Genomic DNA, 144,179 nt, shown 5'->3' with positions numbered 1-144,179 from the left:
CGCTTGCTTAACGGTTACCTCACCGAGCCTCCGGCAAGCGTTCGTAGCAGACAAGACAGACACACGAAAACAGGGACAAGCGAGAGATAGGATCCACAGCTCTAGCGAAAGTGGCTAGCGCGATCCAGGAAGACAGAACAGAAGGATCCACAGTACTAGCACAGGATGCTAGTGCGATCCAGGTACAGAGTAGCAGAACAGAAGGATCCACAGCACTAGCGCTAGGCGAGTGCGATCCAGGTAGACAGAGTAGCAGAACAGAAGGATCCACAGCACTAGCGCAGGATGCTAGTGCGATCCAGGAAGGCAGAACAGAAGGATCCACAGCACTAGCGGAAAGTGGCTAGCGCGATCCAAGGAGACAGAACAGAAGGATCCACAGCGCTAGCGCAAGATGCTAGTGCGATCCAAGTGAGACAGATCAGAAGAGATAGCTGGTAGCAACCGCTGCACCAGCTATACTCCAAGAACAGAGATCAGAACGATTTCCTGTCGACCACTGCTGGGACAGGACAATCGCAACAGAACAAACAAAACAGATAGCAATCCTAACTGCACTAGAGGAACCTGCCTAGCGCAGTTTCAGAAATTACTCTAAGCTGATCTTCAAACAGAGAGCAAGGCTGACACTCCTCCAGGAGTGTTTCACAGGAAGGAATCCTTATGACCAGCCAAGCATTGTGGGAAACACATAGTACTTATAGTACACGCCTCCAATGAATGTGGCCAGGCAATTTGCATGACAACGTATGCAAATTCCTCAGCAAGCACAAGCTGCAAAACTGACAGAAGGTCTCCTTTCCAGAGTCCTGCAGCATGCAAACCTAAAAAATGGTCAAAATGCTGCTGAGCAGATCATTACAGTTTTGGAAAAATTTGCAGCAAGTCCTGCGTTTTAAAAAATGCACATTGCAGAACGTAAACATTTGCATTTTTCCATGCGGCCCATTGACTTGCATTATGTGCGTTTCAGCAACGCTAGCGTTTCTGCCTAGTGTGTTCCTACCCACATGCTTCCAGGGATGCGGATACCCTGATCAAGTGTGGCAAGGAGTTCCAAAGTCTAGGAGCAGCATGACAGAAGACTCGGTCTCCAAAGGTTTTGAGATGGACTCTGAGGGTAACCAAATTATTAGATCTTTTTGATCTTAGATTGTGGGAGGTGTGATGCAGTTGCAACAAATCCTTAAGTTATCCAGGGTCCAGATTGTGCAAGGATTTGAATGTCAATATGCCAATTTTTAAAAGATTTATCTGTTTTATCGGTACCCAGTAGAGTGAGCAAATGATTGGCGTTATATGCACTATGTAAAGCAATGTGGAAAATGTCAATGCTATGTAAATAAACAATAATAATATCAACCTAGTTACATAATCCCTAAAGCTCATGGACCTGCTATCTTTTGTCCTCATAGCTGTACCTTCCTCCTCTCTAGCCAATTGTAGTAGATGTTTTTCTACATTTCTGTCCTGCAAGAAATGTTTTCTCTTAGCTCCAGGAATTCAAGCAAGCAGTTTACTGATTTAGAAGCATAATGAACAGTGCACATAGATCGTAGTCTAATGCAACACAGATGCAATGTGAAAATGCCCTGGATTTATGATTGCCTAGACACAACATAATAAAATATGCCACATTTGAAAGCCAATGCTATGCAAATGTCATTCAAATATGGCTGCAAGTTGCCTCAACTTCCCATATGAACAAGCCCTCAGGCCTGGGGCAATTCCAAAGCGTTAAATTAATAAAAGACAATGGAGATAATCCCACAGTATTGACTTCTTGGAATCAGAATAACAGTGCCTGCAGCAATTTTGGAGCATTTATGCTTCAATACAAAATATAGGATTGCTGTAAAATTGCTTTTCACTTGCTGTACTACTAAACTTATGGAAAATGCAAATCACTATGGAAATCACAATCACTACTGGGCCCCAGCCCTTAAGGTGGCAGTGAATTAAGCTGAAAAAGAATTCTGGTTGCATTTTACCGGAGAGGTTGAATGGGTTGAGTTGTGCAGTTGCTTTGTTTTCATGGCGACGCAGCTGCCACTGCCCATATCTGATGATGGGAAGCATATCAATAATGTAAATGTACTGTGTTGATAATTAGAACCATATTTTAAGGGCTTGTGTACACAGACTGCAGGGCAATCACACCACAAATACAGTTTGCAAACACATTACATTTGTACCACAATTCTACTGCATATCTGTTTTTCTAAACATAGAAGAGTAGAGCATGCTGCATTTGGAAAACTGCAGTAAAAAGTAAATGTACCGTAATTCAGATGTTGTTGAACAACTTATTTATTGTCCAAGACCTAAAGCCTCAAGTCTGGTGCCCTTTAGGAATTGGGAATGGAACCCTTGGGTAACAGTGAGGAGCTGAGGCTGTACAGACACCTTCTGTTGTTATGGAGGGTGGAGGAGGGCTAATGGTGCAGCACACTGAGGCACTGAGCAGACGGGTGAGTAAGAGAACAGTGCCCTTGACCTGCGATCAGCTGAGACCAGATTGCTTGCTGACACTTAAAAGGGGGATGGGGCTGCTATAGACATGCTAGATCTTTGGCAGAGGTAGCCTTGACCAAGAACCATCTAGTGTGTGTACAAGGCTTGAGGCATTTTTAACAGTGCAAGAATAGAATTCCAAAATTGAGACTATCACAAATATTGTTAATAATGTTCCACTACACCTTCTGAAAGCCTCATTATAACAAAAGGATATCAGTGTCTCGTAAAAATCAGAAAACCGGCTTTAGAAAGTACCATACAGGTGAAACTCGAAAAATTAGAATATAGTGCAAAATTACATTTATTTCAGTTATTCATCTTAAAAGGTGTAGCTAATATATGAAATAGGAACCCTTTGCAGGTGTTTTGGATTAATTAGCTGATTAGAGTGTGACACTATGAACCTAGAATAATGAATATTTTCACAATATTCTAATGAGATTTGGGGGTTTTCATAAGCTGTAAGCCATAATCATCAACATTATAACAAATAAAGGATTGAAATATCTCACTTTGTATGTAATGAGTCTATTTCCTATATTAAACAGAAAAGAATTGTTTGCACTGTGTAATGCTCAGTGGCGTATCTGATGATCAGAACATGCTCTATCAGAATAGTAGTCAGTATTTTATTCAGAGTGTGATCACACGTGATTTGGTGTACAGTAGTATCAGGAGTACGCCTAAAGTGATAGCCCTTGATGGCTGGGGCTATCACTCAGACAGAGAATGGTCGTACAAGCGAGGTCGGTAACAGGTTGGTCAGCAGCGGTACTGTATCGTCAGGCAAAATCGTAGTCAATAAACAGCCCGAGGTCGGGAGCAGATCAGATAGGCAGAAGAATAGAATCGTAAGGCAGAGTACAAGGTCGGTAATCAGGCAAAGGGTCGGCAACAGATCAGATTGGTAAAGTACAGAATCAGGAGGCAGAGAGAGAAATCAAAGGTTCAAGCCAGAAGTCATACACAGAAATATAAATACAATATAATAACAATAGTCCTAAGCTACAGTGGGTTGCAAAAGTATTCGGCCCCCTTGAAGTTTTCCACATTTTGTCACATTACTGCCACAAACATGAATCAATTTTATTGGAATTCCACATGAAAGACCAACACAAAGTGGTGTACACGTGAGAAGTGGAACAGAAATCATACATGATTCCAAACATTTTTTTTACAAATAAATAACTGCAAAGTGGTGTGTGCATAATTATTCGGCCCCCTTTGATCTGAGTGCAGTCAGTTGCCCATAGACATTGCCTGATGAGTGCTAATGACTAAATAGAGTGCACCTGTGTGTAATCTAATGTCAGTACAAATACAGCTGCTCTGTGAGGGCCTCAGAGGTTGTCTAAGAGAATATTGGGAGCAACAACACCATGAAGTCCAAAGAACACACCAAACAGGTCGGGGATAAAGTTATTGAGAAATGTAAAGCAGGCTTAGGCTACAAAAAGATTTCCAAAGCCTTGAACATCCCACGGAGCACTGTTCAAGCGATCATTCAGAAATGGAAGGAGTATGGCACAACTGTAAACCTACCAAGACAAGGCTATCCACCTAAACTCACAGGCCGAACAAGGAGAGCGCTGATCAGAAATGCAGTCAAGAGGCCCATGGTGACTCTGGACGAGCTGCAGAGATCTACAGCTCAGGTGGGAGACTCTGTCCATAGGACAACTATTAGTCATGCACTGTACAAAGTTGGCCTTTATGGAAGAGTGGCAAGAAGAAAGGAATTGTTAACAGAAAGCATAAGAAGTCCCGTTTGCAGTTTGCCACAAGCCATGTGGGGGACACAGCAACCATGTGGAAGAAGGTGCTCTGGTCAGATGAGACCAAAATGGAACTTTTTGACCAAAATGCAAAACGCTATGTGTGGTGGAAAACTAACACTGCACATCACTCTGCACACACCATCCCCACTGTCAAATATGGTGGTGGCAGCATCATGCTCGGGGGTTGCATCTCTTCAGCAGGGAGAGGGAAGCTGGTCAGAGTTGATGGGAAGATGGATGGAGCCAAATACAGGGCAAACTTGGAAGAAAACCTCTTGGAGACTGCAAAAGACTTGAGACTGGGGCGGAGGTTCACCTTCCAGCAGGACAACGACCCTAAACATAAAGCCAGGGCAACAATGGAATGGTTTAAAACAAAACATATCTATGTGTTAGAATGGCCCAGTCAAAGTCCAGATCTAAATCCAATCGAGAATCTGTGGCAAGATCTGAAAACTTCTGTTCACAAACGCTGTCCATCTAATCTGACTGAGCTGGAGCTGTTTTGCAAAAGAAGAATGGGCAAGGATTTCAGTCTCTAGATGTGCAGAGCTGGTAGAGACATACCCTAAAAGACTGGCAGCTGTAATTGCAGCAAAAGGTGGTTCTACAAAGTATTGACTCAGGGGGCCAAATAATTACGCACCCCCACTTTGCAGTTATTTATTTGTAAAAAATGTTTGGAATGATGTATGATTTTCGATCCACTTCTCACGTGTACACCACTTTGTATTGGTCTTTCACGTGGAATTCCAATAAAATTGATGCATGTTTGTGGCAGTAATATGACAAAATGTGGAAAACTTCAAGGGGGCCGAATACTTTTGCAACCCACTGTATGTGTGAATCCCCGGGGTCCTGCCGGATCAAACACACCAGGATCTGACTAAGGTCTGAGAGCTAACACTGGGAAGTATTCGCAACAACAGACAAGGAGCGAATGACAAGTAGGTCCTAATATACTGTGGACCAAGCGTATAGCACTGCCCGGAGGCCCAGCCAATCAGAGAGCAGGCCAGTGTACGCTGACCACCAGGTCAGCTGACACGTCTTCTGATCCAATAAGTGCGGCGGCGATCAGCACGCACGCGAGCCTGACGCTCGCCCACAACCTGAGACAACCCAGACCTCTCTAATGCCGGCGGGAGGCCCGGAGACACCACGGCGGGAGACGCCGCGAGAGCAGATTCGGAAGCGGCGGCTGCGCCGCTATCTGCATCAGAGGCCGGCAAAGCAGCCGACATGACACACTGCAGTTTTAAGGAGACGTTCACGGATAACAATGTAGGAGGGGTAGGCGAGCTGCATATATCTGCTGGCACTGACAGCAGGCTCAGACCTAAACTGTGTAGGATTCAGTAATTGAGCAAGAAGAGAGGAAGGTCAGCACTGCTATACAAATGTTTTAATCATCAATTGGCATAATGGTGACAGACTTATGCAAGCATCAAACAAAAGTCCCATACGATTCCAGTGCAGGACATGCGGGTGGGTGCAGGGCGATGAGCTGAGCCTGATGGCCGTTTTGCGCCGATGCGCTTCTACGGAGGCTACTGTAGCCTCCATAAAACTGAAATAAATGGACTTTTGAACGATATTCTAATTTTTCAAGTTTCAACTGTATATTATTTATAATAACAAATTACAAAACACTGCAAGAGTAGCCTTTCAGCTTTATAATCTATATTGTTTTTACTGATCTGAAAGAAACAGGTCAAGTTCTGAAAAGAATAGAAAGCTCTGTAATATTAATAGTAAGTTAAGTGATTGTCTTAACCTAGTTTTGTCAATTAAAAATGTTTTTCGGTAGATAGTTTTTACTAAATTGTGAGTTGCTTGAATAAATGTGCCAACATTTATGGCAACAACTGTAAATGTCTTTCTACTCTCTACATTTCCTGAGAGCACATTTATCACCATCACAGGCTCAGGACCTGGAACAGTGTCTGGATTTATGTTGGCAGCATATAGATTCTAGCTAAACTGACACCACTAATCTCATGCAGTATCAGAACTTGGGCACCCATGAAAAATAGATGAAAGCTGCAAGAAAGTAAGTTTGTTAGTGTACAAAACTGAACATATTTATTTTGTTGTTGTAAAATGCTATTTTAGTAGTAAACATTTAACCTAGTTTTCAGTGATAATAGACAAGCATTCATGACTAACCTTTTCAAAAGACAACTGAAGTAAGAAGAATGTGGTGGCTGCCATAATTACTTTATTTTAAACAATACCAGTTACCTGGCAGCCCTGCATATCTATTTGGCTGCAGTAGTGTCTGAATAACACCAGAGAGAAGCATGCAGCTTGTTTAGGGTCCATGGCTAAATGTGTTATAGGCAGAGGATCAACAGGATGGCCTGGCAACTGGTATTGTTTAAAGTGGAACTGTCAGCCATGCTAGCTCCAAAAAAAACCCCACACATTTAAGTAGATAAATACTTGCTCTACCCACATAACATATGCATTGCTGTGTCCACATTTTGATGTTAGTGATTTTCCTATAGTAAATAAAAGAGAAAATTCTTCTTTGGATTATAGCTCGTCTTCAGACACTCCCACCCAGGTCTGTACTAGAAAGTGCATTGAGAAATATTGGCCAATCAGAGAGGAACAGAGATGTGGGAGGGGAAAACAGGAGGGAAAGTGACTTCAGCCAATCAGGCTACATTAGCTATTTCTGAGGGGAAAGTAAAGAAGAAAAAAGAAAACCCAGCATGTCCTGCAACTTCCTTTGTGTGGCAGGTGTACCAAATAAGGTAATGTTTTATGGAGAAAAATAAGAGTGGTTTTTAACTTTTGGATTGCCTGGTTAGCATCCTTATTACCTGTTTACTGGATAAAAATAAAGAATTGATTCTTTTTGATTCTGTATACAAATGTATGCAGCTTGAAAATGGACCAATCAAATTTTTACCTCAGTAGGATTTGATTGGGTCATTTTCAAGCTGCATAACTCTGCATACAACATTTGCATAATACTGCATCAACTTGAAATGATTTGCATCTCATTGAGCATGCCTGCTCTACGGGCCTCTGGAGAGGGATACAGTGTGACTAGAGGCAATCACTGATCCTTAACAACAGGACAACCTGAATGTATTTAAAAATATACAAAAATTACCATTGGGTATGTGTATGCAACTGCAGTCACAACATGCCAATAAGTAATTCAGCCGCCTTTTAGCAATATTAACTACAGTTTGGTTCAACACTGGTGAAGGTTGAAAACGTTTCTCACCATAGCAGATTTTTTGTAGGTCTAGAGTAGATTTGCAGGCTCGCTTGAGTGTCACCATGTTCTGCAGCTTTTTAGACACTGACACTAACACATTACCACTACTGTGTATATATCTATCAATACCTTGCATTGTTTGCCAGGTTGTATGTATGTTGCCATTTCCAGGGATATTACCATTAGCTTACCAGGAACATATTCTTGGACATTACCATTATTTTCTTTTCCAAGTTTTCTACCAGTCAATAGGTTTGTCCTGGTGTGGAAAATAAGTAACAACCCCTACTCTATCAGGCATTTACTCCTGCAGCATTATGTGAATATTTGTACAAAACGTCAGCGTTAGTATGCAGGTATCTCCGCCAACGAGAAATAGAAAGACCCAGATTAAAAGGTCTAAGCATAGAACTGTTGCTACCTGGCCAAGGGCAGTCTTTCATATCCGTCCCAGCTCTATGGACTGTCATATACATCCAATTCCATATCACTTCCAGGATTGATACGTATATATGCAATAAGATGAAAACACAATCTCAGTGCACACCATTTAGCAATCTACTATTTTTTTATTTTTTATTTGTAAAAGCTCTCTATGAGCAGATAAAAGTAATTCACAGCTTAATGGCAGCTGAAGTGTAAAGAATATGGAGGCTGTCATGTTTATTTCCTTTTAAATAATACAGGTTGTCTGACAGCCCTGCTGATCTATTTGGCTGCAGTAGTGTCTGAATAACACCAGAAACAAGTAAGCAGCTAATCTTGTCAGATCTGACAATAATATCAGAAACACCTAATCTGCTCAGCTATTTCGGGGTCTATAGCTAAATGTATTAGAGACAGAGGATCAACAGGATAGCCAGGCAACTGGTATTGCTTAAAAGGAAAAAAATATAGCAGCCTCCATATTACTCTCGCTTCAGATGGACACCGTCACCTTGTCCACTGTCTACTCTACTCCATTTGAAAAGCAACTTTGTGGTACTATTGTAAATACATACTGTTATAAACTGTTCTTATCACCTTGCTTCGACACCATCGTCTCACAGACTGTGAGATCACTTGACTCTCCACACAGCAAACAGGAAATAGACTTTCTCAGGCTTCTCCAATATTTCCGTTATTTATTCAAGTCACAGAAAGACAGATAGATACAGTCATCATATCCTAGCTATGCAAATCTTCATGTTGCATTATAAGCTCATGATTAGACTCCCTACCGAAGTCTATCAGGTACCTTCTTGCTAACCTACGTTCCACTAAACTACCTATGTACAGCAAACATTATATCAGATTACATAAAGGAAGAACATGCTTAGAGGTCCAAGTCGGCCTTGCGAGCTAGTGCAGAAGGAAGAAGCAGAAGTGAGTTCCCCATCGCTCGCTCCAGATTTAATACCGACTAGGAAAGAGTTAAATATGACATCATCTTCGCCACCCCCTATATCAGTCTATTGGTGGACCCACTCGTGGTGTCATCATACCCGCCTACTCGATTAATAATCAATGAGGCACTTGACCCAGATGCAGGACCGTGGATGTTTAGTAAACATGGCCAATGTTTTCTGTTCCTGTTGAGGTCAGAGTGGCCGATGGCCTTCTGTTAGGAACATGTTCTCAGTATCTGCGTGTATCTTCTGCTACACGCAGACTCTGAGATGCCTCTGCCTGCATCACCAACCCTCTATCTATTTTAAAGGCATACACTGCGGACAAGCCTTTTACATAAAACTCAGGCCAAGTAACTGAGGCCTACTTAAATTATAACAATCCCCCCTAAAACGTCTTGACCCGCAGATCCCAGCGTCTGAACCTCCCAGTACCTGGTTTCTTTCTTGTATGTTTCACTTTTCGATGTTCGTGCTCACACAACTTCTCTGCTCTAGGCGATTACCCCTGGAAGAGAGAGAGCAAGACCTCTTGGTCTTCCTGTAACCAGGCTCTCTGGGGAGGCCCTACTTCTAAGTCCCTCAATACCACATGCTCAGCATTTGCGTCACTTGCGTATCACTCACAAACTTGCATGACCACAGAAAAGTGAAACTCGTTTGGTTGTTACAAAACGGAGCAGTGCCAGGTGCCTTCTAAAAGAGCGCCTTTATACAATCAGCTCCTAGGTACTACTAAACCTATACCCGTAACCCTGTATATCCCTTAATTTAAACTATTGGTTCCGGAGATTGTTTATGAGGCACCAATCTCTGGACCAGGTTAATTTATTTTACGTAATTTTAACCCGCAACCTCACCTGGATAATGATGCCTAAAGTTGTCATCCCCATCCAGACGACCAGTGGGTGTAGAAAGAACTTTGGAACTGCAGATGCCCCGTCCGAGTGTCCCTGGAACATCACCGGAACCTTTGTCCACCAGGGCAGACTGGAACTCACCTGCTCATTTTTGTGTTCTACCTCGTTAAGATCACCTGTATCATGGTGAAATCTTACCTCTAACTCAGTGTACTGTTTGTTTAACCTTTGTAACAAAATGTGGTCGTCTTGGATCAAACCCTGTTCCCCTTTGTCCCATGTCGTGTTGTCTTTCAGGACGGGAACTACCCGTGAAGCTTTGACCTTTAGAGTTCTCTTAACAATTTGAGAAACAACGTCATCAAACCTGGATGACAGGATCCATATGGGATCTCCACTCACACAACATGTTCCCCTTGGAAACTCCCCCTTATCGGAACAATTATGAGAATATACCTTGAATGTATCATTAGACCTTATGTTAAAAAACCAAACCTTTCCTTCAGCCACCGGAACTATCGGTTGGGCTTCAGGGTGGATCTTTTGAATGGTAGCCTCGCATTCTGCGTTATTGAGCCTGCAGGCTTCTTCACTAAATTTGGCTTGCCCCGGCCAACGCAGATACTTCTGCAAGAATTGCCCGCATGAGGACAACTCTACTTGCTTCACCTCCCCGTCTAGCACCAAAAAAGGTTGACCTCTCAGGTCCTGGTGTTAGACACGGGTTGAGGTGGGAACTAAGGAAGTAGCGGTGCCTAAAGGAATGTTGCACTGTTTCCATTTGTTCACCCAAACATCTCGAAGCTGCCATGCAAAAGATCCTTCTCCAGAAAAATTAATATACCTCCCCTTGTCCAATCTCTCGCTGACAAAATATGTCCCCAGCTGTCCTGATTGGACCTCTTCCCCCCTTACATCCTGAGGCACAATATGTACCTGAGGTCGGGAAGACTGTACTCTCTGCAATCTTTCGATTAAGAGTACCTCTTCACTTACCCAACTATCCTGAGGATAAGCTGCTGCATATGGACTGTGTAATATCGTCCCCTGTTGTGACCCGTGTGGTGTGAATGGGGTTCCCTGTGTGGGCTTTCCCTCCCCCGGGACCGCTCTCCCCACCCTCTTTGTCACCTGGAAATGTGGCTTGATCTCGATTTTTACTTCTTGTTTCGAGAACCACCCACCCTTGGCTTTCCAGCCTTTACGTGTGTATAGTTGTTTCAGAGGCACTCTCTGTTGGTAGCTCCAGAGTGTGATGTTGTCCCCTGCGTCTCTCTGGTAAGAGAATTGACGCCTCCTGCTCGTTCCTCTCCAATCTGGAACCATCTCACTCTGCATAACCAAGACAAGGTACCCCTGAATCACACACTCCACCTTTTGCATGTACCCATTGTACTGCAATGTACCTTTTACCAAACCTTTGGATCGGTGCATTGATTCTGGGAGTGTGGCATTCAATAGCAGATTTACACTGCCATTAAATTCCCACTGCCCGCACACTTGACCCTTCAGACCTTTCACCCACATTGTGCCATGAAATTTGTTTTCTCCTGGCACAAGTGCTCTTTCCCTCCATCCCTGCTTGGTCCATCTGTGCCAATCAGAGGGAGGTGTGAAAGGATCAGTACCTTTGTCACCCAACATTAACATGCTTGGGCCTTGCATTCTCATTAACCCCTTATTATACATGAGAATGTCCTCTCTTCGTTCTCCTAGGACGAAATGGCAACCTAGGATCACCATCAGCACGGTCCTCCTCATTATAAAAGCACCACCTTGGGAAAGAAAAACATTAGCAATTTGCACTATGCTTTGCTCAGACAGTTTTTTTAGACGTTTTCCGATCTCAGGAACCTCGGTTTTTAGTCTCTTTCCCATTTCAGGAATCTCGTGTTTTAGTCTCTTTCCAATCTCAGGAATCTCGTGTTCCTCCAAGCTTAGATCGGCATCTGGAACCTTTCGCGTATGCGACTGACATCTCCAGCTTTGCTGCCAGCACGGCATCTGTCTCAACTCCATATTGCCAAACACCTGAAATCGAAATACAAACAAATCAATTCTTATTAATGATTTGGGATTCGCCCTGCGGCTTGTACTCTTTACACTTTAAATTGATCAATATATATCGTAATTGATCTCGTTGCTTTATGGTTCTCATGAACTCTGTTTACTCTTATTGGTAGATTGGAGTTAAACTTCACCCCCCCTACCTCAGTACTATCCTCAGTACTTACCTGTTTACAATATGCTCCCGCGGACTTCACCTATGGAAGCTCGCTTCACCTTTGGAAGCTCTCACCACATCGCAGCTCACTCCACATCCCCCCCTATCTGTCCATGCGCGGCCGTCGCATGCACAGATTACGGATGCCACACCTGATGCTGCTTTGCAGGTGAGCCTGCAATGCTCTTACTCATTATCGCATTTACTTACCTAGAACTTCCTTGCGATACCAGCTCTGCTAGAAGTTCTGTGTGTTGTACCCTCTGATCAATGTTTGCCGTGCCACTACCCCCAGACTTCACAAAAAAAACGGCTGCCTCCCTATAGGAAGGAGCACTTTACACTTAAACTACACAGGGTGCAGGGCTAAGCATACCAGCGTCGCATGCCTGTATGCAGATCCCTGAATGCCCACTTGGTAGGTAGTCACATGGCAAACACCGCACTGATACACTGTCACTCTGTAAACGGCAATTTTATCATCTGTATAATTGCCCCATGAACTGTTGTCAGTCCTTGTTCTTTGTGCTACAATTGATGGGAGCTGGAAAAAACATATTTGACCAATCAGTGGACGAAAAAAAAACGCACACAAAAACAGCTCCAGCCCAGCATAGACCTCTCAGTCCCGCTCTGGCCCTGTTCACGACAAAACCGGAAAAAACGTTACCGCTCTGCAGAAGCGGCGACGGAAACCCGAATTGGTCAACTCCCTTTTTTCCAACTCCGGCACCCCCCTGATGCACTGTCCCCCCCTATACGCTATTGGGAACTCATGCTGCACCACCCATTAAGGTGCCCCACTTACAGGAATAATCCCATAAGCAACTCAGTACAGACCCTTTCCTGATCTGCACTGCTACGTGTGTCCCCGCACCGAGCTGGGAAACACTTCCTATTCTGGCATTCCTTTCCATGGACCCAGGGAAAATCTCTGGGGAAATACTTTGAGAACCGAGACACACAGTAGACTGTCTCTGTATTTCTACCCCCCTTCCTTTCAGCTGCTCTGCCCGGAGCCGCGAGCACAGCCTGACGTGACGTGGATCCCCCCAGCCCCTCCTCCCCCCTGCCATGACGTGTGGGGGCCATGACTCACGGGGGCGGGCTCTCTCCACTGCCGCCATTTTGAGTCCTGGACTGCCAGCCAAGATGGCTGCTCCCATAGCAGCCTCTCGTTCCTATAGACCTAGGAGAGAAAACAAAACTCACACAGAACATACATTTTTTTTTTATCGTTACACACAGCATCTATCCACAGTGCACAAAAATCAGCCTCAGCATTCCTTCACGTCCCAGCTGTAATCCGAACTGCAATCAGACATACGGATCCCCAGAGACGTAGGAATCTTTCTCACTCTATCACAGACATAACTAAGAACCGCCCGAGCGAGCTATACGACTCCAAACCACTGTAACTGTTTTAACTGTTAACATCCCAGCTAGAACTTCAACACAATACAGACATTGAAAAAACATGTTAGCAGCAGCACCGACTGGAAATGCGAGAAACGTGCAGAACATCTCACAAACAGAAAGACACTCGCTTTCCTCTTCTCTCCCTCTATCCCCTCTCTCCACAACTCATCTGCAGCTTATCTCAGCCCTAACTCAGAACTATTACAGCACTATTACTGAGACGCACAACAGACGAGCTGGCTGAACAACATAACAGATGCAGATATTTACAAGCCTGTTAGCAACTCTGACTGGAAACGCGTGGAGGAAAGACAAACAAAAACCTCACCCATTATCTCAGCTGTCCCTATGCGAACTTCCACAGCTACCCAGAGACAAGGGCTGTCCACCCAGCTCCCCGAGAAAAAACTTACTTCTAAGTTTTACAACTGTTCTCTCCTGTCTACTCTGCTACCCCTCCCCCCTGTCCACCACTAACACTGATGGTTTCCCTCTGCCGCGGGGGACCCCCCCCCCCTTATCTATCATCCTGCCCAGTCTCTGGACAGGGAGAGAAAAACAAAACAAAACCCAGAGAGAGAGAAAACAAAACCTCTGCCACACAAGAACATCGAATCCTAAGAAACAATCAAAGCGCATAAACTCTGAAAACACGTTCTGTATTTACATCGGAGCTGCACCTCTCCTCACCCCTCCCTTCACGCACAGGAGAGATGAGAAGCCCGCAGCCTCCACTCTGCAATTAACACAGAATATACACATTAACACATTATCCTCCTCTCATACAATAAAGATAATGCAACACAACAACGTAAAACATACTTGCCTGATCAGAGGACTGTGTAAGCCTGCGAATTCGACCAGCTTTTGGCAACTTTCCACGACACTGAGTGGATCCCTGGAACTACTGAGCGTCAGCTCTGTGTACCCACACTGGCTCAGCGGATCAATCTCCAGCGGCAGCTGCCAGCCGGCCTCGGAGCCTTCCAGTCACCTGTGATCCGGTTTAGGCTGTGACTGATGTGCACTGTCAGTCAAAGTTTAACATCCACGAGTGTCGCCGCTGGTTCTCTCGAATTGCAGCTGTGTGCTTGGCTCCCGCACACTCCCACTTATCAGTATCAGCTTGATAAGCTTTACCGTCTGCGTCCGTCTATTCCGCTTGCTTTGCTGTGGAATATCTTGAAACCACTTTCTTCGGCCCCGGCCCCGTCTGCCTGTATAGCTAGGCAGGGAAGGATTTCAGGCACCACTGTTATAAACTGTTCTTATCACCTTGCTTCGACACCATCGTCTCACAGACTGTGAGATCACTTGACTCTCCACACAGCAAACAGGAAATAGACTTTCTCAGGCTTCTCCAATATTTCCGTTATTTATTCAAGTCACAGAAAGACAGATAGATACAGTCATCATATCCTAGCTATGCAAATCTTCATGTTGCATTATAAGCTCATGATTAGACTCCCTACCGAAGTCTATCAGGTACCTTCTTGCTAACCTACGTTCCACTAAACTACCTATGTACAGCAAACATTATATCAGATTACATAAAGGAAGAACATGCTTAGAGGTCCAAGTCGGCCTTGCGAGCTAGTGCAGAAGGAAGAAGCAGAAGTGAGTTCCCCATCGCTCGCTCCAGATTTAATACCGACTAGGAAAGAGTTAAATATGACATCATCTTCGCCACCCCCTATATCAGTCTATTGGTGGACCCACTCGTGGTGTCATCATACCCGCCTACTCGATTAATAATCAATGAGGCACTTGACCCAGATGCAGGACCGTGGATGTTTAGTAAACATGGCCAATGTTTTCTGTTCCTGTTGAGGTCAGAGTGGCCGATGGCCTTCTGTTAGGAACATGTTCTCAGTATCTGCGTGTATCTTCTGCTACACGCAGACCCTGAGATGCCTCTGCCTGCATCACCAACCCTCTATCTATTTTAAAGGCATACACTGCGGACAAGCCTTTTACATAAAACTCAGGCCAAGTAACTGAGGCCTACTTAAATTATAACACATACATCATTCACTCCATTTAACTCCTACACAGCCACCACATCGTGTATTTACGCCCCCCCCTCCTACACAATGCTTCACAACCAGGGGCATAAATACATGTACCCACGTTGTTTACCTCGCCGCTCACAATCACCGCACTTCCGCCATTCATTTCCACCGCAGTTCCACCGATAAGGAGATCAGGGACTGGGAACAGCTTGTTCCCATCCCAATCGCTGTCCCCGCAATGAATGAAATGCCGGCATCATGCTGACGCCAGCATTTCATTCACGTAAACAGATACACTAACTACTTCCAAGTACTGTTTACTGTACTCTGAAGTTAAGTGTAGTGCCATCTTGTGGTCAAAAAGTAAAATGCACTCAAACATACACACACATACACCCACATACACTTTATAAATAGACATACTTTTTATTACATTTTAACTCATTACACTCTTACCCTACAGTTATTATTATTATTATTATTATTATTATTATTATTAAGTATTTATATAGCGCCGACATATAACGCAGCGCTGTACAGTCTATATATATATATCTTGTCACTAACTGTCCCTCAAAGGAGCTCACAATCTAATCCCTACCATTGCCATATGTGTATATTATGTAGTGTAAGTACTGTAGTGTAGGGCCAATTTTTTAGGGGGAGCCAATTAACTTATCCGTATGTTTTTGGAATGTGGGAGGAAACCGGAGTGCCCGGAGGAAACCCACGCAGACACGGAGAGAACATACAAACTCTTTGCAGATAGTGCCCTGGCTGGGATTCGAACCAGGGACCCAGCGCTACAAGGCGAGAGAGCTAACCACTACGCCACCGTGCTGCCCAGTTACCTAAATAAAACACTAATAAAAAAAATAAAAAAGACAATGAAAAAAAAAAATGTTAACTTATAGACTTTTTAATGTGTATGTCAGGAAGGAATTTTACTGTTAATTTTTATATAGGTAAAAAAAAACAATGTTTTGTAAAAAATAATACCTTTTAATGGCTAACTAATAGAGTTAATTTTAATTTAATTTTTCAAATGAAGGATTTGAATTAGACATATAGAAATAAAAATCACTAAACTGAAAAAATGCACCTTTATTTCCAGATAAAATATTAGAGCCATACATTGTAGTAGGGAAATATTTTAAATGTTGCAATAACCGGGCCAAATGGGCAAATAAAATGTGTGGGCTTTAATTACGGCAGCATGTTTTTTTTTAAATTATAATGGCCGAAAACTGGGAAATAATGCATTTTTTCAATTTTTTTTTATTATTCCCTTTAAAATGTATGTAACAGAAAAAGAATTCTTAGCAAAAAGTACCACTCAAGCAAAGCCTTTTTGGTGACAGAAAAAACAATATATAGATCATTTCTGTGTGATTAATAACAATAACGTTATTAGCGAATTAATGGAAGGAGCATGATATGAAAATTGCTCTGGTTTTTAAGGGTAAAAACTATATTATACAGTATGTATTTACACTAGTCTTCAGTTATGAAGATAGTCTTTTATTTGCTTAGTGTCCCACTTCAATTTTACTTTTACCATTTTCCAAAAAAAATTACTCTAGTTAGTGTTTAGTTACACACTCAAGCAAGTTATACAGGGATGTGTTGTTTGCTTAGTGTTTAAAAAAAAATGTTACAGTTGAAAAAGGGGAAATAATTTGTGTTCATATATCTATATAGTCATACAGTCCATACAGTTATAAAGGGACTTGTGTGTGACTGATACTTTTTTGTTTGTCTGACTGTTAGAACAAGTTAGTGTCAAATTTTGTATATAAAATACACATTTTTAATAGCACAATGTTCCTGTAACGAACGGTGAAGCACAGAGAGGATCTGATTACCGGTGATCTGCAGTATCACTGGGAATACAGATGTATACCAGATTATAAGTGATCTGCAGTATCACCGATAATCCGATATACCAGCTAACCTCTGTTCACCTGGGTAGAGTGTAGTGTTTGGTGTAACAGTAACACTTAGAGGACTAGGCCTAAGTGCAGTGAGGAGTACTGCACAGATTCCTTCCGAAGACCTGAACTCTCCAATGCGGGAGGAGTCAGGCCGACAGTAGGAAGGATAGTCTGAAAGTGACACTCAGGAGGAAGTGTCACTAACAGGACGGGGAACCGCCTCCAATAGTAAGGTCGGTTCTCGAGGTCGGACAAGCCAGGTCGTAACCACACGGACAGAATAGCTCCTTCAGGGTGGAAAAAGCATGTAAAGCCTCAGGAGACCAGTGAGTGGTATCTGCTCCTTTTTTAGTGAGACTAGTAAGGGGAGAAATGACCGTGGAGTACCCCTTTATGAACCTTCTATAGTAGTTAGCAAAGCCGAGAAACCGCTGAAGAGACTTCAACCCAACCGGCTGAGGCCATTCCAAAACAGCGGAGACTTTGGCAGGGTCCATAGACAGGCCTGTGGTGGAAATTATGTACCCCAGGAAGGCGACAGACGTTACTTCAAAAATACACTTTTCAATTTTAGCGTACAAAGAGTTTTGCCTTAGTTTATTCAAAACAAATTTCACATGGGTCCTATGTTCAGAGAGGTTGTTGAAGAAAATAAGTATATCATCTAGGTAGACTAGAACAAATCTCCCCAACACCTCCCTGAAGACCTCGTTGATGAGTTCCTGGAAAACGGCCGGAGCATTACATAGCCCGAAGGGCATCACCAAGTACTCGTAATGCCCGTCTGGTGTATTAAAGGCCGTTTTCCACTCATCGCCCTTTCTTATGCGTATCAGGTTATACGCGCCCCGCAAATCCAGCTTTGAAAAGATCTTAGCGTCGGTGATCTGTGTGAATAAATCGTCTATCAGAGGCAGCGGATAGCGATTCTTCACCGTAATCTTATTAAGGCCTCGGTAATCAATGCAGGGCCGCAGGCCTCTGTCTTTTTTTTTAACAAAAAAGAAACCTGCCCCAGCAGGCGACCGGGACGGGGGAATAAAACCCTTGGCCAAATTTTAACGGATGTAATCTTGCATGGCCAATTTTTCGGGCCCCGACAAATTGTACAAATGGCCCCGGGGGGGGGCACACAACCTGAATGGAGATCGATGGGACAGTCGAAAGGGCGATGTGGGGGTAACTTATCAGCTGCTTTGGGACAAAATACGTCAGAATATTCCAAATACTGCTCAGGAACCCCCTCCACCTGAACCCTGGTTTGGCCCAAAGTCACCCTCCCCAAACATTGCTGAAAACAACGATCTGACCAGGAAATTATTTGACCAGTGGCCCAATCAATGTGTGGGGAGTGCAGGTGTAGCCATGGCATGCCGAGTATAATTGTGGAGGTGGTCATATGTAACACAAAAAACTGTAACGTCTCCCAATGTAATACACCTATGGTAACACCTACCTCTGGTGTCAGAGACAGGGAATGATTTCTATGCAGAGGGGAATCATCCACTGCCGTAACCTGCACGGGCGGATCCACCGGCGTGAGCGGAACCCCCAATTTCTTAGCGAACTCAAAATCCATGAAATTTGCCGCGGAGCCTGAATCAATAAAGGCTTCCGTGACCTCGGTTTTATCTTCCCATGAAACTGTACAGGGAAGAAGCAACCGTCTTGTTTTAGGGGCGTGAGTTGGGCGCCTAGGGTGTCACCCCTTACAACTCCTAGGCGGTAGCGTTTCCCGGCTTATCTTTTTTCGGCTTAACGGGACAGTCTCGTACCCTATGCCCCCCTTCACCACAGTACAAACATAACTGTTCAGACATTCTCCGTCTTCTCTCCACTTGGGTTAACTTAGACCGACCGATCTGCATCGGCTCAGGTGGAGGTACGGCCGGAGACAATGAGTCAGGGGGAGATGGAGTTACTAGGGGTGCAGCAGGAGGCGCTGCGTAGGAAGTCAACCTGACACGATGACTGCCCCTAGTCTGTCTCTGATGGTGTAGCCTACGGTCGATTCGAATGGCCGATGAGATGGCCTCATCGACTGTTTTGGGCTCGGGTAGACTTAACATTAGGTCGGAGACCTCATCCGACAACCCAGACAGAAAGTAATCTAGCAGGGCATAGGTGTCAAACCTGGCTGTAACCGACCACCTACGAAATTTGGCCGCGTACTCTTCGACTGAACCCTTGCCTTGCCGTAAAAGCTTGAGCTTCCGCTCAGAGGTCGCAGCAAGGTCTGGGTCGTCGTATATTACTGCCATGGCTTTAAAGAATTCCTCTACCGAGGTCAGAGCTGTGTCTCTAGGGGGCAGGTTATATGCCCAGGTCTGAGAGTCACCGGCCAGTAAAGTTTTGATGAACGTGACTCTCTGGGCCTCAGTACCAGAGGATCGGGGTCTTAATTCAAAATATGATAACACTCTACTCCTAAAATTGTGGAAGTCAGATCTGTGGCCAGAGAACCGTTCAGGAACGGGCATGCGTATGTCTGTGCTAGGAGGGGATCGCACTTCATCCACTGACGTCTGGAGGGTTTGAACGGACCCTGTCAAAGCCTCAATCAATGCTTTGTGTTCACCCAGCACTCGATTGACATTATCCACCGAAGTGGCAAGTTCACCCAGAGGACCAGTCCATTTTGTATTTGGTCTGGCGTTCTGTAACGAACGGTGAAGCACAGAGAGGATCTGATTACCGGTGATCTGCAGTATCACTGGGAATACAGATGTATACCAGATTATAAGTGATCTGCAGTATCACCGATAATCCGATATACCAGCTAACCTCTGTTCACCTGGGTAGAGTGTAGTGTTTGGTGTAACAGTAACACTTAGAGGACTAGGCCTCAGTGCAGTGAGGAGTACTGCACAGATTCCTTCTGAAGACCTGAACTCTCCAATGCGGGAGGAGTCAGGCCGACAGTAGGAAGGATAGTCTGAAAGTGACACTCAGGAGGAAGTGTCACTAACAGGATGGGGAACTGCCTCCAATAGTAAGGTCGGTTCTCGAGGTCGGACAAGCCAGGTCGTAACCACATGGACAGATAAAGTGCAGATTCAGAAGGCAGTGGCGGAGTCTAGGTACAGGCAGGGTTCGGCAACAGGGTATCAGAAATATCGAGGTACAAAATCAGAGGGCGGAAACAGAGTCTAAGGACGAGCCGGGGTATGGCAACAGAGTATCAGAAAGGCAAGGTACAAGATCAGAGTTCAGGAGGATAGTCAGGCAAGCAGGGTCATAACAGATAATCACAATCAAACTAGTACTTTAAGCTATCAACAGAATCTAGCTAAGTGTAGGATTACAGCTCCAGCTGGTCCCGGCACACTTAAGGATCTGACGACAGGTCTGAGTGCTCCCACGTATGTGTTCGCAACGCCAGACACCCAGCAACTGCACGGCCAGCAGTATATATACACAGGGATCTCTCCAGCACCTCCCTAAGTGCTGGACCAATGAGAGGAGGCAGGGATGTCAGCTGACCAGCCTGGTCAGCTGACCTGATTCTGGCTGCCATATAGGTCCTGCCTCTCCGCGCGCACGCGCGTCCTTCTAAACCTAAACGGACTACGAGTCCCAGCCACAGCAGCCCCGCTCTGCGGTGTCTCCGCAGCGGGGACATGCGCGCTAACCGCCGCGTCTGAATCGGCTGTTTCACCGCGCTCCGCCATGCCGTTATGGGAAGCAGCTGCCTCACGCTGAGTGGAGGCGGCTGCTTTCCCGCGATGCCTCACAGTTCCTCAGTTGTTTGGTAGCCATCCCATGGCAGTTTAGTGCATTTTGTTGTTTCTTTCCAGAGATTAGATAAACTTCCACTTTTTTTTCCTCACCAATATTAATGCTGTTGGGGTCTTCCCAATCCCAAACCCTTTGCCTAAGTCGGCGGAGCAGACTTTAAACCAAAGAGAACCAAAAACAGCAATAGGCATTGAGTTGCATACTTTCTATGAATTGGACAATAAATGCAGCCATGTTTGCTGTGACACAAGGCAATGCAATCTGTGACTAGAAATGAAGAAATTATTTTTTGAAACAAAAATTATGTCACCAACTGATAAATTATTTACTCAGTTAAAAACCTTCATATTAGTTGTCAAGCAGTGGCAGCATATGACCTTCAGCTAAAGAACAAATTATGCATCACCATTAGCTAAACAGCAAAGTGTGTAGGTCAAGAACTGATGGAAGGGCTGGACTAATTACCAACTATGTCATAACATTTCCTAGAAAACAAGCACAGCACCACTAGAAACAAATCTTGGATCATTACTATTGTACCACCAGGGGGCATTTTTAAGGGCATGGCCACTACATCACCACAGATATCAATAAGGGCATTACTACAACTTCACCAGGTACATTCCAGGATCACTAGCAGATACAATTGACACTTTACTCCCTGGCACATTATGATGTTTACCACTAGACACTTTACCAGGGACATTACCATCTCACTAGTAGGGCTATTAGCACTACCTAGTTTGAGACATTTGCTTACACTCTCTACCGTAGTCAATCCCTGCATATTCATGTGCTTGAATATATTATCATGCATGTCAGGGCAATAAGGATCGACTTACATCATTTCACAATCACATATTGTGTAGATTAGTCTATAAATCTGGCCTTGCATGACAGAAAACAAGACATCAGTGAGTAGAAATAAATAGAAGACTTTTTTGTGAACAGCTAATACATTATTTAAGCAAAGAATGTGAATTTTGTGCAGGATTCTTCTCAATACAAAAAGAAAACCTTTTTAGGCTTTAATATTTGTAATAAATTATTTACTCAGTTGAAACTGTTATATTGTTGTCAAGTAGTGACAGCATGTGACCTTCTACTAAAGAACAAATTATGTGCCATCGTTAGCTAAACAGCAAAGTGTGTAGGTCAACAAATGATTGATAGGCTGGAGGAGTCCAGCCTTTCTGCTGATAAGCAAATAGATTTATTTTAATAGGCAGAATGATGCGGGGCTTTCCATTTTTAAATTACTCAGTATTATTCTATACAGCTTACGCGTATTTTGTCTCAACTTTCCGTTATAAACACAAATCTGAGAAGTATTTATAATACGAATTACTATGATAGAAAAAAAGGACTGGAGGAGTGGGACCAGAGGGGTAGTCTGAGTGCTGATTGATTGGTGCCATTTATGGCACATGCAATGCAAATCGGGAATGTAGACAGTTCCCTGTTGGTGCGATCTGGCAATCCTCCTTAGGCAGCTCTCAGTATCCACTAGAGAAAGTAAAAACATGCAAAAGAGAGAGCGCTCTGAGTGACAAATAAATAAGAGTATCCACCCTGCCAAGGACAGGTCTCACAGGTGTTCAGAAATGGCTACTCGTAGGACACAGCCTCTGATAGCGTTTGTCCCTTTAGGGGCCAGGGACCAGGCTCACGATCCAGCTCCAGGCGGGGAATTCGGAGAGCCACCAGGGAGTCACGTTCTCAGTTTGGACACTTCCAGGGAGGCTGTAGGCAGGCCAAACGTTAGATCCAGGCGCACACTCACCTCGCGAGACCAAACGGGAGTGAGCGGCGTCTATGCGATGTCAGTAGCGTACTGAGTAGTATTGTGCGGCTAGCAGATATAACAGCTGACTGGACGCAAATAAAATAGAGAGTGGTGAGGTAGTAAGGTATAAAAAGGGGGCTTATTTATTATGGCACATATCAGATGCTACGCAATCTGACCACGGGGCAGGGTGGGTACAGAGGGGCATAGCAGAGAGGACATAGAGTTTGCAGAGGACCAGAGATGAGCTCAGCAGGGGCTAGGCCAAGAGACCAGACTGGGGGCCAGCATGATGGAGTTGTGCTGACATTTATAAAAGTCGGCACACCCAAGTGGGAGCCCAAGTTGCTGACCGGTGTGGTGGAGCGTCGACTGCACAAGCAGAGTGGGGTCCGGCAGCTGCGGGGCAAAGCAGGATGCTGGCAAGGCTAGCAGTAAAGCAGTACAGGCCTGGCAGCTTTGAAAGCTACGAGATTGATAAACTGGCTCACTTGGCAAATTTTCAACTACAGTGCAGTGGATCCTGGGAGGAAGGGCTGCAGTGGCCTTGCAGCGTGCAAAATCATAATCTGTAGATAACACATCACCCATTATTTTAGTTTAACTTGATCGTTCTCCCCAATTACTGCTCTTCTCCAGCAAGAAAACAATATTATTATTGTGTATTTATATAGTTATAACATCTTCCAGTGCCTTTTACAAAGTTCATAATCGTGTCACTAACTCTTCCGCATAGGAGCTCACAATATATTGCATGACATCATCCATTTTGTTTTTCAGGTACGATCCAAACTTCATCTATCGATTTCTATCTGATTGCAATATCTGTCTGTCTATGGTACGATCCCAACTTCATCTATCGATTTCTATCTGATTGCAATATCTGTCTGTCTATGGTACGATCCCAACTTCATCTATCGATTTCTATCTGATTGCATTATTATATGTCTGTTTGTAACATACCATGCCCTGTTATCTGACTATGGGACATTCTTGGTTTTAAATTTGTGTCAACCTCTGATCTTTGGTTCCATTCCACTAGTTCCCAGCTTTTGGCCTTATCTATGTCTTGGCCTTAAATTAACATATAATTTATTGCCTTGCCAGCTGTTTATGCAGTGTTCTATGCTGTGTTTGATCTGTGAGTTAAACTTCTGTCCAGCCCCATACAGAGTCTCCTTTAAATTCCAGCCTACAAGGCTGAGACTCCCATTCAAACACTTCACCATCTCACCTGCATTCAGTCTGTTAATTAAGATGCTGGCAGCCTGTTTGCATATAGCTAGCATAGGAGGTCAATTTTGACCACTGGTCAGTTTTTGAGCATCTGAACTCAAAGTGCATCTGTAACTCTAAGTGTAAAGAAAATACAACGACCAAAATTAGATCAGAATTGAACCAGAAGGGAACAGAAGGAACTGACAGAAAGCTCTGCTTCTCTGGTTAGTTGCAAAAATGTTTAATCTGGTGTTTACTATCTGCCTGCTCTCCCCAGCCATCCTCAAATCTCTCCACACACTACATCCCCCTGCTGTCAGCAATATGTTGTACATTTCACCATCCCTCCTATCCACTCCACAGCTCGCCTCTCATGAGATTTTCTTATACTTACAACCTCACCTTCCATGTCACACTACGTCTAAATATAAGTCTACACCGCAACTTCTGCTCCGCTATATCTCCTCCTCCTTGTTCCTGGGGACATTTCACCTAACCCTGGACCCCCACTCCCCCCTGCTAATCACACTGTTTGCAATAAATCAAATTTCCCTCCCTCTTACTGTAACCTTATTAATATTCCACTCCTTCCCCCTACACCCCCTCCGATCTCGGCTGCCCTCTGGAATGCCCGCTCAGTCTGCAACAGACTGCTCTTTATCCATGATCTTTTCATTTCCAATGCTTTCACATTCTTTGGGATCACTGAAACCTGGCTGACCCCTTCTGACACAGTCTCACCTGCCGCCCTCTCCTATGGAGGTTTCCGCTTTAGCCACACTCCTAGAGGTGGGAATAAGCATGGTGGTGGTGTGGGCATTCTCCTCTCAGATAAATGCTCCTTCAAGCCTCTCACTCCTATTCCCTCTCTCTCCCTGCCACCCTTTGAAGTCCATGCAGTCCGACTATACTCTCCCTTGAACCTCCAAATTGCAGTTATTTATCGCCCTCCAGGCCCTGCTTCTGTTTTCTTGGATCATTTCTCTGCCTGGCTTCTCCAGTTCCTATTTTCTGACATCCCTATCATCATCATGGGTGATTTTAACATTCCTATTGACACCAATAACACTGTCTCCAAAAACTTCTATCACTCACTTCCTCCTATGGCTTGTCTCAGTGGTCCTCTACCTCAACCCACACTAATGGCCATACGCTTGACCTTGTATTCACTCATCTCTGCTCTGTCACTGACTTTACTAATGATCCACTACCACTCTCTGACCATAACCTACTTAGCTTCTCTCTCTCCTCCTCTTTTGCTACCACCCTGGCACAAGCATGCTCACATACTCGAAGAAACTATCGCAATCTAGACATTCAAACTGTCTCTGATGCCCTGGCACCTCTCCTCACACAATCCTTCACTGACCCAGACTCGGCTGCTATACACTACAACAGCTTCATTACAAAAGTCATGGATGACTTCACCCCCCTCGTCAATGCCCGCCCTCACCGTGTCTGTCGTCAACCCTGGATGACCAAAACCACTAAACAGTTAAAAAGATGCTCTAGAGCAGCTGAACGGCGCTGGAGGAAAAGTAACACAAGTGAGGACTTCATCTTATATAAAATTGCCTTGAATAACTTCAGAAACGCACTCTCTGTGGCAAAAAAGTCCTATTTTTCTTCCCTAATATCCGCCCATTTACACAATCCAAAACACTTGATTAGCACCTTCAACTCCGTTCTCCATCCCCCTCCTCCTCCACCTTCATCTTGCTTATCAGCTGAAGAATTTGCAACATACTTCACTGATAAAATTGACAAAATCAGAAGTGAATTCTCCATGCAGCCCTCAAATCTCACCTCCACACCTCTCATTGACTGTTCTCTAACTGCCTTCTCTCCACTCTCTGAACACTCTCTTTCCTCTATAATTGCCAAAGCTAATCTAACCACCTGTTCTTTGGATCCTATTCCCTCCCATTTCATTCCGCAGCTATCCTCATCTCGCTTGCCTGCACTAACAACTCTATTTAACCTGTCCCTCTCTACTGGCATCTTTCCGTCCCCACTCAAAAAAGCTGTTGTGACACCACTACTTAAAAAACCTTCTCTAGATCCTACCACACTTGCCAACTACCGCCCAGTGTCACTTCTCCCATTTGCATCCAAACTACTTGAACGCCATATACATGCAGAATTAAGCCATTATTTATCTGCTAACTCCCTACTTGATCAGTTCCAGTCTGGCTTTCGCTCTAACCACTCCACGGAAACAGCCCTTACCAAAGTGGCCAATGACCTTCTTACAGCCAAATCCAAAGGTCAATTTTCCATCCTTCTTGACCTGTCATCAGCATTTGATACTGTCGACCACACCTTACTCCTACAAATACTTTCAAATGTCTGAATAAAGGGCCTTGCTCTCACATGGTTATCTTCCTACCTCTCTAGAAGGTCCTTCACAGTCTCCTACTCAGATCAGATCTCTTCTCCTCATGCTTTGTCTTTCGGGGTTCCCCAAGGCTCTGTCTTTGGTCCCCTCCTCTTTTCCATCTACATGCATGGTCTTGGTGATTTAATCAACTCATTCGGTTTTCAATACCACCTCTATGCAGACGATACACAACTGTACCTCTCTGCCCCAGACCTTAACTCCCTCCTTAAACGTGTTCCTGACTGCTTGTCTGCTATATCCTCCTTCATGTCCTCTCGCTTCCTAAAACTTAATATGAGTAAAACAGAACTAATAATTTTTCCACCGTCTCTGTCCACCTCCCTGCCTGAAGTTACAATAAATGTTAATAACACTCCCATAACTTCAGTTCCCAAAGCTCGGTGCTTGGGGGTGATATTTGACTCATCCCTCTCTTTTATTCCACATGTTCACTCCATAACCAGCTCCTGCCATCTCCAACTCAAAAACATATTTCGCATCCGTCCCTTTCTCACTCAAGACACAACTAAAATGTTAATACATGCTCTCATAATTTCTCGTTTGGACTACTGCAACGTACTACTTTGTGGACTACCGTCTAACAAACTGGCCCCGCTCCAGTCGGTACTGAACTCAGCTGCTCGTCTCATTCATCTTTCATCTCGATCTTCCTCTGCCGACCCTCTTCACTGGCTGCAAATTAACCAGAGGATTCAGTTCAAACTCCTAACCCTAACCTACAAAGCTCTCCACAATCTCTCTCCTCGGTACATATCCTCACTAATCTCCAGATACAAACCCAATCGCAATCTCAGATCGGCACATGATCTTCTGTTGTCCTCCTCTAGAATCAACTCCTCACATTCACGTTTACAAGACTTCGCACGCGCTTCAACCCTCCTCTGGAATGCCCTCCCACAACACATCCGTCACTCGCCAACCTTTGTTACCTTTAAACGCTCTCTAAAAACACACTTGTTCCGACAAGCATATGCTCTACCTTAGGCCACTTCCCTTTGTACTAAGACCAAATTGCACTCCTACTAGGTATCCTAAAATACAAAGCCTCTATATATTTGCTGCATACTACCCCTCCTCCTGTTCCCCCCTCCCCCCATTCCCTTTAGATTGTAAGCTCGCAAGGGCAGGGCTCTCTCCCCCTTTTGTGTCTTGGTAACTATTATACATTTTATTCATCATGTTAATTTTATCACTGTCATTACCAATTTGATAATTTGTATTTTGTATCATTCTTTGTATTTTGTCACTAATTATGTATCTTGTATATTGGTGTACACCATTGTCTGTATTATTATGTACCCCATGTTTGTTTCTTACTTTGTACAGCGCCACGGAATATGTTGGCGCTTTATAAATCAATAATAATAATAATAATACCATAGTCATGGGCTGATGTCCCTAATATAGTGTAAGGCCAATCTGGGGAGAGGGGGGTCAATTAACTTGCCCATATGTTTTTGGGATGTCGGAGGAAAATGGAGTGCCCAGAGGAAACAAGCTCTATGTCAATATTGCCTCAGCCCAGATTTAAACTGTAAACCCAGGTGCATCACATTCCGTTTACTTCCCCCACTAACTTTACAGCTTTACTGAGGTGACCAAAGTGCAGTGTTGGTAGAGATGGCCCGAATGGTTCGCATTCGCTGTGAACCACAAACAATATGCGAGTTCGAACCGTCCCCTATACTACATCATTAGGCTCGACTTTGATCCTCTACATCACAGTCAGCAGACACATGGTAGCCAATCAGGCTACACTCCCTCCTGGAGCCCCCCCCCCCCCCTTATAAAAGGCAACAAGCGTCTGCCATTTCCCTCACTCATGTGGCTGCAGTTATTAGAGAAGGGAGAGGAACCTGCTGTAGACATAGGGAAAGCTTAGTTAGGCTCTTGTTAGGCTTCTTAGCTTGCTCCTTGCTGATACTTATTGCTAAAAAGCACCCCTCAACAGCTCTTTTGAGAGCAAATGTTGTTCTTGTGATCTATTTTTGTTTTGTTTTTTGTGTGTCCCACTGACACTTGCATATACAGCCCTGTCAGTCAGCCCTTGGCCGTTGCTAATTCCTACTGTGCCACTGCCAGGCCCAGCACATTCAGTCTGAAGAAACCTTTACGGTGAAATGCGTCACGTGTCTGGTGACGTCACTCCGCTGGTCACGCTTATCCTCCCGTGCCTCCGCCCTCTTCCCCTGTCAGCCTCGTACCCGAAGTCCGCAGCAGCGCGGCGTTTGAAATTGCTGGATGGAGGCCTGAAGATATTAATCCGGATGTTGTATCTATAGGTGGTGCACCTATAGATACTACATCCGGATTAATATCTTCAGACCCCTTTGCAATTGGCTGTAGCTCTATGAATTGACGTCATTTACCATAGGTGCTATGATAAAATGCCCAATTGCTGCATTGTTGTCTTTATCTATGAATAAGCGAGTTTTAAATGTTTTTAAGTGTATGTGGCTTTATGGTAATTGTGTCTAGGAATGTTGATAATAAATTGTATAATTTTTTGAAAGCTCAGGCACCCTTTTGATATATGGTTAAAAAAAAATTTGCCTTGTTCCCACTGTTCTAATTAACATATCCTGCAAATTTGGTATTTATATCATGTGAGGGGGCTTTGCTATTAACCGCTAAAGTAGGCGGGTTTTTAATCACAAATACTTTTTTCATCTGAAACTTTAAAATCGATTTTCTTAAAAACTATTAGGTCTTTTTGAAAAAAATGTTTTTAAGTTGCAGCCACTGATCACCTTTATAATCCATGCAATTTTGGTGAATGTAGCATGTATGGGGGCTTTGCTATTAACGTTAAAGTCAAATCCGTGATCAGGGATTCTACATGTAATCACGTCTAAAATCTGATTCAAATCCGGATCACGATCACGGCGTATACAGTTATCGATTCTGCCGTGGCCGGATTTACTCGAAATCGTGATTAGAGGTATCCGAGCATCACTGCCGAAGTGGTCTTTCCAACTGTGCAGAAACTGTGATTTTGTCCTCTAATGTACAAAGGAAAAGCTATTTTTGATAACAAGTCTTCCCTCGGATATTAAAGGCCCACTATCGCAAAAAGGTATAAAATTGTAAATATATGTAAACACATACAAATAAGAAGTAGGTCTCTTCCAGAGAGCCATAAATTACTTTTCTCCTTCGTAGCTGTCACTTGCAGTATTAGTAGTAGAAATCTGAGAGAACTGACAAGTTTTGGGCTAGTCCATCGCTCCATAGGGGATTCTCAGCTTGGCCTTTATTCTTTATTCTTTTTACACTCCCTGAAAAAGATTTACATAAAGATGCTGGCCAGCCTCCCTGCTCACCCTACACTTTTTTGGCAGTTGAATGGAGCAATTGCCATTCACTAAGTGCTTTTAAAAATAAACAAAAACACTGAGAATCCCCCATGAGAAGATGAGCTGGTCTTAAACCGGTTCTGTCCTATTTGTCCCTAAGCAATAGGGTAACTCCATGTATAATCAATATCTCTTATCTTGAACTTTGTAGCCCCTGGTTTTATGTTCTGTCTAAGTTACACAGTTCTTGCAAAGACAACTGCATACAGAAAAAAAGACAACTAACGACCCTTCAATGGGCATTCCTGCGTAGCTTCTGCAACATCTCCTCTTTTACTGCATATTTCAGCAAGCAATACTGTATATAATATTAATTAATGGTGTATTCTGTAAAAATATATGCCTATTTTATGGACTCTGTGGATTTCAATCACAGAATCCTCTAACCGTTCCAATAATCCCTTAAAGATATTCTTAGCTATTAATGGCAAATCCTTAGTGAGAAATGTCTCAGGAAGTCGCCAAAACACACATTACCAAACACACAGGAGATACTCACTTCCCAAACAGTTCTCTGCTGCTTATATAAAGCCTGCAGGCTGCTTGTAAGCCAATCAAGAAGTGCACATACACATTAGACCTAGTCTGCAGTGATTAATTCAAACAGAAGCTGAGCTACTCAGCTAGTCATTGGAGAGGGTTTCAGTTGCATATAGACAATGGCTATATGGCCAGCAGGGGGCACCAGCGTGCAGGATATACCCTCTCATCTGCCCCCCTCCTAACTAAACTGCATGGGAATCTACAATAAAATTAAAACAATAATGGTGCACAAGCCAGCCTGGGGCCCCAGGAACTCTCACTGCCCGGGGCCCCAGAACCAGCATGCAACACCATATGTGAGCGCAGCCAAGCCCTGGATCTGTCACACCCAGGAGCTTGTCCCCAACTGCTCTGAGACTTACCAAACACACAGGAGATACTCACTTCCCAAACAGTTCTCTGCTGCTTATATAAAGCCTGCAGGCTGCTTGTAAGCCAATCAAGAAGTGCACATACACATTAGACCTAGTCTGCAGTGATTAATTCAAACAGAAGCTGAGCTACTCAGCTAGTCATTGGAGAGGGTTTCAGTTGCATATAGACAATGGCTATATGGCCAGCAGGGGGCACCAGCGTGCAGGATATACCCTCTCATCTGCCCCCCTCCTAACTAAACTGCATGGGAATCTACAATAAAATTAAAAACAATAATGGTGCACAAGCCAGCCTAACACACATTACATCTCATATTTCTGTCCCTCAGATCACCTATCACCACTGTTAATGATGTAATAGATCTTATCAGGAAGCTGATTTTCTGTGTTAGTACTGTGATCTCCCTTTCAAGATCTTGAAACACGCATTTTTCTATTGAATGAAAATACAATTAACATGATTTATCAAGGTTCACTTTCAACTTCCAAGTCTCATCAGCCCATCTTTCTTTTAAGCTTAACTGTGATCTCCAGATCTTGTTTACAAGGTAATGCCCGAAGAGCATTCCAAAAATGATCTAAGCATGAATTAGCATATGTCCTCCCCACTGCACCTTTATAACCTAACATAACACTTTTGCTCTTTGTCTGGTTTTCCAGCGTTGGACCTTTATCTGGAGGAGAGGATAATTCTCAACCTGTCTGGTGTCTCTGTATTGTCATAGGATCATCAGCAAATGTATTAAGCATCTCAGGAGCTTATTTGCCCTTTAGTTATAACCCCATTGCTGTTGTCATTTGTGGGATCTATTTATTTAACTTTCAAGTCAGATAAACATGCCAAAGGCACTTTTCTTGAAGAAAACCTGAAGTGAAGATTAAAAGTCAAAATAAACATACACAAGTCATACTTACCTGCTGCGTAGTCTACTCCTCAATCTATTTTTCCTCTCTTGCGTCCTGTTTGTCCACCGTGATCAATGGAATTCTCCGTCCTCCAGTTTGAAAATGGCCATTACACCATAACAGCTTCCTGGTCAGCACACAGTTAAACTGTAACATTGCCCACTTGAGCCATTGGGAAACATGGACACATCAGTTCTCCTCTCAGCTGTAACTGGCAGCAACTGATATATAACTGACAGCAACTGATATATTTCAGTTCTGACAAAATGTTGTCAGAACTGGAAGGGATCATTGTCAGAAGAAAATGGTGAGCTTCTGAGAGGAACTGATGGCAAGGTAACTATGCAATGTTCATTTGAAGTTACCTCATGTGTTTATTTTAAATATTTTTACTCAGTACAGGTTCCCTTTAAAGTAGGATGTTGTAATGTCTCTGTAATCAGCGTTAGTCCTCAGTATTTCCCAGATTCTTAAAAAAAGGCATTTATGCCCAAGGGACATCTGTACCCCACACTGTTGTCCAAATGCCAATAAAGAAAGCATCTTGCTTTCCTCCCAAACTGTGAGTTAAACACACACAAATATAGTAGTAGTATAAAAGGGCATAGATCCTGATTCAGTATCTGCTGCTGAATCAGGGCTGTTGTAATTCACAAACAATTTAATGCAGATTTCACTTATTGAACATCTACAGTGGGATGCAAAAGTTTAGGCAACCTTGTTAATCGTCATGTTTTTCCTGTATAAATCGTTGGTTGTTATGATAAAAATGTCAGTTAAATATATCTTATAGGAGACACACACAGTGATATTTGAAAAGTGAAATGAAGTTTATTGGATTTACAGAAAATGAGCAATAATTGTTTAAATAATTTTAGGCAGGTGCATACATTTGGGAACTGTTGTCATTTTATTGTTTCCAAAACCTTTAGAACTAATTATTGGAACTCAAATTGACTTGGTAAGCTCAGTGACCCCTGACCTACATACACAGGTGAATCCAATTATGAGAAAGAGTATTTAAGGAGGTCAATTGTAAGTATCCCTCCTCTTTTAATTTTCTCTGAAGAGTAGCAACATGGGGGTCTCAAAACAACTCTCAAATTACCTGAAGACAAAGATTGTTCACCATCATGGTTTAGGGGAAGGATACAGAAAGCTGTCTGTAATGATTGGGGAATTATTTCCGTGGTCAGTGCACAAGATGTGCGCTGACACTGCGGAAATCCTCCACAAGCGTATAAACAGCAGAACCCAGCTATGGTGCTATGCACCTGTAGAGGGAAATTCCCACCGGCAGATGGAGCTGTGGAGTGCAGAGGAATAAACCCTCTGCACTGCCACAGATGCTAGATGGGAATTGTACGAGGTGAAGCAATATAGGGCAAGATAGCCCTTGGAGAGAGAGAGAGAGCACAGAGACAGAATGTATGTGTGTCCACCAATCTAGTCGCCACCCGGTGACGGTGAACACACAACAACGAAAACCAAGTGGGAATGCAATCGGAAGAATGGCGATTGCTAATAGCGACACCAGACTGAGTAATACAGAGCAAAGGAACAGAACAAAGACAGAACTGATAACAAACAGTAATCCAAGACACAGGAGCAGACAGGACTAACTACACGCGGTCACCACACGTTAAGCACAATAGCGACAAAGCGCGTGCGCGGCACGGTCGCCACACGAGAAGCGCAATAGCGACAAAGCGTACCAACCCTGACTAACCAAAGAAGCACGAATACAAAAGAGAACGCGAACGCTTGCTAAACGGTTACCTCACCGAGACGACAGCAAACGTTCATTCCAGACAAACAGACAGACAGATGGAGCAGCCAGTAGCAAGTATTTATACTGCAAGCCATCAGAGGAAGCAGCTAAGCAATTTGCATGACAAGTGGATGCAAATTCCTCACCAGAACAGCAACTCTGCAGCTTGCAGAGTGGAGACAGGTCTCTTTTCCAGGGACCTGCAGCACTCAGACCTAACAAATGGCCAAAAAGCTGTCTGCCTGTGCAGACAGCAGAGCAGATCATTACACTGTCTCAGAGATTTCAGCTGTCTGTTTCCACAGTTAGGAACATATTAAGGAAATGGAAGACCACAGGCTCAGGTCAAGTTAAGGCTCGAAGTGGCAGACCAAGAAAAATCTCAAATAGACAGAAGCGACAAATGGTGAGAACAGTCAACCCACAGACCAGCACCAAAGACCTACAACACCATCTTGCAGCAGATGGAGTCACTGTGCACCATTCTACCATTCATTGAGCACAAACACAAACATAGCCGTTTGAGGTATGCTAAAGCACATTTGGACAAGCCAGCTTAATTTTGGAATAAAGTGCTGTGGACTGATGAAACTAAAATTTAGTTATTTGGGCATAACAAGGGGCGTTATGCATGGAGAAAAAAGAACACAGCATTCCAAAAAAAAAAAACACCTGCTACCTACAGTAAAATATGGTGGTGGTGGTTCCATCATGCTGTGGGGCTGTGCAGGGACTGGGAATCTTGTCAAAGTTGAGGGGCTCATGGATTCCACTCAGTATCAGCAGATCCTGGAGACCAATGTCCAGGGATCAGTGACAAAGCTGAAGCTGCGCCAGGGCTGGATCTTTCAACAAGGCAACAACACCAAACACGGCACAACAAAATTCACTAAGGCATTCATGCAGAGGAACAAGTACAATGTTCTGGAATGGCCATTCCAGTCCCCAGACCTGAATATAATTTAAAATCTGTGGTGTGAATTAAAGAGAGCTGTCAATGCCCAGAAGCCATCAAGCCTGAATGAACTAGAGATGTTTTGTAAAGAGGAATGGTCCAAAATACCTTAAACCAGAATCCAGACTCTCATTGGAACCTACAGGAAGCATTTAGAGCAGGTATGTCAAACCGGTCCTACGAGGGCTGAGATCCTCACACATTTTTAATACTGCTCAAATTAATTGATGGGTTTGAATCAGGAAAGATGTGGTCCATCAGGTAGAGCACATTCCTTTCTTTCTCAGTCCATCCTAAACACTGGCATGGATCTGGCCCTCCAGGCCTGGAGTTCGATACATGTGATTTAGAGGCTGTAATTTCTGCAAAAGGAGGATCTACTAAATATTGATTTCAATTGTTGTGGTGCCCAAATTTTTGCACCTGCCTAATTTTGTTTAACCACTTCAGCCTACAGAGTTGAAATTTTTTTGCATCTGAGCAACTTTCACCTCCCATTCACTTGCCAATAACTTTATCACTACTCGGCACAATGAATGGATCTATATCTTGTTTTTTCCGCCACCAATTAGGCTTTCTGTGGGTGATACATTTTGCTGAAAATTAATTTATTCTAAATCAATTTTAACAGGAATATTAAGAAAGAAATGGAAAGAATTATTATTTCCCAGCTTTTGGCCATTATAGTTTGATATTCATACATGCTACCATAATTAAAACCCATGTACTTTATTTGCCAATTTGTCCTGCTTATTACACCATTTAAATTATGTCCCTATCACAATGTATGGCGCCGATATTTTATTTGGAAGTAAAGGTGCATTTTTCAATTTGCGTCCATCGCTATTTACAAGCCCATCATTTTTAAAAAATATATTAATACACTCCTTTGACATGCATATTTATAAAGTTCAGACCCTTGGGTAATTATTTATGTTTTTTTTTTTTTTTATTTATGTAAAATTTTTTTTTTTAGTTAAAAATTGTATGTGGGTAATTTTTGGTGTGGGAGGTAAACAGTTATTTTTTAATGTAAAAAAGTGTATTTTTGTAATGTAAATGTATGTGGGTGTAATTTACTATTTGGCCACAAGATGGCCACAGTCAAATAGTCCTGGGAGCGATCGAGCTCGCTCCCAGGAAGAAGATTGAAGCAGGGGAACTTTTTGAAACGCAGAAAAGCTGCAGCGTCTGGAGAGACGCTGTCGTCTTTTCTCCGGGGGGGATCCGATCAGTGAAAGGGATCTATAATCCCTTTCACTGTTTGCTGGGCTAACGGCCGGTAGCGGGAGCGCGCACGGGGGGGGGGGGCGCGGGAGCGCACGCGACCCGCGGGAGTGCGCGCAGCCTAACTGGATGAAAAATTTCGTCCAGTTAGGCTGAAGTGGTTAAACAATTATTGCACACTTCCTGTAAATCCAATAAACTTAATTTCACTTGTCAAATATCACTGTGTGTGTCTACTATATGATGTATTTAACTAACATTTTTTATTGTAACAACCAACGATTTATATAGGAAAATCATGACGATTAAAAAGGTTGCCCAAACTTTCACATCCCACTGTAGCATCGACAGTCAAAATGTTCATAAAACTATAAAACAAAGTTCAATATCTTCAAGGCTTAGTATAAATAATCTTAGGATATTTACTCAGGATTCTCTGCGCTGAACTTTCTCTTTTTAAAGTGCTAGTGCTTTGTTACCCTATGGCAGTGTGCTTACTGCCGAGGTTGGCGCCGATCGCGAGCGTTTTGTGATTAGTGCCAATCAAAAAAAACATGTTACCTGCAGCATTTTTAATGTGATTTGGGAGTGATCGCTAATCGCGGTAAAATCACTTGAGCAAAACTATAGCGCTAAGAGCTAGTGTTTTGCTTCAGATGTAAGAGCTTTTGTGTAGGACATCCTTACTATGATGGGGGTTCCTCAACTAGGACAGCTTTCTCTGATGTTAAAAATCTAAACATGAAGTGGGCACTTTGCCCATGGCTCCTCCCTGGGGCCTAGTCAGAATGCCCCACCATCACCCCTTCCTTATAGCAATACATTGCTTCATACCATGCAGAGAAAATACATTGCAGGTTACAAATAAATTGTAGAACTATACCTTTCAATGGATCATTGAAAAAAAGTTCCAGGATCCAGTGTATGTATACAGTAGAATCTCTTCATAGTAAACTCTGATATAGTAAACCTCTGGATATAGTAAACTCAGTCATCAGGACCCAGCAAATGTATCTGTATAAACAGGGGCGCCGCGAGGCATAAAGTGAACCAAGCGGTCGCTTGGGGCCTAAAGATAGTAGGGGCCTCGGCGGCTCAGTGACGTCGGCGTGACGTCACTGTTTTCCCGCAGACCCGCGGGGCTGGCAGGGCTACGGGAAGATGGCCGCCGCCGAAGCCCTGCTCTGGAGACTATGTCTCCAGTACAGGGCTTCGGGTGGCCATCTTCCCGTAGCCCTGATTCAATCAGCGCGGGAGATTGGAGGAAGGAGGGAGCTCCGTGGGAACTGCGCGCCTGAGGAGCCGGCCAGGAGAGGAGAGGAGACGGGGAGAGAAGACTTCTGCCAGTGCCAGGTGAGTAAATTCTTTTCTTTTTGCATCTCTGAAAATGTGCCCTAATTGCGTTTGATTTCTGCTGAACTGTGCCCTAATAGTGTTTGATTTCTGCTGAACTGTGCCCTAATAGTGTTTGATTTCTGCTGAACTGTGCCCTAATAGTGTTTGATTTCTGCTGAACTGTGCCCTAATTGTGTTTGATTTCTGCTGAACTGTGCCCTAATTGTGTTTGATTTCTGCTGAACTGTGCCCTAATTGTGTTTGATTTCTGCTGAACTGTGCCCTAATTGTGTTTGATTTCTGCTGAACTGTGCCCTAATTGTGTTTGATTTCTGCTGAACTGTTCCCTTATTGTGTTTGATTTCTGCTGAAAATGTGCCCTAATTGCGTTTGATATCTGCTGAAAATGTGGCCCTAATTGCGTTTGATTTCTGCTGAAATGTGGCCCTAATTGCGTTTGATTTCTGCTGAAAATGTGCCATAATTGCGTTTGATTTCTGCTGAAAATGTGCCCAAATTGCGTTTGATTTCTGCTGAAATGTGGCCCAAATTGCGTTTCATTTCTGCTGAAATGTGGCCCAAATTCTGTTTGTTTTCTGTTGAAATGTTGCACAAATTGCGTTTGTTTTCTGCTGAAATGTTGCACAAATTGCGTTTTTATTTTCTGGTGTCTGGGGTAACTGTTGCTGCATTTATTATTTAATGGTCATAGTTGGCTATATTTGCTGTGCTACGGTTAAGCGCCGCCCATACAATGTCATGGGCAAATCTATCCTTCGGCGCGGCGCGCTGCGCGCGCCTCAATCACCCCCACATCCATTTCCCCGCAAACAGCCCCGCCCCAATCCGCCCTCCAGCTCCACCCACATGCCATGGCCACGCCCACTTATGCGTGATAGCCACGCCCATTTTTCGCCGATAGGGCCACTTCCTACAGTCCGCTTGGGGCCACAAAAACCTTAGCTGCACCCCTGTGTATAAATATACAATGTATGACCAATTATGATATACATCAGTAAACCTCTGATATAGTAAACTTTTTTTTTCCTGGTCCATTAGAGTGTACTATAAAGAGATTCTACTGTATATATATATATTGTGTAACGTGTCTGACATTGTCTCTTGCCTGCTACCTTCTGTACTGCACCTGCTTGCATACAGTATGTGTTCATTTGTATATACAGTAATTCTTGTGTATGTATTTCGTTAGCTAGAGATTTAGGTTATCTGGGGTTTGTGTGCAGACTGTATTCTCTTGCATTCTGCTTTCCTTACATGTATGTTGTGTAAAGTGTGATTGTGCACACTGTGTTCCCTTGTATAGTGGTTTAATTGCATGCACATTATTTATAGAATGGTTTACAATAAACATTGCATGGCATTTCTTGTCTCTATCTCAATATTTGCTGCAAACTGTGATTATCTGCTGGTCCTCTGTCAAGGCTTGTAAGAATGTCAAGTGTTTGCACTCATTTTCCTTACTTAGGAGCTGTAGACCATAAGGGATGCTTATTTTAATCTTCCTGGTGATCTTCTGCCAGTCCATAACCTTTTCCTGCCCTGGCTGGATATTAAGATGCCATTGGGGATCCTGATCATTATTACAGTGGGTTGGAGGTTTGGCCCACATTCATTTTTTTAAATCAGTTTATTAAAAAAAATACTGTAAAATAAAATAAAGAAAAATTGCAATGATACTTTTAAAACAATTTTCCTAACAAAAATGTTGGATAAAATATTTAAAATGCATATCCATATACTATAAATGTATGGGTGCGACAGCTTTGCCTGCTACTGAGCAGATTAATACTGCATCATTGCTGATTGCCAGAATTTAGCTGGTGAAGTCCTGAACAACCATTACCAGCAGCTGACTTTGAATAAACCTAGCTGGTTTTTTTCTTAGTAAATGTGTAAACCAGTAAGATACATATATTGCCACACCAATAATATACTAATACATAATCTTAGTGTGCAACTCCGGGTAACAAAATGTAATGAGTGACTAATTTCAAAGCAGAAGTTCCTCAAAGAAAAAAGGAGCTAAGTCACCAATATTTTATATTATCCTTTATAAGTATCAAAAATAGCAACAATACATAAAATAGTACAATCAATTAAAAACACACAAAGCCTCCATTTTGGAGATGCATTTATAAAGAACGACCTTCTTATTATAGTTATTATAGTTAACTCCTGTAACTGCACAGTGTCAGGGACAGCAGTGGGACGATAATGTAACTCTCACTGACTTCTAATTCAAAATCCATAAATCTCTTGCTAAGCAAAGAACAACTTCTGAGTGCATGGAATAGATACAAGAGGTCAATAGCTCATGCATTGTGGCTCTGGAACTCTTTAGAAGACTTTGTCATTCAGCTGAAACAGTCAAAATGTTAAACCTACTTTTTTGGATTTTAAACACAAAATACAACTGTGGAGTTCTTAATAAAAATGCCATATGTAAGAGTAGGAGGATAGGTACAGTTTTTTATGTCATCAGTTTATTTTCAATTGAGGTTAACTTTAAGGATTCCTGAACTTTAATGAGTATGCAAGCCAGTTATTAAAGTGGCTATTTTGGGTGCCAAAGACATCCGGTAAGTTTGGACGCCACCATAGTCTCCCCTATTAAAGATGCAATTCGCTTCTAGAGGATGAAATAAAGTAATGAAGTTAAAATTACCGACATTTTACTTTTGGTGATACGGTAGTAGAATTGGTATAAATTCCAATATTTTACTATTGAGGATAATAAAATAAAATTACTGATATTCTACTACCATTATCACCGGTGCCCATTTTTGCTCATGCTATGTACACCCCAGGTATTTCTGTGATTAATACTAATTACAATATATTACAACTTAAAGGAGAACTACAGTGAAAAAAGTAAGTAGCTAAAATCTGACATAACAGACAGGTTTTGGACTAGTCCATCTGCTCATGGGGGTTTCTCAGGGTTTGCTTTGTTTTCAAAAGCATTCCCTGTATGGCAGTTGCTAAGTCTAAATGTCAAAATAGTGTGCAAGCTAGTAGGGAGGGTGGATGGTATCTAAACTATTCTGGCAGCCAAATTTAGAAACTGCAGTTCAGTAAATGCTTTTCAAAACAAACAAAACCCTGAGAATCCCCTATGAGGAGATGGACTAGTCCAAAACCTGTCGGTCCTGTCAGATTTTAACCGCTAACTTTTTTTCGCTATAGTGGTCCTTTAATATATGGTTAGGTAATTCACCACACACTATGTGCACATATAAATACATTTCAAAGAATGTACCAATACTTTCCAAATAAATCAAAAGTGCAAGTCCTGTGATAAAAAAAAATCAGTATGCTCATTGACATATAATGTTAATTAAAGATGGTGTATAATAACTTACTTAATATGTCAACTGTGTAGCCTAATTAAACAGACAAAGAAGAATAAAGCTGTGCTATTGCAAATATACATATCAAAATATCACCAACCTAGGTCCAAAGTGGTGACTCACTACTGCTGGTATGGGAATCGGGTCGGGGGAGGAGTTTAATAGCATTGGTGAATCACTTTTGGACCCAGGTTGCTAATATTTTGATATACATATGTGCAATAGTACAGCTTTATTCTTTTCATCTTCATGATGTTATTATTTACTATATTTGATTAACATTATATGCCTGTGAGCATACTGTTTTTTATCATAAACACTTGCACTTTTGGTATATATGGTAAGCATTCTGTAACTGTGTTCATATAGGCACATAGTATGCTGCAAAGTACCTAACTCAGTATGTTATTTAAGTTGTGCCATTGTTGTAATCAGTTTTTATCACTGATATGTCGAGAACCTCTTCTCTCCTAAGAGACACTGTGCATATAGGAGTTAACCATAGTTAAGATGTTGTTTTTCTTTTCTACAGTCACCCCTGAGGATGGGTGCTTAGCATAGCCTTTACATTGATTTTTAATCTTCAAATTATTGTTGCTAGTTTTGATACTTATAAAGGATTATATATATTGTTGGTGATGTAGCTTCATTTTGCTTTGGGGGACTTCTGCTTTGAGATGAGTACTTAGTAAATGTGTGTTTTGGTGTGTGCTTTTATGGTGCACTTATAAATCACTCTTGTTGTCTCCTTTGGCAAGCTCCTGTATTATCCACAGTACTGCCATCAGCACTGTTCTGCCTTCTAAGTCACCTGAATTGCACCTGCGCCGATAGCAGAATTGTGCACGTGCCACTGATCTTACAGGAAATGGTCAGAAGAGATAGCAAGTTTGCTTGTCTTAGCCAGCTTGTCTAGAGAAATAATTTTTAACAACCGCCCTTAAGGTGGCCATACATGGTACAATTTTTTCATACAATCTTACCATTTCTATGTAATATAAGGGAACTGCCTAAATTATTTTTTCAGTATATTCACTTCATTTACCCTTATACTACATAGAAATGGTAAAATTGTATGAAAAAATTGTACCATGTATGGCCACCATTAGCAACATGGCGAAGCTCAAAAAGGGGGCAACAGGCTTGTAATAGATCGCAGCAAGGCGTCTGATTCCGCGTCCAGCGCGGGGGTTTGCAAGCAGCAGCGTGCGTCTGGTGTGGCTGGGTCTGTTGGTTCACACAGGTTGAGGAATACGCGCACGCGCGCTGAGAGGCAGAACCTTTATGACAAATGAGGAGGGATCAGCTGACCAGGTTGGTCAGCTGACCTCAGAGCAAGTGGCTATTGGTTGATCGGTGATAGGTGGCGCCAGAGAGCGCCGCTCTATATATAGTTACGGCTGGTTGTCTGCCGTTGCGAACACTTACGTGAAAGCACTCAGACCATAGTCAGATCCCATAGTGTTTTAGAACCAGGAGGACCTGGGAATTCACACTGAGCCAGATTACTTCTGTGTTATCATTGTGTTATACTTCAGACTAGTTCCAGGGTGTTGAGACCACGGACCTCACACCCAAGACTAGGGATTCTGTGTTATCATTGTGTTATACTTCAGACTAGTTCCAGGGTGTTGAGACCACGGACCTCACACCCAAGACTAGGGATTCTGTGTTATCATTGTGTTATACTTCAGACTAGTTCCAGGGTGTCGAGACCACGGACCTCACACCCAATACTAGGGATACTGTGTACCATCATATTATACTTCAGACTAGTTCCAGGGTGTTGAGACCACGGACCTCACACCCAAGACTAGGCATTGTTTGATATCTGTTATGACCTATTGCATTTCTGACTATCCCTCTGCTTTCTGATTCGGTACCTACGCATATCTGATTACCTGTTGCCAACCCTGCCTGCCCTTGGTTACCGAATCAGCCTTCTGTCTCTGTACCTTGTCTGCCCGTGTGTTGCCGACCTGGCTTGCCCGACCTTGAGAGCTATCTCTCTCCATTGAGAGATTAGTCTCCAGACCTGCTTGTCACACCCACCTTCCAGGTGTCACTCAGCCACAGGTCCTTCCTGCTATCCAGCCTGGGGCTCCACCCCTTTGGATGTCTCAGGCTGCTGGAAGGTTTTTGCACTTCCCAGAGGGATTGTATTTCCCATACTCAGGGCAGTTTCTAGGCTAAATTTCACCCACGGCGAGGGTGCAAAAATCGCCCCTCCCCCCCCCACACACACACACCGTGGAGACAGGTATAGGTGCCCACAGTATAGGTTAGCTACGTAGGTGCCACCAGTATGTGTTAATTAGCTAGGTGCCTGCAGTATAGGTTAGATAGGTAGATGCCCCCAGTATAGGTTAGATAGGTAGGTGTCTGCTGCATAGGTTAGGTAGGTAAGTGACTGCAGTATAGGTTAGATAGGTAGGTGACTGCAGTATAAGTTATATAGGTAGGTGACTGCAGTATAGTTTAGGTAGGTAAGTGACTGCAGTATAGGTTAGATCGGTAGGTGACTGCAGTATAGGTTAGGTAGGTAAGTGACTGCTGTATATGTTAGATAGGTAGGTGCCAGTATAGGTTAGATAGGTAGGTGACTGCAGTATAGGTTAGGTAGGTAAGTGACTGCTGTACAGGTTAGATAGGCAGGTGACTGCAGTACAGCTTAGATAGGTAGGTGCCAGTATAGGTTAGGTAAATGACTGCAGTATAGGTTAGGTAGGTAAGTGACTGCGGTATAGGTAAGGTAGGTAATTAATTGCAGTATAGCATAGATAGGTAGGTGACTGCAGTATAGGTTAGGTAGGTAAGTGATTGCAGTATAGCTTAGATAAGTAGGTGCCTGCTGTATAGGTTAGGTAGGTAAGTGACTGCAGTATAGGTTAGGAAGGTAAGTGACTGCTGTATAGGTTAGGTAGGTAAGTGATTGCAGTATAGCTTATTAGGAAGGTGACTGCAGTATAGCTTAGATAGGTAGGTGCCAGTATAGGTTAGAAAGGTAGGTGCCTGCAGTATAGCTTAGATAGGTAGGTGACTGCAGTATAGGTTAGGTAGGTAAGTGACTGCTGTATAGGTTAGGTAGGTAAGTGATTGCAGTATAGCTTATTAGGAAGGTGACTGCAGTATAGCTTAGATAGGTAGGTGCCAGTATAGGTTAGAAAGGTAGGTGCCTGCAGTATAGCTTAGATAGGTAGGTGACTGCAGTATAGGTTAGGTAGGTAAGTGACTGCTGTATAGGTTAGGTAGGTAAGTGATTGCAGTATAGGTTAGGTAGGTAAGTGACTGCTGTATAGGTAAGGTAGGTAAGTGACTGCAGTATAGGTTAGGTAATTAGGTGCTGCAGTATAGGTTAGGTAGGTAAGTGACTGCAGTGTAGGTTAGGTAGGTGCTGCAGTATAGATTAGGTAGGTAGGTGCTGCAGTATAGATTAGGTAGGTAGGTGCTGCAGTATAGATTAGGTAGGTTAGGTAGGTGCTGCAGTATAGATTAGGTAGGTAAGTAGGTGCTGCAGTATAGATTAGGTAGGTAGGTGTTGCAGTATAGATTAGGTAAGTAGGTAGGTGCTGCAGTATAGATTAGGTAGGTAGGTAGGTGCTGCAGTATAGATTAGGTAGGTAGGTGCTGCAGTATAGGTTAGGTAGGTAGGTGTTGCAGTATAGATTAGGTAGGTGCTGCAGTATAGATTAGGCAGGTAGGTAGGTGCTGCAGTATAGATTAGGTAGGTAGGTGCTGCAGTATAGATTAGGTAGGTAGGTAAGTGCTGCAGTATAGATTAGGTAGGTAGGTGCTGCAGTATAGATTAGGTAGATAGGTAGGTAGGTAGGTAGGTAGGTGCTGCAGTATAGATTAGGTAGGTAGGTGCTGCAGTATAGATTAGGTAGGTAGGTAGGTGCTGCAGTATAGATTAGGTAGGTAGGTGCTGCAGTATAGATTAGGTAGGTGCTGCAGTATAGATGAGGTAGGTAGGTAAGTAGGTGCTGCAGTGTAGGTAGGTAGGTGCTGCAGTATAGGTTAGGTAGGTAGGTAGGTGCTGCAGTATAGGTTAGGTAGGTAGGAAGGTGCTGCAATATAGGTTAGGTAGGTAGGAAGGTGCTGCAGTATAGATTAGGTAGGTAGGTAAGTGCTGCAGTATAGATTAGGTAGGTAGGTAGGTGCTGCAGTATAGCTTAGATAGGTAGGTGCTGCAGCGTGGTGGGAGCGGGCATAATAGTAATAACTCACCTTTTTCTTCAGCAGAATAGCCGATCTCATCCCACGCTGCTTCAATGTACTTCCTTTCCCGGCATCTGTCTCAGTAACAGCGCCCCCTGTGTTGACATGCGGAACATCAACACAGGGGGCGTTGTTACTGAGACAGATGCCGGGAAAGGAAGTACATTGAAGCAGCGTGGGACGAGATCGGCTATTCTGCTGAACGAAGGTGAGTTATTACTATTATACCGGCTCCCACCGCCACAGCGCCGCCCTCAGGCCGCAACAATACAGCGCCCCGGGCGATTGCACGCATCGCACACCCATAGAAACGGGGCTGCCCATACTGCCAAGGACCACCTGCTCCTCGGGTGGTCCCACTCAAAGTCATTACTGTTGCACCAAACACTCACACTATATAGGTGTCCAGAGGTTATTTATACTTGGATTATTGGTGATTCTGCAGATCATCAATAATCAGGTATATATCTGTATTCTTGGTGATACTGTAGATCACCAATTATCAGATTCTCTCTGTGTGCTGACACCGATCGTTACAAGGCTTAACATTAATAATTAGAAACAAGTAGCTTTGCATATAAAGAGCATTTACCACCAACCTTCAGTTCCCGTTTAATAGAGATAAATGTTTATTGAAGTATAAGAAAGGTCTCATAATTGTTTTAAATAGATATCCTCTAATTTATCAAGGAAAGCGCAGAGTTGTTTTTATATAATCCTATTAAAGGTGTGTGCATGACTATAATCTAAACTAGCAGTGGCTGGATAGTGTACTGGTTTAGGGCTGTGCCTCTGACACAGGAGACCTGGGTCTGAATCTTGGCTCTTCCCCATCAGTAAGCCAGCACCTATTCAGTAAGGAGACCTTGGCAAGACTCCCTAAAACTGCTATTGCCTATAGAGCGCACCCTAGTGGCTATAGCTCTGACGCTTTGAGTCCACCAGTAAAAAAGTGTGATATAAATGTTCTGTGTAAACTAGAACATTCTAAACTAGACTAGAATGCAACCACTAATTTATTCACCTTTCAGCTACACTACTATTATTATTATTATTATTATTATTTAGTATTTATATAGCGCCGACATATTACGCAGCGCTGTACAGTATATATATATATATATATATATATATATATATATATATATATATATATATATATATATATATCTTGTCACTATTCTAACATTATCAAGGCAGTTGTAATGTTGACACTCAGTAGCAAATACTTTGGGGAAAAAAACTCCAATTTACATTTTTTTTCTCAATCACTCATGTTTAGCAGCTTTTTTTTTTACATTAGTAAATCAACCCCTCATTCCGCTATGAGTTAATGCTGAAAATTCCCTCTTTGCTTAGAATAACAATTTGACAGCTCACATTTTAGCCTAGTTGTGATGCTATATTTTCCCATCACAATGGTACTGAGAATGGAATGTTCTGCTCTAAACCTCAGACACATCCATATTTATAATGGCTGAACAATGACTGAAAGCTGAATGACTTAGGAAAAAAACTCTGATAAGTACATTAAATTCATATTCATGTGAACCTGTGCATCAATAGAAGGGATAAGAATCGAGGCATTTTTCTTTCTTTTCTACAAATCAAATAAAATGGACAATGTCAAAAATGTCCTTAAATTTGGTTTAACAATTTTAAGTGCCATAACTGAATTTTAAACCTTCATAATCCTAAACTTTGCTGTTCATTTTCAAGACTTAATGAAAGAATAACACGTTTCAAGTGTGCTATATAGAAGATTGAAACAACACCAAAAAAAAGTATGCCTAAAAGATATCAGTAAATCCATAACCACCCCCCCCCCCCCCCCCCCCCAGCAGTGATGAGCAAAAATACTGATATTTTTGCTCATTTGACTTTCGACGAAAATGCCATGAAAAATAATTTAATAAATAAAAATAAACAGGTATTGTGGTAAAAATAACAGTTTTTCACTGTAAAAATAATGATTTTTCATGAATTTTTTCACAAAAATGTTCTCAAAATCGAAAATGCTATTTTTCGATGTGAAAATGACTTTAGCAAAAAAATAGAGATACTCATTTAAGAATAGGAAGGCTCTGGAGCAGAAGGTAGTTTGGAGGCGCCCGTGATTATACAACCTGGCTTATATACAGCTGTTATGAATTATATGGTAGAAAAATAATAACACTTCTCCTACCTTAAAGTCGAGATTCTCAAAGTCAAAATAATGGTAAAACTTCTTTTACTTTTAATAGTAATGAACACTTGACAACTCTTCTACATCTTAGAAGCTTAGCTTCCTTTTCAAATCTGCCAGTGTGGTACATTTTTAACTAATGTGTGGATACTGGCCATCTGGAATACCTTAAATTGCATTTGAGGATGAAAAATATTAGCCTGAAGTATCATGTTTGTAGAAGTTTCTTTGCTATAAAATGTAATGGATATTGAGCCTTTGTTGGTTCAGGCAGATTATAACAATTTCCACACTGTTGGGCTTCTTCCAAAAATAGATGATGTTCCCACACCTACAGGTACAGGTTCACCAGCGATGAGGCACAAACCTACAACAAACACCCCTCTGATATTTTTGAATGGGTGGGGGAGAAAAGGAGCTTACAGCCACCAAAATAACTATGTCACTTTAGGAGCGCCAAATGATTCTTCCAACAATATATTTGATTAATGAATAGTGATTTGAACCATGAAGCAAATCAAAGACTGGGTGGACCATAAACTAAGTCTGTTTCTCCTTTATTATTTTCTTGCACTCTATTTATTTTCTTTTTACTAAATGATGTGTAAAAATTGGTTAATCCAAATCTCTGATATGTTCTAACTAGAAATAAAGCCTCTTTAAAGAAGCTACCATAATGTAAAACTTATGCCATCTGCTTGGGTGTAGCAGTGAATGAAGTAAACATTTTTGAAAGGTCAGCCTTACAGAAAAATTGTTTTGTTTTGATTCAAATACATAGTGGTTGTTACCTGTCGAGGGTTATATGCTCAGTTGACCTAATTGAGGAATAGCCACAATCAGCCTGATGGGCTTACATTGTTGCTAACTTGAAAATCTCTGTGCAAGGTAATTCTGGTAGTTTGTCCATCTCCAATATTTTTGATGAAAGACAGTAATTTTATCAGTTTTCAAGTATTTATGGACTCAATGGCATGTACAAACATTAAACTTTTGATAGCCAGAACAGTGCGCAGCGCCGGATTGCGCAATCCCCAGCGGCACTACTTTGCACGCATGGCCATTCCAGCACTGCACCGCTTTGTGAAGGCCAACGTGGAGCGTGGGCTGGATCATGTGGTGGGTGAGCGGGTCCATGTGACCATGGACTCCTGGAGCAGCAGGTTCGGGACAGGTCGCTATCTGTCCTTCACGGCGCACTAGGTCAGTTTGGTGGAAGGGGTTGAGGAGGGGACAGCAGCATTATCACCCCAGTGGGTGGTGCCACCCCGCAGCAGGGTCAGGGGAAGTGCAGCAGGTTCCAGCTCTGATCCAATTCTATCCTCTGGCAAACCCGCCGCCAAACACCCCTGCCTCAGCAGCAGCGTGAAGGCCCGCCACTGCCAAGTGCTGCTGCAGATGGTCACCCTGGGGAAGAACAAGCTTACGGCAAACCACATCCTGGCCAAGCTCCGAGAGCAGGAGAGGAGTTGGCTGACCCCCAGAGACCTCAGAGTCGGAGAGGTGGTGGCCGACAATGGGGCAAACCTGATTGCCGCCATCCACCGGGGAAACCTCACCCACATCCCCTGTCTGCCCCACGTCCTGAACCTGGTGGTGCAGAAATTGCTGCGCACCTACCAGGGGATGGACATTCTTTTGGGAGCGGCAAGGAAAACCGTCTGTCATTTTCGCCGCTCGGGTGGTGCCACAGCATCCCTGGATGCTGGAGCTGAACCTCCCACGACACCAGCTCATCATAGACATTCCAAAACGTTGGAATTCCACCCTGGCAATGTTGGAACGTCTGGTTGAACAGAGGCGGGCTGTCAACCGCTACCTGGCCAAAGCCACCATGGAGGCCAACTTCATCCGCCCTGCTGAGTGGGGAAAAATTCAGCTGGTGTGCTTGGTGCTGGCACCCTTCCTGGAGGCCACCAACATGGTCAGCCGGGATCATGCATCACTGTGTGAGTGGGTGACCATGGTGTGCATGCTGGACAAGGTCCTTGATGCTCTGCTGGAAGTGGGGGAGGCAGCCTTGATCCAGCAGGAGCAGCAGCAGCAACCTTCACAGTCCACCTCTGTGCGGCAGGAGGAGGAGTTTGAGGACTTGGAGGAGTTGGAGGTCCTGACCTTGAAGAGGAGGGGGCACAGTGGAGTGCAGCTGCAGTGGTGCAGGGGTGGAGAGAGCAGGAGGAGGAGCAGGAATCAGAGGAGGAGGACAGCACTGGGGGTGATGAAGATGTGTATGTGTCAGCAGAGATGGCAGCCCTCTTCCCCATGGCAGCGCACATGCTGCAGTGCCTGCGCAAAGACCCAAGGGTGAAGCAGATACGTGCTCGGGAGGACATCTGGATCACCCTGATGCTGGACCCACGGCTGAAGGGGAAGCTGGCTCAGTTCCTGCCTGGAGGAGGAGACCCTGTGTGCCGAATGAGGTACTTGCAGCGGCTTCTGGTTCGGCGCTTGGAGGAAGCCTTCCCCCGGACTCCCACCCCCTGCTGTCACAGTCCAGCCAGCACAGCAGCAGGTGCCTGCATCCAGCAGCAGCAGGCGCCCAACAAACCTGCTGTCTCTGATAAAGGCGCTCTATGCCACGCCAGTACCGCTGCCGACTGAGGAGGTGCCTGCAGCAGCATCCGGCTATCAAAGCCAGAACCAGCACCTGACCGAGATGGTGGCTGACTACATGGGGTCCTAAAGCGGGCTTGACACCGACGCACCTGTGGACCCCTTGGATTACTGGGTTAAGCACCTGGATATCTGGAGCGAGCTGGTGCAGTACGCCCTTAAAGTGCTGTCCTGCCTGCCTTCCAGTGTGCTGTCAGAAAGGTGCTTCAGTGCGGCTGGTGGCGTGGTCACTGAGAATCACTCTTGTCTGCCCAGCCAGTCTGTGGACAGACTGACTTTTTTAACAATGAACCAGGCTTGGGTGGTTGGTGAGTTCCTGGCCCCTGTTGTTGGCAAGAGGGGGAAATGAAGTGGCTGAGTGGCTGAGTGGGAATCACCTTGCCTACCTCACCACCCTTTACCACCACAACCTCCTGGCTCCATCTTCATTAAGCCAGGTTTAAAAAATGTTTACAGCCGTGTACCATGCTTATCTCATCATGTCACATATAACTTAAGCTACAATTTAATGTCTGTAGAGGCATCTCCCATATTATATGCTTGTTAAAATATAAGCAACAAGCATAGTCCATGTCAGACTTTCTTCAGTCATTTGCTTTATCCTACCCTCCTGCCGCTCCTACCTCTTCCTCTTCCTTAAAGGGAAGGTTCAGGGAGGGTGGGTAAAAAATAAAAATCAATTTCCACTTACCTGGGGCGTCCTCCAGCCTGTGGCAGGCAGGAGGTGCCCTCGCCGCCGCTCCGCAGGCTCCCGGTGGTCTACGGTGGCCGAACCGACCTGGCCAGGCCGGCAGCCAGGTCGGACTCTTCTGCGCTCCAAGGCCCGGAACTTCTGCGTCCCACGCCGGCGCGCTGACGTCATCGGACGTCCTCCGGGCTCTACTGCGCACTTGGATTTGCTGACAGTGCACGACCTGGTCAGCAAATCCAAGAGGTCACAGGAAAGAAAAGGAGGGTCCGCACTTGTCCCGAGGAGCAACCTTTATTGAATGGACTTATCCATAAACAGCCAAGGCAACATTAGATAGCTTACATGTTTTGGACTATCTGTCCTTAATCATAGCTTCTATGATAGATAGAGCTATGATTAAGGACAGATAGTCCAAAACATGTAAGCTATCTAATGTTGCCTTGGCTGTTTATGGATAAGTCCATTCAATAAAGGTTGCTCCTTTGGACAAGTGCGGACCCTCCTTTTCTTTCCTGTATATATGACTATGGTAGGAATTAGATTCTAAGCTCCTTCGATGGACAGCTTGGCATCAAAACAGCTCTATCCTAAATCAACACCAATCAGGAATTCAGAATTCAGACATACACAGCTCCTACCTTGTGCACAGCTTTGGTGTGCTAATCAATGGGGAATTGAGCTTCAGAAACCAAATTTCGACTGGAGTCAAATCTTCCTACTTTCATTGCAAAAATTAAACATCTGATTCCCCCAGAGGATCTTCCAACCCTAGTTCATGCCTTCATCACATCACGGCTGAAGTACTGCAATGCCCTTTATGCAGGCCTCCCAAAGGACCTGTACCACCTGCAATTAGTACAGAATGGTGCTGCCAGATTGCTAACAAATCAGCCTCGCCACTGTCACATTACACCAATCTTCGCTCACTGCACTGGCTACAAGTAAAATAGAGAATACTCTTCGAGATTGGACTGTTGACATTCAAATCCCTGCACAATTTGGGCCCTGGATACATGAAGGACTTGCTGAAGCTGCACCACACCTCTCACAACCTCAAATCAGCAGGTTCCATAAACTTGGTCACTCCCAGAGTGCACCTCAAAACTTTTGGAGCCAGAGCTTTCTGTCATGCTGCCCCTACCTTTGGAACTCCCTACCACCCCCAGTAAAGACAGCCCCTTCCCTAGTGTTATTCAAATCAAGACTAAAAAGCCACCTGTTTAGCCTGGCATTTCCGGTACCGTTCTTCTACTGTACCACAATTTACCAATCAACCAATTATTGGTCTGAGCCATGCTTATGCGTTTTGAGTCCTATGGAAGAAAATCACTTTACAAATGTTATCTGTTGTTATTTGTTGTTGTTGACAGTTAAGGTAGCCATACACTGGTCGATTTGCCATCAGATTCGACCAACAGATAGATCCCTCTCTGATCGAATCTGATCAGAGAGGGATCGTATGGCTACCTTTACTGCAAACAGATTGTGAACCGATTTCAGCCTAAAAACCGTTCACAATCTGTTGTGGTGGTGGTGGTGGTGCTGCCGCGCTCCCCCCGCCCGCATACATTACCTGCTCCGCCAGCGCGACTCCAGTCCCCAGGTCTCCACTGTCTTCTCCGCTCTGGTCTCCAGGTCCAGCATGCTTTACTTCTTCCTGCCCGGCAGAAAGTTTAAACAGTAGAGCGCCCTCTACTGTTTAAACTTCCTGCCGAGCAGGAGGAACTGAAGCATGCCGGAGACCAGCGCGGACACGGAGCAGCGGTGACCGGGGGTAGTCGCACTGGCGGAGCAGGTAATGTATTGCCGCTCTATTGCGTCGGTCGGCAGGCACTTGAACGCCACTAGCGACGCGCTCCCTACTCGCGGGCAATCGACGGTAATTTTCCGTACGGAGCGATCGAAGGGATCGGACGAAATGGAGCGAAATTCAGCGTGTAGCGCGAACGATTGGCAGCAGATTCGATCCCAGTGATCGAATCTGCTGTCGAAACGGCGGCAAATCGGGCCAGTGTATGGCCAGCTTTAGTGACAAGACTACAGTATATTCTCTATAAAGCGCTGAGGAAGATGTCAGCGCTATATAAATACAAAATAATAATAATTTCAGATTATATAATGTCTGTAAAAATTTAGCTGTGTATACTCAGTATATAATTGTTATTATTCTCACACTCATGATCCACTATACAAGGCATATGGCATTCTTACAAAGACTAAACACTATTTGCCAAAGTTCAGCATTATTTGGATTTTTCCTGGCTGAGCTTGCATCTATAATGTCAATTTCATAGCATTTTCATTTTTGAAAGACTAGTGTGATAAATACCTAGGTACATTTTGCAAATTAACCAAATTGAAGATTATCTTTAAAGTAGAGATGCCTGTATATCCGTATTCACCAAATTAGCTTCATGATAGTAATACTCTCAAAAGATTACAAAATGAAATAATCAAACTGTTAGTTAATCAGTCTTAAACACTCGTCCATTGTTTAGTAGTAATAAGATTTTCATCTCCTGTCTCTAGATTCTTTTGAATCGCAACTGCTAAAAATCAGATGATAAGCTGCACAAAATATGACACATAAAATGCAATTCGAATTCTTGTTACATGTGTCATGTTGTTGACTTAAAAAAAAATCTTATCTTTCGAGCCATGTAGAAATAAGACTTGCTCAGAATGTCTTTGTGTTCCTTTCAGTATAAGGCCTAAAATGATCAACACTGCAGAATGGATTAAAAAAATGGTAAAGCTGAATCACCTTGAAATGAACTCTAAATATTGAGTCTAGTGAACTAAAAATGTATTTGTCATGTTAAAGTCGGCAGAAAGAATTCACCAATATCAGTGGTGTGTAGATCAGTGTGGCATATGGTGTAGCATCAGTAGATGAACAGTATTATGGACTTACAGAATTAAAGGGCAATAATACTAAGTGGTATTAAAATACAGCACGGTCATTTGTTTTAGTGTGATTATTTGTTACAGTTTTCTGAAACCCTTAGGTAATCTATTTCTTTGAAAAACATATGGGCTAATACTGTTAAATGTTGAATCATTTTGAATAATCAATACTACAAATATAACTTAGAATGCAGCACAAAAAGGATTTTCTACGTCTCTGATATTTAATTCATAATTAATTGCTGTTGGTGTTAAAATACACCATGGTGCTCAGCTGGGCAGCCAATGTTTTTTTTTAAATCATTTTCATTGACTAGGGTGCGTTCATGTATAGTTAAATAGGTAGCATTACATAAGGTGTAGGTGTATATATAGTTTACAAAAGTGCAGAAAGATAAATATTAAAGAGAACTTGAAACATATTAATTTTTCAGCACCTGGAAATTGAAAGAGTACTAAAAAAAAGTACATAAAGCAGTAATATCAAGCCTATTTTGAGTATTCTCTGCCTTGCTGGAGGCTTAAAAGATTTTTTTTTTTTGCTAAGGTATGAAAAAAATCTCCTGTGAGAAAACTCAGGAGAAAAGTTAATGTACAGTAATCAGAGTTCTAGTATGAATGAGGCCAAATGGCCATAGTATTTCACCAAGTTCTATCACTAACTTACCCCAACCCATATTTAATTCCCTGATGCCTTAATGCATAACAATTCTGTTATATTTTAATGTACTGTGGCGTGATCCTGTTTGGGTTTGTTTGTTTAAGTTTAGTATTTATTGAAAAATAGATTTTTATCCATCAAAGACTTCAAGAAATCAAAAGTTATATACAGTGGCTTGCAAAAGTATTCGGCCCCCTTGAAGTTTTCCACATTTTGTCACATTACTGCTACAAACATGAATCAATTTTATTGGAATTCCACACGAAAGACCAATACAAAGTGGGGTACACATGAGAAGTGGAATGAAAATCATACATGATTCCAAACATTTTTTACAAATAAATAACTGCAAAGTGGTGTGTGCGTAATTATTCAGCTCCCTTTGGTCTGAGTGCAGTCAGTTGCCCATAGATATTGCCTGATGAGTGCTAATGACTAAATAGAGTGCACCTGTGTGTAATCTAATGTCAGTACAAATACAGTTGCTCTGTGACGACCTCAGAGGTTGTCTAAGAGAAAATTGGAAGCAACAACACCATGAAGTCCAAAGAACACACCAGACAGGTCAGGGATAAAGTTATTGAGAAATTTAAAGCAGGCTTAGGCTACAAAAATATTTCCAAAGCCGTGAACACCCCACGGAGCCTTGTTCAAGCGAACATTCAGAAATGGAAGGAGTATGGCACAACTGTACACCTACCAAGACAAGGCCGTGCACCTAAACTCACAGGCCGAACAAGAAGAACCCTGATCAGAAATGCAGTTAAGAGCCCCATGGTAACTCTGGACGAACTGCAGAGATCTACAGCTCAGGTGGAGGAATCTGTCCATAGGACAACTATTAGTCATGCACTGCACAAAATTGGCCTTTATGGAAGAGTGGCAAGAAAAAAGCCGTTGTTAACAGAAAAGCATAAGAAGTCCAGTTTACGGTTTGCCACAAGCCATGTGGGGGACACAGCAAACATGTGGAAGAAGGTGCTCTGGTCAGATGAGACCAAAATTGAACTTTTTGGCCAAAATGCAAAACACTATGTGTCGCGGAAAACTAACACTGCACATCACTTTGAACACACCATCCCCACTGTCAAATATGGTGGTGGCGGTATCATGCTCTGGGGGTGCGTCTCTTCAGCAGGGACAGGGAAGCTGGTCAGAGTTGATGGGAAGATGGATGGAGCCAAATACAGGGCAATCTCGGAAGAAAACCTCTTGGAGTCTGCAAAAGACTTGAGACTGGGGCAGAGGTTCACCTTCCAGCAGGACAACGACCCTAAACATAAAGCCAGGGCAACAATGGAATGGTTTAAAACAAAACATATCCATGTGTTAGAATGGTCCAGTCAAAGTCCAGGTCTAAATCCAATCGAAAATCTGTGGCAAGATCTGAAAACTGCTGTTCACAAACGCTGACCATCTAATCTGACTGAGCTGGAGCTGTTTTGCAAAGAAGAATGGGCAAGGATTTCATTATAGTATAGACATACCCTAAAAGACTGGCAGCTGTAATTGCAGCAAAATGTGGTTCTACAAAGTATTGACATAGGGGGGCTGAATAATTACGCACACCCCACTTTGCAGTTATTTATCTGTAAAAAATGTTTGGAATGATGTATGATTTTCATTCCACTTCTCATGTGTATACCACTTTGTATTGGTCTTTCATGTGGAATTCCAATAAAATTGATTCATGTTTGTGGCAGTAATGTGACAAAATGTGGAAAATGTCAAGGGGGCCGAATACTTTTGCAAGCCACTGTACATTAAATTATGGTGAAATACATATAGTAAGACTCTGGGCATTTGGACCTACACCCTTCCCTTCTGACATTTTTTCCTCTCTCTCTGAGCTGGTGCACACCTAGAGCACTTTTGAGCGCTTTTCAAAAAGCGAACACTTTTAAAAGTGCTTGGCTAATGTTTTTCTATGGGTTGGATAATACCAGAGTGATGTGATTTTTAGAGAAAAGCAAATGCGGGCCCTGCAGCATTTTTGAGGTGATGCAGCCTCAATGTTAAGCATAGGAAACGTGGAAAATCACCTTAAAGAGACACTAAAGCAAAAAAAAAAAAAATATGATATAATGAGTTGGTTGTGTAGTACGGATAATTACTAGAACATAAGTAGCAAAAAAAATCTCATATTTTTATTTTCAGTTATACAGCTTTTTTTTTTTTTTTTTTTTTTTTTTTTTTTTTATACCATTGCATCATTCTCAAATATTTGTAGTTTACACACTACTCAGCATTCTAAATGTTTTTTTACAGAACAGTCAGTGAACTTTTGACCTGTCATGAACTGTTCTCTGCAAAAGAAATAACAATACAGTTAAGATAACAACCTTCAGAACACAGAGCTCTCTGCGACTTGAAAGTCGTGGAGCTCAATGGCAATTTGCATAGATAACAACTGGAGTTTCTTAACTCTTCCTGTACTGGAAACAACATTAGACTTATGTCTCTGCTCCTAATGCTTTATTTTTTAGCTGTACTACACATACAAATCATTATATCATACCGTATATACTCGACTATAAGTCAAGAAATTTAGTATAGATAAAAGTGGAGGGGTCGCCTTATACTCGAGTCAGTCCTAAATGTCCCACTTATAACAGGGTGGGGGGAGGGCGCCTCTCTCTCTCCCCCTCTGATGTAGCTATCATGCTGTAAATCTCCCCCATTCCCTTCCCCCCATCGGCTTGCAAAGGGGGGCTGCCTCTCTTCCCCCTCTGTGTAATTAATGTTCAGTGGTGCCGCAGCAGAAGCCGACAAGTTTTATTGCCAGCGCGGTATCCTCTATACTCCTTCCTTTCATGCCGCTCTCTGTCCAACAGTACAGTCCGACTCCCGATGTCACATGACACATGAAGTTACAAGACATCGGGAACCGGAGCTGTACTGTTGGACAGAGAGAGGCATAAACGGAGAGTGTGTAGAGGATTCAGCACTGGCAATGGAACTGCTGATTTGCGGTGATTACACTGACAGGGAGAGTGACTCATTGCCCAGCCATCACAGCAGAAGCAGGACAGCGGCGATCGCATTCTGCAGAAGAGCGGCTCATTACACAGCCATGTACGGGGGGGAGCGCTGTCTCCTCAAATGCCTGCAGGGTGGAGAGTGCTAGGGTCCTTTTGAAGTAACCGCACTGGATGAACAGAGGTGACAGCGCGAGTTTTCACAGGCTTGATTTATGGAGAGCAGGGTGAAGGGGCAGGATTAAACCGACGGTTAGTTTACCTGCCTAGGCTTCCCCTATGCTGTATTTCTACTTGCAGAAGTCCATCACGGTTTAGTGCCTGGGCTGATGCTCCAGGACATAGTGATATGAGAATATTTAAAGGTACATGCAAGATAATGAAAATAATTACACACTGAAGCATCTGTATCATTGATGTAAATACTATGGGGGTGATTAAAAACTAAGTGTTTCGCGGTAGTGGTCCTTTAAATGACACAGAAGTTGCAGTCACATGACTGTCCAAACTACTGCCTCGCAGGTCTCTGACCACCCCAACTTGCTACTTCAGTGAGCGTTAATAACATGACTACATGACTAAACCAGTTATTTATAATTATGATTCTGCATCAGCAATAGGGAGTAGTTGAGGGTTAAGTGGTTATTATTTGTTTGTGCATGGGTGTGTGCCATAGATAATGCATGGTGGGGCTTGAACTGCAAACTCTGCTTCCATCAGTAGTTTACGCTGAACAACATTCTTCTGCCGGATATATAATTAAAAAAGCTCTTTGCTCTAACAAGTGTTATTTAAAAATTAACTTGTTAGTTTTCACGCTAACAAGGAAGAGAACTGTACTCTGCAGGAAAACAATTTATTTTTAAAACCGAAAGTTATCTCAGTAATTTAGATATGAAACAATTTCCTGACATAACTGCTAGCAGGTCTGTGCAAACAAAGCATTTGAAAATGACAGTTAAGGCTTTGCTACAAAAGCAAGCTCTCAGCTGCTGTCTTTTTGTGTTTTGTCTTAAGCATAATATGAACATGTACGAAGATGTGATGTGTACAGCAGCTTATGGCTTAGTTTGATAAAATTAGACACTAAATTGTAGGGCATAATTAAATGGATCCCTGGTGATTAGGATTGTAAATTGCTGTGAATTTTTTATGATAGGAGCATGGAAATTATGATATCATTAGAACTCTGCATTTTTATTGAACTATTAATACAGACATTTTCTCTTGGTAGATAAAGAGTATTGTTTAACTAAAGAGGATCAAGATTCATGTAAATATGAGCTACATCAGTCTCTGCATTAAAATGTATATTGGATGGATTTTCTTTTATTTGTTGTCATTGTTATATATTAGAGACATAAGAAAATTCCTTTTGAGCAATGATGTATAAAATCATAGGCCTTAGAATTAGACAGTATATACGACATGAGTTTACAGTCAATGAGATGCTGAAATAGCTAGTCTATCTTAACTGTTCATGTGGAAGAAATGAAAGCTGTGCTTTACATCTTTGGAGACTTGCATTTCCTCTTTTTGAAATTGCACTTTTTAAGTGTTAGTGTTATCATACTTAAAGTGGACCCAAATTAAAAATACAAGATTTCTGAAATAATTTCTACTATTTTCTAAATTATAATAATAAATAGCAGCCTTTTTACAGCTGCATGATGACAAATATAAAATATTTTACATTTATTGGAGGAACCCCTCCCTTCCTTTTATATTGCCGGGACAGAATCCGGCAAACTGGTGGAGTAGGTGGTGTCCGGTAAAGGAGGAATTGCTGATGGGTGCCACCTGCTTAACCCTAGTTATGAAAAGAGAAGGGTGAAAAGTATGCACTGAAATGCTCATAGGCTTGAAGGAGTGTTTATTTATCTTTATATGTGTCAGAGTGGTGCAACTAAATATTTGGAATTAAAAAAATGTTTGGTTTGGGTCCGCTTTAACATCTGGTAAAAACTAAGCCTGTACTGGGTAGGGGGGTATAATCAAACTCTCACCGTGCCTTCCGTTCCTCTCTGTCCCTGCCACTCTTCTCTGGTCTGTCCCGTTGTCCTGGGTGACTTCGGTGACTCCAAACCCGGACATACTGCACCGCGCATGCAAAGTATATCCCTTCTGCTCCCCTGAGGCCGCACAGACAGGACAGGAGTGTGCTCTCTCTCCCCCCCGCGTCTCCAATCAGCGCTTATGCTAGGACGGACCAGAGGAAAGCAGCGGGGGATGGAGGGGAACAGTAGGTGCGGTGAGTATTTGATTATGCCCCTCTACCCAGTACAGGTTTTGTTTTTACCAGATGCTTTCGCATCTGGTATCCTTTAAGGATTTTTAAAAATGTCTTAAAGAGAACCAGAGATGAACGGTTTTTAAAAAATGAAAAAAAAATGTTATACATACCTGGGGCTTTCTCCAGCCCCATAAGCCTGGATCACTCCCACGCCGCCGTCCTCCGCTGCCTCTATCGCCGGTACCGGGTCCCGTCACTTACGGCGGACGTGGCCAATTGTACGCAAGCGCAGGGACTCCCTCCATATCTTTACGCATGTGCTTGCGTAGTACGGAGGAAGCACACTGTGCTTGCGTCGACTGGCTGGAATGACGGGACCTGGTAGCGGCGGATAGAGGCAGCGGAGGACAGCGGCCTGGGAGCGATCCAGGCTGATGGGGCTGGAGGAAGCCCCAGGAATGTATAACATCTTTTTTCTGTTGTCCTTGGTTCTCTTTAAATGTGTCTGTGATCAAGAATGCAACATACTTACTTGCATTTATAAGTTTAATCTCATTTTATAATACTGAAATGCCACCCTCGGTATGTACAAAATAAGTGGTTAAATCTGTGCCTATACTCACAGTAAACCAACTACGGTGTATACTAGGATGTATAACAGAGGCGTCAACAGAGTATAAAAACAGTTTAAAAAGAGGAGGTTTTGTCGTTTACAGCTGCGGTGTGTGTTGAACCCTGTCTGAAAAATATGCCTTTAATAATGTTCTCACTATGCTCCCAGGATTTCGTCTTAGGACTCTGCATCAGTAGTCACCGACTAAACCAACCCACTTCGATGTTTGTATGTGTAATATTCGGAGGGAGGGGCCACAATGGATGTGTAAAATGATGAACTACTTCTAGACCTTAAAGCAGGGGTCTCCAAACTTTTTTGCTAAAGGGCCGGGTCAACATACTTCAGACTACTGGGGGGCCGGAACATACACAAAATGATGTTGAAAAACATTACATTGAATCTAGGTATTGATTACCCCAATCTTGCCAAGAGGAGAACTCCCAGCAGCAGTCATTCAGTCATGCAGCGCCAAGAACATCTTTGCACACCAGACAGTGAAGCATACCCAGGTGACAACTTGCTGTCCAGTTGTACAGCAGTGTCACCTGATGCAGAATTGCATTGGAAGCAGCGAATTACAGCTCGCTGGCTTCTACACTATGTGGATGGGTGGTGCCAGCACTGCTATTCTATATGCAGGCCGCCCATATTTAAAGGTGCAGGAGGCCACATCTATAAGTTATACATTTTCTAGACCTTCTAGACCTTAAAGCAGGGGTCTCCAAACTTTTTTGCTAAAGGGCCGGGTCAACATACTTCAGACTACTGGGGGGCCGGAACATACACAAAATGATGTTGAAAAACATTACATTGAATCTAGGTATTGATTACCCCAATCTTGCCCAGAGGAGAACTCCCAGCAGCAGCCATTCAGTCATGCAGCGCCAAGAACATCTTTGCACAAAAGACAGTGAAGCATACCCAGGTGACAACTTGCTGTCCAGTTGTACAGCAGTGTCACCTGATGCAGAATTGCATTGGAAGCAGCGAATTACAGCTCGCTGGCTTCTACACTATGTGGATGGGTGGTGCCAGCAATGCTATTCTATATGCAGGCTGCCCATATTTAAAGGTGCAGGAGGCCACATCTATAAGTTATACATTTTGTGTTTGGGTGTCAGTGAAAAAGCCTCAGGGGGCCGCATTTGCCCCGCGGCTGTAATTTGAGGACTACTGCCTTAAAGGGACCAAAGCCTTGTTTATCTTTTTACATTTCCTGATCGCTGTGATTGGCTCACAGTGATCAGAAGGTCAGGAGCCAATGAAAATGTCTCCTAACCGAGTTACAGAGCACAGCTATCTTTAGACAGCTGAATTCTGTGCCAACAGGGATATGCTATTGCGTCCCGTACTCAGGATTGGCATCAGGCTTAAAGGGAATGTCCAAGCAAAATAAAAAAATGAGTTTCACTTACCTGGGGCTTCTACCAGCCCCATGCAGCCATCCTGTGCCCTCGTAGTCACTCACTGCTGCTCCAGTCCCCCGCTGGAAGCTTGCCGACCTCGGAGGTCGGCGGAACGCATTGCGTACATTTTTACGCATTCCCGCTAGTGCAGGAACATTAACACATACATTTTTACGCATTACTGGTTCAATGCGTAAAAATTTACAACGAAAATCAACATGATTCCAAATAGTTTTTACAAATCAATAACTGCAAAGTGGGGTGTGCGTAATTATTCAGCCCCCTTTGGTCTGAGTGCAGTCAGTTGCCCATAGACATTGCCTGATGAATGCTAATGACTAAATAGAGTGCACCTGTGTGTAATCTAATGTCAGTACAAATACAGCTGCTCTGTGACAGCCTCAGAGGTTGTCTAAAAGAATATTGGGAGCAACAACACCATGAAGTCCAAAGAACACACCAGACAGGTCAGGGATAGTTATTGAGAACTTTAAAGCAAGCTTAGGCTACAAAAAGATTTCCAAAGCCTTGAACATCCTACGGAGCACTGTTCAAGCGAACATTCAGAAATGGAAGGATTATGGCACAACTGTAAACCTACCAAGACAAGGCCGTCCACCTAAACTCACAGGCCGAACAAGGAGAGCGCTGATCAGAAATGCAATCAAGAGGCCCATGGTGACTCTGGATGAGCTGCACAGATCTACAGCTCAGGTGGGGGAATCTGTCCATAGGACAACTATTAGTCGTGCACTGCACAAAGTTGGCCTTTATGGAAGAGTGGCAAGAAGAAAGCCATTGTTAACAGAAAAGCATAAGAAGTCCTATTTGCCGTTTGCCACAAGCCATGTGGGGGACACAGCAAACATGTGGAAGAAGGTGCTCTGGTCAGATGAGACCAAAATAGAACTTTTTGGCCAAAATGCAAAACGCTATGTGTGGCGGAAAACTAACACTGCACATCACTCAGAATGCACCATCTCCACTGCCAAATATGGTGGTGGCAGCATCATGCTCTGGGGGTGCTTCTCTTCAGCAGGGACAGGGAAGCTGGTCAGAGTTGATGGGAAGATGGATGGAGCCAAATACAGGGCAATCTTGGAAGAAAACCTCTTGGAGTCTGCAAAAGACTTGAGACTGGGGCGGAGGTTCACCTTCCAGCAGGACAACGACGCTAAACGTAAAGCCAGGTGAACAATGGAATGGTTTAAAACAAAACATATTCATGTGTTAGAATGACCCAGTCAAAGTCCAGATCTAAATCCAATCGAGAATCTGTGGCAAGATCTTAAAACTGCTGTTCACAAACTCTGTCCATCTAATCTGACTGAGCTGGAGCTCTTTTGCAAAGAAGAATGGGCAAAGATTTCAGTCTCTAGATGTGCAAAGCTGGTAGAGACATATCCTAAAAGACTGGCAGCTGTAATTGCAGCAAAATGTGCTTCTACAAAGTGTTGACTCAGGGGGCTGAATAATTATGCACACCCCACTATGCAGTTATTGATTTGTAAAAAATGTTTGAAATCATGTATGATTTTCGTTCCTCTTCTCACGTGTACACCACTTTGTATTGGTCTTTCACATGGAATTCCAATAAAATTGATTCATGTTTGTGGCAGTAATGGCAAAATGTGGAAAACTTCAAGGGGGGCGAATACTTTTGCAAGCCACTGTATATGGACATCCACGGCTATCCTTTAATGCAAGGGAAGCATTCTAAGCTTTACCTTCTTAAAGCAGATTTTTGTGGTGATCAAGTATGGTGTCCCATGATGCATGCTTCCTGAATGTGCAAATCATCTCTTTTTGCCCCTGAAATCCAAGCACACTACCAGAACTACTGGTGTATAATGGATCAACCTGCCCTGCCTACATCTCGGAGCTTGTTCACAGGTATACACCAGGCCGCCCCCTCCATACCTTTAAAGACCTTCACCTAACTGCCCGGTGCATTTCCCACTCCCATGCCTCGAAGATTGCTCAAGAGCAGTCGCCACCCTTTGGAACTCCCTACCACCGCCCATCAGACTTGCCCCCTCCTTCAACACATTCAAGCAAGCCTTCAAAACCCACCTCTTCAAGATAGCCTACTCAACCCCTACCACACAGTAACTCTTTACTGAATACTTATTCTACAGCCCTATTCAGTGTGTCCATCTCCCCACCGCTTAGATTGTAAGCCTTTGGCAGAGTCCTCTCTTCCCTAGTCTATTCTACATGATGCTCCTTTCATATGACCGCCTCATGCTTTTATTACTGAGCCTACCTAACCAGCCCAAAATCACATGCTTATGTATTTTGTACCCTGTTTGCCTTGTATAACTTTGTCCTATGTTGTATAATCTTGCTGCGTTACGTCTGTCATCCTTTGTATCATTGTATGTACTTATTTTGCAGCACTACGTAATATGTTAGTGCTTTATAAATACAATACATAATAATAATAACGGATGCATAATGTAAGGGAACCCAGTAAGGGAAGTTACCATTGGAAGGTTACCATCAGTATCATTCAATGTAGGTCAAAGCCAATTTCAGAGAAAGGATTAAACTCAAGTTCCAAACCTTACAGATTTACTTGGATCCGTTAGGTCTTTGTATGTGTGTGTTTGTGTGGAGAAGGGGAGTAATATGTAACAAGTATGGTGAAGGGTTGAAGGAGAGGAACAAAAATACACGGGCTGCAAGGCAAGAGTGCCAACCACTGAAGAAAATAAAAAGATAAAAGAAATGGATACCTCCCGTTCCACTTTAATGGCAACAAGAAAAGCCCTTATTAAGTTCACATTTTCTCTTAAGTCCTCTGCTAGGACCACTGATGGGTTCAGCAGAGCTCCTGCATTCAGAACCCAAATTTCAATTAAAACTTGCAGGCAACAGCAGGGGGTCAGTTAACTTACCCTTATCTCCACCTATAGCCGTTGCGCTCCACATCGTGTTCCACATCCTTCCAGTACTTCCTCCTTCCGGGTTAGAAGGAGTAAGCATTGGAGAGATGAGACGAGATGGATCGTGATGTGGAGTGCATCAGCTATAGGCGGCAACAAGGGTAAGTTAACTGCCCTCCTGCCATTACCCGTAAGTTGACCATACCTAGGACATTTTTTATCCGCTGTATAAAATAACATTTCAGTACTCTGCAACTGAAATGTCTTCCTTGCTGGTGGCTTTAAAGGCATTTTATTAAAAAGTTGTGAAAATATTACTTAGGAGAAAACTTAGGAGAAAAAGTGAATTACATCAGGGCCTATGTGTTGTCACCAGTGACATTTTACTATAAAGTAATGTTATCAGCTCTGAGACCTAATGAAGCAAGAAATGTGACAAGCTAACCTAAGGCATTATGAATCAGGACCAGTGAATGAGGCAATTCAGTAAATTGCTGTTAAACCTGCAAAAACATTTAAATGTCAGTTTGTGAAAGAGTTTGTGTCAGATTTTCCAGCAGGGAAACACTTCACAAATCTATGACTGCAAATGACAGTATTAATGTTAATAATAGCTTTTTTTCTGTCTCGTGTTAAAAGATTGATTTCAGACTTAACCAAACCTATAATATTTTATGTTGTTATGTTTATGTAACTTATGTTCCTAAAATTTAGCTTTTTACTGTCCAAAATAAATTTCACGTTTTAAATTGCAGTTAGCACTGTCACTGGTATCTTTCAATAACTGTAGATGAAAAAATTCAGAAAGTGTTACGCAAGGCTGATGTTTTCAAACATTTGCTGCCACATTCATGTTGAGTGTGGTTAATAATTAAAAAACAACAACTATTATCTTCTTTTGTTTTCCATTCACACATTAAAAACATCAGTCCAAGAAAAGAAAAGCGAACCCTGAAATGAATATAGTTGCATAATGCACAGCCTGATGCCAGAAGATTCTAATTTAGTTTCTAATTTATGCATTACTGTAGTTCGCCAGGCTCGAAACATAACTACATTTTACGGCCCAGGAATAAGCGTTGTTAACTTGTGAATTACTAGCTAGCTACAGGCAGTAGTAGGGAGTTCCACTACAGTCAGAGATAGTTATAGAGGATAGCTGTAACAGGACTCTGCTTCTACTACAGCCAGAGATAACTATAGCAGATGGTTGTTGCTGAACTCTGCTTCTGCAGCATTCATTGATAGTTATGGAGTATAGCTGTAGTGGAACTCTACTTCAACTACAGGGATGGCGCCAATGCACATTTTACTTGACTGGGAGCAGTTATTATCGGGCTGCGGGGGGGGGGGGGGGGTTACATTATCATCATGCAGGTTGGTATGGTTTTGAGCAGCTTCATAACTGCTAAGTTGGAAGCATTAGTGCACCGGACTTTGGCCACACTGCAGCCAAACGTTGGGCTGTATGTAGGTAAGGGGTAGTTAGTGTTAAGCATATATAGGGGGTGTTAGGAGTAGGTGGGAGAGGGCTAGTGTTAGGAACAGAGAATTAGTGTGAGAATTAGATTACAGAGGGTGATCCCAGTCAATAGCTGATATGCCCTTCCCATGAAAAAATGTTACCTTTTCTTAAACAGATCATAAGGGGAAATTGTATGGCTGATATTGTGGTGAAACCCCTCCCACAGTGTGCTTTCTGGATTTTTCAGAATATAAGACACTCCAGACTACAAATGCACCTAGGTTTAGAGGTCAAAAATCAGGGGAAAAATACTAAACCTGTTGCGCCTATGGTGCAGGGGCATCTTATGGACCTTTACCCCCCCCCCAACTGTCTCTAAGCTACTCTATCTAAGCTACACCGCCCAGCTACAATACACTAACTCCTGCTGCCCCCACTAGGTACACTGCACTACATTACGCTACACTACACTAACCTCTGCTGCCCCCACCCGCTAAGCTACACTATGACACTTCAGTATTTCCTCTCTTACCACATCCTGCCACCTACCTCCTCTTCACCTCTCTCCGGTTCTGCTTCTGTACACGGGAGAGGAGCGCAGCGGCAGGATGTGATAAGTGCTTCCCAGCGCACTCTGCATCAGTTTTTACCAAATATGTGAAATATAAGACACACCCACTTTTTCCTCCCAGTTTTGGCAAAGAAAAAGTGCATCTTATATTCCCAAAAAATATGGTATGTTTATGCACCTATTTTCATGTTTCGCCAAAACGTGGCTGTAGTGTTTGCGGACTTCTTTGCTCAGCCTGCACTGGTCTGGAGGTTTGATATATACCATTACCTGGCACAACGCCTTTTTGCATACATATTCATTGCTTCTTTGCATTCACAAATCTATATATGTGGCTTCAACTGTGCATCCATGTGCATTGTGCTTTCATTGTTGCTGGATTCCCTCCTTTCTCAGTGCAATCTTCCTACATGTCCTCTGCTTTTGCTGGGGCTGCAAATACATATTTGGTTTAATCAGGAGGATATCTTGATTTCTTTTAAATGTGTGCTTACTTGTACATATATGTTTAATAAAATATATTTTTTATGTTTTATCTGGTCTCCTGTATAAGTCCATTTATTTGCTCTATTCTTTACCTTAAAACAGAAGGTATTTTCAATAATTCAGCTTTTTTTGTGTGCAGCTGTAGCTTCCCATGATGCATCACTCCTTAATATCATTAGAAAAGCATCTGTTTATTATCCTAAAAGCAAAGCTGCACAACCAGAACTGTTGGTGTATAGTGAGTCTATAGCTAATTCATTTTACAGAGCCACATAAATTCAGTGATTGTGGTGGCTCAGTAAAATGTATTATCTACAGACTGCCTATGCACCAGCAGTTCTGAATGTACAGCCTGGGTTTCAGGGACAGAAACAAATGATTTGCATATTCAGGAGTATTGCATCATGGGAAACCACAACTGCTCACTTAAGAGAACCTGAACTGAAAATAAAAAGTCAAAATAACCACACACAGGTCATACTTACTTCCTGTGTAGTCAACTACTCAATGTATTTCTCCTCTCCTGCGTCCCATTTGTCCACAGTGATCAGGGGATTTCTCCGTCCTCCATTGTAAAAATGGCCATTATGCTATAGCAGCTTCCTGGTCAGCACACTGTTAAACAGTAATATCACCCGTTTGCGCCATAGGGAAACATGGACATTACCTTGCACATTCAGTTGTAACTGACAGCTGCTGATATATAACTGACAGCAACTGGTATATTTCAGTTCTGACAAAATATTGTCAGAACTGGAAGGGATCACTGTAAGAAGAAAAAAGGTGAACTTCTGAGAGGAACTGGTGGTGAGGTTAGTATGTAATATTAATAATTCCTTTTTTTGTATAGCGCCTTTCTCCTGTCGGACTCAAAGCGCTTGCGAGGAAGCCACTAGAGCGCACTCAGTAGGCAGTAGCAGTGTTAAAGAGACTTGCCCAATGAACTCCTTACTGAATAGGTGCTGGCTTACTGAGTAGGAAGAGCCAGGATTTGAACCCAGGACTCCTACATCAGAGGCAGAGCCATTAACCATTACACTATCCAGCCACCAAATATTCATTTGCAGCTACATCATGTGTTTATTTTAAATAATTTTCCTCGCTTCAGGTTCCCTTTAAAGCCGAATTACTGCAAATACCTTCTGTTTTAAGAAGGACAAATTACATTTAGCTATGCTTTTTAACTACCTGCTGACCGCTTCATGCCAATTGGCTTCCTATGGGGCTTGCAGGAGAGTGTGCGCACTGATGCGCGCGCATCTCCGCTTTGATTACGGAGCTCCACTCCGCCTTCAGTCTCCCAGCGAAACCACCGTCTAATAACCCTGTACAGCGCTGCGGTCTAAGGCAGCAATGTAGTGGGTACACGGCTGTCCCCTCTGTAGGCAGAAAAGTGATCGGCTGTCATAGGCTGAAGAATTCATTAAAAAGAAAAATATTTATAAAATAAAAAAATAAACATTGGGGGAGTGATCAGGCCCCACCAACAGAGAGCTCTGTTGGTGGGGAGAAAAAAGGGGGGGGGGAATCACTCATGTGCTGAGTTGTGCGGCCCTGCAGCAAGGCCTTAAAGCTACTACTATTTAGTAAAAAATGGCCTGGCCACTAGGGTAGTTTAACACGGCGGTCCTCAAGGGGTTAATAGAGGGCTTTTTGGTCTCCTTTAGCCCTTCATACTTCCCTAGTGGTTCTGGGTCACCATGAGTGGTCTGCTGTGTTGGACTGGGAGGTGGGAAAGCTGAGGAAATCCACCTGCTGGCCAAGCAGCAGTAATCACGTGTTGCTACTCGCAGTGAAGACCAGCTACAGGCTTCTATTGGGAGTGATAAAACATGGTTTCTGCTGCTTGGCCAGCAGGTGGATTTCCACCTCCCAGTCCAACACTCGCGGTCTGGGTATTCCTAGGTACCCTCCGAAGAACTGATTTTACTGGCAATGCAAAAAAAGTGCTATAAAGCTAGAAGCGCCTAGGGTACATCATAGGTTGGGGGTGTCATAAAACTATTTCTATCCTCTGCTTTGCTATTTTAATATCCACTACAGGATTTGATGTTCTTTTTGAGAGAAGTTCTCATGTGAGAATAAAAGCACTGATTAGGCTGCCCAAATCAGTTCTTCTCTGGAAATCAGAAGGTTGTGTTGGATATGTGAGTGCTGTCCTTAAATAGCCTGGCTTGTGTTCTTCGGTTGTTCATTTTGATTTTGGGACAAACAATAGGCTTGCTTTCTATGGAGAGGTTTCTCAACTTTATGTTTAGTTAGTAACCCATATAGTGGCAAGCTTTTTTTATGTTTTGCTACATGTTTTCTGTACACAACATAAATCGCTTGTAAATAGTCTGTACAGCACAAACACTAGTATTGGTGAATCACAAAGACTGTGTCCAGCCATGCTTTGCATTGTGCTTGTCTCAGAAGAAAACAGTCGCTGGCTACCTATCACCCCGGCTTTACAATATGTAATGTGAGTACCTGCTTAATAGGCTATTTTTATTAATTAATAAAGTATTTGCCTCTAATACAGTCTGCCATTTTTGGAATACATTCAAACAATATTTGAATGCTCTACAATTAAAAATTGTACCATTCTTCTATCAGAACATATGCCAGTGGCTTCAAAGATGTTGGAAGAGAGAATCTGCTGCTAAAGCAAAGTTCACTGTGTTTTATCCCATGGCAAATTTATCAAATGAAAAAGTTGCGGCACAAATTAATACAAGAACATATCCTTCTCGGCAGTTTGCTCAACATAATCATTCAGTCAGGGACGTAGCAATAGGGGTTGCAGAGGTTGCGACCGCATCGGGGCCCTTGGGCCAGAGGGGCCCTGGAGGGCCCTCCCTCAACTACAGTATTAGCTCTCTATTGGTCCAGTGCTCATAATAATCACTTCTATAGATACTTTTAATAGTGGTAATCATTAGCAAACTGTTCCCCATCCCCTTCTTGCACCTCTGACACTGTAGTTGTCCTTGGCAGGTTTTGGTGCACTGTATCAATTGTTATGTATAAAGTGCTTGGGGGGGCCCATTGTAAAACTTGCATCGGGGCCCACAGCTCCTTAGCTTTGCCACTGCATTCAGTGCAACAGTCCATAGAAACACATATTTTGTGCCTGGGCAATGCTGGACAACTGGAGACATATTTAGTCAATCCTGCTGCAGACTGACAAAATGTATGTCTTTTCGTCCTCACTCATTCTCCCTAAGGGACATGTACGTTTTATTTAACACCTTCATAGCTGCTTGGTTGTAACCAAAATCCAGGGGAGCCATAAGCAATAAAACAGCCAAGCCCAACATCCTGACCTGCTACAAAATTGAGTGTAATGTTCCACCCATCAAACACAAGAACCAAACCAAGGACCAACAGGTTACCCTAACTGGATAAGAAACACCACACACTGACCTGTGAAACACCTTCTTGGCCAGACCACTGGTGCCTGAGTCCAGCAGGGACATGACTCCTGCATACACTTGAATCAAACAAAATGGAAACAGCACACCAATGGCTTCGCCAATCAAACTGTATTAAGAGCACACAGCGGTATACACATGTTTCAGGCATTGTCCCTCCTCAGGTGTGATATTAATGTTAGGTTACCCTGTACATTCTTTTCTTTATTTTGACACATCCAGGTTGGAAGTACAAGACCTTTGATAAGCTGAGAGTGACAACCCAGAAGATAGTATTGGAAGACTTCAGGTCTCACTTAATAGTAAGGCACTCACACTCCACAAAGGTAAATGGCAGAAATGTGTTCTTATTGTTCACCTCAGATATTATATATGTTTGTAGTTCCATATAAATATGGCATCACAGTATACAATTGTTTATGTTCTCCTTAAAGAGAAACTCCAACCAAGAATTGAACTTTACCTAACCTTTTACATGAGAAATCTATTCCTTTTCACAAACAGACCATCAGGGGGCGGTATGACTTATATTGTGGTGAAACCCCTCACACAATAAACTCTGAGGACCGTTGTACTCCTGGCAGTTTCCTGTCTGTCAACCTTGTTGCATTGTGGGAAATAGCTGTTTACAGCTGTTTCCAACTGCCAAAAAAGTATGCAGCAGCTACATCACCTGCCAACAGTAAAAATGTCACCATGTAATAAATGTCAGAATGTAATCAGGGATTTAAAAGATTTTACAATGGGCAAACACTAAATCATGAATACATAATTATTGTAAAAATGAAGCACTTTTTTTATTACATTATTTTCACTGGAGTCCCTGTTTAAGCATTTGTATATTGCAACAGCCTCAAATACAAATTACCACTGTTTGAACTGAAGCCTTAGCTGTACAGGTGATGGTTTTAGCAGATAATTTTGCTGTACTGATTTGCAATAGGATTTGTTAGTTAACTGTGTTGCACAAAATTATTTCAATCTGTCAGTGCCTGAGGCAGCCAGTGCATTGTAAACAAATGGGTTTAAATGCAAGAGGAATTTGATGTACAATCGGATTTAGTTCAGAGAGTATGCTGACAGTTCAGTTACCAGTTATACCAATTTCTCAGTAAAAAAAATTTCATAAAGCCCATTCATATTACATGTTTTGCATTGTAATGCAACAAATGCAACAAATTGACACATGGCAATGTACTGTCCATGTTATTGAATTTGCCCCTTCACACGATGTATGTTATAACACATTGCATACATTCAGCACAGTGTACAAGGCACAAATTATGATGTGCACATTTCCCAGTGTGAATGAGTCATTAGAGCTAATATCGCAAAGATCATATTTACTACAGTTTGTACGTAATAATAATAATAATAATAATAAGTATTATCATTATTATACATTTTATAGCTCTAACATTTTCAGCAGCAAAATATAGTATACACTGAATAATGAATCTCACTAACTATCTCTATCTGTGACATAAGAAACCTGGGTTTGAATCTCAGCTCTTGCTGTTCAGTAAGCCAGCACCTATTCAGTAATGAGTTCTTGGGCAAGACTCCCTAACACTGCTACTGCCCCCTATAGAGCTTTAGTGGTTGCTTCACAAGTGCTTTGAGTCTTGCAGGAGAAATGCGCTATACTAATATTGGAATTATTATATCCCACAAAGAAGCTCACAGTCAAATGGCCTTACAATAGTCACCGTCTAAATCCTTACCATAGTCAAGTGCCTATTAAGGCTAGTGTCATTTAAAGGAGGATATGTTAGTTCTCCTTACTTTTCAAAACGGGGGAAGTAGGCATGTGCAGCAAGCGATCCTGATGCCCACTGCTCTCCATCCAACTCCGATATGCTCTAATGGCCCCCTGAAGCTACTTCCAGGTTGGTGAGGGTTAGTGAGCAGTGTGCCGGCACTGCCCATGGATGCGCGTCCTTGGTTGTGCACCCGTGGCAGAGAATACTCTGTGCATGTGCACTACATAGTTTGCACGTTCAGAGCATTTCTGGCCATGGGGGCATGACCAAGGACGCCCGACACCAGGCAGTGCCTACACACTGCCCACTGACCCTCCTGGCCAGGAAGTAGCTTCAGGGGGCTATTAGAGCATAACAGAGCGGGACGGGGAGCAGAGGGCTTCAGGACCTCTTGCTGCACATGTCTGCCCCCCACCCACTCCCCCCTCCCTCCCGGTTTAAAAAGTAAGGAAAGCTAAGGTATCCTTTAAGACATCAATTGTGTGCAGTAGAAAAGCAATTTTTTCCCAACAACTTTTATAGATAGATTACTTTACTTCTGGTAGGTCAGTATTTTACGTGCTTTTTTTAACTGTGCCTTTAAAAACTTGGACATTTCTAGAAAATTATGGAAAGCCCTTATGAAATTAGAAAATTAGCTTCTGTTCTGGTTTTTTTGGTTACAGTTAACCTTATTGGGGTCACTGCTTCTGCGCTTAACATAATAAAGCTAAAAAAAAAACTTGGAAAAAATGTGGATCTTCACAAATCTGGTTCATCCTTGGGAACAATTTCCTCCATCAAACATTTTTATTGAAAGTTATTATATCCAAACAAACAACGTAAGTATACAAATTATATATGTATAATATACAGTCACAATGGTAACATCCTTGGTACCGGGTTTACCTCTTGACTGCCATTTACTTAACCCTACGGGTAGACAGAGAGGTGAACAGCATAAAAAAAAAAAAATTAACTGGCGGGAACAGGTGGCCCTGGTGGCCGCCGTCAGTGTATTGCTAATTTTCAACTGTAGCATTTGTACAATACCAGGAGTAGGTAAGTGTATATAAAAGGAAACATACATCATTACCGAGCCTGAGGGAAAGGGAACAAAACAGTAATATGGTCTGACAACGAAAAGGAAAGCAAGAGCATTTGTATGGTAAGGTAGGTATCAATACATATACATCCTAATAGTGCTTCCATCCTGTTGCATCTAAGTTATCTAATTACACCTATAGCGAGACTATTTAGCAGTTTTTACGACTTGTATTTTGGGCGGTTCAAAAGTTGCGTTTTTAGGATACATTTTTATGCTCAATATGAAAGTTAGAGAGGTTGAGAAGGTATCCAGAGATTTGGGGGTTTGAAGTTTTCGTGTGGCAACAAAAGTCTGGCTCTAATTTTGTATTCCAAGAGAAGGTTAGCTCGAGTATTGGCTAAGAGCTGAGTTGTTTCAAATTTTTCATGTGATTTCCAATTGACTGAGATTAGATGCACGGCACTTAATATAATATGGCAAATAGATGGTTGTAGATTTTTGGGGAGTTTGTCACAGTCAACTAAAAGGAGAGCTAATTGTGGAGTGAGACAGAAGTCTGGGATTAAGGAGTGTCGTACTAGATATTCCACTTTATCCCAAAGTTCTGAGACCAATGGGCACTCCCACAGCATGTGTATGTAAGTACCTATTTGTTTTTTGCATTTCCAACACATCTGTGACGTTTGTTGTGAGAAGGAGGCTATTTTTCTTGGGGTCATGTACCACCTGTATAGAATTTTGCGTAGCATCTCCCTATGCATGTTACATTTGGAAATGGTGGATATTACTCTATAGGCTTGGAGAAGTTGGGAACTGGAAATACTAATTTGAAGATCATCCGACCAAATATTTGCATATTTATCAAGCGCTGGTTTTAAGTTTACCAGCAGAGCCCTATACCAGACTGACAGCCCGCCTTTGTAGTATCCCTTGTAATTAAGCATGGTTGCTATAGGCGGATACATTTTGGGGGAGGATATTCTTAACCTTTTAATCATGTGGTACACTCTGTGGTAAGTGAACAATTGAGTATGGGGTAGGTTATATGAGTGTGCTAGGGAATTAAAGGATCGTATTTTATCTCCTACAAACAAGTCATTTATAGTAGTTAGGCCCGAATTAACCCAAGAGTTGAGATTAAGGTCCCGGGAGAGGTGTTCGAGGACTCTTAAGTTTGCTTTAATTGATATGGAAGATGTGGTGTCTGGGTTTTTTTTAATGAAATACTCCCAAGAGCGTAGGGAAGCTTGAATCGATGGAAATGGGGATTTAGGGGATTTGGCGCCCATTTGGATACTAAGTAAAAGGTCTTTGAGGTCACATCCTAGTTCTTTTCGTTCAAATATCACCCATGGTTGTGCTGCCAAGGAAGACCACCAAAATCTAATCATATCTAGATTTGCGGCATGGTAATATGTTTTGATACATGGGAGGCCCATACCACCAAGTTGTTTAGCTAGTGCCATAATCTGAAAAGAGGTTCTGACTTGCTTGCCTCCCCAGACAAATGTGTTGATGCATTTTTTGACATCTATAAACCACTGGGATTGGATAGGAATTTGAAGTGTACGAAATAAGTACAATATTTTAGGTAAAATGAACATCTTAAATGCTACTATCTTTCCTGATCATGAAAGCCAGAATTTTGATAGATTTGCACATTCCTGCTTAATTGTTGATAGTAAAGGGAGAAAGTTGTGTTTATATAATTCTGAGCAGTATTGAGTCAATTGGAGGCCTAAGTAGGACACCGCTCTCTCTGCCCAGGGAAACGAGAACCGGTGGGATATGTACTCGCGGGTGGTTGGGGGAATGTTTAGTCCTAAAATGTATGATTTATGCTTGTTCAGTTTATATAGAGATACAGCTGAAAAAGCTTGAAGGTCTTGTAAAACTGCGTGGAGGGAAACAGTGGGGTTAGACAAAATTAGTGGCACATCGTCAGCAAAGAGACTGATAACATGGGTATAGTCTTTAATTTTTACCCCTGATATATTGGGGTTGGAGCGGATTTTTTGGGCTAAAGTTTCCATTATTAGTACGAAGATAATGGGTGAGAGGGGGCAACCCTGGCGAGTACCATTAGAAATAGTAAAGGGTTGCAATATAAACCCAGCTGCGTTGACCCGGGCAGAGGGAGCGGAGTAGAGTGCCATTACCGTTGCTCGTTCCCGAGAATCCAAACTTGCCGAGAGTGGCTTTTAAGAATTGCCAATGTACTCTGTCGAAAGCCTTCTACCCCGTCCAAAGTGAGGAGCAGAGAAGGCCCTCGACACAGTTCTATGTGCTTCAAGATATTGACCATGCGCCTGGTTGCATCAGTCGCCCTGACGATTTTTAGTAAATCCTACTTGATCTAGTGCCAAAAGAGAGGGGGTGACATTCATCAATCTATTTGCCAGAAGCTTAGCGTATAGTTTCACATCGGAGTTGAGCAGGGATATGGGGCGGTAATTTCCCACTTCGGTTTGTATTTTCCCCGGTTTTGGGATGACTGTTATGATTGCTTCTAGGTATTCCGCTGGGATTGAGCCTGACTTGGCAATATCATTAAACATTTCTGTGAGAAAGGGAGAAAGGATATCTGAGAAGGTGGTATAGTATTCGTTGCTGAAACCATCAGGGCCTGGTGATTTGTTGAGTTTTAAGGATTTGATTGTCTTAATAATTTCTAAAGAAGAAAAGGGGGAATTTAATTCTTCTAATTGTGAAAGGGATAATTGAGGTAGCTTTAAGGAGCTCAAGAAAGATGAAATGGTTTCTTCAGTTGGGTGTATGATAGACTTATCCAAATCCAAATTGTAGAGCTTAGAGTAGTAGTCGCAGAATAGATCTGCTATTTGTTTTGGGTTCGCTATGTTCTCTTTCGTTATGGGATGTGTTAGGTTATGGATTTTGGATTTTGATTGTCTATGTTTTAGTAAGGAGTCAACCAGAGCATTGTGTTCTCTGATCAGTTCGCCAATAGCATCTTCAGTATGATTTACTCTTTCTCCTAGCTCGCTTATCTCTGATTGCAAGTTGTTGGTGATAACAGATATATCCGCAAGCAGGGATGTTCTAAATGACATCAGGATATCTTTAATGTAAGCTTGTGTGGCTGGAGTGTCTGCCGATGGGAAGGCCTCCATAGATAGTGACCCCGGTGTGATAGAGAGTGAGGCAGAAGAAGGGCTTACCCGCATTTGTGGAGTGTCCCTCCGCGGTCTGGACTTTGCCAGACTGTCTGAGGGAGAGGGGTTGTCAGCTTGGACCTCTTCGCTGCGGTGCGCCGCTTTCCTGCTGTTGAAATCGGGTTGCTGGGTTGTGTCTTAGCCGGCGCCATCTTGGGTCTGTGTGGGGCGGCGGCTGCCTCGGGGTTGAAAGAAGTCTAGGAGCTTCTTGGGCAATTGCGGAGATTTCTTCCGCTTGTTTGTGCCGCCGATGTCCATGGCTTCTCCCTCTGCCATCCTGGGTTGCGATTACTGCGGTGGGGAGATGCTTTGAGCCGCTGTGATCTGCACTGAAGCGGGAGCTCAGCTACAGCGCGTCCGTCTTCTCTGCTGCGTAGGCCACGCCCTACTTGGGAACAATTTCCAATGCATGAAGGTTCTATGTTCATCTGTACAAACAATAATATGTTAAGTATAAACAAAATTAAGCCATATAGCCATATTTATGTATGGTGATGTAGGAGCCTTGCTGGGAATCTTCATGTTTATGTTTTGGGTTTTTTTCCATTTTTTTTGTTAATTATCTGTGGCCATTACAGATAGTTCTGACAGTTGTCAATGTAAGGTCCAGATCCTTGTTTGTGCAGGATGTGTTTTCTGTTCCAGGATGTACATGCATCCAACTAAGGCCCGGTTCACATTAGCGTTTTTCTGCGGAGCCGGCCGTAAGGATCCAGCCATCAGGATCAGGAAAAAATGTCAGTTTTTACAGCCAGTGTGCTGTAAACTGTCAGTTTTCTATGTGTTACTATGTAGCTGCAAAACCTTCCGTGTCCGTTCCGCTGAGCAAAACGGTCCAGAAAATTGGGTCCTGCTGCATTTTTTTGTCCATTCAGTGGAACGGACCCCGGAACCGTACGGCCGGTTCCATTGGCAAATGCTATATGTGAACAGGGCCTAAGCAATATGATCTTTGGCAACATGCATGGGCAGCCTATTCCCTTCCCATGTATCACTCACATGATTGGAGCGAGTGGATTGATTTAGGAGGTGGGTGGGATGGGAGGGATCCTAGGAATAACATTATAAGCATTATTGTTTAAAGGAATACTGTAGGGGGGTTGGGGGAAAATGAGTTGAACTTACCCAGGGCTTCTAATTGTCTCCTGCAGACATCCAACTGGAGGCGGGGCCGGAGGATCGATGAGTGGCTGCGCGGGCACAGGATGTCTGCAGGGGACCATTAGAAGCCCCGGGTAAGTTCAATTCATTTTCCCCAGACCCCCCTACAGTATTCCTTTAAATAGGGGAGGAGGAACATGTAGTCAGATATCACTAGTTCAGCAGTAATTGGAAACCTGCCGTTTGTGGTACCTTTACGTGACCTTACTCCTCCACCAAATAGTATTGTTATTCTGTTGAATATTTGGCTAGCAGGTCTGTGCTACCCAACATATTTTGCATATAAAATATTAGCAACATTTTATTTGTTCTATCTTCTGATGACACCTTTGATGTATAAACTAATGATGATTAAAATTATGAGCATTGAGCATGCTTGAATATGCTACATTTCAGTCTTTTTAAAACATTCCACACTTGTTGGAAGAGACTTTTTCCATCCACCACTAATTTTAGCTTGTGTCTATAGTGCTTAGTTTAGGGTAGCTACCTAAACATATGGCATATGCCATCAGTTCAGAAACCAAGATGGAAATTAAAGATATGCTCAAACAAAATCAAGAAGGAAATTTCAGGATCATACTGTGTTATGGTGATCCAGTTTTATGTAGATTGTCATACCATGTGGCCTTTTGGAAAGTTTAATTTCAACAGGTCACCTTAACCACTTGCCGACCAGGGGATTATTCAATGATCGGTGCTGCGTGGGCTCTACAGCCCACAGCACCGATCAGGAGTGCAGCAGGGCGATCAGACTACCCCCCTTTTTTCCCCACTAGGGGGATGTCCTGCTGGGGGGGTCTGATCACCGCCGACTGCAATTGCTTAGCGGGGGGGGGGGGGGCTCTTCAAAGCCCCCCTCCGCAGCGTTCTTCGCCGTCTCGCCGCTGCCTCCCTCTCCCTCCCCCTGTGAGCTGCGCAGGACGGATTTCCGTCCTGCACATTGAAGGATAGGCTTCTGCCTATCAGAGGCCGGGGATCGCCGATCTGCCTTACGGCACTGCTGCGCAGCAGCGCCGTATGATGTAAACAGCGGGGATTTCTTCCCCGCCTGTGTACATTTTGCCGGCGAGCCGCGATCGGCGGCTCTCCGGCTGTTCACGGAGACACCCTCCGTGAACTGACATGGAAAGGCCGCTCGATCGAGCGGCCGTTTCCATGGTAACCCGCAGACGACCAGTTTACGCCAATCGGCGTTAGCTGGTCGTCAAGAGGTTAATAATGGGTGTTTATTACCACAGTGGAAACAAGAGATCATCTTAGATGGTTACATAGTTACATAGTTATTTGGGTTGAAAAAAGACATACGTCCATCGAGTTCAACCAGAGAACAAAGTACAACACCAGCCTGCTCCCTCACATATCCCTGTTGATCCAGAGGAAGGTGAAAAACCCTTACAAGGCATGGTCCAATTAGCCCCAGAAGGGAAAAAATTCCTTCCCGACTCCAGATGGCAATCAGATAAAATCCCTGGATCAACATCACTGGGCATTACATAGTAATTGTAGCCATGGATGTCTTTCAATGCAAGGAAAGCCCCCTTTAAATGCAGGTATGGGATTTGCCATAACTACTTCCTGTGGCAATACATTCCACATCTTAACCACTCTTACTGTTAAGAACCCTTTCCTAAATAAATGGCTAAAACATTTTTCCTCCATGCGCAGATTATGTCCTCTAGTCCTTTCAGAAGGCCTAGGGACAAAAAGCTCATCCGCCAAGCTTTTATATTGCGCTCTGATGTATTTATGCATGTTAGTTAGATCCCCTCTAAGGCGTCTTTTCTCAAGACTAAATAAACCCAGTTTATCTAACCTTTCTTGGTAAGTGAGACCTTCCATCCCACGTATTTTGTTGTTCGCTCTGCACCTATTTTAAAACTGTAATATCTTTCCTGTAATGTGGTGCCCAGAACTTAATTCCATATTCCAGATGTGGCCTTACTAGAGAGTTAAACAGGGGCAATATTATGCTAGCATCTTGAATTTTTATTTCCCTTTTAATGCATCCCAAAATTTTATTAGCTTTAGCTGCAGCGGCTTGGCATTGAATACAATTATTTAACTTGTTGTCGATGAGTACTCCTAAGTCCTTCTCCAAGTTTGATGCCCCCAACTGTATCCCATTTATTTTGTATGGTGCTAGACCATTGGTGCGACCAAAATGCATGACTTTACATTTTCAACATTGAATTTCATCAGCCATTTATGTGCCCATATAGCCATCCTATCCAGATCCTGTTGCAATATGTCACTATCTTCCTAAAAGTTGATGATTCTGCACAATTTTGTATCATCTGCAAAAATAGCAACATTGCTTTCTACTGCATCTACTACTTCATTAATAATTAAATTGAAGAGCACTGGACACAGTACAGACCCCTGTGGGACCCCAATGCTAACAGACACCCATTTTGAGTATGATCCATTGACCACAACTCTTTGTTTTCTGTCCATTAGCCAATTCCCTATCCATGCACACAGACTCTTCCCCAGTCCTTGCATCTTCAACTTTTGCACCAGACTTTTGTGGAGAACATTGTAGAAGGCCTTTGCAAAGTCCAAGTATATCACATCTACGTAGAGATGAGCCGAAATTTTCGAAATTTCGAACTGCTTTTATTACGAATGCGAAATTTAACATTACGACCCAAATTCGTAATTTCGTAATTAATTTTCAAATCGTAATTTACAATTTCGTAATCGAAATTTCACTCCCGTAATGACGAATTTCGTGTCTCCAACCAAAATTTTACTTTTTCAGGTTTGTAAGGGTTTCTATCCCTCTAGATGCCTAAAATGAATAGCACAGCCAGTCCTCCTCCTCCTCCTCCTCCTCCTCCTCTCTCTCTCTCTCTCTCCAGAGATCTGTAGTATTTCAAAACCATACTCACATTCATGACATGTCCAGGGATCAAACCCAGGCCAACCACATGGAAGACAGCTATGCTCACCACCATACCACCAAACACACACTAAATAGACTGCTAACCTAAATCTTACTTGTAGACAGTCATATGAGACACATGCTGGGTGCAGGGCTTTGTGATTGGACCATGCGATAGAGTGAGGTGCAAAAATGAAATCATGCCTAGCAGAGGATGGTTTCACAGTGCTAAATGCTAGGCTGGCTGTGGTGCAATTGGTTAGTGTGTCTGGCTGGTAACAGCAAGGTTACAGGTTCAATTCCATCCAGGCATGTCTTTTCCTTTTGCGTTCAACAGTTGTCCAAACAGAGCCAACAGAGCCCCAGATAGCCATGTAGAGTTAGGTCACAGCTAGCCTGGCTGTGGTGCAATTGGTTAGTGTGTCTGGCTGGTAACAGCAAGGTTACAGGTTCGATTCCATCCAGGCATGTCTTTTCCTTTTGAGTTCAACAGTTGTCCAAACACCGAGCACAAAGTTTTGCATGCGTAAAGTTTTACGCACGCAAAATACCCCATGGGGTTCAATGGCGCAGCGCGCGCACGCAAAAGGAAAAGACATGCCTGGATGGAATCAAACCTGTAACCTTGCTGTTACCAGCCAGACACACTAACCAATTGCACCACAGCCAGGCTAGCTGTGACCTAACTCTACATGGCTATCTGGGGCTCTGTTGGCTCTGTTTGGACAACTGTTGAACGCAAAAGGAAAAGACATGCCTGGATGGAATCGAACCTGTAACCTTGCTGTTACCAGCCAGACACACTAACCAATTGCACCACAGCCAGGCTAGCTGTGACCTAACTCTACATGGCTATCTGGGGCTCTGTTGGCTCTGTTTGGACAACTGTTGAACGCAAAAGGAAAAGACATGCCTGGATGGAATTGAACCTGTAACCTTGCTGTTACCAGCCAGACACACTAACCAATTGCACCACAGCCAGCCTAGCATTTAGCACTGTGAAACCATCCTCTGCTAGGCATGATTTCATTTTTGCACCTCACTCTATCGCATGGTCCAATCACAAAGCCCTGCACCCAGCATGTGTCTCATATGACTGTCTACAAGTAAGATTTAGGTTAGCAGTCTATTTAGTGTGTGTTTGGTGGTATGGTGGTGAGCATAGCTGTCTTCCATGTGGTTGGCCTGGGTTTGATCCCTGGACATGTCATGAATGTGAGTATGGTTTTGAAATACTACAGATCTCTGGAGAGAGAGAGAGAGAGAGAGGGAGGAGGAGGAGTTGGTTGGTTATTCATTTTAGGCATCTAGAGGGATAGAAACCTTTGCAAACTTTAAAATACTACATTTCGTAATCGTAATTACGAAAATTTGCGTAATTTGCGAAAATTACGAAATTTCGATTACTGCTAAAATCGTAATTGTAGTAATTTCGCGAAATTTCGGAAATTCGTAATTAGGTCATTACGCTCATCCCTACATCTACGGCATTCCCAATATCCACATTAGCGTTCACTACCTCATAAAAGCTGAGCATGTTAGTCAAACAGGACCTGTCTTTAGTAAACCCATGCTCATACTGAGAAATAAGATTATTTTCTACTATGAAGTCATGTATAGTATCTTAGTAACCCCTCAAATAGTTTGCATACAACTGATGTTAAGCTTACAAGTCTATAATTTCCTGGATCTGATTTTTTTGCCCTTCTTAAATAATGGGAAAACGTGGGCTGTACGCCAATCCACTGGGACTCTGCCAGTTGAAAGAGAGTTACAAAAGATAAGATAAAGGGGTCTATCTATAACGGAACTTAATTCTCTAAAGCCCCATCTACACGGAGGGACATTGTAGCGATCTTCCGCGTGCCCGCCACGTCCCCGCTCGCCGCGCGTGCGCCGCATTCGATTCCCCGCTCGTGCCCGCTCGTCCCCGCCGGCGCCGCTTATCTCCCGCACGATTCCCTGCCATTGTCCCCTCGCGGGGATCGAGCAGGGAATCGGCGGTACGGAGATCCGTCCTGTCGGATCTTATCAATCGAGCCGCATCAGCGGCTCGATTGATAAGCAGCATCGCGGCCGCATCTACTCGTGTAGATGCGGCTTTAGGACCCGAGCATGCATGCCATCCGGGCCAGGTGCCTTGTCTATTTATTTAGTCTTGCCTTCACTTCTTCCTGCGTTAAGTATTTAATATTACAATTGGAAGATTAAGACTCTTCTGCATCTGTAATTTGCAACAGTGATGTTTCCCTTGTGAAGACAGAAGCAAAGAAAGCATTTGATAACTCTGCCTTACCGTGGTCATCCACCATTGAGTTCCCACTCTCATCCTTTAGGAGTCCAATACAGTCAACCTTTCTTTTTTTTAGAGTTGATGTACTTGTAAAACTTCTTTGGGTTAGATTTGATATCCCTAGCGATTTGATTTTCAGCTTCAATCTTTGCCAGCCTAATTTCTTTTTTTACAACTTTTATTGCACTCCTTATAATTGTTTAATGCAGCCTCTGTCCCCTCCCGTTTTAGGACCTTATAGGCATTCTTTTTCCTTTTAATTTTATCTCTAACCTTTATATTCATCCATAGAGGCCTTTTTTTATTCCTAGACGTTTTGTTTCCATATGGAATATACCTACTACAATATTGATTGAGAATAAGTTTAAAAGCTTGCCATTTCCCTTTAGTGTTCTCCCCTTGTAGTACATTATCTCAGTTCACCAAACTTAGTGCCTGCCAGAGTTGATTGAACTTTGGTTTTCTAAAATTCATAGTTTTAGTGGTCCCGCTGCCCCGCGGCCTATCACATAGTTTTAGTGGTCCCGCTGCCCCGCGGCCAGATCACACGTTATCATGTTGTGATCACTATTTCCCAAATGTTCTTGTACCTGCACATTTGATACATTATCTGGTCTATTTGAAATGATCAAATCCAGTAACGCATTCCACCTAGTTGGTTCCGTTACCATTTCAGTCAGGTAACTGTCCTGTAGTGATGCCAGAAATCTGCTGCTTTTACCAGAATGGGTAGCCTCAATACTCCCGTCAATGTCTGGAAAGTTGAAGTCACCCATAACTATGACCTCATTTTTACTTGCAGCTTTTTCAATCTGCTGTAGTAATTGCAGTTCTGCAGCTTCATGAATATGTGGTGGCCTGTAGCATACCCCGATAAGCAATTGGCAACCTTTATTTCCACCATGAATGTTTACCCAAACGGACTCCACATCTTCAAAATCTTCATCCATCTCATCGTTCAGGACAGCTGTAAAATAGTTCTTAACAAAGAGACAAACCCCTCCACCTTTTTTCCCTGTTCTATCCTTCCTAAACACATTGTATCCCTCTAAATTCGCTATCCAGTCTTGGCTTTCATCCATCCATGTCTCTGTTATTCCCACAATGTCATAGCCTTTGTCAATCAGAATGAACTCTTGTTCGTTCATTTTATTTGCAAGTCTCCTAGCATTGGTTACCATGTACTTTATATTTTTACCACCACATTTTCCAATTTTGGTTACCTGAAATGGGCTACTTGAAGTTTTACCAAAATCCTTACTCTTTACACTGTCCCCACCCCCCTCTCCACCCCCCATAATGTTAGGCTCCCACTGTCTTTTTACCTTATCTTGTCTACATATTGAGACTTTACTCTCCCGTCTCCCCCCACATCCTAGTTTAAAATCTCCTCCCACCATTGGTCTCAAAGTCATGCACGGTGACATAGTGGTTAGCACTCTTGCCTTGCAACGCTGGGTCCCCGGTTCAAATCCCAGCCAGGGCACTATCTGCACAGAGTTTGTATGTTCTCCCCATGTCTGTGTGGGGTTTCCCAAGGGCACTCTGGTCTCCTTCCACATCCCAAAAATATACAGATAAGTAATAATACATACACTACACTATATATACATATACATATAATAGGAATTAGATTGTGAGCCCCTCCGAGGAACAGTTAGTGACAGTACAATGGGGTTGATTCACTAAGCTGAGCTGCTACAGCAGCGCAGCTTAATTACAGAAGCGCAGCTTAATGACAGCAGCGAGTGTTATAATCCCCTTCACATGCTATGCAGCCATAGTGTGCGCAGTTAAATTACGCTCTGTTATACTTAATGAGTGCTCCACTGAACCCGCCCGGAGCCCGGCGGGTCCAGTGGCTTTAAAGTACGATATTCATGCACTATGATTGGCCCAATAGTCTGACTGTCACTCTTTAACCTCTCTGGCGGTACGCAGTTTCCAATGCTGCATCCGCGGGAGGATTTTTTCAAATAAAATTAGGATAAAATGCTTAAGCTAGCGCTTTGCTAGCTAACTGTGGCCCCCAAGTCCCCCAGCACCACTGTGATCCTCCGATCGTCGCCGGCAATATTTACCCATCCGCGATCCTGCGAGAGCTGCAGTTTCACCATATAGCTTCAGTCATCGCTATGGTGACGATCGGGCATGACGTCATTGACGTCATGCGCAGTCCCGATCCTCCCCATAGCGAAGCCTGGAGCTGATTGGGAGGCTGCGCCATCGTGGGATCCCTGGGGGGTACGTATAACGGCGACGATTGGGGGAACGGGGAAGGGCGGAGGGACTTGAGGGGCATGCTTAGCTAGCAAAGTGCTGGCTTAAGCATATAAAACAAATTTTATTAAAAAAAAAAAAACCTCCGGGGGCCATGCGATCCTCTCCGGCGGCTAGCCCGAAGCGTAGGTCGGGCTTACCGCCAGGGAGGTTAAACTATCTGAGCCGAGCATAATATAACTGTGTACGCTATGGCTACATAGCGTGTGTAGGAGATTATAACACTCATTGCTGTCATTAAGCTGCGCCTTAGTGAATCAACCCCAATATTCTCTGTACAGCACTGCAGAAGATGTCAGCACTATATAAATACTAATTAATAACAATAAAAGAGGAATAGATCACTAGACAATAAAAAACAGATAGAGATTTTGAGCAGTAAGAGGTTCAGGCTACAGAAAGAAAAATCTGCAAATCTGAAGTGAAAATAAACTTATGAGATAATTAATTGTGTGTGTAATATGGTTAATAAGTAGAACATTAGTAGCAAAATAATGAGTGTCATATTTTAATTTTCAGTTATATAGCTTTATTTATAACATCGTTCTGTCATAGTTACAGGTAAGCTGTAAAACAAAGCATAAGTAATGACCCTTTGAGCTTTCCTGCAGTACAACCTTATCTCAAGTGGTATCTCACTGTTTTTTGGCTGTTTATGCTCTTCAGAAAACAGCACTGAGTTCGACCAAGTTGGTTGACTAGCATAGAAAAGCTCTTTTGCATGGATAATGATTCACGTTTTTTAACACTTCCTGTACTGGAATACAACAAACAACTTTATTTTTTTTTGCTCCAGATTTGCTTTAAATTAACTTAAAGTTTTTAAAGGATATAGTCAAATGGAATAATGGATTGCTTATTTTCAGTGTAAACTAACCAAGGACAACATCAGGAAGGAACACCAGAGATACTGATGAGAAATCAGAGAGTGGATCAGTAAATTTCTCTAGAGTGGGAGAAAAAAGAAAACCCAAGTCTATCCACAAGACCAGGGGGGTCTACTATAAAGGGCACAATAAATCACCATATATGCCCCATTTGTTTCTCAACAGCCTTCTGGAAAGTACTGAGAAAATTAATGATAGGTGATTTTAAACGCCTTGAACAGAAACCTCAAGGGTAAGATAACCTAAATAAAGAAGAGTAGCTGGCCTTACAGGAATTATGACAGCTAAACATGTGATAAAGCACAGCAACAAGGCAAGCAATAACACGTTTGGGGTCAGAAACAACTGAGACAATGTGAAGGTAGAGAACCATACAAATGTCGCCTGGGTGACCCTTTTTTTTAGAGAGGATCACGAAAGATCTTAGATGAAGCTGTTAAAATGAATAAAGAATCGATGCAGGCGTTTGTAGGTTTCTGCAACGGGAGGACGTTCACCAACACTATGCTAGGTAAATAAAGGTTTCTCGTTATTGCATTAAGATAAATACAAAGTAAATGTCAACAATACTGTTTACTATTTCAAGCTCTGACCCAAAAGGCCCCTAATCATGGCTGTTCTGTCTCAGAAAGACATTTATACAAATGGCTTCACACAGGTAATCTGAATAAAGAAACCTTGTCTTTCTCTTGTACTGCATGTTTATGTATACATCACTGGCAATCACACTGCACTGATGGTGACCCCCTGCACATCATTTATTAAATACATGTACATTTTTAGCCAGTATTATATTGTATTGGTTTGCCAGTGCAATGGCCTACGATGTAACTTTTCACAGTGCCCTGCATAGGTAGTGTGTCACATGTGGGACTTAGGGCTGGTTCAGACGGACGCTTGCATTCGGAACGTCGCGCTAAACGCTTCCATTCAGGTGAATGGAAGAGTTTACACCGAGCTTTTGCGTGCTTTTACACGAACGCGGCGTTTTTTTTTCCCGATTTTCGCTAGCGTTCATGCTGCCCCTGGAAGCTACATGTACGACGGCTAATGTCCCCCTAGGGGAATTAAAAACGCGGCCGCGACGCGAAGGCTACTGAAAGCCTGACCGCGCAGCCGCCGCAACGCCCCCGAACGTGACGCCGCCGAAACGTCCGTCTGAACCAGCCCTTAGAGAATTTTGTTTTTATAATTAACATAAATATTTATGAAGAATACATCCACAGCCACTTGTTTATAACATACATATAACCTAATAACTTTACAAGAACCACATAATCCAATACAGGCAACCATCATGCAATCAATAGATGGTATAAAGACTGATAAGGCTGTATGGTATAGGTGTTACAGTGTACCCAGTAGAAGGATCACTATCATGAAACATTTTGCAGAATTATAAACTATACATTGTCCCAGACTTATATACACTGTAAAATACTTTTTTTCCTATTTTGCTATCACTTACAGTAGGTTGTAAAAATCTGACAGATATGACAGGTTTTGGACTAGGCTCTCTCCTCATGGGGGATTTTGACGGTTTTCTTTATTTTCAAAAGCACTAACTAAACAGCAGTTGCTCTGTCCAACTGCAAAAATAGTGCAAATGAGTGCAAATGAGTAGGAAGGCTAGGCAGCATCTCTGTCTACATTCAGTGAGTGCTTTTGTAAAGCATATAGGAAATACTGAATATCCCACATGAGGAGTGGAACTAGTCCAAAATCTGTCAGATCTGTTTCTATTGCCCGCTGTAAGCAACAGCGATATAGGAGAAAAGTCCTTAATACTGCTTTTTAATCTGGGAGAAATGTACTTCTTATACAGTATGTGTACACATGTATTTTCATTTTTACAACTTTTTATGATAGTGGTCCTTCAAGTCATGAAGAAGCAAAATAAGAGATTTTTAGAGGATCAAAAAGCCTCCAATAGAAAAGCTTTTTGAAGTGTAACTTTGCTTTTTAAATAGCAAGTATTTGGAAGGTTGCAATTAGTGATGAGCTCTGCTGCCCGTAATCAAAATTACGACTACAACTTGCTGGCCCTGCATAAAGGGGGGGTTAACTTATCCATGACGCCGCCTATAGCCGACGCGGTTCACTCATGTTACACGTCACTCATATGCTTCTTCCTTCAAAGCCGGAAGGAGAAAGCATGTGAGTGACGTGGAATTCAAGTGAACTGCATCTCTGCTAGGGCCAGGCAAGCAAGTTGTACTCGTAATTTTGATTACAGGCGGCTGAGCTCACCACTAGTTGCAATTTCACATGAGCAAAAGCTAATCTAACAATGCATGGCTTCAGGTCAGTAAGTGAATGCATTAAGAGTAGTCAGTTTTTTTATCTGTGCATACCCAGCGAAAGTGATAATAATTACCAATTAAAAATGAATGTTCAGCAGCTTCACACACTCAAAACATCAGTGGCTAAGCAAATATAAATTCACATTAGTACTGAAAGCAATGCAATTTTGATGGAATATTTCCAATAAATATTTCCAATAAATGTGCTATTTGTAGTCTTCTCCTACCCCCCCCCCCCCCCCAAAAAAAAAGGAGAGCTTGCTGTAGATTTTTCCACTATGCATCTGTCTCTCATATAATGATTGTCAATTATGCTACAGGCATGCAAACATTTGCATAAACATTCTCATAAAATAATGCAAAAATGTGCATTTGGAGAAACACACAGTGGCCCTCATCCAATTCACTTTTTATCTTAAGATTTCTCCTAGGAGATCATTTTGCATCTGCTGTTTAAATAACTTTTTAGCACTCACCTAGGAGAAAAAGTGAATTGGATGGGGCCCAGTGTATTTATTAATTACTGTTAAACTGTGCATGCGCATTACACATAATATGTTCATGTGTCCGCTGATCCTAATTTTATTTTTTTATACGTACAAAGAAAGAAAGCAGAGAGAGACACATTAAGTAAAAATAATCAGGGGATTTGATAGTTGAGACAATTGCACTGCTGATTTATTGGAGGTTTGATCTTTAATGTAGGTTCTTTCTTGAAGTAAAATTTAAGCAAGTGTATTTCCTGTGATAGCAGACAACATTTATGAAGATCATATAAATTACTCCTCTTAATTCACTGCGAATAAATGAGGACAAATAAATGTGGTGATAGTTTATTTTTTCTGGGCTTTAAAACCTCTGCAGATGGTGACTGCACTCAAGAAATGAAAAGACCTGTGATGCTTGGAAGGAAAGCTGTGGTGCATCCACACAAGATTCTAAAGACAAACAGCATATTTTTATCAGCAAAGTTGAGGATCATTGAACCAATGCTTTTAATAACATATGGCAGTGAAAATTGTATTATAAATAAAGCTTTGCATTGAAACGTTTATGCTTATACATTGTGTTGTTGGAGAAAAAATCTGACAGGCTGTTCACTAGAAGGTTTTATACTAAAAACAAAGCGTAAAGCACACCTAAAGTGAGAGTAATATGGAGGTTTCCATTTTTATCTCTCTTTTTTTTTTTTTTACTGAAATTAAACTAGAAAGACAATAACAGTGCTTATACACGCTTAACCACTTCCCGACCGCACGCTTATACAGTGCGTCGGCAAAGTGGCAGCTGCAGGACCAGCGACGCAGCGACGCAGTTCTGCGTCGCCAGCTGCAGGCTGATTAATCAGAAAGCAGCCGCTCGCGCCAATTTAATTCACGGCGGGGGGCTACGTGAATGGCCTGCGGGCCGCCGATGGCGGCTCGCAGGCTAAATGTAAACACAAGCTGAAATAATCCGCTTTGTTTACATTGTACGGCACAGCGCCGTAAGGCAGATCGGCGATCCCCGGCCAATCAGCGGCCGGGGATCGCCTCCATGTGACAGGGGACGTCCTGTCACTGGCTGCACAGGACGGATAGCGTCCTGTGCAGCCCGGATCACCAGGGGGGAAAGGTAGGAGAGGGAGGGGGGAATTTCGCCGCGGAGGGGGGCTTTGAGGTGCCCCCCCCCGCAACATGCCTGCAGGCAGGAGCGATCAGACCCCCCCTGCACATCATCCCCATAGGGGGGAAAAAGGGGGGCGATCTGATCGCTCTGCGTGCACCCTGATCTGTGCTGGGGCTGCAGAGCCCACCCAGCACAGATCCCAACAAACAGCGCTGGTCCTTAAGGGGGGGTAAAGGGTGGGTCCTCAAGTGGTTAAAGCATAAAGTGACAATTGGATTATAAACATGCAAAGAGAAATGAACACATTCTAGTATTTCACTATGACCACTCAGTATTTTAAACAGGTCTTCATACTGGTATTTACAGAACCTCATAGGTAACCAGAGAAGGAACTGTCTATAAAAGGAACATCCAAAGGAACCAGTGGGTCTATATGCCCTCCGTTAGGTATTGTAATATGCTATAAGTATATTGGTATGGTGATCACCTGAGCTTGTAAACCATCTTGTATTGATATTGTTAACATGAAACAGATAAAACTATATAACCTAGTGGTAAAAATACTAGGTCGAAAACACAAACAATATAATTAAGGACAGACTCAGTGCCTATAACTCATATTAGACAGGAAGTGAGAAGGAAAGTATTTTTGGTGGAGACATAGGAGCTGTATTGAATATCTTATATAGCCTGCTATTGATCTAATGATCTGATAGTCAGATGACCTAAGAGCATGGTGAAGAGTTGAGACTTATTACCATCCGTTGGGAATACAATAATTATCATTATTTAGGCCCAGTCTGGCTCTAATTTTATACTCCATAAGAAGATTTAATTTAGTTTTGGCCAGTACTTGTGGCAAGGAAAATTTCTCAGTGGATCTCCAGTTCTCAGCAATTAAGTGAAGGGCACTGAAGATAATATGGCAGATGCTAGGCCATAGGTTGGCAGGTAATTCTGATGCACCAACTAATAGTAAGGCTAATTTGGAGTGTAGTTTAAAGTTTGGGATGAGGGTCTTTCTTATATGTAGTTCTATTTTAGACCATAGTTGAGCTACTAAGAGGCATACCCAAAACATATGTGCATATGTCCCAATATCCCTATTACACTTCCAACATATTGGGGATAAGTTAGATGAAAAAAGGATGCTATCTGTCATTGTAAGGTACCATCTAAATAGTACCTTTTTTAACATTTCCCAATGGGAATTGCATTTTGAGATTTTTTATGCTAGTTTGTTTGCTGCAACTAATTGACCTGCCAATATATTGCAACCAAGATCTGAGGACCATACTGATGTGAATATCTGTTCAATGGAGATATATTTTGAAAATTGAGAGCATTGTACAATACTGATATTCCCCCCTTAAAGTAACCCTTAAAGTTTAGCATAGTTGCAATTGTGTGATGAAGAACTGGAGGGCATATCTGTTTAGTTTTAACCACTTGCCGACCGCACACTCATACCGCGCGTCGGCAAAGTGGCAGCTGCAGGACCAGCGACGCAGTTCTGCGTCGCCGGCTAATTAACCAGGAAGCAGCCGCTCGCGCGAGCGGCTGCTTCCTGTCAATTCACGGCGGGAAGCTCCATGAATAGCCTGCGGGCCGCCGATCGCGGCTCGCAGGCTAAATGTAAACACAAGCGGAAATAATCCGATTTGTTTACATTGTACGGCGCTGCTGCGCAGCAGCGCCGTAAGGCAGATCGGCGATCCCCGGCCAATCAGCGGCCAGGGATCGCCGCCATGTGACAGGGGACAGCCTGTCACTGGCTGCACAGGACGGATAGCATCCTGTGCAGCCCAGATTGCCAGGGGGGACAGGGATGAGAGGGAGGGGGGGAATTTCGCCGCGGAGGGGGGCTTTGAGGTGCCCCCCCCCGCAACACCCAGGCAGGCAGGAGCGATCAGACCCCCCCAGCACATCATCCCCCTAGTGGGGAAAAAAGGGGGGCGATCTGGTCGCTCTGCCTGCACCCTGATCTGTGCTGGGGGCTGCACAGCCCACCCAGCACAGATCAGCTAAAACAACGCTGGTCCTTAAGGGGGGGTAAAGGGTGGGTCCTCAAGTGGTTAATTAGGTGAAAAATTCTATGATATGTGAATAATTGTATTTGCGACAACCCATATTGGTGTGTTAATTCTGCAAATAATTTGATCTTGTTGTCAACAAAAATGTCTAAAATGGATTCAATCCCTGCTTTCTTCCATGCTCTTAGGTCAAGGTCAGATGTAAAATGCTTGAGGGCTGATATGGATGTATAGATAAGGACATCTTTATAAGGTGGTGGGGGATGTTTAATGTAATATTCCCATGATTTTAATGAAGCTTTAATAGATGGGAACTTATTTACAGGAAGTGTTGCGCCCATTAGTACACTAGTTAATAGATCTCTAAGATTGGTATTTAGAAGAGATGCTTTCAATTTTGCCCAAGGTTTTTTTGGGTCTGGACTCCACCAGTGTCTTACCATGTCTACAATAGAGGGATGGTAATATGCCTCAATGTTAGGTAGACCCATTCCTCCATTGGCTTTAGTGAGAACCATGACTTGGAATGAGGTTTGGATTTTTTTACCATTCCATATGAAATTATTTATACTTTTTCTGATGTCGGTAAACCATGATGACGGCACCAATATATGTAGAGTGCAGTGAATATAAAGAATTTTGGGTAAAATAAATAATTTAAAAGCAGCTATACGCCCTGACCAAGAAAGCCAATATTTTGTCATGGCAGAGCATTCTTTGCGTATATCTACTAAAAGAGGCAAATAATTATATTTAAACAAATCAGAAGATAGTCTCGTTAGCTTTATGCCAAGGTAGGATATCGCCCCCTCTGCCCAAGGAAATTCATATGTTGATTTAAGCTGAAGTTTAGTCTCAGGGGATATGTTTAGACCTAGAATGATGATTTAATTTATAAAGGGAGGCTTCTGAGAAGCTTTGTAGGTCCTGTAGAAGGTGTGGCATAGATCAGTGTTTCTCAACATTTTATTGGTATGTACCTCTTTTAAAACCCTGCACTCACCAAGTACCCCCTAGCATAGTAAACATTATCACAAGTACCCCTTGACAAATATATATTTAATCGTAGTACATGATAATTAGTTTTAAACAATTTCCAAGCATTTACTATTGCTCTTAATTAGCTAAAACACAAATTTGGTATTGTTTAAATAAAATGTATCATTTTCTAAAACTCTTAATTTGTTACTCTTGGTTATTTATATCAAGCCCAAGTACCCCCAGGAACCATCAAAAGTACCCCCTGGGGTACGCGTACCACATGTTGAGAACCTAGGGCATAGATGATTCATGGTTCGTCAGCAGCAATGCTACATCACCAGCAAACATGCTTACTAGATGTTCAGTGCCATTAATGTTAACTTCTGAGATTAATGGATTGTTTCGGATCTTTTGGGCTACAGTTTCCATAAGTAATACGAAAATAATTGGAGATAGGGGACACCCTTGTCAGGTTCCATTATATATACGGAAGGATTTAGATACAAAACCTGCAGCATTCACCCGGGCAGATGGGGCAGTATACTGTGAGAAAACGCGGAAAAGCCGCCGCGAGTACTCAGAGTAAGGCGGCTGATTCCGCGTTCAACATGGCAGCTTGCGCGCATGGGCCTGCATCCACTGGCCTGACGGAGCGCAGAGAAACCACCGCATGCCCAGTGAACAAGGTGGCGTATTCCGCATCCGACACGGCAGTTTGCACGCATGGGCTTACCACTAGCAGTATGGCTAAACACGGGGAAACCGCCGCATGCTCTGACAGCGGTGCGGCTGGCCCCGCGTTCAAACCAACAGATGCATTACAACACATGTCTGGTGTGGCTGGGACTGATAGTCCACACAGGTTCAGAAGGACGCACGCGCGCGCTGAGAGGCAGAGCCTTTATGGCAGTCAGAAGGGTGTCAGCTGATCTGCCGATCAGCTGACAATTCTATCAGGTTTCATTGGTCCAGCACTTAGGGGAGGCGCTGGAGAGCGCTGGTGTATATATACTGGGTGCTGGTCATTTCTCTGGTGTCTGGCGTTGCGATCACTACGTGGTAGCACTCAGACCTTGTCAGTATCTGTGATATTATCTGTGTTATTATTTAGACCAGTTCCTAGGTGTTGATGATCAGGGACCTCACACCTCAGACTAGGAATTAGCTTTACCATCTAGTTATACTCAGACCAGTTCCAGGGATCAAGGAGCTCACACCCAAGACTAGGCATTGTTGATTATTTGTTATGACCTTCTGCTTTCCTGACTACTCTTCTGATCTCTGATTAGGTGCTTCGCTATATCTGATTCTCTGTTGCCGAACTCTGCTTGTCTTAAGATTCCGCATCTGTCTCCTGTCTCTGTCTCTGATCTGTCTGTCTGTTGCCGACCCGGCTTGCCCGACCATGAGAGCTATCTCCTCAGTCTAGAGATAGCTCACAGACCTGGGGGTGACACCCTTCCTTGGTGTCACTCACACTCTGTCCTTCCTACTCCTAGCCTGATCCCTCCCTCGGTAGAGTCTCAGGCTTGCGGAAGGAACGTGTTACTGTGCAGTACTCCTTACTGCTGTGCACCTGCTCCTCAGGTGCAGTCCTTAAAGTATTTCTGTTGCACCAAACACTCTTATTACTCAGGTGTCCAGAGGTTAGAGATATATCTGATTATCGGTGATACTGCAGATCATCAATAATCGGGTATATATCTGTATTCTCGGTGATACTGCAGATCACCGGTAATCAGACCCTCTCTGTGTTACACCGATCATTACATATACAAAGCCATAATGGGTGAGACTATGTTACCTAAAAAAAAATGTAGTCAACGTGGCTTCCAGAAATTTCCAATGAACTCTGTCGAAGGCCTTCTCCGACAGAGCTCAATATGCCTCACAATTGTGGCCATGCGTCAAGTTGCGTCTGCCGCTTGACGACCCTTTGTGAATCCTACTTGATCATAATTTAATAATAGTGGGGTGTATTGCATCAACCGTGAGGCTAGTAGCTTGGGATACAGTTTCACATCAGAGTTTTATAATGAAATTGGTCTGTAATTAGTTATTCTCTCTATTATATCTTTCCCCGGCTTGGGTAAGACCGTGATGGTCGCTTCCAAATATTCTGCTGGTATCTGGCCTGTCATTGCAAATTCATTAAATAACTTCTCAAGGAAGGGGGATAAGGTTGAATTAAAAGTTAGGAAGAACTCGTTGCAAAAGCCATCAGGGCCTGGGGCTTTATTTCGCTTTAGAGTTTTAATAGCATTGTTTATTTCCTTGGTATTAAATTGTATATTTAATTGCTCTAATTGAGATGCAGATAATTTAGGAAGATCTATTGACTCTAGAAAGTCAGTTATTGTCTTCTCTGTGAGTTGGGCAGTATATATGCCATCTTTAAGATTATACAGGTTCGCATAATAGTCACAGAAGAGATCTGCGATTTGTTTAGGATTAGAGATTCATTGTTTTGTGATTGGATGTACCAGAGAGTGAACCCGGCAGTTCATGAAGCTATATCCACCATAAGAGAGGCTCTAAAAGATATTAGAATGTCTTTGATGAAAGACTGTGTAGCTGTAGAGTCAGTGGTAGGGAATGCATCAATTGAAAATGAGGTGTCATCAGCCTGGGAGAGTGGCTGTGCTGCAGTGCTTACCGGGTTCTCTGATTCACGTCTTGGTCTGGATTTGGCTGGGCTGCCTGTGGGAAAAAGACCTGCTTCTTGCTGATCCTCTGGAATCGCCTAGGAGGAGTGAGGGAGAGGCTCTCTGTTGCGCTGTGAGAATATCTGAGCTAACTGCGTAGCTCCGTCCGACACAGCGCCATCTTGGGCCTGCTCTGCTTGCCGTGGGAGAAAGAAGTCCATGATTTTGCGGGGACTCTGCTTCCTTTTCTTGGAGATCTCCGTCTCCAGTATCATCTCCTCCGTCTGCTGCATATTTTGTGTCGCTGGTAACAGCTGCTATTAGCTGCTATGCCCGCTGTCTCTCTGGAGCTTGGCTAGGCTGTGTCCATCTCCTCCAAAGTGGAAGCCATGCCCCCCCATTTGTATCTCCTTTTAACCACTTAAGGACTGCAGTCATAAAACCCCTTAAAGAGACACTGAAGCGAAAAAAAAATTATGATATTATGATTTGTATGTGTAGTACAGCTAAGAAATAAAACATTAAGATCAGATACATCAGTCTAATTGTTTCCAGTACAGGAAGAGTTGAGAAACTCCAGTTGTTATCTCTATGCAAACAAGCCATTAAGCTCTCCGACTAAGTTAGTCGTGGAGAGGGCTGTTATCTGACTTTTATTATCTCAACTGTTCCTGGACTATTTACTTTTCCTCTGCCAGAGGAGATGTCATTACTTCACAGACTGCTCTGAAAGAATCATTTTGAATGCTGAGTGTTGTGTAATCTGCACATATTATAGAATAATGCAATGTTAGAAAAAAACACTATATACCTGAAAATAAAAGTATGAGAATATTTTCTTTGCTGCTAATCTTCTAGTAATTATTCATAGTACACAACCAATTCATTATATCATATATATTTTTTTCGCTTCAGTGTCTCTTTAAGGACCAGAGCCTTTTTTTTCCATTCAGACCACTGCAGCTTTAACAGTTTATTGCTCGGTCATACAACCTACTATCTAAATGAATTTTACCTCCTTTTCTTGTCACTAATACAGCTTTCTTTTGGTGCTATTTGATTGCTGCTGCAATTTTTACTTTTTATTATATTCATCAAAAAAGACATGAATTTTGTAAAAAAAATGACTTTTTTTACTTTCTGTGCTGACATTTTTCAAATAAAGTAAATATTACTATACATTTGGGTGCGAAAGTTATTCTGCTACATGTCTTTGATAAAAAAAACCATTCAGTGTATATTTATTGGTTTGGGTAAAAGTTATAGTGTTTACAAACTATGGTGCAAAAAGTGAATTTTCCCATTTTGAAGCATCTCTGACTTTTCTGAGCACCTGTCATGTTTCATGAGGTGCTAAAATTCCAGGATAGTATAAATACACCCCAAATTACCCCATTTTGGAAAAAAGACATCCCAAAGTATTCACTGAGAAGCATAGTGAGTTCATAGAAGATTTTATTTTTTGTCACAAGTTAGCGGAAAATGACACTTTGTGACAAAAAAAAAGGGAAAAAAAGTTTCCGTTTCTTCTAACTTGCGACAAAAAAAAAAAAGAAATCTGCCACGGACTCACTATGCTCCTCTCTGAATACCTTGAAGTGTCTACTTTCCAAAATGGGGTCATTTGTGGGCTGTGTTTACTGTCCTGGCATTTTGGGGGGTGCTAAATTGTAAGCACCCCTGTAAAGCCTAAAGGTGCTCATTGGACTTAGGGCCCCTTAGCGCAGTTAGGCTGCAAAAAAGTGCCACACATGTGGTATTGCTGTACTCAGGAGAAGTAGTATAATGTGTTTTGGGGTGTATTTTTACACATACCCATGCTGGGTGGGAGAAATATCTCTGTAAATGACAATTTTTGATTTTTTTACACACAATTGTCCATTTACAGAGATATTTCTCCCACTCAGCATGGGTATGTGTAAAAATACACCCCAAAACACATTATACTACTTCTCCTGAGTACGGCGAATCCACATGTGTGGCACTTTTTTGCACCCTAACTGCGCTAAGGGGCCCAAAGTCCAATGAGTACCTTTAGGATTTCACATGTCATTTTGCGACATTTGGTTTCAAGACTACTCCTCACGGTTTAGGGCCCCTAAAATGCCAGGGCACTATAGGAACCCCACAAGTGACCCCATTTTAGAAAGAAGACACCCCAAGGTATTCCTTTAGGAGTATGGTGAGTTCATAGAAGATTTTATCTTTTGTCACAAGTAAGCGGAAATTGATTTTAATTGTTTTTTTCACAAAGTGTCATTTTCCGCTAACTTGTGACAAAAAATAAAATCTTCTATGAACTCATTTACAGAGAGATTTCTCCCACCCAGCATGGGTATGTGTAAAAATACACCCCAAAACACATTATACTACTTCTCCTGAGTACGGCGATATGACATGTGTGACACTTTTTTGCAGCCTACGTGCGCTAAGGGGCCCAACGTCCTATTCACAGGTCATTTTGAGGCATTTGTTTTCTAGACTACTCCTAACGGTTTAGGGCCCCTAAAATGCCAGGGCAGTATAGGAACGCCACAAGTGACCCCACTTTAGAAAGAAGACACCCCAAGGTATTCCGTTAGGTGTATGGTGAGTTCATAGATCTTATTTTTTGTCACAAGTTAGTGAAAAATGAAACTTTGTGAAAAAACAATAAAAATCAATTTCCACTTACTTTTGACAAAAAAATAAAATCTTCTATGAACGCTTCATACACCTAACAGAATACCTTGGGGTGTCTTTTTTTCTAAAAAAGAGGTCACTTGTGGAGTTCCTATACTGCCCTGGCATTTTACGGGCCCAAAACCGTGAGTAGTCTGGAAACCAAATGCCTCAAAATGACTGTTCAAGGGTATAAGCATCTGCAAATTTTGATGGCAGGTGGTCTATGAGGGGACGAATTTTGTGGAACCGGTCATAAGCAGGGTGGCCTCTTACATGACAGGTTGTATTGGGCCTGATTTGACGGATAGGAGTGCTAGGAGGGGGGTGACAGGAGGTGATTGATGGGTTTCTCAGGGGGTGGTTAGAGGGGAAAATAAATGCAATCAATGCACTGGGGAGGTGATTGGAAGGGGGTCTGAGGGGGATCTGAGGGTTTGGCCGAGTGATCAGGAGCCCACACGGGGGAAATTAGGGCCTGATCTGATGGGTAGGTGTGCTAGGGGGTGACAGGTGGTGACAGGAGGTGGTTATTGGGTGTCTCAAGGTGTGATTAGTGGGGGGAATAGATGCAAGCAATGCACTGGCGAGGTGATCAGGGCTGGGGTCTGAGGGCGTTCTGAGGGTTTGGGTGGGTGATTGGGTGCCCTAGGGGCAGATAGGGGTCTAATCTGATGGGTAGCAGTGACAGGTGGTGATAGGGGGTGATTGATGGGTAATTAGTGGGTGTTTAGAGAAGAGAACAGATGTAAACAGTGCACTTGGGAGGTGATCTGATGTCGGGTCTGCAGGCGATCTAATGATGTGGGTGGGTGATCAGATTGCCCGCAAGGGGCAGGTTAGGGGCTGATTGATGGGTGGCAGTGACAGGGGGTGACTGATGGGTGGCAGTGACAGGGGGTGATTGATAGGTGATTGACAGGTGATCAGTGGGTTATTACAAGGAAGAACAGATGTAAATAATGCACTGGCGAATTGATAAGGGGGGTCTGAGGGCAATCTGAGCGTGTGGGCAGGTGATTGGGTGCCAGCAAGGGGCAGATTAGGGTCTAATCTGATGGGTAACAGTGACAGGTGGTGATAGGGGGTGATTGATTGGTAATTAGTGGGTGTTTAGAGAAGAGAATAGGTGTAAACAGTGCACTTGGGAGGTGATCTGACGTCGGGTCTGCAGGCAATCTAATGGTGTGGGTGGGTAATCAGATTGCCCGCAAGGGGCAGGTTAGGGGCTGATTGATGGGTGGCAGTGACAGGGGGTGATTGATGGGTGGCAGTGACAGGGGGTGATTGATAGGTGATTGACAGGTGATAAGTGGGTTATTACAGGGAAGAACAGATGTAAAAAATGCACTGACGAATTGATAAGGGGGGTCTGAGGGAAATCTAAGTGTGTGGGCGGGTGATTGGGTGCCCGCAAGGGACAGATTAGGGTCTAATCTGATGGGTAACAGTGACAGGGGGTGATTGATGGGTGATTGACAGGTGATTGACAGGTGATTGACAGGTGATTGACAGGTGATCAGGGGGATAGATGCATACAGTACACAGGGGAGGGGGTCTGGGGAGAATCTGAGGGGTGGGGGTGATCAGGCGTCCCCAGGGGGCAGTTTAGGGACTAAAAAAAAAATAGCGTTGACAGATAGTGACAGGGAGGGATTGATGGGTGATTAGGGGGGTGATTGGGTGCAAACAGTGGTCTGGGGGGTGGGCAGGAGGGGGTCTGAGGGGTGCTTTGGGCGATCAGGGGGCAGGGGGGCAGATCAGTGTGTTTGGGTGCAGACTAGGGTGGCTGCAACCTGCCCTGGTGTTCCTTCGGACACTGGGACCACCAGGGCAGGAGGCAGCCTGTATATTACACTTTGTAAACATTACAAAGCGTATTATACGCTTCCTATGCGGCGATCGTCGGGTTAACAACCCGCCGCCGCTTCCGATTGGCAGGCGGGTTGACGTTGCGGGTGGGCGGAGCCTATTGCCGGCGGATGCTCGCGCGCGATCCTAGCACGTGATCCCCGGCAAAACAGTGTCCCAGGACCCGACGCCATTCTGCGTTACGTGGTCCTGGGGCTGCCACTTTGCCGCCGCCAATCTACAGTGTGCACATAGCCTGGTTGTCCTGCTGATCATCTGCCTCCGATGCTTTGAATCACAGACCCTAAACAAACATGCAAACAGATGTTTCTGACTGAAGTCTGACTGGATTATCTGCATGCTTGTTTCAGGTGTGTGGGCGGGTGATTGGGTGCCCGCAAGGGACAGATTAGGGTCTAATCTGATGGGTAACAGTGACAGGTGGTGATAGGGGGTGATTGATGGGTAATTAGTGGGTGTTTAGAAGAGAGAACAGATGTAAACAGTGCACTTGGGAGGTGATCTGACGTCAGGTCTGCAGGCGATCTAATGGTGTGGGTGGGTGATCAGATTGCCCGCAAGGGGCAGGTTAGGGGCTGATTGATGGGTGGCAGTGACAGGGGGTGATTGATGGGTGATTGACAGGTGATTGACAGGTGATTGACAGGTGATCAGGGGGGATAGATGCATACAGTACACAGGGGAGGGGGTCTGGGGAGAATCTGAGGGGTGGGGGTGATTAGGCGTCCCCAGGGGGCAGTTTAGGGACTAAAAAAAAAATAGCGTTGACAGATAGTGACAGGGAGGGATTGATGGGTGATTAGGGGGGTGATTTGGTGCAAACAGTGGTCTGGGGGGTGGGCAGGAGGGGGTCTGAGGGGTGCTTTGGGCGATCAGGGGGCAGGGGGGCAGATCAGTGTGTTTGGGTGCAGACTAGGGTGGCTGCAACCTGCCCTGGTGGTCCCTCGGACACTGGGACCACCAGGGCAGGAGGCAGCCTGTATATTACACTTTGTAAACATTACAAAGCGTATTATACGCTTCCTATGCGGCGATCGTCGGGTTAACAACCCGCCGCCGCTTCCGATTGGCAGGCGGGTTGACGTTGCGGGTGGGCGGAGCCTATTGCCGGCGGATGCTCGCGCGCGATCCTAGCGCGTGATCCCCGGCAAAACAGTGTCCCAGGACCCGACGCCATTCTGCGTTACGTGGTCCTGGGGCTGCCACTTTGCCGCCGCCAATCTACAGTGTGCACATTGCCTGGTTGTCCTGCTGATCATCTGCCTCCGATGCTTTGAATCACAGACCCTAAACAAACATGCAAACAGATGTTTCTGACTGAAGTCTGACTGAATTATCTGCATGCTTGTTTCAGGTGTGTAATGCTACTAATGCAGCCACATAGATTAGCATCTTAAAGAAGTGGGTTTTGAGGGCTTGCTTGAATGTGTTGAAGGAGGGAGCAAGTCTGATGGGCAGTGGAAGGGTGTTCCAGAGGGTGGGGGCGGCTCTTGAGAAATCCTGCAGGCGGACATGGGGGTGGGAAATGCGTGGGGCGGTGAGGTGAAGGTCATTGGAGGATTGAAGGGGGCGACCTGGTGTATACCTGTGAAAAAGCTCCGAAATGTAGGTAGGGCAGGTTTTGAGCACAGATTTATACACCAGGCATAGAATCTTTAAAGTTATCCTGAACAGATAGGGAGCCAGTGCAGAGATTTACAGAGGGGAGATGTGGATGCGAAACGAAGAATGGATGAGTCTTGCAGCCGCGTTCATCACTGATTGAAGGGGGCAGTGCGTTTTAAGGGGAGGCCAGAATGGAGGAAGTTACAGTAATCAAGGCGGGAGATGATGAGGGCATGGATGAGCAGTTTGTTCATGTCCGGGGTTAAGAGGGGGCGAATATTGGAGATATTATGGAGGTGGAAATTGCAGGCTCTGGTGACACCCAGACAGCGGGCCTGGGAGGTAGGGCAAATGGTTGTGTTGTCGATTGTGAGGTGGAAATCTGGGAGGGGTGCAGCAGCATGGAGTGGAAAGATCAGGAGCTCAGTTTTGTCTAGGTTAAGCTTCAGGAACATAGCTGACATCCAGGAGGAAATTGTTGAGAGACAGGAGGAGACCTTGTTTATGGTGGCGGATGAGAGTTTGGGGGTATGGAGGTAAATCGGAGTTTCGTCGGCATAAAGGTGGTATTTGAAGCCCAGGGAGGAGATAAGCTTGCCTATTGAAGAAGTGTATATGGAGAAAAGAAGGGGCTCAGAACAGAGCCCTGGGGGACCCCGACTGAGAGGGGGGCAGGGGTTGAGGAGGAGCCGTTGAAGGAAGTTGTGAAGGAGCGACTGGATAGGTAGGAGGAGATCCAGGCCAAGGCAAGACCATGGATGCCCATGGACTGTAGTGATTGGAGGAGGAGGAGGTGGTCTACAGTATCAAATGCTGTGGAAAGGTTAAGGAGGAGCAGGATGGAATAACTGCCTTTGGTCCTGGCAAGGGTAAGGTCGTTGAGGGCTGTTTCAGTTGAGTGTGCACTTCGGAATACAGACTGTAGGGGGTCAAGTAGGGTATTGGTGTTGATATATTGGGTAATGCGTTGGTGGGCTAGGCATTCGAGGAGTTTAGAAGCATAGGGAAGAAGGGAGATTGGGCTGTAATTTTAGGGTTGGGATGGGTCGAGTGAGGGTTTTTTCAACAGGGTAAGTACAGTGGCCTGTTTGAAGGCTTTGGAGAAGGTGTCTGTGGAAAGGGTGAGGTTGAACAAGGTGAGGACTGGGGCCAGGTCAGGGAAGTGGGGGCAAAGGGTATTTGCGAGTACAGGATCGCAGGGGGCAGATGTGCGGGGAGCCGCTAGCAGCAGGCTGACTTCATCAATGGTGGCAGGAGCAAAAGAGGTGAGGGGTGGATGAGACAGGGGAGTATCTGGGAGGGAAGGCAAGGTGACAACCTGAGAGGCGTTGGGAAGGGAGGCAATTTTAGTGATAAAGTGGTTGGCAAAGTCGTTGGCCGAGAGAGAGGAGCTGGGAAGGGAAGAGTGGGGTTGAAAAGGTAATTAAAGGTAGCAAAAAGCCATCGAGGTTTGGAAGCTTGGGTTCCAATCAGTGCTGCAAAGTACCTTTGTTTAGCCTCAGAGAGGGCAGTGTGGGTGTTGTGCCAAGGTTGGGGGTTGGGGGGCTTGTTAAGGCGGAAGATTGAGGGGGCAGCTTGATCTAAAGCAGATGAGAGGGCAAGGTTATATTGTGCAGCCGCTTCATTGGGGCATGTGAGGTTGGGTAGGTGGGAGGAGAAGGAGAGAAGGGGACTTGCTAGGACATTTGGGCTGAGATTACGTAGGTCTCTCTGCCATTGACCAGGCTGAGGGGTGGGGAGAGAAGTGGTTGATGGGGAAATGGTGAAGGTGAGGAGGTGATGGTCGGAGATAGGGAAAGGTGCGATGTCCAGGTTGCTGAGGGAGTTGGACTTTGAGAATATGAGGTCAAGAGTATGACCAGCGTGGTGGGTGGAAGAATTTGTGTGCTGAGAGAGACCAAGGGACATGTTGAAAATAATCGATCTGGCAGGAAATCTGCCTGAAAATCTCATCGTGTGTACTAGGCATTAGTACACAGCTACCAAACTTTTTATCTGTTCCCTGCTGTCAGGTATGTGTTCCTGAGCCAAACACATATTTTATGACCTTTAATTCATAAGGGCCCATTTCTACTGGCGTTGTGGATGCGAGGTGATCGCCGCACCACCTCGCATCCCACCGCATGTACTTCCGGGTGTCATCCGAACAACCGGATGCTTCCCATCGGGCGGCTATGGGGAATTGGATGCGTGCTGCAGAAAACTGCAGCATGCTATCCATCATTTCCCCCGCATCGGATCGTGTCGGGTAATTTGCATCAATGGAAACATTACATTGCCGGCAGTTTAGTTGCGGTTTAGTTGCAGTTTAGTTGCGGTGCGATGATTGCACTGCACCGTATGTAGGGGAAACGAGCCCTAACTTAGGAAAATTAGGCTGCAGAGAAATTGTGATTTCGAATCACATATTATTACTGAGGACAGCAAAAAGGAAATGCACGTAAGTTGTAAGTAGGGTTGGTGTTCTGTGCACGGTTGTGTACAGATGTTTATCTCATCATGTTAGATGTCACTTCAGGTACACTCTACATAAGTAAATTGCTTGAAATGGATTTATTAAATACATCTTTTCTGACAGTATGTGCAATATTTGGGAATTTGAAGCTTTTTTGAACATGATAAACTAAACAAATACTTATACAGTTTTTCTCATGTGTATCCCTACAAAGCTGACAGACTGTCAAAATCTTTCTAATTCCAAACATTAACCTACTTATTGCTAAAATTTCCAAGAAATTACAGAAAAGTGCTCATCAGGTTTACATAGATCCCAATTGTAATAAAATAAAGGTGTTTATGGTGAAGCACTGCAATCCCTGGCCAAGACATACCAGTGTGGAAGCAAGTATGGCCTTGCATGATTGGGCTTGCTCCTGTGCAAACTTCCGGCACTATCTCCTGCAGCACTAATTGGTGAAAGGAACTATATGTTCACTGAGCTAATAAGATTAATTTTTATTTTTAGCTTAAAATAATTTTTATGGAAGAAGGCAGATAGGGTCTTTGGTAGTAAATTATTGTACTGGTCCAAGCCCTATACCATAAAGCTATATCAACCCATGCTATGCACTGATGAGGACCAGAAAGTCAGAAACAGGTTGTATGCATGTTTGATTGATGTGGCTCTGTAAAATGTATTAGCAATAGGTTTATTACCAGTAGTTCTGGATTTGTGCCTTGCTTTTAGGGTCATTAAGAGATAATTTGAATGTTCAGGAGTGATGAATCATGGGAAACCACATTTGCTCCCTTTCAGCTGAATTATCGCAAATACCTTCTTTTTTACCCACTTTGCATCCTGACCTTGTTTCCCACTTATGGACCAGAGCAGTTTGTCGTTTTAGCTATGTCCATATTTAATCAGCAATAACTGTATCCCTACCTATGACACCTAAATTAAACATATATTGTTTTTCTCAAGACTAACTAGGCTTTCATTGTATGGCATTTTTCCCCTCGAACAATTTTGTTTTGCATGCATTTTAATGGGAAAAAATAGGAAAAAAATAGGAAAAAACACATTATTTCTCAGTTTGAACCATTCCAGTTTAAAAATAAAAAGCGCTATTGTAGATAAAAAAACACAAATTTTGTTTGGCTATTTCCACTGTTTATCACAAAGCTTAAATGATGTTCCTGTCACAATTTATGGTGAAGATATTTGATTCTGAATTAATGCTACAGTGTGCATTTTTCACTATGAACTGAGAAAATAAAAGTATTTTTACTGGTAAAAATCAATCTTATTAGCTTATTATCACCAATTAGTGCTGCAGGAGATGGTGCTGGAAGTTTGCACAGGAGCAAGCCCAATCGTGCACAGCTGTGCTTCTGCTACAAGACATATATCTATGTCCTCATGACTTAGATGAAGTCACAGAGGACGTAGATATACTGTAGTGGTGGAAAAATTGGTTAAGAAAACAAAATTACATTTAGCAATGCTTTTTAACCCCTTAAAGGGAAGGTCCAAACAAAATAAAAAAAATGAGATTCACTTACCTGGGGCTTCTACCAGCCCCATGCAGCCATCCTGTGCCCTCGTCGTCACTCACTGCTGCTCCAGTCCCCCGCTGGCAGCTTGCCGACCTCGGAGGTCGGCGGGCCGCATTGCGTACATTTTTATGCATTCCCACTAGTGCAGGAACATTAACCCATACATTTTTACGCGTTACTGGTTCAATGCGTAAAAATTTACGCATTGAACCAGTAATGCGTAAAAATGTATGTGTTAATGTTCCTGCACTAGCGGGAATGCATAAAAATGTACGCAATGCGGCCCGCCAACCTCCGAGGTCGGCAAGCTGCCAGCGGGGGACTGGAGCAGCAGTGAGTGACTACGAGGGCACAGGATGGCTGCATGGGGCTGGTAGAAGCCCCAGGTAAGTGAAACTCATTTTTTTATTTTGCTTGGACCTTCCCTTTAATGACAAGCTGACTTATAAAAACTCCTGCCAGAGCCTCTTGATGGCTCCAGGATGTTTTTGTAAGTCAAACAGTGCTGGTGCCGCTGTGCATGTACTTGTGCGCACGCGCACATGCGTGCTCCCGCATATGCACGTGCATTCCTGTGCACATGCACATGAAAATAGTGGAAAAAAAAAACACCATAGAAAAACTACACCTTTATTTCCAAATAATATATTGTCACCATACTTTGTACTAGGGACATATTTAAAATCTTGTGATAACTAGGACAAATAGGCAGATAAAATGTGTGAGTTTTATGCACAGTAGCAGTGTTTATATTAAAACTATGTGGGATGAAATTGGAGAAATAGTGTATTTTTTCATTTTTTCCTTGTTTTTCCCTTTAAAATGCATAGAAAATAAAGTAATTACTGAAAACAAATATCAACCCCAAAAAGCCCAATTGGTGGTGAAAAAAAACAAGATATACCGGTAGATCATTTAATTGTGATTAGTAGTGATTAAGCTATTGGCAAATGAAAGGGATGAGCACTGAAAGGGGAAAATCGCTCTGGTCCATTAGGGTAAAAGCCCCTTTGGGTGAAGTGGTTAATAAAGGGCTTTTGAGTTTCTTTTAGCCCTGTATGCTTTCCTAGTGGTTCTGTGTCAGCATTAGCTCTCTCTCTAGGTATTCCTTGGTACCGTATTAATAAAGTGATGTAAAATGTGATTATGTAAATTAATACTTTAAATGGGGCATTCTCTAATCCTAACATAAAATTACACCAAAATAAAGTATATAGTATGTTATACAGTGGAAATTCAATAAGCTGTCATAGTTGGAAACTAAATAACTGTATATTACTGTGTATCAAACACTGCATGAGGGTAATCAGGCTGTGCTCAAGTGATTGTGATCACACGATTAAGGAAAATTGTATACTTACCTTCGGTAATTTTCCTTTCCTGGAACAGAAGATGGCGACATACATTGGGTTAGGCCACGCCTCCTGACCCCTGATAGGACAGTTCATATATAAATTCTAAGAACCTCCCCCCCCCTGGCCATTCTCGTGAAAAATCAGTCCTCGAATGGACCCGAGGGTGGGATTCGTATGTCGCCATCTTCTGTTCCAGGAAAGGAAAATTACCGAAGGTAAGTATACAATTTTCCTTATTCCTGGACAGAGATGGCGACATACATTGGGATATACAAAATCAAACAGAGAGGGAGGGAGTATGCAAAATACAAAAAGTTTATTTCTCTACTGCAGACAAAACAGCTTCTCCAAATTTGAGCGAAGTCAGACATGCAGGATTCACATGATAATGTTTAACAAAAGTGTGCATAGAGGACCAGCTTGCTGCTCTACATATTGTGTCTACTGAAACTTTAGCATAGCATGCCCAGGAGGCGGCCATTCCTCTGGTGGAATGGGCATGAATTTCCCTGAGTACCTGAAGTCCTTTAGTTTTATAGCACATCTGTATAATCTTCACAAGCCGGTTGGCTAAAGTTCTGGCTGTAACAGACTCTCCTTTCCTGGCTCCCTGAATGTTTACAAACAATCGATCAGACCTCCTAAAGGATTGAGTAACATCAAGATAGGCCTTAATGCTCCTTCCCACATCCAATGGATGGAAATCCTGGTCCGAAAGAAAAGTTGGCAAGGTTAATTCTTGATTGATATGAAAGGAGGAAGCTACCTTAGGGACGTATTGAAGAACTGGTCTGATTACCACTCTGTCTGGAAAAAATTGAAGGAGGTTGTCTGTACAACCTAATGCTTGCAAGTCAGAAACCCGTTTAGCAGAGGATATTGCTACTAAGAATATCGTCTTCAAGGTAATATTCCATAACGAAGCAGATTCCACTGGGTGAAAAGGAGTAATTGAGAGTACGTCCAATACTACACAGAGGTCCCACTGGGGAAAGAAAGGCTTTCGTGGAGGTCTAATCTTTTGTACGGATTGTCTTTTGTAGAATGTTCTGAATTGTTGGCATAAGTAGGTTAAAGTTGTTGAGTGATGCAAAATTTGCGAACCTTTCCCAGATCCTATGATAAGTAGCGTTAGTGGATCTTTTCCTGGCCATCAGTAAAGTGGATGTTACTTCATCGGAGAGACCTAAGGACAAGTACTTCTGCCTTTCAATTTCCAGGCCGTCAAACTGAGACTGTTGACATTGGGGTACAAAAGATCCCGTTGATTCAGTAGATCTGGAATCTGTGGCAGTTTGATTGGCTGTTCTATTGCCAATTCCATCAGAATCGGAAACCATGGTCTCCTGGGCCAGTCGGGTACTATAAGTATGATCATGCATTGTTCTTGTACCAGTCTTTGGAGAAATCTCAAGATTAGAGGAAATGGAGGGAAGGCATATCCCAGGTTGAATTGCCAAGGGAGTGTCAGGCAATCTGTCCCTGCTGCTAACGGGCTGTAATAGCGGAAGTAGAAGATTGGTAGTTTGGTATTGCCTGGAGAGGCAAACATGTCCACCTGTGAAAGACCCCATGTCTCCACCAAATGCCGGAATACTTGACCGTTCAGAACCCACTCGTGCGGATTCGCAAACTTCCTGCTCAATTGGTCTGCTAACACATTCTGTTGGCCTGGAAGATACACAGCTGTTAAGGATGATAGATACCTCTGGGCCCACAACATTATGAAGGTCACTTCCTGCATTAGCGTGCGGCTCCTCGTTCCCCCCTGCCTTCTGATGTAAGACACTGCAGTTGTATTGTCTATTTGGAGAACAACATCCTTCCCGTTGATCAGATGCCGGAATGCTTTCAGGGCCAAAAAGGCTGCTCTTAGCTCCAATATGTTTGAGGGGACTCCCGTCTGACGGACTCTCCATTTGTCCTGGACCTGCACCTCCTTGCAGTGTGCTCCCCATCCTGATAGACTGGCGTCCGTGGTGATCACCACTGGTATGTCTGGCTGTAGCTGGAATCCCTTTGTTAGGTGTTTCTGCTGAGTCCACCATTTCAATGAATTCTTCACAATTATCGGAAGTAATATACTTTGTGACATACTTTCCTTGTTCCAATGCCTTAGGAAGTGAATTTGTAGCGATCTTAGGTTCCAATGTGCCCACCTCACCATGGGAATTGTAGATGATAAGGTCCCGATGAGACTGAGACATTCCATCGCTGATAGATAATTTCTTGCTATCAGAGTGGACACCTTGTGCTGGATTGATTGGACTTTCTGAAGAGGAAGACAAACTTCGTTCTGAGTAGTCCTGAACCTGGCACCCAGGAAGACAAGATCTTGAGATGGCGTCAGCTGACTTTTTTGAAAGTTTATTAACCATCCCAGAGCCTGTAATGTTTCTAACAAAATTTGCTGATGGTGAAGGAGGAGAGAACGATCTTGATTGATCAGAAGAATGTCATCGAGATAGTGGAAGACTCTCAGACCTTTTTGCCTTAGGAAGGCTATTACGGGAACCAGTACCTTGGTGAAGGTTCTGGGTGCTGTTGATATCCCGAATGGTAGACTCTGGAATTGCCAGTGCTGATCGTTGACTGTGAATCTTAGGAACTTCTGAAAGCTGGATTTTATAGGGATGTGTAGGTACGCATCTGCCAAATCTATGGTTGTTAACCAATCGTTCTTCCTTACGACCTTTATGATGGTCTGCAGAGACTCCATTCTGAAATGATGAATTCTTATATATTTGTTCAGGAACTTTAAGTCCAGAATAGGCCGCCATCCCCCTGAATTTTTCGGTACCAAGAAGAGAGATGAATAAATCCCTGTGAATTCCTCTTCCCTTGGAACCTTCACTATTGCCTTGCTTTTTACCAGAGATTGAATGTAGTCCAGCAGTATAAGTCTCTTGCTTCTGTTCAGAGGCATCTTTGTCTTGATAAACCGGGATGTTGGAGGGGTTTTCTTGAAACTCCAAGAGTGTACCTTCCTCAGCGTCTTTGACACCCAGTCGTCCTTGATCGTCTCCACCCAGACCTGCCAGAAGGAGCGTAATCTTGCTCCGACTGGGTATGGCTGGGCGGACGCACCTTCAGAAAGATTTCTGATTTGGATTTGCTCCTGGATTGGTCTTTGTCTTGATAGATCTAAGAAAGGACGATTGAGTACCCTTCCAATTTTTGTTAAATTGCCTTCCCGGCTTGTAAGATCTGGACTGTTGAAATCTGGAAGAAGAAGCTGACTGTCTTCTAGCTGGCTGCTGCCTAAAGGGGCGTGATTTTTTGTCCTGCGGTAATAGGCCCGATTTTCCTCCCGTTACTTTGGCAATGGCTCCGTCCATTTCAGGGCCGAAGAGATGCTTTCCATCAAATGGAATCCTGCACCAGTTGTTTCTGGACGATTGATCTGCTGACCACGGCTTTAACCATAAAGCTCTCTTCGCTGTCACATTATGCAGCATTGCCCTAGCAGATGATCTGATGGAATCAATTGCCGCTTCTCCCATAAACTCGCTGGCTAACTTTAGTTCATCTAGAGCCTTGACGATCTCCTGTCGGTCTGTGTCAGAATTGAGGGCCGTTTCAATGTTGTCTATCCAGACCTTCACCGCCTTGGCCAAGGATGTTAGTGCCACAGCTGGTTTACATGCAGCGCCAGACGCTAGGAATGCTTTTTTGATGTCTGTGTCAATTTTCCTATCTAGCGGATTACTAAATGAAACCGCATTGTCCATCGACAGGGTGACATGACATGCAAGTCTCATGATAGATGCATCAACAATAGGGGCGCAATCCACCAATTTTGCATCCTCTTCACTGAAAGGGTAGAGCTTTGCAAATCTATTTGATAAGGATGGTTTCTGTTCTACCCTGCTCCATTCTTTTAAGAATATGTCCTTAATAATCTTCATAAAGGGAAAATTATTAGGTTGCCTATCCAGGTGCGGATAGTATTTATCGGGCTCCTGAGGAGAATCCTTATCCTCCTCCCATGCTATCGCGGACTTAATTGCTGCCACAAAGGCTGGTATTAGAGCGAAATCAAAACCCACTGGAGGCAGACCAGTGGCTGATGTACCTTCTTCAGGTTGCGGCTGGGGAACTGAAACCCCAGGATGGGAAACTGCCATTTTATTAAATGTCTCTTGTACAGCCTGCTGAATAAAAGACAACACTTGCTCATTGTCAGCTTCCTTGTCTTTACCCAGTTCCAAAAAACATGCTTCACACACCATCTTGTCTGGAAGCGCTGGTTGCGCACAAGACCATCAGAGCGATTTAGCAGGCTGTGAATATCTTTGAGCCTCCCTAGTGACCAGATTGGGGGATCTATCCCTCCTTGGAGGACTGTATGACCTCCTGTAAGAAGGATATCTATAATAACCAGGGGAATATCTTCTCCTAGGGGACCTACGGTCTCTGGAATCATGCCTGCGTCTTGGAGATTTACTCCTGCCAGACCTATAGTCCCTATTTGAGTAATGTCTCTCAGGAGATCTATTCCTTGCGGGAGATTGTCTCTTAGATGAGCGTCTTCTAGGTGACTGTCCCTTATCAATCCTGGATCTCTCTTGTCTCTCAGGAGATTTCCTTTTTGACGAACTTGCACCATGGGAGGAATGATAAGCATCTTGCCCTCTCCTGGATCTTGAGCGTGAGCGTGACCGGGTACGGGCTCCCATGGAGGACTGGTGACCTTTAGACACCGCACGTCCCTGCTCCCTTTCCTGCGGATTGTGGAGACACAAAAAGATATGTTCCACTAAGAAATCCGTATTTTTAGAAAAGGAGACTGCGCTCTTTTAAAAACCCCTATACCCGTGCTCCTTGTATGAATTAAATTGGCACCCCCAAGTGAACGTATAAGTAAAGGGTTGGAGGGGGGAGTGATATTTAATCACTCAGTTACCTTTCCTGGGGAGTGAAATGAGCCTGCCCCTGCTCAGCCATCCTGATCCTCCTAGTGTAGATGGGGTGGTATCCGAGATGCCCAGCAGCCTAAGCGATACCGCAGTAAGATACTGCACCCGCAAGGCTGTGAGGAGATGCAGCTGACTGCCGATCAGCGACCCTACTGCTGCCCGCTCCGGCGTCTTTTAAACTAAAACCCCGGAAGCCACGCTATCCTGACCAATGGGATGCGTTTCTCGTCTTCTCACGGGAAAATGACGTCACCCGCCGCTCCGGCGTCTACGGAATCCGGAAGGCAGATCAAACTACTCTCTCGTGCCCTCACCAAGTTCAGGACACGAGAGCTGCGGCTGGGGAGGGAGCACCCTGCATGTATAAGCCCCGTTTAGAGGCCGCAATGCCACCGCACAAGCGGGAGAGGCTGAACCCGCATCACACGCCCAAGGCTTAAGGTAATATACCAAAAGGAAAAAAAGGCGCTTGTTTAAAAATTTTAAGAAGGGAAAAAAAAAAAACGAACTGTCTATTCGAGGACAGAAAAAAAGAATGGCCAGGGGGGGGGGAGGTTCTTAGAATTTATATATATAACTGTTCTATCAGGGGTCAGGAGGCATGGCCTAACCCAATGTATGTCGCCATCTCTGTCCAGGAAAAGTATTGTGCTAGTTATTTCTGGATGCTTCTAAATTAGATTTTCTTTGTCTTGATATGTTAGATTTTGTTGTGCCTGTTTTATTGTCAACCTGCACGATTACACACTTTTTTTTCCAAGGGCTGGGGTAAATTATGTTAAAGTCCTAATCAGAGGCGGACTGGCCCGGGAGGACGGGGGGCGGATTCCCCCCGGGCCGCCGCCTCCTCAGGCATCCAGGGCCGGCTGCGCAGCACTATTTGTGCTGTCATAATTTACTTTTGCAGTGCTGTGTCCGCTCGATCTAAAGCCCCGCCCCCAGCAGTAGCTCTTCATTCATGTCGGGCTACAGTCCAGGGCATTGGGTGAGAGAGCTCCTGCTCCTCCCCGAGCCTGCCCTGAGTTTGGTCATTGGCTGGCTTCGCTGGCTTCCGAACTCCACCCCCAGTGCGAAGATGCACACTGTGCTGGGGGAATTGCAGGGAACCCAGGAACCACCGCCAAAATCACGGTAAAGCTCCGCCCCCAAATTGCCACGAAGCTCCGCCCCCAAATTGCCACGAAGCCCCGCCCACAAACTTTGGAATTATTTCCTGCAAATGCAGAAGTCTGGAATGGTGAGTGAGATTTATCACCCTCCTCTCCCCTACAAACTGCATTGGGGGTCTCCCTGGCTCATGTCTCCTTCTTTATCACTACATAAACTGGCAGGAGGCTCCCTGGCTTACTGTGGGTGGGGGGCTCTTTGGTACTTACCCTGTGTGATTTCCCTGTCTTCTTATAACCTCACCACAGCACCTGACGCTAACCTCACCGCCGCACCTGACGCTAACCTCACCACTGCACCTGACGCTAACCTCACCGCAGCACCTGACGCTAACCTCACCGCCGAACATGACGCTAACCTCACCGCAGCGCCTGACGCTAACCTCACCGCCGCACCTGACCCTAACCTCACCGCCGCACCTGACGCTAACCTCACCGCCGCGCCTGACGCTAACCTCACCGCAGCGTCTGACGCTAACCTCACCTCCGCACCTGACGCTAACCTCACCGCCGCACCTGACGCTAACCTCACCGCAGCGCCTGACGCTAACCTCACCTCCGCGCCTGACGCTAACCTCACAGCCGCGCCTGACGCTAACCTCACCGCAGCACCTGACGCTAACCTCACCGCAGCACCTGACGCTAACCTCACTGCAGCGCCTGACGCTAACCTCACTGCAGCGCCTGACGCTAACCTCACCGCCGCACCTGACGCTAACCTCACCGCCGCGCCTGACGCTAACCTCACCGCAGCGCCTGACGCTAACCTCACCTCCGCGCCTGACGCTAACCTCACCGCCGCACCTGACGCTAACCTCACCGCCGCACCTGACGCTAACCTCACCGCAGCGCCTGACGCTAACCTCACCGCCACACTTTACACTAACTTCACCACCGCACCTAACGCTAACTTCACCACCACCGCACCTAACTCTAATCTTACTGCCACACCTCATGCTAACCTCACCGCTACAGCACCTAATGGTAATTTTACCTCCGCACCTAATGGTGATTTTACCTCCGCACCTATTGGTAATTTCAAATTTTCACAGAACACTAATCTCATCGCTAATCTCACCACCACACCTAACCTCCCCGCACCTAACGATAATCTCGCTGCCGCACCTAATGCTAATCTCACTGCAGCAACTAACGCTAACCTCACCAACACCGCACCTAACCCTAACTTCAGTGCTGCCGCAGCTAAGGTTAACCTCACTGCCGCCTCACCTAGTGCTACCCTCACTGCCGCTACACACCTCGCTGCCACCGCACCTAACACTAACCTCACTGCCGCCACACCTTCCACTAACCTCACCGCTTCTGCACCTAGCAATAACTTCACTGCCGCCTTACCCAGCACTAATCTCACTGCCGCCACACCTCAGTGGCGCCGCACCTTTCACCAACCTCACTGCTGCAGCACCTAACACTAATCTCACTGCGGCCGCACCTAGCGCTTATATCACTGCCACCTCACATAGCGCTAACCTCACCATCGACACACCTAGCACTAACCTCACGGCCACCTCACCTAGTACTAACCTCACTGCCGCCACACTTCGTGGCACCGTACCTAAAACCAACCTTACTGCCGCTGCACCCAATGCTAACCTCACTGCGAAAACACCTCGCTGATGCTGCACCTAACATTAACCTCACTGCCGCCGCACATAACTCTAACTTCACTGCCACCTCACTGCCGCCTCACCTAGCACTAACCTCTGTCACCAAAACTCACCACCGTCACACTTTACACCAACCTTACCTCCGCTACACCTACCACTAACCTCTCAGCTGCTACACCTAACCTCTCAGCTGCTACACCTAATACCAGCCTCACTGCCGCTGCACCTAGTCTCACTGCTGCTAAACCTAACAGTCCCCCTCCTACTACCATTACTCGCTGCCATTATTTCTAACACTGACTCTTGTACTGCTGCTACTTACTACCGCTTCTTCTAACACTAACTTTCCCACTGCTACACCTAACGCCAGGGCCAGAGGTACCATATGGGCAGCCTGGGCAAGTGACCAAGCAACAGGCCCAGATTTATATCACAGGAGCCTATAGGCATGGATGTCCTGACACCCTAGACTTCACCCTCCATAAACCTACAAACACCCACCAAACCGCACCACAAGTGTGCTTGCTGGCCCAGCTGTCACTTCTCCCTTACTTCCCTTGCCCATTATAGTTAGCTACCGGTGCCCCTTAGTATTAGGTAGCCAGAGGTACCCTCAATATTAAGTAGCTAGAGGTGTCCATTAGCTTTAGGTAGCAAGAGGAACCTCAGTATTAAGTAGCTAGTGGTGCCACTGACTAAAGGGAGATCTCATCAGTGGAATGCAGAGAGCAGGGTGAGCATCCTCTCAGACTCTGCACAGGGAGGGAGACACTCGGGGAAAGGTATGAGCTGCCTTTCCATCATACAGTGCCTTATGGTAAATCCAGCCCTGCCAAGCAAGTTTAGGGAGAATCCCTGCTCATTGACTTAAAATGCCCGCAATTATGTTTGGGGAACGTGCTGCCTAATTATGCTTTATTTTTCACTTTCTATCTAGGTACATATTGTTTAATACCTAGTGCTTCCTAATTATATTGTTGAGAGGAATGCTGCAAGTTAAGTTGTCTGATGCCCGCCCTGCAGAAAAAAAGATATATTTTGTTGTTGTTGGGGGAACATGCTTCATAATTATGGTGTAGGAGATATTTTTTCTTGAATATTACGTAAGAACTGTTTACTGTAGAGTAGATCTATATTTTGTTACATTGCATCTGTCTGTTTGTATTGTATTTAGGGCCTTATTTTCTCTTCAGGGAGAGGGGGCCACTGCTGATAGATTTATGTACATGTTATTCCTCTCATGAGCACTACTCAAAACCTTTTATGACCACAATCTCTTTTTCACCATGGCTTTGCGGACCACAGATTCATTTGGGACGTGGCTGGAGGTGTGGCAGTGACATGTTTTAAAGCGCCTCTTTTTCTGTCTTTAAATCTAAGAGGATTGTTATTGCTTTTGTGCACTACAGTGAGTGCACTGTTCTTTCATATGTGGAGTAATGACTGCTGTTTCATACATGGGGTAATGACTGCTGCTTTTATATGTGGGGTAATGACTGCTGTTTTTATATGTGGGGTAATGACTGCTGCTTTTATATGTGGATTAATGACTGCTGCTTTCATATGTTGCAAAAGTTAGCATTTCTTATGTGTGGTAATGCTTGTTGCATTTCTGTATTTATTATTCTTTTACGTAAGTAAGGATGACTGCTGCATTTGATATTTTGGAGTAATTGTTTCTGCATTTGCCATTGAGGGGCTCATAATCAGATAGTCACTGAATGGAAGTCTAATACATGACCCAAAAGAAACACAATAATAGGAGAAATTGATGTATCTCATAGCTATACATTTTGCTAGTACCAAATTAGACCCAATTTTGCCTCCAGACTACCTTAAGTCTTCATGGTATTCCTCGGAGATTTTGGTCTATATTGACATGATAACATCGCCCAGTTGCTGCACATTCGGGATGTGTATCTCCCGTTGCACCACATTCCAAAACTCCTTTATTGGCTTAAGATCTTATGACTATGGAGGCCAACGAAGTACACTCAACTCATTATGTCCAAGAAACCAGTTTTAGATGATCTGAGCTTTGTGACATGGTGCATTATCCTGCTGGTAGCCTTCAGAAGCCATCAGGTACACTTTGGTCATGAAGGGATGGGCATGGTCAGCAACAACATTCAGGTATGCTGCGGCATGTAAACATTGGCCAGGTGGTACTAAGAAGCCTAGAGTGTGGTAAGAATATATCCTCCACACCATCACACCACTACCAGCAGCCAGGGTAAATCCATGCTTCCTGAGCCACTCATTGGCAGCTAACACCCCCCCCCCCCTTTTGCCACAGCACCCACAGGTGTATTGTATTTCCATCCTTCCTCCTTCAGAATAGTTTTCAAACATCCTTTTTGCAGGAACTAATTAATGTAGTTAATGTAACATTAAAATGTACACTACATACATTTGCACACAAAAAAGATATTTATTTGGACTGGGGTATGCATTTGGGCTGGAGATAACGTAAAAGGGCCTCTAGGTTGTGTTTTCCCCCCAGGCCAAAAGGTCCCAGTCCTCCCCTGGTCCTAATAAACAGCCATGGTAGGTTAATTTCCATATTCTGAATACCATGCTATCTCCACCGTGGACAGTCTATCCCATAAGCTTGTATAAGCTCATTCTAAAGTAATCATGAACCAAAAGGTGAAACATAACAAATCGCCATTGCCTCCAACATACAGAAGTCACAAATGACAGCAATATGCATATAGTAAATGTATACAAGTAAAAATAATATAGCAAAAGAACATGAAGAGCGCATTACAAATCAGGACAAACAGAATCAACAATGTTGAGTAATAGCTATGTGTCATGCATTCAGGAATATTATGTTTCTTAGTTTATTTATTTTTGGGTGAAGCAGTAAAAAATTAAAATCCTATTTTTTTATTTTGCGAAATGTTCCATACACTTTATTTTGTGGAGTTCCACCTGCTGTTTTGCTGTTTTGCTGTTTTGTGAGCATTAGAAGTCTCACATTTGAGGACAGGTAACTGGGTCCCACTGTCCTCTTTGAAGCTAACTTACTTTACCTTCACATAATCTAAATACGGCCTTTCTTGAATTCACAAACCTTGCAAGTCAAACTAATATTACTATTATTTTATTTATATTGCGCCAACATCTTCCGAAGCACTGTAAATAATACAAGACAAATATTGGAGAGCATAGACACATGAATGAGACTGTACAGTCAGGACACCTAGCAATACTAGCAGAAATAATATACATACTTGATATGTTGTTCGTGACATCACCAATACATGTTTATATGACAACTTACAAAAGAATAAAAAACATTAGGAGGAGGTCCCTGCCTTTGCATTCTTACAATGAAGACATTTTTATGTGTCTTATTTTATGCTATTTGATTAAAAAAAATTAAAACACTTTCTATAATCAATTTTTTTAATGCCAAATATAAAAAAACATCACAAATGTTCTGTTTAAGCTTACAAAAATGGGTTGTGTAGTTTCAGTAAGTGAGTTTTTTGGTCCTTTTTAGCCCCTTACACTCTCCTAGGAGTTATGGTTCACCATGAGCTTGCTGGGCGATCTGTTTGACTGAAAGAGAGAGATCAGGGAAACTAGGTTGCGAGAAGCAAATATTTTGGGAGATGAATGAAAAAATGACAGAAAATAAGAAAGCGATAAAGGAAAGGTTTCAATCGTAATTTATAATAACATGGAGATTTTAAGTACAAGTAGGTACATACCGTATTAATGCAGTGAAAATAACATGGATAGATTTATACTGCAGAATAAGAGCTATAAGATTTTATAGGTGAGCTAATCCTGCTAATTAATGGCAATTAGAGACTGTATGTTTTTTGCAGGCCTGCTGGGTGCACAAGTTTTTACAGCTTGTATAACAAGCATAATCAAATCCCTAGAGTTCCTTGCTTGGACAGATAGTACAGAAACAGAACATTGATACTTCAAAACTTCCTGTGTGATTTGAGGAGGGAGTGTGAATAACTGCATTTCTATTTGTCACAGCAGGGAAGATGACCATTTGTTTGTTGAATTGTTTTCTCTATCAGCAGAGATGAGAAAAAAAATACGTGTGAGAGGTAGAAGAAGATGTCTTATGGTAAGTACACACCATTCAATTTCCTGTCAGATAATTTCTGACATGTCTGATTAGCTCCCCGTTGTCGATTGGGAGCTGATTGAACATATCGGAAATGATCCGGTTTGACTAGTCGTTCTGGTGGGAAACTAAATGGTGTGTACCTAGCATTAGAGGTCCAGCAGTGTCCCGTATTTGCATACTGCTCTTTAAAAGAATACACCACCTAGTGGATAAATGAGGAAAATGTGTAGAATTGATATTCAATATTTCACATATATCTAAATCAAAATAAATACAATAACATTTTTAAAGCATTTAAAAAAAAACTAATTAATGAGCATAAAAAACTATACATGTTGCTTATAAAGCGTATCACATCATACATATTAAATGTTTATAACACAATGTATCATTAACCTCAGCAAATAAGTGTACACGACAAAAGTGTCAATTATGGAAATATAGATGCAATTTCCCAGTAAATGGTAAATGTAGTAGTAATAATATAGCAATCTTTATTAATGTAATAGGTGCACCATGTAATATCACCTGCAGATGATAATGTAATTCATAGAATTGGTAGGAGCAAATTAATTGATCTGTCTCAAGTTCTCTACACAATCTGATACACCAAATTTGCATCTACCACATCACTGCAGTGAGCAAATGTAGTAAGTAGTAGTAAGTGTAAAAAAAGTTAGAATAACAAAAATTGATCAATCCCGACACGTAATTCAAATGGTGAACAAAGGTAGTTCATGTAGCGGGTGAAAGATGTAGCAACAGTGAGCTGAATAGTAATCCCATCGTTAGTTAAGATGCTAGTAGTGGCTGAGTAAGGCCATTTAGGGTGTGAAGTGCAGCACTGCTTAAAGGATACCCAAAGTGACATGTGATATGATGAGATAGACATGGGTATGTACAGTGCCTAGCACACAAATAACTATGCTGTGTTCCTTTTTTTCTTCCTCTGTCTGAAAGAGTTAGATATCAGGTATGTAAGTGGCTGACTCAGTCCTGACTCAGTGTGACCCTCACTGATAAGAAATTCCAACTATAAAACACTTTTTTTTTAGCAGAAAATGGATTCTGAGAGGAAGAAATAGATATAAAGGGGAATTTCTTATCAGTGAGGATCACACTGTAGTCACTTCCTGTCTGAGTCAGGACTGAGTCAGCCACTTACATACCTGATATTTAACTCTTTCAGGCAGAGAAACAAAAAAAGGAACAGAGCCTAGCTATTTGTGTGCTAGGCAATGTACATACCCATGTCTATCTCATCATGTCACATGTCACTTCGGGTATCCTTTAAGTCAGGTAAGATGCTTGCAAGCGAGGACACTTGATGGACCTGATCCAATTCACTTTTTCTCCTAGAAGATCATTTTCTTCTTCTGTTTAAATAAATTTTCAGCACTGTGCAATTGATAAAGTATCAAAAAAAGGTTAGAAAGTACCTGTCAAAATTCTTTTGAGCATTGTTTAGCTTGCTGGTGGCTTAACCACCCTGGCGTTCTATTAAGATCGCCAGGGCGGCTGCATGAGGGTTTTTTGTAAATAAAAAAAAAACTATTTCATGCAGCCAACTGAAAGTTGGCTGCATGAAAGCCCACTAGATGGCGCTCCGGAGACGTTCTTCTGATCGCCTCCGGCGGCCAAAAGTTACACGGAAGGCCGCAATGAGCAGCCTTCCGTGTTTGGCTTCTCCTGTCGCCATGGCGACGAGCGGAGTGACGTCATGGACGTCAGCCGACGTCCTGACGTCAGCCGCCTCCGATCCAGCCCTTAGCGCTGGCCGGAACTATTTGTTCTGGCTGCGCAGGGCTCAGGCGGCTGGGGGGACCCTCTTTCGCTGCTGCTCGCGGCGGATCGCCGCAAAGCGGCGGCGATCGGGCAGCACACGCGGCTGGCAAAGTGCCGGCTGCGTGTGCTGCTCTTTATTTGAACCAAATAGGCCCAGCAGGGCCTGAGCGGCACCCTCTGGCGGTAATGGACGAGCTGAGCTCGTCCATACCGCTAAGGTGGTTAAAGATAATTTTTGATAAGATGTGAAAATATCACCAAGGAGAAAACTTAGGAGAAAAGAGCAATTGGATCGGGCCCTATGTAAGCAATGAGTAATGAACACTGTTGCTGAAAAAACGTCTTCTTCAATTGAAGCGGGAGCAGCCATAATATAAGTAGGAGTGGAGTGCTGAGCAATCTGTCAGCTTGAGATACAAAGAGTGGCTTCTGATGTTTGCATTTTCACTTCCACACGGAAACTGTTTGCCTTGGAGTAATACGCAAAATTGCTATTGTAATGTCTATTTCCATCCTACAATCATTGGCAGTTGAAGCAGTAAGAAACTGGACCCCTTCACATTCCAATAGAAGTAATAGGTGTGATAACACTAGTCCGTCCTCTCATTTGCTATTTACTACTTCGTATTTGGTCAGAGTGAGCTCTGAACCCGAATAATTGCAAATACCTTCTGTTTTAAGAAAGCAACCTTCTGTTTTGAATAGCATTTTAGTACGGAGGCTTTTGATCTCTCTCAGACCCTTACACACTGCTAGGAGTTCTGGTTCACCATGAGCTTGCTGGGCAATCCATTGCTATACTAGTACTTGGAATGGCAATACTGTTGATATACCTGCCATATACTTACACGGATAAGCCAACTTTTCAGCTCCAAAAAAAATGGTTCACACTTATTATTGGGGGGTGTCAGCTTTTCCACTGGTGTAGACCCCCTTCTGGCGACAGGCCATAGATGTTGAAATTTTACATCAATAACTTAGCTAATTTGCATATAACACCAAGGTGTACCTTGTGCATTATCATATTGGTGGGGTGATCCTCAAAGTGTGACATTTTATCTACCTTCCTCCCAAACTCCTATAAATAAATGTTGTTTCACCAGTAAGACACAAAAGATTTAAAGTAAATACAAATGATTTGTGTTATCACTTGACAAGTGCATAGCCACTAGTGCATTATATCTGTATTATTTAGGCAGGATTACTACCGGGGCTTCACATTTTTAAATTGATTCAAAACATTATCTTTCATTAGACTATAATTTGTTTAAAACATTGTTTTTCTAGTGCACATTAGTCAAGCAAACAACACTACCTTGAAAAGATCAAACTGTAAAAAGAAACAAACACCAGCATCACATTAAAAAATCCAATTGTAATCCAAAAGTAATCAAAGTTTCTGGGACTTTCAAAGGTCACGATAATGTGCTCTAAAACGATTACGTTTTAACCATTGCATAAAATGACATTATGTTCATACTATAATGAGGCAAATCAGTATCTGTGTTGAAAACTCTTTGTTTTCTCTTTGAATTCAAAAAATTCTTTTTAAAGCAACAGTGTTTTAAACTGTATAAATTTGGTACAGCGTGTCCAAACATTTATTCCCTTTTCTTAATCCGACTTCCTATCCTACATTCACGTGTGTTTTGACCTTTGATGAAAGTCAAAATTCATACCAGATTAGACTGCTATTTCCATTCTATTTCCTCCTGTGCTTAACAAAGCCATCCAGTCACTCGAATCTAATGAAAAAAAATAATATGAACGGACTGGGACAGAGTTTTGGCAGCGATACTTTTGGCTAGCAAACTGGAAAAAGTATTGTTATTTTATGGAACACACCCAATCTGGACATAGTACATGAATTGCTGGCTGTTCTAGTCAGGTATATTACTCAGAAATCCAACGTTGTCTCTAATTCCTTTGTCTCTTTAGCTAATTCATGCAACATACCATTTTTTTCAAGAACATATTAATATTATTGTGTAATTTATAGCTGGATTAGAATAGATTTTTGGGAAGCTCCGGTTTGCAGTATATATGACAGATTATCTAATATTTATAATAGGAATCTGTCGTGGGAGAATAGAATGTACAAAATGTGCACGTTACAAAGGTCAACTTCTTTATTTTCCAGTTACACTTGGTGTTGTGTAAAAATTGCAAAGCAGTCAAACTTTGTTTGGTGACATTTTCTCCAACTGCTTTTACTGTTTACAAAACAACAACTGAATGAATGTTCTCAGAAATGTCTGTTATATAGTAAAGATGGGACGCACTTCTGTACCGCATAATAGCTTTCTCTATGTAGACGTATGAGACAACTGTTACATTTTCCAAATAGTAATTGTTAACAGTTTTTTTTCCATTATGCAGTTTGTAATACAATTTTTTCCAACACACGTACTATCAATGTCTGAACTGATAATTAGGTCTCAGGTCTTTTTTCTTCTTAGCAAAACAAAGAAAAATGGAGAAAAATAGAAGGTTTTAGGAACAAGTGAAAATTTGCACAATAGTGGTGGGGCAATCATAGTTATTTGGGTTGAAAAAAGACATACGTCCATCGTGTTCAACCAGAAAATAAAGTACAACGCCAGCCTACACCTTCACATATCCCTGTTGATCCAGAGGAAGGCGAAAAACCCTTACAAGGCATGGTCCAATTAGTCCATAAAGGGGAAAAAATCCTTCCCGACTCCAGCTGGCAATCAGATAAAATCCCTGGATCACACCACTGGGAATTACCTAGTAGTTATAGCCATGGATGTATTTCAACGCGTGGAAAGCATAGCCCCCTTTAAATGCAGATATAGAATTTGTCATTTATACTTCCTGTGGCAATACATTCCCCATTTTAATCACTCTTACTGTAAAGAACGCTTTCCTAAATAAATGGCTAAAATGTTTTTCCTCCATGGGCAGATTATGACCCCTAGTCCTTTGTAAAAGCCTAGGGACAAAAAGATCATCTGCCAAGCTTTTATATTGCCCTCTGATGTATTATACATGTTAATTAGATCTCCTCTAAAGCCCCATACACACACTCAAAAGCGGTCTTTTAAGGCCCATACACACGTCGGATTTTTGCGAACGACGGGTCGTTTGAACGTTCCGTCGTTCAGTCGTTCGCACGCGGAATCAGACGTGTGTACGGACTATCGTTCGCGTGATAAGACTGGTTTCCAGCGATCCGCCCGGCGGATCGCTGGAAACCAGTCTTATCACCCGAACGATAGTCTGTACACACGTCGGATTTGACGTGCGAACGACTGAACGACGGAATGTTCAAACGACGGGTCGTTCGCAAAAATCCGACGTGTGTATGGGCCTTTAGGCTCTCACAACTTTTCTTGTGAAACACCTAAAAAAATCTCTTGCTATTGTTCAAGCAGCTGATAAGACTGATAAGAAGTCAATTCAACATTTGGATTGACTTCTTATCAGTCTTATCAGCTGCTTGAACAATAGCAAGATATTTTTTTAGGTGTTTCACAAGAAAAGTCCTGAGAACCTAAAAGACCGCTGTTGAGTGTGTGTGTGGGGCTTAAGGTGTCTTTTCTCCAGACTAAATAAACCCAGTTTATCTAACCTTTCTTGATGAGTGAGACCTTCCATTCCTCTAATCAATTTTGTTGCTCGTCTTTGCACCTGCTCTAACACTGCAATATCTTTCCTGTAATATGGTGCCCAGAACTATATTCCATATTCCACAGGCGACAATCAAAACATGGGATTTACCCCAACTTAAAATCACAAACATACCTGTTTCTATAACGAAATGAGAAAACATAAGATAAGAGGGAATTGGGTCCAGAGATTAGTGAAGAAAGGGGCTGTTCAGTTAAGGCAGTGAAGGCTGTTAGATAGGAGGAGGTCAGAGTGAGTGACTGGCCAGGTAGAGAGGTGAAGGGGTAGTTTATAGTGAGTGAACTAATAGTCAAGCAGGAAGAGGAAAGAGTAGGTGTTTGGTATTGTTAAAAAAGGATTGTATCTTGAAGCTCTGTATTGTATTAATTTTCCTAATACAGTATGATCAAATTTTCAGCTGATAAACATGAGGATAGAAGAGGAGGTGGGGAGTGGAGCAGGGAGTTGAAGGTGTTAAAAAGTTTTTTTGGGGCTATGGGACTCCTCCCCCCCCAAAAAAAATGTCCATGAACTACTAACTCACTGCACCCCCACCCCATCCCATGTCCCCCATTCCCCCTGCTTTGGCAATGCCTGTATTGAAGCTTGGTCATGCCAATAAAGCTATATTTGATTTTATTTGACTGTGAAGAAATGAGTAAGGAGAAGTATGACTGCATTTGCAAGGGAAAGAATATACCTGGACTGCTGCAGAAATTCTTTACTTAGTATAATGCTAGAAGTCTCCTGCAGTAGTGCTCTTCCTCCAGAGCTGTTCACATGCTGCAAGTTGTCTCTCAGTACTTGAAAGGATAGCGGGCGGCAGCAGGAAGCAGAACAAGTATACTTACCTGTGCTCTCTTACCATTTTGCCTAGTGGCACTATAACAAAAAAGCACCTAATTTGGGGCCACTATCATTAAGAAATATCATAACTGGAAGCACTATAATGGATGGGCAATGTAACTAAGGGTGCTATAAGAGAGGTGGAAGTTGACTGTAACTCAGGGCAGTCTGATAACACGTGGCAATGTAATAGAGAAGCACTATTATGGAGGGGCACTGTAAATGAGGGTGCTATAAAAGAGGTTGGAGGGGACAATAACTGTATCATCTATTATGAAGCGTCTTTGAACAGGGCATTATTATAGAGAGGCACTATAAAAAGGGGTTACTGTGACTTATTACTTTTTTTATTAATATTACTGTGTTATATTTGATTCTAAATATTAGGAAATTACTGCAGACAAAGAGCTGTTTATAGTGGTTAATAACCTACCAACATGTGCACACATGCGGAAGCGTGCACATGACAGCCAGCAGAAGCAGAGTACATATATCTATGCCCCTGGAGCTAAGTCTCAAGGGGGCTAGATATACTGTACAGAAAGTGTTTAAAAGGAAATAAATATGGCAGCCTCAAAACCCTTCTCACTTCAGGTGTCCTTTTAAACTCCCAATGCAGCACACAAGCTTGGTCCTCATACCTTTAAATTGCTAATTTTTTTGCATTCACCATGACCACTTTTAACCACAGCACACAGCTTCACCTAAGTGTAGTGCCCTGAAGTGCTCCAGGGCATCTGGAATCCTAGCAAAACCCCTGGTCTGTCCCTATGACAAGGGGTCCAGGAATACTATATGGAGTGAACATACTATAGCTTCTTAAAGAGACTCTGTAACAAAATGTTGAGCCTTATTTCTTCTATCCTATATGTTCCTATAGCTGTTCTAATGTGCTCTGTCTTACTGCAGCCTTTCCTATTTGCACAGTGGCTGTGTTATTTCTGTCATATCACCTAATTTTCTCTTTTCTGTCGGCTGAGGCTGGAATGTGTGGAATGTGCTGCACTGCTTGTCATTGGCAGAAGCTATACACACCCTCTCCAGGCCCCCTGCACACTCTGTATGACTCACACACTAAGCTACTCTCAGCGTATCAAATTGCTATGCCTTTTGTTTGTAAACACTGCATAAAAATGACAATTACAAGCCAGGATTGCAGCAGGAAGAGGCAGAAACAGCACAGAGGGGCCCAGGAGAACATAATGAATAGAATGGTATGCTTTTTTTTGTAAGAATTTTACACTACAGATTCTCTTTAAAGTAATCTCTTTCCTTGTCCTCGCTTTCCCTTTTTTCTCCATATGCATGATTGCTCTATACAATTGACACCATCAACTTGTGTGGGATAAAGAACTGTATACATCTGCAGATGTACTGATTATTCAGATTCTACATAATGTTCTTCTGCTCTTTTACAGGGTGGTTCCTCTGAATTAGCCGGCACTGCTCCTTTTTAAGCACACGTTAAAGAGACACTGAAGTCTCTTAAAAATCCTTTTTTTATCCCAAAATATTGTTTAACATATTAGCCCTAACTAAACAGCCGCATCCCTGCCGCTGTACATCTAAATCCCCCCAAACTCGCCCTCCCTCTCCCCTGCAAAATCCATGACTTTCTTGGTCGTGGATTTTGCTGCCCTGTGCGCTTCCGTGTGAGGCAGAGCTATGAGCTGCAGCTCTGCTCTTTACACGCGTCTGTCAGCGCGTATCTCCGCCTCTCCCCGCCCCTCTCAGTGAAGGAAGACTGAGAGGGGCGGGGCAGAGGCGGCGGTCCGGGCTGATAGACGTGCTGAGAGGCAGAGCTGCGGCTCATAGCTCTGCCTCTCACGGAAGCACTGCCCGGATTGCCCCCCCGGCGAGTTAGGGGGGATTTAGATAGTGTACAGCGGCAGGGATGCGGCGGTTAGTTAGGGCCAATATGTTAAACAATATTTTGGGATAAAAAAAGGATTTTTAAGAGACTTCAGAGTCTCTTTAAGTGCAGTTTGCCTGGGTGCAATTGGGCAATTATTTTGAAGTATTTTGCAAGCATTATGTGGATGTAATTGAAATAAATTACCATCTTGATCCATACAAGTAAGTGTCCCAGAAGGGTGCAGTTTGTGCCAAGGGTGAAAGAAGCATAAATATAATTGTAAATCATAATCACAATTGAATCCCTACAGGATTGCCTAAACCTGTTGTTCATTTATATATTGTGTGAGCTCACTAAGGAACTGTCTGCTGTAATCTTATGTCATTTTTTTTTATTTGTACAAATGTATGTGATTCCCGTTGCTATACTCAATTTGTTTGTTTTTTTGGAACTATAATATTATATTTAGGAGGATTTATCTTGTTGACTATATGTCATGTAATCGACATATACAATATAAAAAGCAATATTCAGTGCAAACTACTAATATCTCCATGCTGCAAGCCATTAACCTCCCTGGCGGTATGACTATTTCCGGATTTTAGGGTCTTTTCAGCATGTTTCAGACCCTAAAATCAGGAAAAAATCATGCTGCCAGAAATCCAGCAGCAGTCCAAGCACTTCCTCACCTCCCTGGGCTCCAGCGCTGCAATTTTCCCTCCATCCAGCAGGTGATGCTGTAACTCTGTAGTGAGATCACTGATGGCGATCTCACCAGAGTGATTCAGAGCCTCGGAGGACAGGAAGGAGAATGGCTACCGACGTCTGGATCCCCCAGGAGGTGAGTAAAAATGCCTGCTGCATGCTATTCTCTGTATAGAGCTCCCGTTATTGCCAGGGAGGTTAAAGCATCCCCAAAGAGGCCTTTGGGTAATTGTTGGAGTATTACCAATTGGAATAATATCACTGCGCTCCTATGGAGGAAAGAGAAAAATTGCCAGGGGATCACAGTAATGAAGAGGTTATTCCAGAACTATTCCAGTGTCAACTTTTTAGATTTAGCTATTTTTGAAGAAGGGAGATTGTCCACTCATTGTTTTTTTGAAGAAAACGTATCATAATAGGTTTATACCTTCTGCCAATTGCCACCACCCCACATGGATCAAGGCTGTACCTAAGGGGCAGTTTCAAAGAATCAGAAGAAACTGCTCTAATCTTCCAGACTACCAAAAACAGGTGTCTGTCCTCTCCCAGCGGTTTGTTGAGAATGCTTATATACCTGAAGCAATGAAAGAGCTTGAAATGAGGTAGCGGGAATGAATAGGGACCTCTTACGTAGAGGTCGGGTGGATGGGAAGGTGGACTCTTCCATTCATCTCCACCTATTTCGAAAACACTGGTCTGTTTTACAGCAAGATGCTCCGATCAATCAGATTGTTCCATCCAGACCAAAATTCATAAACAGGAAGGCCCCGGATTTGAGTGACCTGTTGGTGCCTAGTTGAGTTGTGTTGATCCAACTAAAATAGTTAAAGGGAAATGAAGTAAGAGGTATACGGAGGCTGCCATATTTATTTCCTTTTAATCAATACCAGTTGCCTGGCAGCCCTGCTGGTCTATTTCTCTGCAGTAGTATCTGAATCACACCAGAAACAAGCATGCAGCTACTCTTGTCACATCCAACATTAATGTCAGAAACACCTGATCTGCTGCATGCTTGTTCAGGGGCTATGGCTAATAGTATTAGAGGCAGAGGATCAGCAGCAGGGCCTGGCAACTGGCATTGCTTAGATGGAAATAAATATGGCAGCCTCCATATCCCTCTCACTTCAGTTGTCCTTTAATAATCCCTGGCAGAGGCCAGGAAACCATCTATGTAGAAATTGCTGTATTTGCAGGGACACGGATAGTGCAGATACTATTAGTTCAAGTCATTTCCAAATCGATTTTAAGATCAATCAATTCATGACGTGTTTTACAAATTATGTGGTATATTTTAACTTGTGAATGTAATTTGCAGTATGTGGGGAGAACGTCCCAGCCATTGAAAAAATAATTTACCAACATGTTTATAATATAAGGAAGGGGTATAGCTGGCACAGTGTGTCAGCTCACTTTGCAGAAGTCCATGCAAAGGATCCAAAAAGTTTGTTGCAGTTGAACACGTGAAGGCGTACGAGAGGAATCGGCGCAGGAGACTTGGGCGCAGGATACAGCCTGTATGGCTTATCCTGCTCCTGCACAAATTCCCATTGATTTTAAATTCTATTCCCCCTCCAGGCCACCATGGATAGTGGAGAATGAAATAATTCGGCTTCCAGCAATTATTTGTGTGAAAATGTATGCACTGTCACTTTCACTATTTGCTTATTTCCCCTAATTTGTATGATGTATGTTATCACTAGTACTGTATTTACGTATTTTGTATTGCATCCAATTTTTGAAGGTATGGTTGGATAGGTGTTTTATGCATATGCATAATTTAGATGCATAATGCATATAGTACATTGTTGTTGTAATTTTGTAATTTAGGCAGTGTGGTAGTATATTGAGGTAGCACATTAATATTGTATCAAGGATATTTGTACTAAACTTTTAGGATATGAATTTTATATTCACTTTTCTATGTAATGATGTTTAAATGGGTTATAGGTAAACTTATGAATGTCTCACATTCGTAATAAAATAGGATTTTGCAATAGCAATTACTACTGTTATCTCTATGGTGCTCTTACTGTTGGGTTATTATTAAGGATTTAGGATGATTTTAATGTCGGAAGTTTGTAATGTTTTAATTGTGCATACCGCGAACATGCAGAGGTCAGCACGTTACTTGGTTGCCTAGTGACTATAAAGAGCGGTGACACGGGGGACGGAGGAGGCGCGGTATCAGGGCCGGAGCTACCATAGGAAAAAATGGGCAATTGCCCCAGGGCCCCAGGGCCTGTAGGGGCCCCCAAGGTGCCCCTCCCCCATCTTAACTGTTGCTCCACATGGACTCTGCAGAGTCTGTTAAGTTGGGAGGTGATTAGGGGAGGGTCAGCAGCCAGCTCAGGGGCCCAGGAGGGAAATTTGGCTGCAACAAAGGGCCTCTAATGGAGCTTTTTGGTTGAGAGGTTTCTGTTGGGGGGGCCCCAGGCTAATTTTGCCCTAGGGCCCAATTGTTACTTGAACCGGCCCTGCGCGGTATTACATATTTAGTCAGACGTCAGTACATGATCCACTAGCCCCTGAATGAGTCACGAGCGTGATGAAACGCGAAGGAGGTGCAAGCTACGTCATAACAGGAAGCAGGGTGATCGGAGGTAAGGTGTTGCTCTGTGGTTCGCGGCCAGAGTCTTCCATGTACGTGAACAATCCCCTGTATGACTGCATTTATCATTAAATTTGGAATCTGCTTATTGGGACTAAGTGCAACCTTGGCTGGCCGGCTTTTGTGATGCTATTATACAAGAGGCGCTTCTGGTGAGTGGGGCCACATAGGGGGAGCTTTGCTCTTATCCTTCCCAAGGTGGTAGCACTACCCTCAGGAGTGCGGCACAGGGTGCAAATTACAGTTTGTCATCAGGCAATGATTGGCCCTATGTGCGAATCTTAATTATTTGACAGGTTTTACTCCTATTTGGTCTGCAGTGGAGTGATGAAGCGCAGTGACATCTGTCTCTATAATTGTTGGAGTATTGTTATATAGCTGTGGCATGTGCTGTGTGTGTGGCCTATGTGTGCAATATACTGTTTTTTCTTTACTGGGAAAATGTAAAGTGACTTCAGTCAAAGAGGCAGTGGTGGCAGACTTTTGAGATACTAGCTCTTACCACTGGTCCTACACTTCTGTATATGTAGACCATAGACATCTCTTGGCTTTCCAGGCAACATAATGAACTTATTATGTACAAGGTATGAATTTAGTCAGCCTTTAGCGCTATGCACGTTTTAAATATTTTTTTAATGAAACACTTCTGTTATATGCCTCTAACATGTCAGCGTGAGAGAGATGCTTTACTAAGGTGCACCACGCTGGAAAACACTGGAGGAAAATATTGAAGAACATACACACTTGGCCTGGACTTTTTAAGACATTGTTTGCCATTGGCTAATGAATATATGTGCTGTTCTCACATGAGTCATATCAGATTATAGCAATGATTACTTAAAGGGAACCTTAAGTGACATGTGACATCATGAGATAGACATGTGTATGTACAGTGGATAGCACACAAATAAATATGCTGTGTTGCTTTTCTTCTTTCACTGGCTGAAATAGTTAATATTCTACTATGCAACAGACAGCTTTTCTCCAGTCGGGACCCAGTCGGACTACTGATAAGGAATTACAGCCACAAAATATTTTGCTCTAGGAAGCTCTCAGTTCTCTGCCAGAAGAGGATAGATGAAAAGAAGGTCAATAGTTCATATATTTTGAGCACTTTGGGACACAGAGACCGAGTGTTACTGTCAGCTGAGACAAAACAATAAATTTGTTTTTTTTTTAAGTTTTAAAAAAATTACATAAAACTGTGGAATATCTAAAAGTTATTTTAGGAGTAGGAGGATAAATACAACTGTTTATCTCTTCACTTTGTTTTCACTTAAGTATCACTTTAAAGATAGTCATGTGTGGCTCTGTGATGACAGTTCTACAATTAAAAGGGTATTTGAGTCTTTCATAATCATTATACCTCAGTACACAATAGTATCACCTGCTGCTGTAAATCTAAACATGTTGATACTCTCTCAGTTTCCTTTTGGGAATTTCTTTGCAGAAATGAACCTTAAAATTTGTGTAACAAACACTTCATTTCTTTAATGAGATCAGGTATCACAGGTCTTTATTAAGCTAAGTTCACAGTTACATGTTGTGGTGTGTTGTGCTGGACAATATAATCTCACAGCAAACACAATGCAATTATATTGTAATGGCAAGTTCACATCTACAGCAGTACGATGCCTGGAAATCTGTTGGCATAACGTGAGGCATGCTGTACAGTACCCAATAACGTATGCGTTTACAGTTGCAGTGGAGTACAGAGTTGAAGTGGCCACACCCACTTTAGCACCTCCATTTTACCTAACTTATAGAGGAACTTCAGCCTAAACAAACATACTGTCATTAAGTTACATTAGTTATGTTAATTAAATAGATACTGTAGGTAATATAATCTCTTACCCACTTTGTTTTAAAAGAACAGGCAAATGTTTGATTTCATGAGGGCAGCTATCTTTTTCGTTGAAAGGATGTGACAGGGAGCATGAGACACAGTTCCAACTGTCCTGTGTGCTGATCACCCCTCCCAGTTGCTAGGCAACGGGAATAACAACATAGGAAATCCCATCATGCTTTGCACAGCATCAGGGAAAAAAAGCCCGAGCAGTTTTCTTTGATGGGTGGAGCTTAGCTAAAAATGCAGCTAAAAATGATGCTTTGGTAAAAAAAAACAAAGTTCTGATGCTGTGAAACTTTTAAAAAAACACAAAGCCTTTTCAGTTCTGCTGAGTAGATTTTTAGTCCGGAGGTTCACTTTAAGTGTCCTCACTCACAAGAATGGATTCTGTTTCTTTACGGTTGCAGTGAAGTATAACTTCCATGAACTGTATGCTTTACTGTATGCATTACATATACACAAACCTGAGGAGAAATACACATTGAGTACACATATGGGCTCGATTCACAAAGCGGTGCTAACCCAGTTAGAGACTTTAGGCGTGATAACCATTGTACCACGCTGGTGAAAAGCCAGTTTAGGCGTGATAAGTTTAGGCATGATAAGTTTAGGCGTAATAAGTTTAGGCGTGATAAGTTTAGATAAGTTTAGATCGCACGCAAAGCAGCGCCATTAAACTCTATGCGAAGTGCACCAGACTTTGCTAGCGCAAAACTTTTGATCAGCTGTGCACTTACATTCAATACGGACAGCAGAAAACAAAGCAAGCGCTCACCAATATGGGCTGCAACTGAATGACTCATCACCTCATATGCACGCTGTGCACTGCGGTGCTAACCCAGTTGGTGCTATAGTTATCACGCCTAAACTTATCACACCTAAACTTATCACACCTAAACTTATCACACCTAAACTTATCACGCCTAAACTTATCACACCTAAACTTATCACGCCTAAACTGAGTTTAGGCGTGATAAAGGGCTTTTCACCAGCATGCTAACTGTTAGCACCGCTTTGTGAATCAAGCCTATAATGTGCAAAGTAGAATCTGAACTAAGTACTCTAGCGCTGCATGGCAAGACTGATTACCCAAAAATATGGCTTTCAACTAATCTAAAGGCAACTAAGCATCCGTAAGTGAAAATATATGAAATTAACCTCCCCACAAGGGTGGTTCTTAATAGAGTGGGAAGTTGGTGGGGGGTAACCGTCATCATACACCCCCCCCACCCACCCCATCCTTCAGATGGCAGATCCCATAAGGATGGGGAGCCTTATGGGGAGGTTCATTTTATTTTATTTTTGAAGGCTTGTGCTGATGTAAGCAGAGGAAATTCTTGGTGGGTCTACTGCAGATCATATTGAGGAAAAATTATTTGCTTTTCGAAGACAACTACTATGAACAATGTTGTGGGACAGGATAGGGTAGAATGTGGCTCCATCCTATTCTAATCTCTACATGGGCCTTTACAAGAATCATTTGTATACACTAATCAGCTGTCTCAAAAGGGTGGTGGATATACATTGATTATATTTTTTGGTTGTGGGCAGGACCAGGTTTGATCCTTGAGACCTTTGTGTCTCAACTTTATGGTCGCTGTCCTTGCATTCTTTGACTGTTCATTGTGATCTGTAGTCTGTTCTCTATCTTGAAAAAGGGTGGAGATGCCTTAAAAATAAATATCTCTGAGTATACAGTACATTATAAAGTCATGAGTCAATACATGAGGTGTCTTACCTCTCCAGATGAACCAACCCAGAAAAACAAAGGTTTAGATCAGGTAAGGTTTATTCAAGCACAATTAAAAAAGACAACGCATTTATCGGGTGTCTGCCTGCTTCCTCGGGTCAATAAAATGCCTTTGAGAATTCAGTTTGCAGCCTGGATGCTCAAGGCCTAATGCACTTTATTGACCTAAGGAGGTGGGCAGAGATCTGAGAAACACATTCTTTTTTAATTGGGCTTGAATAAACCTTACCTGATCTAAACCCATAGGAAATCTGTCAAAGAGATCATTAAAAAAAACATCTGCCTCTGCTCAGCCAGGGTCTTCCTAATGTAATGCTGGGAATACACGGGTTGATCCGACGGCCGATTAGCCGCCGGATCGACTCCAGCCGCGTCCCCGCTCGTCCGCGCGTGCACGCAGATCAATTACCACTCATTCTCGTGGCTGGATCAGCTGCTCGATACATGGTACAGAAACGTACCGTGTATCCCCAGCATAAGGGAGTTTCAAAATTTTCCAATAACTGGCCTACAGATGTGCAATTGGCAATAAATTCTTAAGAGCAGACCCGGGGTCAAGGTCAATGCAACCGACTGTTGCAAGAAAAGGGGTATACCCCTGTTTTGCATGTCACATGTGCAACAGTATTATAAAAGGGCAATTTTTGCATCATCCATCTACTGGTGAAAAGATTGCAATCAATGGCTTTAACACGTGCGATTCTACTTATGTTATTTATGAGATTCGATGTCCGTGAGAACTCGTATATGTTGGTAAAACAATGCAAATGTTAAAAGATAGGATTTTGTTGCATAAGTCTGCAATCAGATCGGGTACCAGTCAATGCTGTTGAACAACACTTTATCTTTTGCCATCATAAAATCAGCCAGCTGAGGATTCAGATCAATGACTCTGACCCTTCTCTACTTAGAGGAGAATTATTGTTGCGCAGGAAGTACCGTATATACGCGAGTATAAGCCGACCCGAGTATAAGCCGACCCCCCAACTTTTACCTTAAAAAATGTGGACAAATGATTGACTCGTGTATAAGCCTGGGATAGGAAATGCAGAAGCCACTGGTGACTTTTAGAGTGGACGTCTTGCAGTGGATAGAAGAAAAACAGGGAAATGCCTTCCCCCATCTGTCAGCTGACTGTCAGGGCAGAGCAGTAACAATATGTCTGCTTTCATGAAAGCAGGAAGTAGACACACTGCAGATGTATTGCAGGATGTGTATTAGCTATAAACATAGAAATGTTTTTTCTTTAAGGATTATTATGCTTTGCTTAACTTTTAGAGCTGAGATGAAGTTCTGTGTTCATAGTCAAAATAGTATGCCACTTCACAAATTGTTAAGGGGCTCACTAGAGCTCGGGAATACACAGGGTGCCAGGGAAAGGTCGAATCTGCTTTGAAGCTAGTTACATATACTGTAAATTTACTGATGATAAATTGTAAGTCCCCACGAGCACCCCCACCCGCCACAGGAAGAGTGGAGATTGATTGTAAGCTGCTGTCCAAGCAGAGCAGCATGTATTGTGAGCAGTTTGCAGCGTGTAGTGTTCTGAGGTGAGGCTGCATTGCTCTCACCTGCTGGCTGCTGCCTGGGCATGTACTGTGCTTCTCCTGCCGGTTCGCTGTTTCTGTGCTGCCCTCTTATGCCAATTTCTCCCGCTGTCAGTGGATCGGAGCTCCGGAAACTTGCTACAGGGCAACGAGTCCTCTCTAACCTCACCACTATGGTGCCCTCTAGTGGCACCTATATTGCATTGCAGGAGTCATAGCAATGCAACTGGGAGGAACAGCAGAGGACTCCTTGCAGTGAAGAAAGTTGCCGGAGCTCCGATTAACTGACAGCGGGGGAAATTGTCGTGAGAGCGGGCAGCAGAGAAGCGGAGAACCGGCGGGAGAAGCACAGTACATGCCGACCGATGCCTGGGCAGCAGCCAGCAGGTGAGAGCAATGCAACCTCACCTCCTCAGAACACTACACGCTGCACGCGGCTCACAATACATGCTGCTCTGCTCGGACAGTTTACAATCCAGCTCCACTCTTCCTGTGGCGGGGGGGGGGGGGGGTGCTCATGGTGGGTTGTATTGTAGTTACTTGAGTATATGACTCGAGTATAAACCGAGACCCCCACTTTTGGGCCACTTTTTGGGGCCCAAAAACTCGGTTTATACTCGAGTATATACGGTATGCTGGATCAGAAGGCTTGGCTCTTTAACTCCTGGATTCCTAAACTGCGAGTGCGACTATGGGTCCATGTATTTAATTACAGCAATGTGTATTAGATTCCTGGGGGTTGCTGTGCGGCTTGGCTTGTTTGAGTCTATTTGCCAGTTGTTGTAACTTAATTGGTCACTCATAGGGGAGAGGTGTTGAAGTGTGGAGATGTGGCAAAGTACGGCGCTACATTACCTTGTGTTAAAGCATTAGCATATTCTTGTAGTGAGAGACACGGTCTCCCATCAGATCTGGTCCAGGAGCTGATAGTGAAATGTCACAGCACTAGGCACTTCATGACATAAGTCACTTCTGGGTTCTATCTGCCGCTGGGTGATAGGTCAGCATTTGAGTGGTGCAGTTCATGGATTGGCACATTTTAACACCAATGGCCTCCACATCAGATCCTCCACTGAGATAGACATACAATATACTCCCGACACTGGAGCTGGCCTTTCATTAGTCGTGCGATGGTGCACAGGTCTGTTTTGATTGGCTCTTTCCTAAGGAGACTCAGTATAAATAGTAGGTACTGATATGTGTATACAGAGGGCTAGTTCAGCTTTATAAAGAGAGGAGGAACCTCTCAAAATGTCACAGTGATCACTGGCCTGTTCTATTTCTGTGTATGATACTCTGTTGGAGGCACCCTAATAATTCTAACAAGAAGTTGGTTTATCTAGGAGTGTATAGCTATTACCTCTTTTACGGACAAACCACAAGTGCACTTTTTATTCATGCACATAAAACAGACAACATGTTTCACAGGTACTGGCCCCCTTCCTTAGGTCAATACAAAGTGCCTTAGCAGCACATGGATGTGAGCACCTCTCTACTGCGGGTATGTTTCCTTGTGGCAACTGTAAGGGGTGTAGATGTGTCTCAAGAACAAATCAGTTTGTGTCGCAGGACGGTTTGAGACACTATAAAATAAAATCCTTTTACAATTGCAATACATCTTGGATTGTTTATTTACTCATGTGTCCCTGTAAAAAGTATTATGTTGGAATGACCACTCGTGCATTTAAGGCACGTTTGTTGGAGCATATGTGTGATATTGTTAGTGGGGAACGCAGATCATCAGTTGCAGAGCATTTTCAGGAGGAACATAATGGATCGACGCTAGGTTTACGTGGGTTGGTAATTGACAACCTCCCCCCCTCATTTCGTACTATTCGTACAGAAAAGTTGTTGCTACAAAAGGAGGCCATGTGGATGCATCGCCTGGGGACTATTTTTCCCGCTGGCCTAAATATTGATTTCTCTCTTAAATGGTTTTTATAATGGGGTTGAGTCTCTTTCCCCATCCCCCCTCCTTTTTTCCCTCCCCTCCCCCCCCCCTCCCTCCCCCCCTCTTCCCCCCTCTTCCCCCCCCCCCTTCCCCCCCCCCTCCTTCTTTTTTCCTCCCCCCCCCCTCCTTCCCCCCCCCCTTTCCTTTCCTTTTCCCTCAGTCTCTCTCCCCCCAACCATATAGAGAGAAATTATCTGCAATGCAGGTCTGCCTCGCTTCTCTTGCTTTATTTATTCTTTTCTTGTTATTTCGTTTTATTTGCCTACCAAATGTACAGTATGTTTCCAATGATCTTCTATATTGGTATGTAACAAGAGATCCGCACATTGAGTGAGCAGATGGATCGATGTGTGTGTGGACAATGCAGTGTAGAATTTTTTCTTACTTCACAGCACTGACGTGCTGGGAATGTGTGATTGAATAATAACTGTCTGCCTGGCACCAAAGGTTGTTCTCTGCTTCCTCTTTAATCCGATGAGAGCGGATTGGCACGGCTTGCGTGCCCTGAAATACAGTATTGTTACAATTGAGGAGGTTGGGCCGTGATCACCCTTTAAGAAGGCCGCTCAACCCCTCTAAGCCCCGCCCTGATGAAGCTTGGTGACGCCAAGCGAAACTAGTAGGCGATTGGTTGCTGCCATCCAGCCTGCTGACCCCCTACCCAGAGGCGGTGACGTGCTGGGAATCCCGCTGCGGCGCGTGGAGATCGGCGTCTCACGCCGGAAGCATCCTACCCTCCTGGGGAGAAAGGCTGAGCACGAGACGGCTGTGCTGGTTGATCCCCGGGCATTTGGTGAACTGTGCACAGCGGAGGCTGACGAGATGCGCTAGATGACAAGGCGCACACGTGTTGCACCGGTGCTCCAGCGGAACGAGCTGGATCTGCAGCGGTACTTGGTCTCACGCCGGAACACAACTCAAAAGCAGGGGGCCCCCTTTGGATTACAGTATTTGCAGCCTGCCTGAGCGGCTGGCATTATATAGCCAGGCGAAGCTTGGAGGCGTATTGCTCATGACGGACACTAAGGAGGTCGTGAGTATAACCACTGGTTGAGTGAATGTAAAGTATCGGGCATGCCGGTTCACTTGAATGAGACTCTACTACGTCTGTTTGGATGATACTGGACAAGCTGCTTCTGACATCTGCTTTTTGTGCTGCTCTCCCCTCCTTTTGTCAGTGTCATTTGCCACTCGCTTAAGCTTTTTACAGGTGGACTGCTTTTTTGCTGCTCATGGGGTACCCCAGTGCTTTGGTGTGTGTGTATGGGTAGGTGTGTCAGTATGGTTTGATTGACAGCTATGGTTTTAATGACAACAGCGCTGTTGCTTTTATAGCTCCGTTGTGTATTGTTCGATTGGTCTCACTTTCATGTATAGCTAATAAAGTGGTTTTTCATTTGCATACACCGCTGTGTCCTCATGAGCTCTTTGTTCAAAAGATTTTTGTAATACAAATATAGTTCAGGACACTTATCCTCACTGGGAAAGGTGATGCATATTATTACTACTAACGTTCCCTTATTTCCCTTTATCCTTGTCCCCTGTCTACACCTCTCTACTAGAGACTAGAGGCACTCACGTCCATGTTATACTGCTGCTAAGGCACTTTGGGCTTGATTCACTAATAGCGCGAGTAACCTCCTGTTACTCGCGCTATTTCCACAGCGTGCTTTAATTGTAATGTGCTGAATGCTATGCGCACTATTAGCCGCGTAGAGCGCTTATCCATAGGAGGTCTGCCACATGATTGAAGTGTTTTCTGATCAAGTCTGCTACATGTTTGAAGTGTTTTCTGATCAAGTCTTCCACATGATTGAAGTGTTTTCTGGTCAGGTCTGTCACATGATTGAGCATGTTTTCTGGTCAAATCTGCCACATGATTGAACATGTTTTTTGGTCAAATCTGCTGACATGATTGAACGTATTTTCTAGGCAAATCTGCTCACATTACGTGTATTTTCTTGAGAAAACCTGCACAATTATGTGAATTTTCTGGGGAAAGGGTCACCAAAACTTGGGCCCACTGTCTTTGGGTTGCACTTTTAAAGGGAACCTGAGGTGAGAATAATATTGAGGCTGCCATATTAATCTACTTTTAAAGAACAAGCGACACCCATGCTAACCTAGAAAATTACAAGCAAGCAAGAAAATACTCAAAATAATTTTGGTGGTACTTTTTCACCAACTTTTGGGTAGTTTTTCATTTGCTAAATTATCTACTGAAAGATAACTCATGAGAAAAAGTTAAGTGCATATGGGCCCTTATCATTTAAATGCCTTTTAAAGAACAAGCGACACCCATGCTAACCTAGAAATAAAAAACACATATATAAGTAGATAAATACTACCTCTACTTACATAACAGATGTATTGTGCTATCCACGTAATGATTCCTGTGAATTTTATAAAGGAAAAGCAGAAAATCCTATTCTAGGCAGTGGCCATCTTGCCAAGTTAATGCTGACATCATATCCTCCCTGACATTTGTTTCCCCCCCCTCCCTTCTCTTGCTCATTGTGTATTCATTAGCTTCCCTCCTCCCAGAGTCTTCAGACACTCCCTCTGAGGTGTATACTAACAACTGCACTGTCTTTTTTTAATTTACACACCCAATCACTGAGTCACCTCAGCCTTGCTTGTAAACACAAGTAATCAGAGGGTGTTTCTGATAAGACAAGACAAGACAAATAACATTTATATTGCGCTTTTCTCCTTGCGGACTCAAAGCGCCAGAGCAGAGCAGTAGCCACTAGGGCGCGCTCTATTGGCAGTAGCAGTGTAAGGGAGACTTGCCAAAGGTCTCCTACTGAATTAGTGCTGGCTTACTGAACAGGCAGAGCCGAGATTCAAACCCTGGTCTCCTGTGTCAGAGGCAGAGCCCTTAACCATTACACCATCAGCCAACTGCAACTAGACAGGGAAATAAATGGAAGAGGAGGAATATAATATAGATAAAAAGAACTCCCAGCATTCAACTCTTTGGCACTGTTTGGCACCAGGGCCAGTGCTCCTAAAGTATGTGATAACTCCAAACCATAACAGCAGAAAACGTTTTGCAAGTTTTGAATGCAGGATTAGCATCTTTATCACTTAATACACTCAGATCAGTTGCTGTTGAAATTAGATTTTTATGGTGACAATACCGCTTTAAGCAATACCAGTTGCCTGGCTGCCGTGCCGGTCCTCTGCCTCTAATTCTTTCAAGCATAGACCCTGAACAAGCATGCAGCAGGTCAGGGGTTTCTGACAATATTGTCAGAACTGACAAGATTAGCTGCATGCTTGTTTCTGGTGTAATTCAGTTCACTACTGCAGCCAAATAGATCAGCAGGCCTGCCAGGCTACTAGTATTGTTTAAAAGGAAATAAATATGGCAGCCTCCATATCACTCTCACCTCGTGGTTCACTTTAATTTACAGTTAGCTATGCCCTCATCTGGTCATGGCCATGCCTCTTTTTTGCAGCGAAGCGCGCCGCAGGTTATAGCCACACCCATTTTTTTGCCCATCCACTACCCCAGAAGTTGGTCCAGCACCTGCATAGCACCCCCCTAAAAAAAAAAATTCCTGGAGCCGCCACTGGATTTGAGACAGAGATGGTATAATATGGAGGTATCAAGGGATTCTCAGCCAAGCTTTGCCAAAGAACCCAGAGTATGACTATGGTGCAATGCTGGGACAAGGCCTTGTAGCAACTGCGGCCAACATGCTAAAGTGTAGCCCCCCCTCCACACATACACACTCATACATACACATACATACACATGACCATGCACGCATAGTACACTCACATAATTGACACATACACACCGTACAGAGACACATAAACATACACAAACTGTACACAATACAGGCACATGCATACACCTAACACACACACGAAAAGCACACATAAACATACACACAATAAACACACACAGAAATCACCCCCCCCTCCCAGCCTTCAGCCACATCCTCTTCCTACTCCTTTCTGTGGCTGTCTGCACTCTCAGCTGCCTCTGGGGAAGGTGCAACGCTCTATACACATTACTTCCTTCTCTCTGCTTTGCTTTCTGCACTCCTTGGCTCCTGCTGCTTCCCAGCCACAGATTAGAACAGCTTTGAAACGTAACTGTACAGTAGTCATGATTAGGTTCCTTCTGCCAGGTCTGACCCTCTTGCTGCTGCTTGGCATGGTCCTGGCATGGTGGGACAGCTTGCATGATATGAATTGTATCGGGGACATTCATAAAAATGTTAATTGCTGCTGGTTTTTGTTTTGTTTTTACTTGAAGAACTTTATTTTGTGTCAGTACGTTTTTTTTTTACTTTGGATTCCGTATGGGATTGGGTAAGGGGAATACTGAATTTATTAAAGTAGCCTTCCAGATTGCACATAAGTCCTCCCCATACTATTATGTGGACTCTGCTTTTTTGGTCAGCACCAGGCTGCACCAAAGTAAAAAAAAATGAGGGGTTAAGAAAACTAAGGGCGGCGGTCTACAGGTTTTTTTTAAGTCTTTAGAAATGTTAAAAGGTAAAAATAAAGTTTAAACTCAATTAATTAGCTGAATGATTTTCTCACTCATTTGTTCTCATTTTTTACAATACACAACACCTCCCACGTCTTTTACCACTAATTGGCTCAATAGGGCACAAATGCCAGGCTGATCTAAAAAAAACAAAAAAAACACACAGTTACCTCTGTGTGTCTAGTTGGGAGGTAACATTCACAGGGCAACAATTCCAATTAAATTATTTGAAAAAAACATTTGCATATTTTAAGAAATCACTAGCCTTTAATGCTAATGCGATTTGCAATGGAATCAGGCCCCTGGCCGATTGCTGAACATTTTTGCTTGCCTGCTGTATGAATGGAAGAATGTTGAAAGGTTTTATTAATGTGCTGCTTGAACCACCCTAATATTAAAAGATATACAGCACATCAAATTTTCATTTTGTCTTCTGTCTGGCCAGAAACACATTTTTGTGCCATACAGTAGACAAACGTGTATTTGAATACCCAGTTGGTATATTACCATAAAAGCTCTTTAACAGAGATCTGAAGATTTAGCAGGACCTGGGGTGTTGAAAATTAACACATGTAACAAAGTCTACCTCTGCCAGTGTGTACTGAAAAACAAACCCTATTTTCTAAGCTGTCTGTACTATTGTCTCAAATAATTCACATGGTCACTCTGGTTCAATCTGGTTTTCCCCCATCATCAGTGTGTATATAAGTTTCAGTTGTAAATAAAGTTTTTAGATGCTGTTCGACCAACTTGAGTGTTTGTGGTTCTCAAGCATGTTCGGAAGAGCCAATTTCCGATTCCGTGGTAATTCCGCATACCACCACTACCGAAATTCCGCAGGAATTCCTGAGCTATTCCGCGATATACGGAATCCCGTCAGAAAATTTCTCTCTCTCTCTCTCTCTCTCTCTCTTTCTCTCTCTCTCTTTCTCTCTCTTTCTCTCTCTTTCTCTCTCCATCCATCCTCTTATATCATCCAGTAGGGAATTGCAGATTTTCTAAACAGCTTATATACCATAGCAGGGATTTGAACCCAGGATGCAGGGTGTAGTAGGTATCTGTCTTAACCTCTAGACCATGAACCACACTACATGGTAAAGCTGTCCTAGCATAAACCATACTACCATTATGATCAATGCAATAGAAAAAGTAGCATGATTAAGGATTGGTACTTTTTGAAAAGCATGCTTATATACCATAGCATATCTATTGAATTAATCATAATGGTAGTATGGTACATGCTAGGCCAGCTTTAGCATGTAGAGGTGGGACAAGGTCCTTCAGCACCCAAGGCTGAGACAGCAAAGTGCGCCCCCCCATCCCTCCCACCCCAGCCATCACACACTGATTGCTATTACACTAAGAGGTGCCCCAGGGCCCCCAACCCCCCCAACACCTTAATCGCTACTTATGTGGCTTGCAGTCGCTGCCATGTATCACCTTTTCTTATTTCTTTCTGCTTCAAACACAATTGGGAATGACAGCTGAATGAATTGTGCACCCCCTCCTACACTGCGCCCTGAGGCTGGAGCCTCTCCAGCCTCTGCCTCGGCCCGGCCCTGAGTGTGGTTGATGGTCTAGGGGGTAAGACAGATACCTACTACCATGTAGTGTGGTTCATGGTCTAGAGGGTAAGACAGATACCTACTACACACTGTGTCCTGGGTTCAAATCCCAGCTATGGTATATAAGCATGCTTTTCAAAAAGTACCAATCCTTAATCATGCTACTTTTTCTATTGAATTGATCATAATGGTAGTATGGTTTATGCTAGGACAGCTTTACCATGTAGTGTGGTTCATGGTCTAGAGGTTAAGACAGATAGCTACTACACACTGCATCCTGGGTTCAAATCCCAGCTATGGTATGTAAGCATGCTTTTCAAAAAGTACCAATCCTTAATCATGCTACTTTTTCTATTGAATTGATCATAATGGTAGTATGGTTTATGCTAGGACAGCTTTACCATGTAGTGTGGTTCATGGTCTAGAGGTTAAGACAGATACCTACTACACAGTGCATCCTGGGTTCAAATCCCAGCTATGGTATATAAGCTGTTTTGAAAATCTGCAATTCCCTACTGGATGATATAAGAGGATGGAGAGAGAGAGAGAGAGAGAGAGAGAGAGAGAGAGAGAGAAATTCCGTTACGACTAACAAAATCGGAATTATTAATTCCGACCGGAATCACGGAATTAATAATTCCGCGGAATTTTCCGACCATGCCTAGTGGTTCTGTGTCTCCCAGCTGGAGAGAGAGTATTCACTTGGAAGGGGGAGAAATTTAACCTGGGTTGCAGATCTGGATTCTGCTAAATCATCTTCTAGTTGCCTCCGATGAAATTGAGCTAACAAATGTCTACTGGAATGTTTTAAGTTCTAGTAGTTTCGCAAGTACATTTTATTTTAATTGACATACAGTACAAATAAAATCCATTATGTATTAGTTTGTTAAGATTTGAATACATACACTGTCTCCAGCAGTTAACATGCATGGATGCATGGTAACGTGATGGAATAAAGGGGCATCATAAATGCTGGAGACATTACAGTAATGTCTTGATCATTAATACGTCAAATTGTCATTCATGATTCACCTTGTCACTGCAAATGATCGTTACCACTGTTTCCTTGAGAATGTCTACCTGTTACCTGGTGTCACAATACCTATGCACTATCAATCAAGTTCAATCTGATCACGGCTTTGCAGAAATGGAGCGTATCTGGCTACATTATCACAAACTGTTACTATTTGTCAATTTTCTTATAGTCGTTTGTCAGTTAACGTGGCAGGGGCAATGCACTGAATAATTGAATTGCCTTTAACTGGCACTTTAGAAAATATGGTTTCTGAAAATGCGCCTTGCAAGGCTTCCATTTTGTAAATTAGACACTGAAAAACAAAATATATAATTGCATACTGCTATTTTTATATTATAATGTTAGCCATAAACATTGAGAAAGATTTTTTTTTTATCAAACATAATTGAGTACAATATTGGCTGTTTTTAACGAGAGCTGTGTTATTTCAAAGCAGTTAATTAATGTAAAAACACCAATAAATAATGCAAAGAAATACATTTAAACATTTGATATAAGAAGCAGTGTGG

This window comes from Hyperolius riggenbachi, chromosome 4 (assembly GCF_040937935.1).
Source record: "Hyperolius riggenbachi isolate aHypRig1 chromosome 4, aHypRig1.pri, whole genome shotgun sequence".
NCBI lineage: Eukaryota > Metazoa > Chordata > Amphibia > Anura > Hyperoliidae > Hyperolius > Hyperolius riggenbachi.
This window is presented reverse-complemented; position numbering follows the sequence as displayed.